The 144,179-nt window shown below is 42.1% G+C and overlaps 3 protein-coding genes across 6 annotated transcripts; 1 reads left to right on the top strand and 2 right to left on the bottom strand.

The window, feature by feature from the left end:
- Positions 1-25,127: 25,127 nt before the first annotated feature.
- On the bottom strand, positions 25,128-26,898 carry LOC147892830 (BURP domain-containing protein 16-like). The gene is made up of 2 exons (XM_087387644.1): positions 26,562-26,898; positions 25,128-26,195 (listed from the first exon to the last, which is right to left on the bottom strand). The coding sequence occupies exons 1-2, from the start codon at positions 26,622-26,624 to the stop codon at positions 25,224-25,226; spliced, it is 1,035 nt and encodes a 344-aa protein (XP_087243770.1). The 5' UTR covers positions 26,625-26,898; the 3' UTR covers positions 25,128-25,223.
- A 12,807-nt stretch (positions 26,899-39,705) lies between these two features.
- LOC147892828 (P-loop containing nucleoside triphosphate hydrolases superfamily protein) lies at positions 39,706-100,177 on the top strand. Of its 4 annotated transcripts, none has more exons than XM_087386974.1 (10): positions 39,706-39,939; positions 40,070-40,142; positions 40,254-40,363; positions 40,545-40,688; positions 69,987-70,095; positions 70,618-70,970; positions 71,164-71,237; positions 71,383-71,687; positions 84,576-84,822; positions 99,098-100,177. In XM_087386974.1, the coding sequence occupies exons 1-10, from the start codon at positions 39,762-39,764 to the stop codon at positions 99,350-99,352; spliced, it is 1,848 nt and encodes a 615-aa protein (XP_087243100.1). In that variant the 5' UTR covers positions 39,706-39,761; the 3' UTR covers positions 99,353-100,177. The 4 variants fall into 4 exon arrangements, with proteins under 4 accessions (XP_087243100.1, XP_087243099.1, XP_087243101.1 ...); XM_087386973.1 differs by having other exon boundaries at positions 40,248-40,363; XM_087386975.1 differs by lacking the exon at positions 99,098-100,177 and adding an exon at positions 92,510-92,588 and having other exon boundaries at positions 40,248-40,363.
- LOC147892829 (uncharacterized) lies at positions 51,379-53,663 on the bottom strand. Its single transcript, XM_087386972.1, has one exon. It carries the CDS (start codon positions 53,654-53,656, stop codon positions 51,443-51,445), a length of 2,214 nt encoding a protein of 737 aa, XP_087243098.1. The 5' UTR covers positions 53,657-53,663; the 3' UTR covers positions 51,379-51,442.
- Positions 100,178-144,179: the final 44,002 nt, after the last annotated feature.

Below are 144,179 nucleotides of genomic sequence, written 5' to 3'. Positions count from 1 at the left end.
CCATGATGCAAATGAAACAAAATCCCAAATGCTAGTACCTGCAAGAGAGAATCACACCAAATACCAGGTGCACCCAAATGTGTATGCCACAATAGAGTGAAATATCACCAAAACTCAAAGCTCAAAGCATCAAAAGATGCATCTGACTCATGTGCATATACTATGCATCCATATGAGCAAATCTGGCCCAAAAGAAAATGCCAATAAGTGCCAAATGACTCAAGCATAAACACTGTCCACTGGCATATGCATCAATAATATCTCATCCAAGAGAGCATAGCACTATCAGTGCATCACCTACAATGTGTCAAAGCTGTCCCTCAGCATAAAATAGCATCCATGTGCAAAGCGTCCATAAAAAATAGCATCCCACAAGGCAATTTGGGCCTATCAGCGCATCCAATAAGGACCGTAATGCATCCAAATGGCCTATAAATCATCCACTACAACCCAATGCATACCACAAATGAGCGCACACTGCGCAAACTGCAACCAGAGTGATCTGCATAAGGTATGCTCAAGAAATCATAGTCCCACGGTAATGACCGCTACTGAAAATAGAACCTGAGATGCCTCAAACATGGGCGCCATTGCATAATCAGACTCAGCAAGAAAATTTGCAAATATCTCTCTTCTACCAGAACTCCAAAATCCCAACCGATGAGTGAGAAATGGGAGTCAACACTTATCCACTGCCATGTGGCATAAATCTAAGGTTTCAAAACCTTAGAATGAAAAATGCATAACAGAGAGACGAAATCGAATACACAGAGATCTATAACTCTGAAAATCCTCCACCGAATCACGTAAGAACTGACAGGTAGGGGTTTTTGGGCGTCCGAAACGCAATGGGACAGACGGTTTTGGAAACCGTGGTCTCAATCACTGGGTCCAACACACGGACTGAAAAACGTTTTTGGAAACAGAGCTGTTTGTAAACTCAACCGGAGTGCGAATGATGAGCAACATAGAAGTTTTAGGACTCCTGAGTCCATCGAAACTGACAGATCTGCAAATGGTTGCTCCAAACCTGAGTTCCAACACTCGGGCAAAAAAACGCAGAAACTGACACAGTGAGTCAGAAATCGAATAAAATGATCCCAAATTCAAGAATGAAGGTGTTTCCAAGCTCTTGAAGTGAAGTGGACACCAAAAGCAAGCAATAGTTGCCTCTACAAGTCAATACGGAGTCTCTGTCAATCGAACGGAACAGGGACAAGCTCAAAAAACGACTTTTTCTTTGAAAACTCAACAAGCTCTCAAAACCATTTCGCAAAACCAAAGTGACCTTTCCAAAGGTTTCTCCAAGGTCTCTACACATTCGGATGCAAGTAAAGTTACCCACAAAGCTTCCCACAGAGCTGCTGAGCTTCAAGCATTCATGCACGCTCAGCTAGATGACCCGAGCTCTGATACCAGTTGAGAGTGCTCTCAACGGAAGCAAGAACGAAAGAAGGAGAGAGAGAGAGAAACAGAGACAGAGACAGAGAGCCACACAAGTTTTGGTGGGTGCAGAACCACTCTAATCTTCTTTTTCATTCATTTATATATGTGTTTGAGTATTGTACATAACCAGGGTAAAGGCACAGTGACCTTTAACCCCCACAGTTACAAATTTGTAATACAACTTTGTCTTACAACTTTGTCTTACAACTTTGTGATACAACTTTGTGTTACAATTCCTACATGCAGAGAGAGAAGCTCTCCAACTTGTATAAATACCCCATAATGGAATGAAGCCCACACTCTTTGGGGCATTGTGTTGAGTCTACTTTGGTATTCCAAGCATTTGTCTCACGTGTCCATGCTTCCTTGTACTCCACGTCCAAAAGCATGTCCTAACCTTGCAACTCCTCCTCCCCTCTCCTCCAACCTTGCAACCCATCCTCTCCCTCTCCTCCTCTCTCCTCCTCCTTCCTCCTCCTCCTCCTCCCTCCTCCTTCCTCCTCCTCCTCCCTCCTCCTCCTTCTCCCTCCTCCTCCTCCCTCCTCTCTCTTCTTTTCCCCATGCTCTTACACCTTCTTCCTCTCCCACTCCTATGCTCCCCCTAAACCCTTTGTTCCTCAACCCTTAAACTCCATGATCTATGAGGGAGACGAGTTCTCCACCATGTACTCTACCTTGAACCTTGGAACCTCCTTCTAAGCTTGGACTCCTTCTAAACCTTGGAACCTCCTTCTAAACCTTGGAACTCCTTCTAAACCCTGGAACCTCCTTCTAACCCTGGAACCTCCTTCTAAACCTTGGATCCTCCTTCTAACCTTGGACTCCTTCTAAACCCTGGAACCTCCTTCTAAGCCCTGGAACTCCTTCTAAACCCTGGAACCTCCTTCTAACCCTGGAACCTCCTTCTAACCCTGGAACTCCTTCTAAACCCTGGAACCTCCTTCTGAGCCTTGGAACCTCCTTCTAACCCTGGAATCTCCTTCTAACCCTTAAACTCCTTCTAAACCCTACAACCCCCAATGAAGGTGAAAGCCTTCATTACCTCAATCATGATGATACATGTTCCTTTTACACATGCATGCACTTTGTTTGCTTACTAGACTTAAGCCTACGTCTCTCACCAAAACACGACTCGAGGTCCTAAGCTACACATATACTACAACCGACAACCCCAATATATCTGTAGGTGACAAAAAGCCTTGGAACCCTGCATACTGAGAGAACCCAGCTCTTCCTACGAAAGCAGTAGGAAAGAGCCAACATTTGGCACCGCTGTCAGGGAGACTAGCATCTCAAGTAGTAAGTAAATACACGTAGGTATGTGTAAAAAATAAACTACTTCAAACTTTCACGAAAATAACACTCAAGGGCAAGGAGAGAAATTTTTCCCAATTCTACAATTCTAGCCAAACATATCAACCCCAAGCATCAACCTTGGTTTACCACCTTAAGAAATTTTCTTTATTTCTTAAATAGAAGCCACTTGATAAATAATCAGGCTAGGTAGTGGACGCGAATGCATAGAGCTTGCAATTTTGATCATTTTACCTTTTTTCAGAAAAGCAAACCGAGCTATCCATAAAGAGTTATGGCTCGGCAAGAGTTTAGGGTTAAACCCTAAACCTAAACTCAAATCCTATAAAAACCAACTCCACCCCCTCAATCTTCATCTTTCACTTTTTGCCTCCATTCTCTTCTTCATTCCGAGCCCTATGCAAGACACTCCCTCTCCATCGACCACCACCTTATTCCCATCCTCACATTATAAGTAACTTCGAGCCCATCTCGCAGCAATAACCCAGCCATCCACCCACCGTCCATTGTTCTCAACAATCCCTTACATCAAGAAAGACCTGGAGAGTGTTCAGGTGACCACCTCTTCCTCCCTTTCGATTTTCGTCTGTCAAGTTTTTTATTTATTCTCTTTTTTTTTCCCCCTCCCATTTCCACCACCCCCTCCCCCTCCCCCCTCCATTTCCGCCTCCCCCTCCCCCTTCCCCCTCCATTTCCCCCTCCCCTCCCCCTCCCCCTCCCCCTCCATCTCCACCTTGCCCCTCCATTTCCCCCTCCCCTCCCCCTCCCCCTCCATCTCCACCTTCCGCCTCCATTTCCCCCTCCCCCTCCCCCTCCATCTCCCCCTCCCCCTCCCTCTTTCCCTCCCCCTTTCTCTCTCTCTCTCTCTTTCCCTCCCTCCTCCATCTCCACCACCCCCTCCCCCTTCCATCTCCACCACCCCCTCCCTCTTCCCCCCCCCCCCCCCCTCTCTCTCTCTCTCTCTCTCTCTCTCTCTTTCCCTCCCATTTCCACCACCCCTTCCCCCTCTCCCCTCCATCTCCACCTCCCCTTCCCCCTCCCCCCTCCATTTCCACCTCCCCTTCCCCCTCCCCCCTCCATTTCCACTACCCTTTCCCCCTCCCCCCTCCATCTCCAACTCCCCCTCCCCCTTCCCCCTCCATTTCAACCATCCCCTCCCCCTCCCCCTCCACCTCCCCCTCCATCTCCACCTCCCCCTCCCCCTACCCCCTCCATCTCCACCTCCCCCTCCCCCCTCCCCCTCCACCTCTCCCTTCCCCCTCCACCTCCCCCTCCCCCTTCCCCCTCCATCTCCACCACCCCCTTTTTCATAAAATGCACCCAAACTTTTCTACTGTAGTCATCAGTAAAAGTGACAAAATAATGACAGCCTCCAATAGATGCACCTTTAGTAGTCCACACATCAGAGTGGATTAATTCCAATGGCTTCTTACTCTCTTGAACATGTCTAGAAATGGTTTCCTTGCCTGTTTTCCAAATTTACAGGCTTCACATACCTTATGCATTTCTGCAACCTTGAATTTAGGCAATTCTGCAACAATATTTTGGGCCTGCATTGATTTAAGTTGCTGTACATTGACATGACCAATGCGTTTATGCTAGATATCAATATCTGCAGCTACACCGATCCCATGTGCAAACATTACTGCATTCAATTCAGGCATGTCCGCATCCAACGTAAACATCCTGCCATTCTTCTTTCCTTTTGCTATCAAGCGACCATTATTTTTCATATCCTCAACAAAGCATCCATGAGGATTAAATCTGACCTGCAAGGCTTGCTCAACCATTTGACCAACAGAAATAGGTTCTTGGTGATATTCGGGACATGAAATACATCATACAGGTATTTCTTTTTCCCATCCTGCATAGACAAAGGAATTTTACCAATCTGCACAATAGGATGTGCAGTATCATCACCAGTCTCCACAAATCCTAGTTTTTCCATTTTCCTTGCATCTTGCATCCATTCTGCATGACCTGTCATGTGGTTTGAGGCACCTGAGTCAACATACCACACATCATTTCGTTCTTCTGTACTTGTCATAGAATTGGTCATGTGCTGCACCATAAATAGATGCTCATTTCTGTCATCACCCTGTCTACTAGAAGATGCATAATTGCCTTGCTGCAATTTTCCATTCATAATGTCATTCTGCTTTTTGTAGCAGTCTTTAGCCATATGACCCATTTTACCACAATAGTAGCATTCAACATTGCTGTTTGCATTTTGGCCTCTCTGCCATCCACCACGACCTCTTTGGTTGCCCCTGCCTCTAGAGTTACCACGTCCTCCTCCAAAGGACTGGTCTTCTTGAGTTTGCTGCATATTCTGATTTCTACCATGGCCTCTAGATCAGCCTCCTCTACCTCTGCCTCTACCTCTTCCAGCATTTGAGTAGAAGACAGTTTCTTTCGAAGTTCCTCCTGAAGAAGATGCACCACCATTTCTCTGCTCTTCAAAAATTAGAAGAGCAAACAACTCCTCAAAATCAAGAAATTTTTCACGGACGGCAATGGATGTCTGGAACTGTGCATCATCCTTTCCTAGACCATTCAAGGTCACAGAAACCAGATCATCATCTTCCACTGGCGACCCAATGGAAGCAAGTGCATCTGCAATTTTCTTCACCTTCATGTGGTAGTCATTGATGCTCATATTTTCTGTCTGCACATTGTGCAACTCCTGCTTGAGCTGCATTTTCTTGGCTTGCGTATTTGTGCTGTACATTTTTGCCAAAGTATCCCATGCCTCCTTTGGCATACTTGCATCCTGAATATGCACAATCATAGAATCTGAAATACTGATAGACAGCAAATACATAACTTTTCTGGCTCTCTCATGCCATCCTTTAAATTCCTGCATTTCCTGTTGATTGGGAACATTAGGAAGAATTGGTTCTTCTTCATTTCCTGTAACGAACTCCCAATAGCCTTTTCCCATAAGGAAATTCGTCATTCTAAACTTCCATGCTTGGAAGTTGTTCTTATCAAGCTTTTCAATGACAATCTGTGAAAGAGAATCAGATGCAATTATAGAACATTGCAAAATATTCTGTCACTGCAAAAAAACACAGCTTCTGCCTCACACGGGCAAAACTGCAAAACTGACGAAAGTGGTATTTGACTACACAGTCACTTCCTAGTGACGATTTTGCATCAATAGGCAATAAGGATGATTTTGTAACTCCCAGTATCTCTGCACACAGGCATATGATGCAATTTTTGCGGCAACTTTTCACCGACCTACAGAGTAGTGGCTGCACAGCAAAAATAGGGCCTTTTTCTCAGTGCCTATGAAGAACTTGCGCCTCCAAAACGGGCCTCAAAATGGCCTCAAATCAGAAAAATAAAGTCTCACCACACCGCGAAGGGCATCTCAACCTAAGACAATGCACTCTTGCACTTTTCGGCTGTGCTACTTGCAGAGATTTGCTCCCAAACTCGAAAAAGGAAAGCAACACTGGTCCTCTTACCAGGACACTGCGAACTTGGTTTGCTTTCTTGAGCTCCTTACCATGAACAAGGCTCTGATACCATGTGAAGATAGTGGCAGAGAGGGAAGGAGTCTCACTTGCGGCTTTCTCACATTCACAATGGGAGAAATACACACAAAGGTGGAGGCTGAAAACAATTTTCCTCTTCTTCTTTGTGAAAGCCAAAAGAACTCAAGTACAAAGAAATAGAAGAACCCTATATGTGGGTCTCAAACCAAACTCAAATAACTAAGGTGGCATACTAACTGAGCCACGAACTAGAGTAGATAAGGATAGCTATCATCTAGCTATTATTCGTGGGCGGTGTACCAACCGCATCTGCAGCTAACAAGTCGGTGACATAAATGCACAATGGTCACACTGGCATATCGCGAGTGGAGCTCGATATCTCAACATGCAACCACATGAGAGCCTAGTTGTATTATGAGGTGCACTCAAGTAGACTTGCACAAGCTAGAAATAGTAAATTTGACTAAGCCATATGAGTAATTACTTGACTAAGCTATTGCTCTAGAAAAGAGTGAAGGCCTTAAGGGAAACACAAAGAAGAAAGATGTAAATAGTGACAGTAAAGAAGCACCAGCAAAAGAAATATAAGCTCAAGTTCTTTTGCTACAATCAGCTCCATCATAGTACTTACCTCTCTTGATGTTCTTTATAGATAGTTACACCAAAGAAACACCAACAAAAGAAATACAAGCAAAAGAAACACCATCTCTATCATAGAACCTACCTCTCTTGATGTTCTTTGCACTACTCTACCCCCACCTGAGTCTTTTTCTCTTGACTCCATGCTACTTTGTGATGATCATCAGGAGAGGTATGGCACTGAAACCCATCGGTGGCATTGCCTAAGAGAAAATGTGTTCACTCCATGATGATCATCAAGATAGATATGCCACACTAAAACCCACTGGCATTATGTAAGGGAAAACATGCTAATTGTGATAGGGATATCAAACTTCCTGGTGAATCACTAGCTCCCTCCCTAGGGACTCAACCACAATCTATATCTTCAAGCATAGTATCGAGAGTGCCCTTAGTGTAGAATATGATATCCTACATGGGTAGTTGAATAGTAGAAATAATGTGTATGATGAACTGCTACAAAATGATAGCAAGCCTTAGCACATTCACACAAAGTCACAAAGAGATCACGGGAATCTCCAATGTGAGGTTGAAAATCTGGACACTGCCCACTCCAAACTGCAAGCATCCCAAGTCAGAATGGCAATTGAGGTGCCTTGGTTAGCACTAGAGGAGGCACAAAAAGCTTGAGCCAACCAATAAACCCTAGCAGGGTTACAAGGAGAAATGTCCAACCTCTAAGCCAAAAACACATAGCTTTGGCAAGCCATGAAAGAGGTAGAGGGCCTCAAAGCAGAGAACGAGCACCTCCAAGGGAAGTTAGTGTGATTTTCCCAACTTCAATCTCTTATTTGAGTCCTTAATGCACCAAACAAGCATCTACCAAAGCTGCCCACCACAGCTGAAAAGAGCTTGACAATGATAACTCAGTAGTGGGTCAAACTGAGCCTCACCACCTTTCTCCGGTTATCCCTCAGACCCGGCCCATTATCCAAAAAGTGGCCTCCAGTTCAAGAAGTGCGGCCACTAGCTCAAGAAAAAACAAGGCAATAGAAAATGACATGACACATGCCCTGTAGTTATTGGATCCCTCAAGCCAATACACAGGTAAGTCTTGAGCTGACATGGGGACTCAAACCCACATGACTACTTTTGCTGAGACAAGTACTGAGGCATCTCTTTTTGTAAAGCTTTTTGAAGTAGCTACAAAAACTTTGCCAAAGCAAGTTTTCAAAGCTGAGCCCATTTTGAATGGACAGGGTGTCAACGAATACGACCACTTTCCTATCTAATATAGAGCCTGGTGGTAGATTGACCTTGCAACTCCAAATCCTCTAGCTTCACCATAGCATCTTCACAATTGGGTACTGGTTACCCCAGAGGTATTAGTCTATGATCATTTTGACCCCCTTCTCTAGTTGGAGTGCTGGCTTTCTCTTCACATTGCCATAGTAGTTGTCTCTTAAGCCCTAAGGCCCATTGTACACACAATAGTTGTTGCCTTTTGCTTTATTGCATAGTGCCCTCACTTGTCCTTCTCATCGTCCATGTAGTGCTTCTACAATCGATAATTTGTACGTTTCATTAGTGTCTCTTAGGTCCTGGCACATATTTGCACTACTTTCTTCACTCCGTGCTTCGTTCTGGACCACCTTCTGGCATTATAGCACTTCACGCTCTCGGCTGGCCTTCTTGTTGCTCCCTTGACTTATGAAGCTCTTGCTATGAGTTTTGTCGCTACTTTTGGGGTTGTGTTACTATCATTTTATATGGGTACCTGTGAGTGTTGTCTGCTCACTTCTACCTTCAAAGTGATCTCACAGTGTTGTGGCTTTAGTGCTCCACCCTTGCTTTTGGTTGCCTCCTCTTTTGCTCAATGACTCGTTTTTTGTTTGCAACCTTTTGTTCATCGTGCATTCTCTTTTGACCTTTTGTTCATCACCTTCTCCTCTTTTTTAAGATTTTAGCTTGTTCAAAGTGCTCGCCTACGTGTTGCTTTGAGTGATGCATGCAGTTAATGTGGACAACCTCTTTGAGCATTTATCTGTGCAGCCGTGCTTAGCCCAATGTCTCTTCAATCCTCCTGTACTTACTAGTTTGATCGTTGACCAACAAGACTTGGTGGCTACTTGTGGTCTTCTCCCTTACACAAGTCCAAAGCTACGTACCTTTCTGACTGATCCTAAGTTCTTTTGCCTTGTTATAGTGGTCTCTGTTTGTATGAAAGAGCCATTGCCACCCTTTATAGTGTGCCTCCTTCTTTATTAGAGGCCGTGTTAATCCTAGGCCAGCTCGAGTTGGTAGATCCTCTTCTCTTTTGCTTTTGGTCTGATCATGTTCTAGTGCCCTCATGTTGGGTCCAATCTGGGCTTCCTAGGTCCCTTCTTGGTGGAGTATGTGAAGTGCAAATATGCAATAGTCTGCAATCTGCCCATTGATACAATGTGCCAATACCACTGAAGACTAATCATTGATCCGAAGATGGTAGGTTTTCAAAAAATGTAATGAGTGTGAAACCGCATGTGAGCGTAGGAACTGACTCTGAGTAGGAACTAGTCGAGAATTTTGGGCATGGCTTAGATTGGCAAGTTGGAGAAATTCAAATCGTCTCCACTATGGTGATCTAGTCTACTCTGATCTAGATCTAGACCAACCGTCGATTGAAGAAAAGAACATCAAATAATTTCTTTTTCTTTGGTTCTTTTATTGTGTTGGGTCAGATGCATCGATGTAGAGGATGCATCGATGTAGAGGCTGATGTGCATGTAGAAAGTGGATTTGTCAGAGAGGCTCAAAAGTGAGTGATACTTGCACCAAAATGTGCACCTGATGTGATGACATGAAGAGCACCAAAAATCGAGGGATTTTCCTTTTCAGAGCGCCCTCAAATTCTTCCTGGATCAGAGATACGGGTTGATCTAGGTGGAGGGACAAAAAAGGGTGCAAAGTGCTCAATGATGATGTGGCAGTCAGGGGGTTGCATGCAATTATTATGCCTATGAAGACATGTGCGAGTGGAACAGGGTGATGATGTGTCACCTGTGTGCACATGTAGTGTGCACAGTGTGCTTGTAAAGGGTCCAAGTGCTTGGTAGGGGGGGACAGTGCCATGTGGCAATGATGATGTGGCACTACTGACTGAACAAGGTGACATGGAAGTTAATTGGTCAACCTTGATGACATGATAGATGACATGGCACTGGGTAGGTAAGATGATGTGGTAGTTTGGTTGAGTCAACGTAACTTGACCATGGTTTATTTTGGTCTGCCACATGGCAAAAAATTGACCAAGCACTCCTTCATTTAACTCAGGTTAAATATTACCTGCCACATGACAAAGTCTAAACCAAGCCTTACTGACTTGTGGTTAAGATTGATCACCAGTGGGGTGTGGTCTTTGGAGAGCCACGTGGCCTTATCTTCCATGTGTCTCTTTGCTGAGACTTGTGATGTAGAAGCTATGGCTTCATCGGGGAGAAGCTGAGGACTAGTTCGTCACTCGCAGGAGAGGCTGCATTGAGATGCCCATCTGTAGAGCATGCTGGAAGAGCCATGGGGTGAGCTTGATTTGTTGAACCATCGCAATAGATTTATAGAGCTGATTTGTTGAACCATCGCAATAGATTTCATGAAATTAGAGGCGAGGAAAAAAGGTCATCTGGCCTATTGTTGAGGATGTCAGTCATCTGGCTCATTGTTGAACTGGATGGTGAGGCTGGAGCGCTGGAAGAAAGGAAGAGGTAGGTGAAAGCATGGATGCCGGTGCTTTGTAGGTGTTGCTGGTCATGAGCCGCTAGCCATTTGTTTTGTTGTAGAAGTCAAGCCACTGGCCTGGTGAGTTATCATTGAAGGTCGAGGTTTGTTGGAGGGTAGCTTTCCCTACAGTAGCTGTAGTGGAGCTCATGGACTTGAGCCTTGTCTTTGTGCATTGCGCCTTAGACGCCTACGTTAGTTGCTAGGAGTCACGTAGTGATGGATCATTTCATTGAGCAGATGTTTGAGTGTTGCAATTCGATGCTGGTAATAGTCTTTATGAGTCCGAGTGCAGAGCTTGGTGAGCTAAGTTGCGAGGGTTGTTGAGCTACTGGTGCCAATGGAGCTCATAGTCATAGCAGTTGAAGCTTGGGAAGGGCGCATGCCAGTCATCTTTGTTGAGAAGAGTTGAGGCATTTGGAGTCATTTAAACTATTGTAGGCTGTTGCCAACATTGCAACTAGCTAGCTCCACCACTATTAGTCGGTCATGTGGTGAGGCTTAGAGGTTATGAGGAGCAGTCAGCCATCGCACAGTCACAGTAGAAGGCTTTGGAGAACCTTTGTTTTGTTGAGCCTTTGCTTTGGATACTCAAGGATGCTCAAGGAGAACTTGATGATGGGCCTCTCTCCCTCAATGGAGACTGTCAAGAGAGTAGACTCTCTCTCTCTCTCTTTATATGGAAATCTTTCGAAGAAGAAGAACGAATAACTCTCAATGAATGGCTAGACAGAAACTTTCTCTATCAAGTGACGGAAATATTCTTTGAAAAAATGGATGAAGATCTCTCACCAGAGTTGGAATCTCATGGAGAAAACTCAAGAGAACTCCCCTCAATGAAGACCCTCAAGAGAGTAGACTCTCTCTCTCTTTATATGGAAATCTCTCGAAGAAGAAGACAAAAGAACTCTCAACGAATGAATGATGAAAGTTTTCTCTCTCAAGTGACGGAAATTTTCTTTGAAAGCATGGATGATATCTCTCACCAGAAGTGGAGTCTCATGGAGAATACTCGAGAACTCTTGATCTCTCTATCAATCACACTCTCACACAAGGATCACCATGTCTCAGCAGAAGACAAGGGAGCTCTGATACTATGACAAAATATGAAGAGGGGAGAGGAGAAGAGTGGAGATGAGGAGAGAGGGCATAGCTAGAGAGCACACCACAAATGACTAACTGTACACTAGATTTAGTTAAAAATGTAGAATATATACAAACCCATTTAGGGTTAGGGTTAGGGCTCAAATACATTTTCCATTATCTAGGACAAGTGGAATATTGTTTCCTTGTTGCAATGAGACTACATACTATCTTACTTGTCCTCGTCCACCATGCCAAGACACCCCAAGTTGTGCTCATGCATGTCTAAATCCAATTTGAAGACACTCTTGCCCTTCTTTCATTGTGACACAGGTTGCATCTTGAACTTAATAGCTCTATACTAGATGAGAGTACATAAATTTTTGTGGACTCTTATGTAGCAAGTTCGTAATTGTGGCCTCTCTTAGATATTGTTTTGTACCAAAAAGCTCCAACTACTACATCCCACTTCTCATAAGTTTCCCCAATTATCTTTAAATGCTTCCTCAACCTTATGCATATGTTTTATGCATTGCAACAGAAAGTATGGGTCATCTTCCTCGTTCTCCCCAGATACAGTGACAATTGCAAAGTTATCCACATCTTCCAGATAGTCACTGAGGGCATCGAAAATCTACCCAAATTGTGGCGAGTCTTTTGTCTCTCCATTGTTTGTCACTCCATCTGAAGGTAGAGGGAAAGCTTGAACTCGCTCCCTTGTCTTCACAGTTGCAATGTTCTCACAATCTTCATTATCCCCTATGATGCATGCACTGCAAAAACAAGAAAGTTTTCTTGTTTTAATCAGTTGGTTGATTGCAAAGCCCCATACGCTATGCAGACCATGAACTCCTTTAATTTTCTCACAATCGTGTCCGCTTCTCCTTTGCACCTCATCCACTTTCACTTCATGGAACACTCTACGTGTACTACAGTATTCTTAAGGCTTTGTGTACTGTATGTTGAATGCATGCACGCTTGTAGAGACATTGGCTATAAGCCATGTTACAGCATCATGGACATCATTGAGTTTTTCTTGAGGGCATGTTAATTGGTGTTGAAACAGAGCTTGCCTAATAATAGCACTACATCCATCATGCTCACCCTTTCCATGGCTAGACCCAAAGAAATTCCACATCATGTCTAGACCACTAGTCAGGGATTTGAACCTTGAGACAAAGTAGAATCCACGGGCTGATTTAAATTGAGAGGAATCAGCATTTGACCACACCCAATGTTGTTTTATATTTTTTGCATGGGGATTTTTCTTTTTCAGCCATTCCCAATGCAGTAGAAAAGCATGCTACACAAATAAGATGTCATGTTCCCTATCATTTGAAATCTAGAAATGGTATGTGCATTGCACTTATCTGGACTCCTTTGAGGAGTCAGCAAGGGGATTGACATTGGGCGTGGAAGAATCAATTAAATGACTATATGTGATATGCACAAGAACTTTTATCTGCTTGTTGTACTAGTGAGCACTTTGTATCTCATCTTGCTGTTGAAATGAATAATTTTTAGCAAAATCTATGACAGAATAGTGTCATGGGGAAAATTGGCAAGGCACGTCTTGAACTGCTTACCCTACCAGCAATTGGCCGTGAAATTGTGAAGTACATATTTTTGGATGGGATTGAATCACATGACCTATCAGCTCCGTTGGTTGAGTGCTCTTATATGACAATAGCCATCTCTTTTTATCGGATCCTTCAACATTGACATTTTCAAATCTCCTCCATTTTAGAGCAACACGGTTGTCTTCCCTCATTTCATTTGGACAAACATTGAATGTATTCTTCTTTAGCTTCAAACTGCAATGCTTGCATGTGCCACGAATGCATTCAATGTGGTGCCACTCATGGTCTCCCTTTGGACAAACCAATGGCTCCCACAGAGACCTTAGGCTACAAAACCTGCCCTCCCTTGCAACACACAATGAGGATCCAGGTGGCCTATAGAGTGCACATTCATCGGGGAGGCATGGGCATCGATCCCCATGGAGCAATGCTCACCAGATTTCAATTCATTCATAGCTTGCCAGGCCAAGTCAGTCTATGTGTGTCTTGCACAACAACAAACATTCTTGTCTTTGAGTTGCTTAATGTACCAAGGCTTACAATGCTCAAAGCTCCTCTGCCCAATTGAAATGTCCAGATTTTGATCCATAAACTTGAGATACAACTTTGTCTCTGCTGACCCAACATTCGAGAACAACAGAACAATGAGCCTCCTTTTTGCACTACTAAAAGAAGACAAAACATAGTCTAATTAAAGTATATAAGGAAGCAAAACAATTTTAAACCATCGCATTGGTTTAGGACAGTCACAATTTCAACTACTGAGTTGGTTTAGGATAGTCACAATTTCAACCACCAAGCTAGTTTAGGATACGTTTAGGACAGTCAACCACTGGGCTAGTTTAGGACACATTTAGGCCAGTCACAATTTCAACCACTAGGATGGTTTAGGACATTCTCACAGTTTCAACCACCAGGCTGGTTTATCCTGACAGTCTCAACTTCACATATTAGACAATGACAAGTATTATATTGCTTTTCATTTCTGAATTTCACAATTAGAAAATAACAATATATTGCTTTTCATTTTTGAATTTCACAATTTATGTCAGTAACTGCTTGTTGTTTGTTGTGAACCATTTGAGCACCACCGGACTAGTTTAGGACAATCACATTAAGTCCAAGCATCCTAGTCTAGATATAGTGGTATATGACTCAAATAGCACAAAATTAAATTTAATGAATTTAAATACTAAGAAACACAATAATATCAACCATCGAGCTAGTCAATAACTAATGTCTATTCAACCATGCTAGTTCAAAAAATGAGCTAAAACAGCCATGGTTGCATGATGTTCCAACCACTGGGATGGTTTAATAAAATAATAGTATATTGATATTCTATTGCGAAATATATTGCTATTAATTTTTTCTCAACCATGCCACCGGGCTGGACAACAACAAATGTCTATTCAACCACGCTAGTTCAAGACAATCACATAACTGGCAATTGAGTTAAACTAGCCTATGGTTGCATGATGTTCCAACCACTAGGCTAGTTTAGGGCAATCACATTTAGTCCAACCCTGGTTTAAGAAATGAAACAAGTCAACTATCCTAAAGCTCAATCACAAACAACCACTGGGCTGGTTTAGGCACCACTGACCTACGTTGTATTTGGCATGTGTATGATGTTCTCCTCAAACACCTTGCATCCCATCCGCTTTTTATAGATGTTCTTTCTATTTGGAGATACTCATATTTTCGTGCCAAAATCTCATCACTGTAGCAATGAGTCCTGCACTTAGGCTATCTCTCCTTTTCTTGCATTCTGTGTTGAAGCCCATAGACTTGTCAGAGTGGGATGATTGTGCATTGCTTTTGCTCTATGTTCAACCATTGGAGCCATGTTGGTCCTTTTGATTGACAACATCTTCATTTGTTTCTGGTGTCATTTATCCTCCCAATTACAGTGAGAGAATGCTTATCAAAAGATGTTAGAAAAGCTATCTACAAGATCAGAAGCATTGTCAAGTATGCTTACTATTATATTACCTTCATTATATTTCATACAATGTTAAATGATCGGTAGAAAATAATGAATCTTTCGGGTTGTAGCCATTTTTAGTGAGGTTTAGGGAATGTTTTGTATATAGGTATCTTGCATGACGCATAACTTATGCATTGCTATACGAAATTCGGCAAACTTTGTCTTCAAGGTGTAGTACACATTCCAAACTTGAACATGAGACCAAAAAATTATGGAATAAGGTTTTGGAAAGAGACCCTTAAAGCATTACAAGTGCTATGTTGCATGTGAATCATGCATCCTGAAGACTATGGGATATAGGAATTTATTCAAAACATCAAAATTTTGTTCTCTACATACATGCAACCAAGTAATCATTCAAAAGTACACTATGTGAGATTCTCCTCAAACCAAGGACACACCTAAATGAGGATTTGTAACGATACCATTAAAGCATTACAAGTGCTATGTTGCATGTAAATCATGCATCCTGAAGACTATAGGATATAGCAATTTATTAAAAAACATCAGCATTTTGTTCTGTACATACATGCAACCAAGTAATCATTCAAAAGTACACTATGTGAGCTTCTCCTCAACCCAAGGACACACCTAAATGAGAACATTAAGCATGGATTAACGGGCCTCCAATGTTGTGCTAAAGTGATGCACACCCATTTAATTTATTAAAAATCAAAACGAATTGAAATCAAAACTAGTGGGACTACTGCATGGTGGTCTTGAAACATTCATAGTTGTTGGTATTGGTATCTAGATTCACCCTAATATGAAAGAAGTTAAAAATGTGCAATTCGTATATGCGCAATGAATCTTTTAATAGATCCAACACTATTTACAATTTTGAATTGTTTCTTTACAAGCCTATAAACAGGACAAAGGGACATTATGCATTCTGATAAGTAACGTGCAAGGGCGGTGGGATACTAAACAAGGGTGGTGGCGATAGGAGTTATAAGGATTGTTAGGTACGTAGCATGAATGCCATGTAGATTAGTGAGATAAAGAAGGGGTAGTGGTTGTAGGGTTTAGATGTAAGATAGGTAAGGTAAGGATCCAAGGTAGGGTTACATACGTTAGGGGTAAGAATGGTTGACTCAAGAAGAGGAGACATTAGGGGATCGTAGAAGTGGGAATTAGGTGTAAGAATAGTCAGGGAAAAAAAAGCGGAGATGCGGGGATTGCAGAGTAGGATAAAATCAAGGGTTAAGGAGGTGGGGCTAAAATGAAAAGAGTAGCTAAATAGTGTGAGGGTTTAAGCCAACTCCAAAAAAAAGGGGGGTTTACCTCGATAATTAAAAAAGTAAGCCATTACTTACTAAAAGGGGAAGACTAAAGAAAATAACTAAGGAAGCTAATCAATATAAATTTCTTTATAAATACTATGTACGCAAATCCCAAACAAACTTAAGCAATGAAGTGTATAGTACGATTAAATTGAAGTTCTAAAGTTGTGAAAGTTACATGGACCACATGCCACATGGCAGCACGAGAGAGACTCACAAAAGCTCCACGTGGTGAGGCTCAGAGACTGTCAAAGATGGCATGGGGAGCAATCAGCCTTGTGTAGACACATTTGCCACATGGCACATAGTGATAGGCACAAGCCACGGGACTTGCAACATGGTAAATGCCAACGAGATTGTCAGACTACCAAAAAATGCACTGTCGACACGGTGGCATCCTGACACGCTGACAAGGTGCTCACACACGGACAGCAAGAAATAGATAAGAGAGATAGAGAGGAGAGAGGGGAGAGAGAGAGAGAGAGAGAGAGAGAGAGAGAGAGAGAGGCGCGAGAGGGGAGAGAGAGAGAGAGAGAGAGAGAGAGAGAGAGAGAGAGAGACATACACATAGATACCAAGATTCACTAAAGAAGTATTGGGCTGCTAATGTGGGAAAATTTATGGTTAGGTTACATAGCACAATATCAACAAACTACACACATGAACAAAGATCAACAAAAACATCGCATGTAGTTTTTGATATCGATATATTGCAAGTGAGTATGCTCTAGATAGAGACAAGGGGTTTCATCCTTCTCTGTATAAAATCAAACAGGCCTTTTCATCATCAAAAGGTAATCGCTCTATTACAAGAGAGAGAGAGAGAGAGGTTCACCACCAAAGAAGTGTTTAAGAGCCGGGTCGCTAACATGGAAAAAACTGTGGCTAGGTTACATAGCACAATCTCAACAAACTACACACATGAGCAAAGATCAACAGAAACATCGCATGTGGTTTTTGATATCGATATATTGCAAGTGAGTATGCTCTAGATAGAGATAAGGGGTTTCATCCTTCTCTGTACAAAATCAAACAGGCCTTTCCAAAATCACAATTGTGATCTTAAGGTAATTGATCTATTACAAGGGGGGGGGGGAGAGAGAGAGAGAGATGCCGAAATTCACCAAAGAAGTGTTTAAGAGCCAGGCTGCTAATGTGGAAAAAATTGTGGTTAGGTTACATAGCACAATCTCAACAATCTACACATCATGAGCAAAGATCAACAAAAACATCGCATGTAGTTTTCGAACTCGATATATTGCAAGTGAGTATGCTCTAGATAGAGACAAGGGGTTTCGTCCTTCTCTCTATAAAATCAAACAATCCTTTTTGTCATCACAATTGTGAACAAAACGTAATTGCTCTATTACTCAAAAAGTTAGACCACGCATGCACCAATCTTTCCATGGCTATTACATGAGAAAAATTAGGTTGTGGATGATGTGGGTTTAAAAAGCTAAGTTCCATTAAGTTTGGGTTGTAATGTGTGATTCTAGGCATAAATTTTGTGATGCTTCCTATACATTGTGTAAACATAATTGTTTAAACTTTTTGTTTGTTTTGACATGCATTACAATACTTTCATATAATTATTGTTTAGAATCATGCCCTTACTTTTGTTAGAGCTATATATAGCTTGCCCTAACTTAGCCTAGTCCTGAACTATATAAATGCCTATGATCTATGAATAGAATCACTTCCTTGGGAGCAACTCTTGTGTCCATCTCTCTCCTCTTTCTCTTCCTCTCAACATGGTATCAAAGCCTAGCTATGCTCTAGCATGACTGTGAGAAGAAAGAAACATTATTTTTATCAATCTAACAACGCGATCATTAACAAAACATTCTCTCTGATCATTTTGACTACTTGATTGCTAGGTTTTGAGTTGATATGCAAAAGTTATTAAAGATGAATCGCATATCAGCGCTATGATCATGATTGATGAAAACGGCCCGCAATGGCTTGTTCAAAGCGTATGCACCAGTTATTTTGACTAGTTGGATTACTATATTCCAATTTCAGGTAAGAAAGTTATGGTTATTTCTTTTTGCTGCTCAATAAACTGGTAGAAGAGTGTTTGGAAGGAAGATGAACACCCATTACAGAGAGAACTTGATCTAGGACATGAGAAAAAGGTTCATACTTTTATAGAATCAACAATGTTTGAAGCAAAAGCAAAAGCAATAAAACAATAGACTTAATGATAAGAAGCTTCCTGATATGGTGTCACCCTCCTTCTTTTAGTCTCCTCTAGTTGATCACACCATCTTGCACTTAGTATTTATGTTCCCTTGTATTTAACACACTGGTATATCATGCTTTCATGTTCCCACATGGAGCAATAAGAGGCTCAATCACATAAAGCAAACTTGTTTAGCTATATGACTCCACAAATTTTAGATGAAGAGGAGACCCAACACCCGCCGGTCATATCCATAAAAACCAAGAGCGCAGGATCGTTGTTGCAAGCATAGTCAATCTTTAGGAAAGAAGATCTTATCTAATTGATGCCAAGTAGAGTCTCAATCTTGTCATTAAGAGTAAGGCAGCCCAATCTACATGCTTTTGTAGTGATAATTATATACATTCAACAAACTAGAAAGTTGATTGAGAAAATCACTTGGACAAAAGGTTATCTACCATATGAAAGTAATTTTTGCTTTCTATTAGATCATAAGTGAAAACAAGAGTTTATCGCTTTAGCAATTGTGGTTTCATGCTGCTTTTGCAAAAGTAAAAGCCAATGATGCTTCACATCGATTGAGCTAGTTTTTATTTAGCACATCCTTTACTGACCAGCTTCTTATTTAGTGCATCGCTTGCTGAGTCTTTGTGTAAGTTCTTTGCTAGTCAACATTCATAGAACATCCTTCAACCAAAGAGCTTTGCCAATATCTATACTTGGGTACCTCACAAAGCTTGATTGCTTTTCACTAACCACTATGACATATATCTATGTGCTGGAGCTTTTCTTTGCCTGTTAGTATAAAGATAAAGCAACTTTCTTTAATGTTGTACATGATTGGGAACCATGATATCATCATAGTTCAGTACAATGCTTTGTTCTTGATATTCCACTTGAAAGGTTATGTTATTTTTATTCCACTACATTCATATGCTTGGTGTTTTATTTGCAATGATAATACACGTATTATTATGTTTTGCTAACAAGCTTAACTACAGCTTCAAGTTTCCATGAATCTTGGTTAAAGAGACTTGCCAAATATTCTATATCAAGCTTTACTTCTCGCATGAGCTGATTGATTCAAAGAATCTTCCAAAATGTGAAGGCTACATTTTCTTCGATTATCTTATCATTTACTTTTGATTTCCTAAATGCTTTGTGTTATTTTGAAGGTGAGAGTTACTTTCGATTATCTTATGATTTTGAAAGCAGGTTATCTTTCACCTTTTGTTAATCAAGCATGCCTATAGGCCATCCATTGTATTTGATTTAGAGTAGGGTAAAGATTTGATATTGAGCTTTTCATTTATTACTGCTTGGAGGTTCCTGATCATCCTAAACACTTTCTTGTCATTTTAGGCTCACTTGCTAATCATGTAAGTGTGCTTGACATGCAAAAGAAAATGTCGATCTAATTTTTCTCTCTTATAAGCTAACATCTTGCTTGACTTGCTTGTCGTGTATTCAACACTAGCTTCAATTTCATAAGCTGGTCCATCCTATGAAAGAAAAGGACTTGCCGAATATTTTGTGTTGTTAACATGCTAACATGTTTTCTTTTAATGTTTCTTTTCTATTTAGCTTTGATATCATTACTTCTTGGATGCGTTACTTCACATATGCAAAGGTTCTTCTCACATGTTTCCTTGTCATTTTCAAGGCACTCGTTTGTTTCCAAGTTGAGCTCATATGTTCTCTTTCATAACACTCAGTTGTATCTCCGAGTACATGCAGGTTTGCATAGGTGCCTGGATACAATCCAATGGACTAAATGAGTATATCTACTTTATTTTTCATACTCATCTATATTTATGAGTGCATGCAAGGTCTTGCTAGACCAACAGTTTCTTCCTTCTTTGTCAATTAACTTATTGATAATTAATGGTATGTATTTACTTATTGGTTCACCTTATATCTTCAAGCAAGGCATACTTTTATTTTGTCTTTTTATTTCACCTTTTATGTGCTAAGATATACTTATATGTCTTTCACGACAATAAACACATATGGTTGCCTTATTGAGTACTCATTTAACCGTGGCACCTATGGATTACTTATTGTGTACTTGTTTAAATGAGGCAAGGTTCAACATTTTTCAAGTGACAATATTTATAAACACATATGACTAATTGCTTGAATATTTGTTTGGATGTGGCATATGGCTAACTACTTGAGTACTTGTCTGAAGGTGATACATGGATTATTACTAAGTTCTCATTTGGATGTGACATATTTATTTAGCTTTCACGATGAACACATATGAATTACTTATTGAGTACTGGTTTGAACATGGTTATATTGCGTACTCATTTGAATGTAACAAGGTTTAACGTCTTTTAGATGAACACATATGGATTACTTATTGAGTACTCGTTTGGACATGGTACATATGGATTTACTTATTGAGTACTCATTTAAGAGTGACACATACTTATGTAACTTTCACAATGAACATATATAGATTACTTCTGATATTGAGCATATCTTCTTGTATTTTCAATTGTTCGATACTTCCAAATGCAAAGAGATTATTTCATTCCCACCTATGATTACGTAAGCGCTGTCTATAATTCACACCATCTTTCCTCTTGTTATATGTGTAGCTTATGCTCATATTTTCAATTGCTCAATACTTCCATCTTCCTAATTATTCGATACTTTTTAAATTCTCGCATGCTCATGTTTCTAGATTCTTAATGTACAAGATCTTTATGAGTCTTCCTATACTATTGCTATGACTTTCTTAAACTACATAAGCGACACTTCAACCTTGGTTTAAGCGACACTTCAACCTTGGTTTTATGGACATCTCAAATCATCCTTACTCATGTTTAAAGTGACCAAAGCATATTCCTTTTACATTCATCCTTGGTACAATAGATACACTTGAATATTTATTGTATTCATATACATCGCATGAAATCGATCATTCTAAGTGAATAAATTGTGCGAGCCAAAGATTGCCTTGATTCCATCTTAAAAGCAAGCAAAAACACTATTGGAAATATCATTGTGAAATTATCAAGATGACTTTTGAGATCACAAATGTCTACCTCATTGTAAACAAGATAAGTTACTCATGCATATTAAGATGTGAAATATTAGCATTTTCATCATATTTCTTTAATGCTCTTGGATAAATAAGGATTAAGAGAGCCAACTACAAGCTCCTTTTTCACCTTCATAGTTCAATTTATTTGAAGCAAAATTAAACAATCAAAATATTAGTAATTATTAAATTGATTTTACCATCATTATGCTATAATTTCAACTATTTACATATACAAATCCCTCATCCTGCTGCAAGACTTTTCCTCGCAAGACTTTTCCTAGACATTTTACTTATAGGTGTTATAGTATTTTGAAAGCTCGAAAAACACCCAATTTCCTCATATCTATATCTCTTTAGAGAAAGCTCATCTCACCTTCCTTCCTCATATCTACATCTCTTTAGAGAAAGCTCATCTCACCTTCATTCCTCAAATTCTATGGCTCTACAAAAAGCTCATTCCTCAAATTCACACCCAATTTCCTCATATCTACATCTCTTTAGAGAAAGCTCGTCTCACCTTCATTCCTCAAATTCTATGGCTCTACAAAAAGCTCATTCCTCAAATTCACACCCAATTTCCTCATATCTACATCTCTTTAGAGAAATTTCAACTATTTACATATACAAATCCCTCATCCTGCTGCAAGACTTTTCCTAGAAATTTTACTTATAGGTGTTATAGTATTTTGAAAGCTCGAAGAATACCCAATTTCCTCATATCTACATCTCTTTAGAGAAAGCTCATCTCACCTTCCTTCCTCAAATTCTATGGCTCTATAGAAAGCTCATCTCACCTCTCTCCCCACAATTACACCCAATTTCCTCAATTCCTCAAATTCACACCCAATTTCCTCATAATTTCCTCATATCTACATCTCTTTAGAGAAAGCTCATCTCACCTTCCTTCCTCAAATTCTATGGCTTTATAGAAAGCTCATCTCACCTTCCTCCCCACGATTACACCCAATTTCCTCAATTCCTCAAATTTACACCCAATTTCCTCATATCTACATCTCTTTAGAGAAAGCTCGTCTCATCTTCATTCCTCAAATTCGTCTCATCTTCATTCCTCAAATTCTATGGCTCTATAGAAAGCTCATTCCTCAAATTCACACCCAATTTCCTCATATCTACATCTCTTTAGAGAAAGCTCATCTCACCTTCATTCCTCAAATTCTATGGCTCTATAGAAAGCTCATCTCACCTACCTCCCCACAATTACACCCAATTTCCTCAATTCCTCAAATTCTACATTTCTTTAGAGAAAAATTCATCTCACTTTCCTTCCTCAAGTTTTATGGCTCTATAGAAAGCTCATCTCACCTCCCTCCCCACAATTTTAAGTTTTTAATTCATATTAATCACTAATCCATTTAAATTTGCTTATTTTTAATCTACAATTCTTAAAAATATTCTTAGAATACAAATTTTTTATGTAAGTGGAGTGAAGCAAGATTAAATCTCCCTTTAATATAATATAATTTAAACTTCTTAGAATACATGTTTTTATGTGAATAGAAAGCTAAGATTAATGATCACTATAATAATACAATATTATAATATAATAATTTTCTTTTTTATACTCTAATATAATTATATTAATCACTACAATGTTCAAGAGAAGTGCTAAGATTAAATAATCACTTATTATCTTCCATAATACCTATCAAGCCGGATGCAAGCTCAACCAACATTAAGATTAAATCATGATTAAATCATATGTTTTTAGGAGCTAGACTATATACAATATCTACTAAGCCACAAACTTAGTAGATAGCTAGACGACTATATATAAACACAAGCTAAGCCAAAATCAAGATTAAAGAGAGCTAGACACTATATATTCATGCCAAATGCAAGCTTCGCCGAAATCAAGATTCAATCATATTTTTGATGTTCAGAGATAGCTAAAATTAAATATAGCTTTTTTCATGAATAATGCAAGATTGAATGATAAAGCTAAGATTAAATATCTTTATTCATAATTAAATATCATCTTTATTCATGATAGCTTTTTTCATGAATAATGCAAGATTGAATGATAAAGCTAAGATTAAATATCTTTATTCATAATTATATATCATCTTTATTCATGACTAAATGATAACTTGGAGCCAAATGCAAGATTGAATGATAAAGCTAAGATTAAAAATCTTTATTCATAATTAAATAATATCTTTATTCATGACTAAATGATATTTACTAAGCCAAATGCAAGATTGAAATGATATGATATCAAAGCTAAGATTAAATTAACTCCAACATCTTATAATATCTACTAAGCCAAATGCAAGATTAAATGACATCTTTATTCATGACTAAATGATGTAAATTATGACTAAATGATATTTACTAAGCCAAATGCAAGATTGAAATGATATGATATCAAAGCTAAGATTAAATTAACTCATACACATCTTATAATATCTAAGCAAAATGCAAGATTAAATGATATCAAAGCTAAGATTAAATTAACTCATACACATCTTATAATATCTAAGCAAAATGCAAGATTAAATGATATCAAAGCTAAGATTAAATTAACTCAAACATCTTATAATATCTACTAAGCCAAATGCAAGATTAAATGACATCTTTATTCATGACTAAATGATATAAATTTTGCCAAATGCAAGTCATTTCTAAGCCAAATGCAAGATTGAAATGATATGATATCAAAGCTAAGATTAAATGATACACATCTTATAATATCTACTAAGCCAAATCCAAGATTAAATGACACCTTTATTGATGACTAAATTATGTAAAATTCACTAGGCCATATGCAACCTACTCTTCTCTTTTCTTCCCCTTCCGGTTCCATTTTTAAACATCCATTCCCCTTAATCCAAACATAGTGACCAAGCCCTCAATTTACGAGAACCAACTACCAGCACTGCTTGCTGACCTGACACATAGCCATCGTCCCCGTCCGTTTTTTGTGGCCAATCCCTCTCAACTTACAAAAACCCACAACCAGAACAGAGTTCAAAGTATTGAGAGGACGAACTAAACAAAATACGTATTCCCCTTAATCCACCAAACATAGTGACCAAGCCCTCAATTTACGAGGGCCAACTACCAGCACTGCTTGCTGACCTAACATATAGCCATCGTCCCCGTCCATTTTTTGTGGCCAATCCCTCTCAACTTATAAAAAGCCAACGTCCCCGTCCATTTTTTGTGGCCAATCCCTCTCAACTTATAAAAACCCACAACCAGGACGAACTAATTAAGTCAGACGAATACGTACGGTAATTTACTGGGTAAGTTACTGTACACAGGATCAAAACAAACAGGAACGAATGATTCGATTCATACACTGAAACTACCGAGTCAACTTGCAAAACAACTTGATCACACTGATCAAGCCCACAAATATCTAGAACCAAAGGGAAAAATAATAGACTTTTGAATCGATAGAAAGGGAAGAACGATAGTGGCTGGACTTACTACATGCCAATATGTTGGAGATAGACGAAAGTGTTTTCAGGCACCCAGTGGCAAATGGAACTTTTTCCAGGTTTAGTCTTGAGGGCATCAAAGGCAATGTGTGATGGATTCCAGTAGCTTGTATCCAAATGGCAAAGAGCAAGACCATGAGCAGTTTTGCCGTTTGCCAGCTTAAGAGTTATGTCTAGAACTTGAGAGGTCTGAGTCATGTGGCAACTGTACACCAAGGATGGGAATTTCATATTGTGGCAGGAGACAACTTTATTTCCTTTGCCACTCAATAGATGGATATCCTTAACGACTGCTTCCTGTTTCGTGAACCGTGTAGGAGATAAGACAAGCACATTTTGTCCGCATACTGTTCGCACAAATCTCACCATACCCTCACCGGACGTCTCGCAACTTGACACCTCATGTTTAGATTTGAAAGCACAGTGCGCAAGAGTGTTCTCCATCTGTAAGTGCATGTTAGAATGCTGGGCGACGCCATATATCTTCGACAGCTCCACCAAATGCTCGGAATCAAAGGGCAACGCTTGCACGAGGGAATCGGGGAGAAATGTAACTCCACCAAGATCATTTGCTGTATCGGGTATCAGCAGTGGCGAACCATGCATTATCGAATTCGGCAAGAAGAAAACCCCAGACGCTGCAACTTGGGAGACTGCCGACGCATCAACCTGGCAAGGAAGGACTCCATACTCGTACCTGAAAAACGGAGGAATGCACACTCGAGGCTGAACACCCAGTATGTCCTCACTTTTCACGCAGGAGGCTCTAGCAGGAGAGCAGTACTGATCCCTCGACAACTGCAACCTTCCTGCCTTTAAGCGTTCAAGTGAGACGCTCGTCGACAATGGAGTCAGAGGAGAGGCCAGTTCCTCGAGGACCTCGGGCATTGCAACGCCAGGCAATTCATGATCCCAGTATTTTTCTAGGCTAAAGGACTCGACAGCACGAGCTTCAACAATCTGGACGAAGCAAGATCCAAGCCGAGACGTTAGAACAGTGCAGCTCGAAGAATCCAAAATAGCGAACAAAGCAAAGAAACAGAAACAGACTCTGGATTTTAACCACATGACTCATAAACAACGATATGGCGGCAAGAGACTCCTTGTGTCTACACTGCTTTACAGTGCATCACGATAACATGTGCCACTGATTGAACATAATTGCAACCAAATGGAACAGCACACAAGCGAATTTAAAGCACCGGAGCGAGGTCGGCTCCCCCCCGAGCCTAATCAACGAACAAGTGTCAACATGAAGCCAACCATGGGAGAGGGACGAAACTACAATAGCAAAGACCAGGCTCGAAGAAATTACAAAGCTTGTACCGTGCACGAGATGAGCAACGACGCAAAGGCGAGGCACAGTAGCAGTTGTGCACAACCTTCCATGTTGGTGGAGAATGATCTGAGATCAGAAGGAAACGGATGATCAGAGGGTAACGGATGTTCAACGAAATGCCACAGCCTCACATTTTAGTTTAGCTACCTATTTAAAAGGAGAGGAGCGGAAGAGCAAGCCTGGGAAATGAGCTACGTCTCTACGACCTCCGTTGTAGACAGGCATAGCATGCAAGCTGGCCTGAGCTACAATTGAAGGCCAAGTTGCAATGAAGGCTCACAGCATGGTGACTTGCAACTTGATCGAGCTAGATGGTAAACTAGCATCAAAGCAAGCACCAAAGATGACCTCTGATTTTCTGGTAAAGGTTGGCTAGCACGAAGGCACAACAGTCTCGTTTAAGGCGATTTTCCGTCATGTCAGCCTTTCTCTCGTTGAGCCATGAGGGTGAATTTACTGCAACTGTGTACTCGCAGCGATCGATGATTAATTGCTACGTTCATAAATCGGAAGTTGATAAATCTAACGAATCCGGCTTGCTATGTTGCCGTTTATCGATGCTCGAGACTTCTGACAATTTTCTGCAGCTAGCGTCGATCCACGAGTATTATCACCCTCGGTCCCTAGTTGCAGAGTAACTGACGCCAGAATTTGAGTATTTAACACCAAATCTCAACTGTGTTACGCCGTGACAAGGAGGATGGAAGAGTATGATCTCAGTGAAGATCCAACCGACAGCTCAACTTCACGGAATCACGGTTGATTGAAATTTGAAAGAGTGAAAACAGGTTCACGCAAGGCTGGAAACAACATTATGGCAACGACAGTCGACCGACATTAGTAAATACGACCATGTTTTCGTATTGCAAGCGCAGATTAATATGATAGGATATCGGAAGAAGAACCATGCAATGCGGGATGCACGTTTTCTTTGCGAGCACAGATTTGATGAGCACAAGCGAAGTGGGTGGCCGGAAAATTAACTACAGACTGCAATTGCAGAAACGACTGGGGCAGAAACAATGACTGAAGGGTTGGTGAGGGTTGGTGGGGGCTGCAGTCGATTGGAATAAAAAGCTTGGAAATTGAAGGCATGTGGAAGTTTGGTGTGGATTCAATAACTTGATACTTACTGGCTCTCCTGGCATTCAAGCTGCGTGGCAGAAACTTGAAACTAGCCCCCCCAAAAAAACATTTTGCAGTACGTGCTTCTTTTAAGTTCCTTCATTGCTCCTCGGCCCCTCTATCACTGCCCTTCTTCTCCCATGCATCTCAATGCCATCCCACACTTGAGGTGGCGTCGAATACATCACCTCAATTTTTCAAAAAAAAATCCCGCGCAATGCATGTTTGTTTGAAAGAAAATGGTCAACAGCCGTAAATTTTGCATTAAAACATGTAAAATTTGAATAGTATTTCAATTTGTTGACATTGAAAAAAGGATTTAATTGGCCTCCCTGAAGATGATTTGGAGTCATTGATTTAATGGTAGTCAATTGTAGTGTAAGTGATGGAGTGGTCGGACCAGTAGACGTAGTTTGTCCTTATCATCTCTGGTATTGTATGTTTTCTTGTCTATACATTGTTGAGACATTGTTGTTGGCATGTGTATTAATTGTTGGAAGTTGTGGTTTGCTATTGTTGCTCTTGTTTTAATATTGATGTCGACATTGAAGTCTCCCACTATGTATATATTGACAATGCGATGTACTTCTTACATTATGTTTGTAGCATATGTATATGTTTTCCTTGGATAGTTTTGTATATGTTGATTATTGCGATTGGGTATGTTTCGTTGTTTCTATGAATCTTAAGTAGTGCTTCAATCCTATTGTTGTTGAAGCATTGACTTTGAAGTAGTTTTGTTGTTGGCTTGTAGTATGTTGCGAGACCTGTCCCGTTGACACTACATGCCATGCTAAATACTTGTGTTCATGTGTTCATGGTTTTCGTGATTGTGTTCATGTGTTTCTTGCAGACATAGGATTGTAGCTTGTAAAACACTATGAGAATGAAGGATGTCATCTTTGTGTGATTTAAAAGAGCGCGTGTTTAGTGATTGCAAAATCATGTACTCTTTACGATCAATGGAAAAATCAAGTTGTTGTGCTTGCCAAGGTGATTATTTTTAAGTTTGCAATTTCTTCGAGCACGTTATTGTCGATCGTTAATTTGTTTTTCTCTATTTTGTTTAGTAAGAACAGTTGGTTTGGGTCTCAAACTTGTGAAAGTGCTGTGTAGATAAGCCCATGTGTTCTTACATTGAGTAGATCGAATGCAACAATGTCCATGGTTAACCATTGTGCTTGATGCACTGTTCTTGCTGCAGCTAGCTGAAGTTCTTGTGATTGTGTTCAAATTGTTCCTACCCACTTGGAACTCACGTGATACTCTGAATATAGGAGTCCAGTCTTTTGAAGTTGTATCACTGTATAAGAAATTCTTTTGAGTGCATGTGTTCTTCCCTATATTGGTGTTGATGAATTGAATCCATAGCACAGTTGTGTTTTGTATAGAGTCTATGCCTTTTAGGTTTCCCAAGCAAATTTCGATCAACATTCCTTCTTTGATATATACCTCCATGTGTAGCCCTATTTTTGCTTCTGGATCATCTGGGATTTTGATTGTTTTGCTGCATGTCTTATGTTATTTGTTAATTTCCTTCAATCTATGTATCGGCGTTGTAAGAATTTCGAATACCTCTTTATTATGTTTGTCCTTTGCACTGCTTGTGTAATATAATTGTGGCACAATTTGTTTCTCTGGTGGTTGTCGCACATACTTTTGATTGAGGTATGAAATGTCTTCATCAATGTGTTTTCCAACATGAACCCTATTAAGTATTCCAACTAAGTTTGAGTGTTTTTGTCACATTGGTTTAGTTAGCTTATAACATTTAAAATATTGTCTTCATGTAGACGGTAATATTGTTGTGCATGTAGGTTTGTTAGAGAAAATCCAAGTGTCTTTTATTAGACTTGCTTGGCATTTAAATCTCCACATAGTATGACATGTTAGAGACTCATTGTGCCCACCTGTGAGACCCGTTTTGTGGGGACAAGGGGCAGTGAGAGTAAGGAGGGATGGGAAAGAGAGACCCAGGCAAACAGAGTTGGCAACCAGCACAGCTAGCTGCTGTCTGCAAACAGCAATGAATTGGGGGGGGGCCTTTGCCTCCCTAGAAGCATACATAGTCCTATGGACTGGCTGCACAGGGCACCCTTTTATAGGGGCTTGTGGTAGGGTCAGTCGGCCCAACCAGGGCCACCGACCAGGGCCGACCCTGGTCGAATTTCCAGACTGTTCTGGTCGGTCACCAGTCAGGGGACTGACCCTGCTGGTCAGCCAGACCAGAAGGCCTGGGCAGTGCCTATAAAAGGCCCACACTTCTCTCCATTCCAGCATCCAGTGCAGGACAGAAAGCCTCAGTCATAGGCTATGCTGTGCACTCAGATCTGGTATCTTCTGACAGAGAGAGTTCCTTTAGTTCTCCTCAGCACTTGGCTGAGTTTTGTATTGCTCCCCTGGAGCCAGTTTTCTGCCCACCATCCGGTGGATGAATATAGTCTCTCTCTGCCTAAGTTTTCTCTGAGTGAGTATTGTATCTGTGATCAGTTATCTGAGTTGAGTGTTGCAAGAGCGGGAGAGATCTTGGCTGGAGGTTTGAGTGATTCTTTCCTTCTGTTTTTTAACATGGTATCAGAGCCATAGGCTCTCGACTCTTCCTCATCAAGACACTCTCTGAAGGAAGGAGTTCCTTGGCAGTAAGGCAACTCTGTTTTCAGCTCAGGCTAGTACAGAAGGTCAGTTCATTTATTTCTGTTTCAGTTATTCAGTTTTTTGCTATTCACCGAGATGGATCAGCGAAGCCTCTACATCCATTGCTCGTCCTTCCTCCTTCTCTAGTCATCTTCCTTCTTCATTTATCCCTAATTTCGGTGAAGCTGGAAAGCTCGATGGAACGAACTTTCCAATCTAGAAAGTCAAGATCCGAAGCCACTTGTTGGCACGGAGGTTGTGGAAGATTGTGAATGGGACCGAAGAAAAGCCGAAGGACCTTGTGGACAAAAGAGGTGAAGTTCTAGCTGAAGCAGATGCGGATGAACTCTGTGCATGGGAGGAGAGGGATGCTCAAGCCTTAGCAATGCTTATAGGCACGACAGCAGATGCTGTGATTCCTCATATCCAGTTGGTAGAGACGTCTTCAGAGGCGTGGGCCATACTGAAGGAGTTGTATGAAACCAATAATACAGCTCGTATCATTACACTTCAGCATCAGCTTTATAATCTTGATATGAATGAGGGTGATAGTGTGCATGATCATTTGACAAAGGTGAAAGTTGTGCGAGACCAGCTCGCAGCAGTTGGTCAGAAGGTGGACACGAGTCAATTAGCATTACTCACACTCCACAAGTTGCCACGGAGTTTCAAAAGTTTTGTGACTACAGTCACTGCGGGTCAACGGACTAAGCCAATCACCTTTGAGGAGCTTTCCACTCCTGCTTCAGGAGGAGGCTCGAGAGAAACTCTTTACGCAAACCGACGAAAAGGCATTGGTTGCCAAAGACAAGCCTGGAAAAGGCAAGCCAAAGGATTCCAAGAAATCAGAGGACGCTGAACGTAAGAAGAAAATGAAGTGCTTTTACTATGAAAAGCTTGGCCACTCCGCCAAAGAATGCCGGAAGAAGAAGGCGGATCAAAAGCGGAAAAGAGAAGCCAAAAACAAAGAAGGGCCTAAGAGTGATTCTGCCAATGTGACAACTGGACAATTATTCTTACTCAGTGAACATTGTTCAGCTTATGCAGTTAGTGAAGGTAAAGAGGGTTGGTATGTTGACAGCGGTGCTTCTAAGCACATGTGTGTATGCATAATGGTTAGACATGAGCTGGAGCCTCAGTTAGCCTTCAATGACAGCAGTGGCAGTATCTGTAAGTCAGATGGACAAAAACAACATGGCAGTTCTTTTTCAAGATGGCAAGGTCACCATGACATCCAAAGGAAATGGGCAGATGGTGGCTCAGGGTGTTGAAGAGAATGGACTGTACCGTCTCAGTGCAATATTGGTTCATGACGATCACAGAAAGTCCAAATTTTGGCATGAGCACTTCGGTCACATCAGCTATGGAATCTTGGCTGAGATGTCAAAGTCGAAGATGGTGGATGGACTTCCACCAATTACAGGCAAGGATGATGTCTGTAGGGCTTGTCTAGAAGGCAAGCAGCACAGGGATAAGTTCCCACAAGAGGCTTCGGTTTCGGACCAGCAAGCCACTTGAGTTGGTTCACGCCGACATTTGTGGTCCAATGTCTACAGCATCATGGGCAGGATCCAGGTATTCACTTCTCTTTGTGGATGATTTCAGTAGAATGACTTGGGTATATTGTTTGGCTAAAAAGCTCAGGCTTTGAGAAATTCAAAGACTGGAAGGCTAGAGTTGAAAAGGAGATAGGGGAGGATGTCAAGACATTTCGCACAGACGGGGGGGAGAATTCACCTCAAGTGAGTTCAACACATTTTGTCGCAAGCATGGGATCAAGCGACAACTCACCACGGCACATACTTCTCAGCAAAACGGGGTAGCCGAGAGAAAGCATAGAACCACCACTGAGACAGGGCTTGCTATGCTCCGAGGGAGGAATCTTTCTAAAGCCTATTGGAGTGAAGCTATTAATACAGCTGTACACATTCTCAACTGGACCAAGACGAAGGCCGTCAAGGATAAGACTCCATATGAGGCATTTTATGGTAAGAAGCCCTCTATCACTCATCTCCGCATTTTTGGTTCTAACGCATGGGTGCATGTGCACAAGGAAGATAGGACCAAGCTTGATTCCTGGAGCAGACAATGTATCTTTGTTGGGTATAGTGAAGAATCCAAGGCCTACCGCCTCTTCGACCCAGTAAAGAAGCAAATACTCATCAGTCGGGATGTTGTCTTCGTGGAAAAAGAAACTGAACCCCAGGAGGAGCCTCAGATTGAGGAGGAGGAGATTGTTCAACCCTCGATCCCACCCCGTCCCAGGTTGACCATCCAAGAGGTTACCAAATCAAAAGCTGATATTCCACAAGATACTTAGGAAGAGCAGGATGTTCCAGAAGAAGTTCCCGTTCCTCCTCCCACAGAGAAGCAGAAAAGGTTGCCCCAATGGTACCTCCGGACATTGGAAGAGTCTCGGGTCACCTCATTACCTGAGAGTAGCAGTTCCGGATTGCGACGGTCTCAACGTCTTCAAAAGGCCCCATCTGTGAATTTTGCTTTGGTGGCTCAGATTGATGAGCCAAGAACCTTCGAGGAGGCGAAGGACAATCCAAAATGGCAGGCTGCCATGCAGGCAGAGATGGATGCTATCCTGAAGAACCATACATGGGACTTAGCGGCCAGGCCCCTGCGACAGAAAGTCATCAGCACTAAGTGGGTATACAAACTTAAATACAAATCCGACGGTAGCTTGGATAAGTATAAAGCAAGGTTAGTAGTGAAAGGTTTTGCTCAAACTGAAGGCATGGATTTTGATGAAACTTTTGCTCCCACAGCCCGCATGGTTACTATCCGGACAGTGATTGCCCTTGCTGCCCAATTCCAGTGGCCTATTTTTCAAATGGATGTGAAGTCCGCATTCCTTAATGGAACCCTGGAGGAGGAGGTATACGTGGAGCAGCCACCGGGCTTTCGAGATCCAGTGTCCCCATTAAAGGTCTACAGGTTGAAGAAGGCGTTATACGGGCTGAAACAGGCCCCCAGAGCTTGGTACCAAAGGATTGATATATTCTTTCAGAAGATAGGGCTCAGTCGGAGTCCTTCTGAGGCAAACCTTTACTTGTTCATTGAGAAGGGATTGCGATTGGTACTCATCCTCTATGTTGATGATCTTATCTTGATAGGTGATCATGTCAAGAAGATTTCACAGGTCAAGGAGCTACTCATGTCTGAGTTTGAGATGACTAACCTTGGGTTATTACATTACTTCCTTGGGATTGAAGTAAAGCAGGCCAAAGACAGGATCTTCATTTCACAGGAGAAATATTGTAGAGAAATTCTGAAGAGATTTCAGATGGAGGATTGCAGAACAGCATTAACTCCCATGGAGGTCGGGCTTAAGCTAAGTGTTCACGACACATCTCAGCCGGTTGATACTCCCTTGTATCAATGATTGGTAGGAAGTTTGCTTTACCTTACCAATACTCGTCCTGATATTTGGAAGAGGGACAATGAATTCATTAATTATGTTAAATGTGCATAATACCAAAAAAAAAAAAATTTTCCTTCCCCTCACACTCTCTTCCCTACCCACTATACCTCTATTTTTGTTTCGTAGGCCATAGTTTTGTGCAGGTGAATATATGTAGTGCTCCAAAAACACATTTTTTTGAGTGTACTAGGTGAATATGATGCGGAGGTAACTGGTTTGGAGAAAAGTCCAAAATTTCTTAATACAATGTTTTATTTTTTTTGCACCACTTTGATGTTTGCACTTTAATTGCTTCTTATATATATTTTCCCAAGTCGTTTTTTTCTCAAAGTAATCACATTTGAGTTTTTTATGAGTCATCACATTAAGAGTATACTAATTCACTTCCCTTTATGAAGGTGGAATATACTTATTCTTGGCTTCTTCATTTCAACCTTCATTCATGGAGCATTGTTATCGGTGTGTTTGTAAGGGCTTAGTTGAGAACATGGATAGCTTTGTCACACCACGTTCTTTCACTCTAGCCAATGCAAGTGCATGTTATGGTTTCAAAGCACCACAATCTGCAAATGATGATGTAAAATATGGTGTCTCTACATACAAAGATGTTACAATTTGAGAGCTTTACTTTTTTTACTTTTATGTAAGCCATTTGTAGTGGCTATGAATGGTTGAGAATTATGTTCTATTTCAAGCCTTTTGAAGTTAATTTGGATTTCATAAACGTAGTGAACATAGTTGTGAAGTCAAAAATGTTATTGGAATACTATTTTTGCATTTATGAAGAATTTGGAGTTTTTTGTTTATTTTTAAAAGACTAGTATTTATCTAGTTGCATTAACATTTCTAATAAAAGACTCTAGTATTAACTTTTCTAACACACACACGCACTCCAATTTGTGCATATATTCCTTCTCTCTTTCTCTCTCTCTCTCTCTCTCTCTCTCTCTCTCTCTCTCTCTCTCTCTCTCACATTCTCTCATTTACAATTAGTAAAGCAAGGGAATTTTGCAAAGCATTTCTCATCCTCCTTGTTTCTAGCCTCATGGCTCTCAAACTCATCTGTGTGCTTAAAGAGTTTGAACTATCAATGTCTCCTAAGGTTCTTACCAATGTGCCATCTTTGTATGCATGACTTCTTGCATGCTCCATTATTAAACCCTACTCAATTGCTTTAAGAATTCAAACAATCATTCAAATCAAGGGGAATTAATGGCAAAAAATCCAAATTCAGCTCATTGAGTAGGAGAGCAAACAATGTAGAAGGAAAAAAATCCTATATGCTTAGGAAGATGAGTAGATGTAATATTAAAATGCTTTACAAACATTTTCGACAAATTTTGCATTGCTCTAAGTTAACAACGTACTATTTATGAATGCTATCACATGCAAGGATAGTTGGGGGGATATTTTGTTAAGACAAATAGTACTCCTAGAGAATGATAAGAAGAATTACGAAGACACTCATAGCCTCCCTTGTTCTCATTTGTGAAGATGCAAATGCACTGCCACATAGCTTTGAAAGATAAAGTCAATGTAAACAAGTGACACCTCCTCAAATCACACTAGCTTCTTAATCTAAACCAAGTAGACACATTACCCACTACCTCCATGTGGATGCTCCCATTATGTTAACCCCCCAATTCACCAACTTTACCTCACACTCCTTGCATATTTGTTCCACCATGTTTTTTACACCTATGGCTGGGCATTAACTAGCCACTAGTGTATTTTTCTAGATATAATGGACAAATCGTGGCTAACTTTATTTTATAGACTTAATTTATGCCTTTTTGTCTTTTAACACACTTTTTAACTTGTAAAATAACAACTTCATAAATATAAATTTTGTCTAGTAAAAAAATGTGCTTTTTTTATAACTAGAAATGGAGTCCTTTTTGCAAATGAAATCAGCTCACTGCTACAAAGGAAAACGACCTTGGGATGCCCTTAGAATACCTTTCCCCTTGGAAAAGCTTCTCAAATTTTCTTTTTGGAGCATGTACACACGAGTTTGCATTAACTCAAGAAAAACAATGGGCAACAAATATATCCTTGTTAATCATGCTCACTACTTGATGAAATTGAAAGATTTTGTAGGGATGCAAAATGTCACTCATAGAGGACCCTTAATCTTTAAAGACAACTCATAAAGGACCCTTAATCTTTAAAGACAACACCTTTTCTAAAATTTGGATTCTCCAAGAGAGACCTTACAAAACTTGGCCTATAAGGTAGGCAAACCACCCTTGGCCAATGCTTACAAGAGCTAGGTGTTAACTATTTCCCTCCCCGATGAGATGAAAGGGCCAAACTAGTGTGTAGTAGACATCTACTTACTAGAGTGTCTTGGCTGCTTACCACTTTGCTGAAATCCAATAGATTCCCTTTCACCCGTGTTACCATTGCCGATCTCTCAGCTCAGAGTGGACCTGATGATGGAGCATGTTCTTGTTTTGGATCTCCCGTACTGCTAAAAAAAATACTGCCCTTACATATAGCCAACAAACGCTTAGCATTGAAGGACAGCCGGTGGGTTCTCCTGTGATAGCGGTTGGGAAGTTTGAGCATAGCATGAACTTTGCCACCAATCCGGATCTCCTCACCCCGCCACCACTATATTCCTCCACATCTGCCTAATGATTGAGCAAATCCACATGAGATGTCTCATTGCTCTCCCACATAGAGGATGTATAGGGTTAGTTGAGAGGTGTTTTGCTAGTCTTCTCGTCACACCGGAATCCATTGAAAGAGAACTTTCAACAAAAGGAACTTCGCCTTCCTTATCTTGTAACCTCTCTAGATTTCGCGTAGTCTACATGACCACCAAGATGGGCTTCTCCTAAGGCCCCACTTATGACTGAGTTCGAGGATCATTGAGTAACCTTGAATGAGCTCACAATACATACTTCTTGCCGTGATCTTCTTCAGATGGGTTTTCCCAAAACACCATTACTCGACTCTCCAAATGGTGAACAATACACAATTAGATGCCCACCACTTTGGAACTCTCTCCATGATTGCACTTAACAAATCTGCTTCTCCTTGGTTTAGGCTAAAATACTCTTGCAGAGTCACCAAGGACTACCAATCCACCATCCTATTGTTCCACACTTTGCTATGTTTCCGATGCCTTTCTTATGGAGAAACCTAGCTCACCGGATGTTGTGCAAGGTTGCCACCACTTTTGAAGGCATGGCTCCACCACATGTTCTCCACCAGGCTTGCGTTGCCTCAGAGGCCTGGCCATCCTTTCTAAGCTAGGAAATTCACCACAAATTTCCACGCTGTGATGACAAGCCTTGAGACCAAGCCTAATGGGCCCATTATGCGTAGGGGGATGCTGAGCACAGCTTGTCACACCACTATAGACTAGGGCACACCTTGGCATTGGCCCCTCTTCCATTTATCACAAACAATCCACGAGCAATCATCACGATTGAAAAGGCGTGGTAGCCATTTAGTTATCAATGCAACATTTCTTAGATGGGTATCAGGTAGCCCGATGCATCCTTGGGATTTCAAAGCTTGTAAAGCTTCCCACGCGATCAGATGCATCCTCCTCTTCTCGACTCCTTAGCCTAAAGCAACGCCTAGAGCATCCGTTCTATTTCAAGTCACTGGGTGTTCTTAAAATGCTAGATTGAGGCAACGCAGGTGGCTGTGGCCACAACAAATATGTGTTGTATTACCAAGATATGGGGTGTTCCAACCAAGAATAATCCCATGCCATGCTATGGGCTTGGCTTTAATCTTTTCTTTGAACATACAAATCGTTGCCTCAAGGTCAAGTCGAGTGGGGCTCCCAGATACCTTACGATTTCGCCCTTTGGAATGACTTGCACTTGTAGATTCTTGACTCGGACCGTCATTGGATCTAAGGAAAAAAATCTTAGTCCAACTACAACTTGACCTAGATGCATCTCAAAACTATCTTAAGACTTCCATTAGGTTCTTTACACTAGTAGGATCCTCTATTGAGAAGGAGACCATTACTAGAAGACCTTTAACTTAATATGCTTGCAAAAATCCAACATAGAGAAGGTTAGTAGCCATATTTACCATATACAAGCAAAATTCCATTTTTTTGTAACACCACACTAGCAACATATATTGAGATTAGTATTTTACATATATCACATCCAAACAATGTGTATAGACTAATGAACACATATTGATCACCTACATTAACCTATAAGCTATTTACTAACTTTTAAGGCATATTTAAAAAATTTAAATACGAATAATAATATCATTGTCTTATAATTGGTTATGTCATGTAAAGACAAGTGCCATAATCTTTAGCTCATTATCAAATGTAATGGCAAAGTTTTAACATGTTCTTGTCATTAAGTATGGAGTATTGAAAGTATTGCCTTTTGCAAAGAGGTTAGAAGGTGAAATAAGGGATGCTCCATTCAAAAAGCTAGGCACAATATATGCACACAAAAGCAAAGGCATGCAATGGAACATGGAAAGTAGCCAACCAAAGATAACTTTGTTTTGTTTTGAGAGCCAAAATTGTGTATGTGTCATTTACACCCACCAATTTCTCATGGAGAACTCTTTTCCCCCCCACCTTATGTACTCGGTGCCACCTCAAGTGTGGACCCCTTGTATCTATAAAAAACTCAAGGAGGGGATTAGATATCAGTTCCTGATGGAGAACATAACCATGCGGGAGGAGTAGAAGTGAAATTTAAAGGATGACCTTAGGAAAGCTCAAAAGGTTTCCACAAACTTAAGGGAAGTGCTAATGGGTAACATCTCCTCCTATTCATTGGACTCCATTGCTAACTAGGAACATATGTTCCCATACTCATTGGATTGATCACCCTACATTTTTAAGTTTTGAGAGCCAGCTTTCTATGTAGGCACTAACACACACGAGACATCTCTCTTTCCCCACACGTTATGTATATCAACACCACCTCAAAGTGTGGAGGCCATCGCTATTCATTGGAGCGGAGAAGATACCAGGGACCTGATGAACCTAGAGCCTTGGCTCACCATTCTACAACCCTAGTTTAACCATATTTATTATTATTATTTTTCCCACATGGCCAACTATGAGGGGCACACTGTCCATGACCTATGTTGACAAGGAGTAGGTTTCCTCCTCGAGGGGAATTGAACGCTCAGGTGATGGAGGAACTTTCAAAGATGGAAAGTGGCCCTTGAAGTTTGTGCGACAGTCGCCAAACAACAGAGCACAAAAATTGGGAGAGTTGTAAAATAGACTTACCAAAAAGGGGCCATGCACCAATCTCGGGACGAGGCATCAAATTTCGAGCCCTTCTTGAAAGTCGTAAGGCAATGGTCCATGGTTGAACTTCCTAGGAAGGAAAGAGGCCGCTCCTTGATTTGCGGGCACTTTCTTTCCTGGAAAGTCCTCCCCCTGACCAGTCCTTTGTACATCCGAGGTGCTACTCCTTGAGGGTGGGTGCACACCAATCGGTTGCAATTCTCCAAAAGACAGTGTGAAGGGCGGGTGTCCTAGTTGGTCCAATAGGAGTGACGGCGGGTTCGGAGACTCACACAAAAGATTCGTATGCGACCCATGAAGGCGGCCGATTCCATCTCCTCCAGCTCCTAAGAAGGTGACATAAATTAGCATTGAGAAGACGTTGGTAGAAGGGAGGTATTAATTAATTTGTGTGTGAACCCAACCTTATTCACATAAACACTAGGTTATACGTTGCCACATTAGTGTGAACCCAACCTTAATTCACATAAACACTAATTCTTAAATTTGATTGTCAAGACCAAGACCAGAGGAGCAAGGGCGTAATGGCCAAGCGAAAGAGAGAGCATGGAACGTAAACAGTAGCATTGACAAGACTCCTTCATTACCCTTGATTCACATAAACACTAATTAGCATTGAGAGGAGTACCCTTGATTCACAGAAACACTAGGTTATAAGATGCCACCTTGTTTGCAGGAAGGAGGCTAATTCTCAAATTTGATTGTGAAGCTCACAGAGGAGAGGGCGTCATGGCCAAGCGAAAGAGAGAGCATGGAACGGTAATTGGCGATGGCGACTCCCACAACGATCATTTCCAAACTATGGAACCAGAAGAACAAGCTCTCACTTCTTCCCAAGCTCCTGTTTTTGGTTCTTGCCGTTTCCAAGACTTGGGCCTCTCTGATGTACTTTCCGAGCATATGCATGGTACGTTTCCCAGACTCCTTCTGCCCATCTCTCGTACCTTCTTGAGAAATTTTATGGGCGCCTCACATTATGCCAAGCTGATTCCATTTGGGTCATCTTTGCTCTTTGCTAACATTTCGTTCTGGGACAGCTCGAATGGGATTTTCTGCTCCCACTGTTATTCAACAAGCGGCCATCCCATTTGTTCTTTCCCAGAGGGACGTGTATCCTGTGCCAGTCTTTTGTCATGTTGGTTCTAATAGATAAAACGCAATTGAAATTGGCTATTGTTTTTTTTTTTTTTTTGCGCTGTTTCCTTTACGAGACAGAGGTAGGCTTGTGAATGCAGAAACGGGGACTGGAAAGACGATCGTGTATTTGGCCCCCATCATCCATAAATTGCAGGCCAACCTTAAAAAAGTATCCCGGGTAGATGGCACTTACGGTACGATCCCTCCTCTTCTTCCCAGGCGTTGAACTTTCGCGGTCAAGTGACCACTCTTGTGCTTGGATGCTTTATTGATTTTGTGATCGCACATTACAATCTGGAGTGTAAAGAACATAGCAATTTTATCGTGTCTTCTGCAACTAAAAGACATTTACAGACTTAACGGATCAGGCAGCAGCATTGGTGCTGGTTCCCACTCGGGAATTATGTTTACAGGTCTATGACGTTGCTAGGCAGCTAGTACATCGTTTCCAGTGGCTAGTTCCAGGCTATGTGATGGGGGGAGAGAACAGAGCTAAGGAAAAGGCACGGCTTCGCAAAGGTAACAGAAGTTGTACGTAGGTGTGCAGACACTCGTCTTTTGATATTGCCTCTAATCTAAAGAACCTAAAGGAATAAGCACTGAAATAAGTGCAAATGTGTGCCACTTTAAACCTTTGTAAATCGGTTGCACACTTGGAGAGACGTGGTATGTTGCGTGGGTGTTAGATGTGCTGAACATTTGTGAGTGAATTTAAACTATATGACCCGATGCAGCTAACTATTTAACACTGGAAGAATTCTCACAAAGGGATTCCACTGCCAAAGGTAGTGTGAATAATGTTTGTCCGAACAGTATTATTCAAATGCATTTGCAGTTTTAAGAAATGAGGAAGGGACATGCCACCTATTTTGATCTAATGTGGCCTAGGATTTGCTGGTACTAGTAAGGCCATATCATGAGAAAGTGTATGCCATGTTTCAGCAATCAAAAAGTAGCATGTCAGCTCAAGTGGTCAAGCCTCTTCGGTGGTATTTGCTGGAGTGTGTCGTTATCATAAACTGCTTTACCGTCCCTAAAGTGTCCCTCACAAGCTCAAGGAAGACAAGCCGAAGCATTGATGCCAATGTAACAGACAAGGGAGTTATCTTTCTCTATCTAGCCTGTTATCTTACTTAAAGGCAGAAGTGTGTACTGTAATGAAAGACACTATGACACATGTGCTTTCAATGGAGTGTACATCAGGGAATGCAGCTTGGGTTGCCGCTGCCTGCTCTGTGTAGAGAGTATTTGTTGGAGATATAGGGTCAATGCCCTACTTGTGAGCCCCCAAATGAGAGCTCAGGGGGTTGACACTGTTAGAAAACAGAGGTGGACATAGCTTGCTACAGCCAGCGCTGCCCACAGTGGAAGATAATGTAAGTGTATGCCCAAGAACCACACGGTGCTAATTCAAATCACACTTCTTTCCTTATTGTGTACAAGTGCATAGAGAGAGAGATGGACACAGTAATTGAACAATGCTGAAGAGAGAGAGTAGAAACAGTAATAAGTATTGTCCCAAAGATGGACCAAAACCATGTACAAAAGCTGAGCAGTGTGCCACCATCAGCAGTAGGGTGCTGCATAGATATGGACCCCTATGGTTCCAAGACTGTTCTCCCTCCTCGTGGCATCTTCAGAGCACTCTCAACCTGCTTGCTCTCTTAAGCTTCAGTGGACTGCGTAGTGATGCCTCCTAAACATGCCTTCTTGCTGCTCTAGTCGACAGCGAATGGTAAGGCAGTGTTTGCTCCTTGAACCTTTCGTTGATCCTGCAGTGTACTGCTCTTCACCCTTCAGGTGATCTGCAGGCTGGACTGCATGTCGCGTGACCTTCCTTGCTGCTCCTGACTGATGCAGAATCTTTGAATGAAGCCTGCTCGACCTGCCTGCAGACTGGCCCGACTTTTTCCACTGGAGACAAAAGTCCGCCCATTTGCTGCGGCCACGTGGCAGCTGTGCTCCAGGTGCCTATCTGCTGCAGGTGCCCTGTCCCCACCTGTCTGACAGCCCCAGCCATCTGATATGGCCCTGACAGTTCAACCTTGCGGTTCTTGCAGTGTGTCCTCTGCTCCACGGAAAGCTGATGGTTCAGTGGACCGTTACAAAGCCCGTCTAGTTGCTAAGGGCTATGCTCAACAGCATGGCATTGACTTTGAGGAGACTTTTTCTCCCAGTTCCAGGATCACTATTATTCGCATTGTTATTGCCTTTGCTGCCCACTTTCATTGGGAGATACATCAGCTTGATATCATGACAGCTTTCCTTCATGGGCATTTGCAGGAAGAGGTCTATGTTTCCCAACCTCCTGGCTTCGAGGTTGAAGGTTCTGAAAGCAAGGTATGCCGCTTGAAAAAGGCCCTCTATGGCAGCGGTACATGTGATGTCACTCTCTATGAACAGGCAGTTGGTTGTTTATGCCATACGAGACCTGATCTATAGTATGCTGTCTCACAGTTGAGCAGATATATGCACATCCCATCTATGCACCATTGGCATGCCGTGAAGTGTGTTTTCAGATATCTCAAAGACACTCAGCATTTAGGCCTTCTTTATGGGGCTGATACTTCACTTGTCATGCATGGATTCACTGATAGTGATTGGGCTGGTTGTTCGGACACTCGTGTGTCACATAGTGGCACCTGTTTTATGCTTGGTACTTCATGTGTTTCTAGCAAGAAGCAAAGTACAGTTGCTACTTCTAGCTATGAAGCTGAGTACAGAGCAGCTTTTACAGCTACAGTGGAGTGTGATTGGCTTTGGAGCTACGTGCAGATTGACAAAATATGAAGAGGGGAGAGGAGAAGAGTGGAGATGAGGAGAGAGGGCACAGCTAGAGAGCACACCACAAATGACTGTACACTAGATTTAGTTGAAAAAATAAAATATATACAAACCCATTTAGGGTTAGGAAACCCTTTCCTTTATAGCACTCTATAAGGTTAGTGCTATGCACATATGATCACGTGATGGTGCTATGCATACATGATCACATGATGTTGAGCGTGAACTCTTAACACCTTCCCTCAAGATCAACATCATGAAGTAGGCCTTCCCTCAAGATGATGATTCTGGGGAATCGAAGAAGGACTGAGCATTACATTCCATCACACCCCTTTAATGGGAATGTCCTTCCTTTGCGTCAAACCAAGAGCTAATCGGTGTTTCTCGAATTACTCTTTACCGAGTGGTTTGGTAAAGATGTCTGCAACATTCTCTTTGCTATCACAATGCTGCAGTGTGATGTCACTAAGTAACACTCTTTCTCTGATGAAGTGCTCTCTGACATCAATGTGCTTTGTCCTGGAGTGATATACTGGATTTTTGGCCAATGCTTGAGCCGATTGATTATCACAGTATATTGTTGTTGGCTTTGACTCATCAAAGTAATTTGTTTCTGACAATAGTCTTCTGAGCCATATAGCCTCACATGCACCTGTAGTGAGTGCTTTATATTCTGCTTTAGTCGAAGACAAAGAAAGAGTTGGCTGTTTGTTTGACAACCATGATATAGCACCTTGACCAAGGAAAAATGCATATCCCTGTGTCGATCTCCTGGTCTCATGATCTCCGGCATAGTCACCGTCACAGTATCCATGCAACCGTGGATGACTTCCTCTGTATTTTATCCCAAACTGTCTTGTATCTCTGATGTATCTCAAGACTCTTTTGGCTGTATTCCAGTGAGACTGTTTTGGATTTGCCATAAACTGTGCTAGTGAGCTTACTGCATAACAAATATATGGCCGTGTGATTGTCAGATATATAAGAGATCCGATGAGCTGCTTGTAGTATCTATCATTGACTGTAGGCTTTTCTGAATCTTTAGTAAGTTTCAAACTCTGTTCCATGGGAGTGGCTGTAATCTTGCAATCTGCCATATGAAACTTCTTTAGGAGACTGTCAACGTACTTGAGCTGACTCATGAATGTGCTATCTGAATCTCTCCAGAACTCAATTCCAAGACAATAGTGCATAAGTCCAAGATCTTTCATGTCGAACTCTGCAGATAAGTCTCTTGCTTCCTGTCACAATCGGATCATCTATGTATAAAAGTGCAATAGTAATGTCTTCCCCTTGAACTTTGTAGTAGAGAGTATGATCTGCATTGGATTTCATGTATCCTAGATCAGCAAAATACTTGTCAATTCTGCTGTACCAACTTCTAGGTGCTTGTTTTAAGCCGTAGAGACTTTTCTTGAGATGGCAAATCTTATTCTCCTTTCTTGGTTCAACATAATCTGCTGGTTGTTGCATGTAGACTTCCTCGTCTAGATAACCATTGAGAAATGCATTCTTGACATCGAGCTGTTACACATTCCATCTGCTGAGTGTCGCTAGTGATATCAAGAACCGTATGGAATCCATCTTTGCTACTGGAGCATAAGTCTCATCATAGTCGTGACCATATTGTTTTGCAAATCCTTTTGCAACTAATCTGGCTTTGTATCTCTGAATTCTGCCATCTGGATTGTACTTCACTTTGTATACCCATTTGTTTGTTATGGCCTTCTTTCCTGGTGGAAGGTCGCATAATTCCAAAGTATTATTCTTATACAAAGCATCCATTTCTTCATTCATAGCAATTTGCCATTTTGGCTTGTCTACTGCATCTTCGAAGTACACTGGCTCTTCTGTAGCCATGATGGTAGTCAAGCGCATAGTTGGTGGTTTCCACCTGAATCGCTTTGCCTTTCTGAGCATATGTCAATTTGGTTGGAGATTTGCTTTCCCTAGTAGACCGTCTGAGTTGCTGTGACTCTGCCTGGGGTGTTGCTGGCAATTCTTGCTCTTCATTATCAACCTGTTCTGTAGATGAGTGTGAAGTTGATGCTTCTATCTCCTGTGTAGGTGAGGTTTTCCATTCTGATTCCTCATCAAAGATTACATCTCTGGAGATAATGACTTTGCGGTTGATGGGATCATACAATTTGTATGCTTTGCTTTCTTCACTATAGCCAACCATGATGCATTTGCGTGACTTTGCATGCAATTTCCTGCGATGATCATCATGTATGTGAGCATATGCTATGCAACCAAATATGCGGAGATGCCCAATGTGTGGCTTGTGTCCAGTGAATGCTTCATAAGGAGTCATACCTTGTATCGGTTCGGTAGGAAGCCGATTAAGCAAGTAGTTTGCTGTAGCTATTGCTTCTGCCTAATACTGATTTGGAAGATGCTTTTCACTAAGCATTGCTCTAGCATTGTCTACTAAAGTCCCATTCTTCCTTTCAGCTCTTGCATTCTACTGAGGAGTATCTGCACATGTGAATTGTCTTCGAATGCCGTGATTTTTGCAAAAGTTCATGAATGCTGAAGACATGTATTCACCTCCTTTGTCTGATCTCATGATTTTGATCTTTCTGCCTGTTTGGTTTTCTATCATGGCTTTGAATTCTTGAAATCTGGAAAACACTTCAGATTCCTCTTTTAGAAAGTAGACCCAACAATATCTGCGGTAGTCGTCGATGAAAGTCAAGTAGTAAAGTGAACCATTGATGCTGCGGGTCTGGGCATAACCCCATACATCTGTATGTATCAAATCAAGAATACCTCGTGCACGAGAGGTACTTCTGACAAAGTTGGTTCGCTTTTGTTTGCCGAAGCAGCATGCTTCACAAACTTTTCCAAGAAACTGTAGCTTCGGAATCCCAATTGCCATATTCTGATTCCTGAGATCTAACAAGTACTTAAAGTTGACATGACCATATCTCTTATGCCATTTTGCAGAGAGTGGCATTTATTGCATTTGAGCTGACATGGCATGCTTATCTGGTACTATAGCTAGCATTTTGTATAAGCGTCCTTCCTTGACACCTTTTGCTACTAGCCGACATCTTTTGAATTTGTCTCTTATAGTGCATTCATCACCGTCGAAGATGACTTTGTAATTGTGTTCCGTCATTTGACCTACTGACAAAAGATTCTTGCTGAGCTTCGGAACATAGAGCACAATTTTCACTAATCCTTTTGTACCAGTGAAATTGTTCATAGGGATAACACGTGTCCCTTGAACTGGATTCGGTGTATTGTCTGCTGTGTAGATGACATTTTCCTGTCCTTCTAATGGCTTCATTTCTGTGAACCATTCCTGATGATTTGTCATGTGAGATGATGCATCGCTGTCGATGTACCAAGGATCCTGTTCCACTTGGTCGACTTGATAGCTGTAATCCTCTTTGGGATTGAAATCAGTGTCTAGGTACACTGTATCAGTCTGATGCAATTTCTCGCTTGCAAGAAACATATTTCCATGTTCATTTACAAAATGACTGTGACTAGAATGTCCACCACGATGATTTCCTCTGCCTCGGGAATTCCCTCGATTACTGCTGGATTGACCGCTTTGGTCATACTGCTTCTTGCGGCAATCTCTTTCATAGTGTCCAAACTTGTGACAGTAGTTGCACTGAATGTTTGACACATTGGTGGATGCATTTCCTCGTCCTCGGAATCTTCCTCGGTTGGAATGATTTCCTCTTTGCTGATCTGATGTTGGTGAGGATGATGATGATGTTGATGTTGATGCTGACTTTGATTTTGTTGTTGATGATGATGACCACTTTTCTGATATGTTCTACCTCTGCCTCTACTTCTCTCTGAAGCTGTGAATGCCTAATCATTAGAATGACCTTTACGTGCTTGAATGGCCTGAGTCCTGAGTTCTTTACCAAGTAGAACTGACTAAAGTTCTTCCAGTGTTGGAATTTGCCGTTGGATGGCAATACTTTGGACTAGATTCTCGTATCCCTCTCCTAGTCCATTCAGAATCACTTGAACCATTTCTGCGGGGTTCATAGTCTCTCCTACTGCTGCAAGTTCATTGTTGTAGTCTTTTATGCGGAGTACATAAGCATGACCGGTTTCACTGCTGTTGCGGAAACTCTGGTTGATCTGGTTTCTCAGTGTGAGAATCCCGGATGTGTTCTGGGACTCGTAGAGAGCTGCGAACATATCCCATGCTTCGTTTGATGTCTTGACTGTGTTGAGCTGTCCTAGCATGACATCTTGCACATTCTGCTTGATCAGGTGATAGGCATACTTGTCTTTCTTATCCCATTCTGCTTGAGCTCGTGCAATGGCAGGATCTGTTGGAAAGGTCACCTCCCCATCTGTAAGCCCCCAAATCAGGAGAGCGTGGGGGAGGGAGACCTAGGACAGGATGTGCCCCAAAAGAAGAGAGGCGGGTACCTGGCTGATCTGCAGGAGCATAAGGCGGAGCAGAGGACAGCAGTAGGGACCCAAGAGAAGAGACCACGGATGATGTCAGCAACAGTACGGAATAGTACAGAGCTGAGGCGCACACATGGCAGATCAGGAAAGCAGGGTAAACAGGCGCTGACATGGCAGGTCAGGAGCGCAGGTGTACGGGGCTGCATGGGGCCTGGTAGAGCAGCAAATGGGGCTGCCAGTGGGCAGTGGCATGCCTTAAATAGGCTGGGCCCCTGCCTTGATTGGAGGGCCACAAGCCCTAAAAGTGTGGGCCATAAAGGCCTAGTTTTGTGAGCCCTTAAAGGGCTGGTTGGGCTGAGCCAACCAGGTCGGTTGGGCCAGCCAACCTGGTCTGTCCAGTCGGCCCAGATTGGGACAGACTGGTCGGATTTTTGACAGGCCCCTAGGCCTATAAAAGGAGGGGCTTCATGCCCCATTATTCATCCAGCATATCCAGCAGTTCCAGGGCAGAAAGGAGCAGCAGGGAGCCTACTCTCTGGGCCTATCTATAGGAGGTGAGAGAGTGCAACAAGGGCTGCAGACTTAGCCAGGAAGGGCTGGACCTTGGCTGTCTTCTTGGGCAGCAAGGTGCTGAGATCATCATCTTCTGGAGCAGCCATTCACAAGCAGGTTGGAGCAGTGGAACAGGGACCTGTGTGCTGCAGACAAAGCTTGGCAAGGGCTGCCCACCTAGGCTGATTCACAGGCAGTAGAAGAACACATTGGACGGAAAGTCTACAGACGCTCGAGGTGGAGCACGCGGACTCGAGTCTAGAGATAGCCAGCAGATTGGAGAAGGACCTTGTGTTTAGATCAGAGGACCACACCATTGGTGGGACTCTGGATCTCTCTCTTTTGTATTGTGTCCATAGTTTTGGACGGAAATATATAAGTTTTGGTGTCTTCTATATCTGGCTGGTTCATTGTCTATTTGATGAGTCTGCACACCTATTTGACGCACATAAGTAAAGAAGTTTGTGATTCCACATCCCACACCGCACACTGTGTGAGCTCCTGGGCATTACTATAAGTCTTCCGCCGCGTGTACCCTCTGTTGGGTATTTTCTAACATGGTATCAGAGCCAAGTAGGAGGCTCACAGGTGTGGGAGTCTGAAGGCAGGGACCTTGCTGAAGGACGACCCTGATTCAGAAGCTCTAGGGAATCGACTTCCATGACTGGAGGATTGTGCCCTTGCAAGAAGGAGGGTGACTCAGGTTCAGTCAGGTGCATTTAAAGTTCGCAGTCCAGGTGATTTGGAGATGTACTTTTGTTGCAGACCTTGCCAAAGGAAGGACGGGTTGAAACAGACCCTCAGAGCATGGTGCCTGGAAGACTCCAGGTTGTTCACTCATTATGAGGGGAACAACTGGAAGATCGTGGAGGCTGGGTTGCTCAAATTCGAAGGCAGGAATGTGACGGAAGGGGGTGGTGCCAGGAGGTGCTACCAAAGATGGACCTGTGTACCAGGATGGTGTGCGGAAGCGGAACCGGACCTGGTGGAGCACGAGCCACTGGATGAAAAGCGAGGAAAAGATTTCGACACCGAACGGTTCTAGAGGACTACGACCAGGGAGTTACTGGAGCATCTTCATTGCCGTGTTGGCATTGGGCCGAGATGTGTCGGTGAGAGGGGGTGTTGGAAAGGTCACCTCCCCATCTGTAAGCCCCCAAATGAGGAGAGCATGCGGGAGGGAGACCTAGGGCAGGATGTGCCTCAAAAGAAGAGAGGCGGGTACCTGGCTGATCTGTAGGAGCATAAGGCGGAGCAGAGGACAGCAATAGGGACCCAAGAGAAGAGACCACGGATGACATCAGCAACAGTACGGAATAGGACAGAGCTGAGGCGCACACGTGGCAGATCAGGAAAGCAAGGTAAACAGGTGCTGACATGGCAGGTCAGGAGTGCAGGTGTATGGGGCTGCATGGGGCCTGGTAGAGCAGCAAATGGGGCTGCCAGTGGGCAGTGGCATGCCTTAAATAGGCTGGGCCCCTGCCTTGATTGGAGGGCCACAAGCCCTAAAAGTGTGGGCCATAAAGGCCTAGTTTTGTGAGCCCTTAAAGGGCTGGTTGGGCTGAGCCAACCAGGTCGGTTGGGCCAGCCAACCTGGTCTGTCCAGTCGGCCCAGATTGGGACAGACTAGGCCTATAAAAGGAGGGGCTTCATGCCCCATTATTCATCCAGCATATCCAGCAGTTCCAGGGCAGAAAGGAGCAGCAGGGAGCCTGCTCTCTGGGCCTATCTACAGGAGGTGAGAGAGTGCAACAAGGGCTGCAGACTTAGCCAGGAAGGGCTGGACCTTGGCTGTCTTCTAGGGTAGCAAGGTGCTGAGATCATCATCTTCTGGAGCAGCCATTCACAAGCAGGTTGGAGCAATGGAACAGGGACCTGTGTGGTGCAGACAAAGCTTGGCAGGGGCTGCCCACCTAGGCTGATTCACAGGCAGTAAGGTGGAGAAGAACACACTGGACGGAAAGTCTACAGACGCTCGAGGTGGAGCACGCGGACTCGAGTCTAGAGATAGCCAGCAGATTGGAGAAGGACCTTGTGGTTAGATCAGAGGACCACACCATTGGTGGGACTCTGGATCTATCTCTTTTGTATTGTGTCCATAGTTTTGGACGGAAATATATAAGTTTTGGTGTCTTCTATATCTGGCTGGTTCATTGTCTATTTGATGAGTTTGCACACCTATTTGATGCACATAAGCATAGTTGCACGAAACGGCCGTTTCGTGGCCGGAAACGGAAACGACGAAACGGAAACGGCGTTTCGTCAAGAACCGCCGTTTCGTAAAACCTGATTTGCCCCAAACCCTAAAAGACGTGATTTCGCCGCCTAGCTTCATCTTTCGCCGCCTCCCGCCCATTCCACTCCTCCTGTGCATCCTTGCTACTCTCTCCACCTTCTCTAAGCTCTCTCCATCCCTCCATCCTTTGCTCTTGGACTCTGTACCTCCATCCTTCTCTCTCCATTCTCTTCATCCTTTGCTCCATCTTCTCCATCCTGCAAGCTGCAGCTTGGCAGCCTGCAGGCTGCTCTTCAGACTCCATCCCTCCATCCTTCTTCTCTCCATCCTCTCTTTAATCTTACCTGTAACCTCTCCATCCTCCTTCACTTCTACCTCTGATCCTCTAGGCTCCTTCCACCTCTCCTAACTTTCAACTTGTGTGCTAAGTTTAAACTTTAAAGTACTTCAAACTTCTAAATTTCAGATTCTTGTAAGTTGTAATGCCAAACTTGTTAGTCATGACTCATGATACATGTTGATTTCAGATTATTGAAGCATCATTCAAGAATTTAGAATCATAGAGGCATGAATGATGCATTGATGCTTGAAGGCTGAAGCTTCAAGTATAGATAATTGTAATTTGTATTATGTATGATTTGCACTCTATTGATAATTATATTATGTATAAAAAATAAATTTTTATACATAAATTGTATCATATTGCCAGTTATTCCATTTTCGTTTCCGCGGGGCCCGAAAACTCCGTTTCTTCCGTTTTCGTTTCTTCCGTTTCCGTTTCGGCTGGTAACTATGCACATAAGTAAAGAAGTTTGTGATTCCACACACCCACCCCACACTGTGTGAGCTCCTGGGCATTACTATAAGTCTTCCGCTGCGTGTACCCTCTGTCATAGTTTTTTCCATACGTTACCATACGCATACGTCATACGAGTACGGAAGTATGATTGGAGTATGGTTCAGCCCTTGGGGCTGAAACATACGTGACCCTAGTTTTATCCAAAAAATTTCAGAAAAATATAGATTGATCATTGATCATTGTACACATTAAATTGACACAGAGGTATTAAACTGAAACTTGAAACTTGTATAATTGCCTCCAGAGACCGTAGTCATCTGGATTCTAGATTTTGATACATCATAGATGGAATCATAGATCATAGATCAATAATCAATACTACACCAAATTTCAAAAGGTCCAAAACATCATGATCAAACTTCAAAGGAAGTAGGTACACCGTATTAGTAACTACACCAAAACATGAAAGGCAAAACATCATAAAGAAAAGGCTGCCAGTGTGCCACAGCCTCAAGCTGCATCTTCATTCTCATCCTCTTGCTCATCCTCATCCTCATCATCATCTGCATCAATGCCTGCACCCTCCTCATCCTCCTCCTCCTCCTCATCACTATCATCCTCATCTGCCTCGCCATGGAACTCCAAAAGACTAGAGCTGCTTGAAGCTGCAGCAACATCCATCGTTCCTGTAAGTGTAACAATAGGGGCTGCAATGTCTTCTCCCTCTGTATCTACTTGCCTCGCTAGCAGCCTATCATCATCCTTCTCCTTGTTGATCATTTCTAGGGTCACTTCTATCTTCTCAAATCCCCTTTCCTTGATTTTGGAAATGAGACGCAAATTAGTATGGATGTATACTAATTTCTCGGTATTCTTTGGAAGCAGCCTATTCCTTCTTTTAGTATGGATAAGAGAGAATGTGCTCCAATTCCTCTCACAAGGAGAAGCACATGTGCCTTGCGAGAGCACTCGAAGAGCTAACCGCTGTAAATTTGGTGTGTGAGCCCCAAATGTCTCCCACCATTTCACCCCTTGGTGCATTCTCTTTTCATCCTTTGCAATCGCACGAGCAAATGTGCCTGACATGGATTTGTAAATATCCAACTCATCACATAAGGTGCCTTGGCTGTCAACATCATACTTGGTGTACCGCTCTATGGCATCCATCCACCCATCGTGCACCTCCTTGTCACTATCTGGATTTTTCTCTCTCCAAATAGGATGGAGAACAAACGCTGCCGCATGCAATGGAGAATGCATCATATTCCACCTGTCAACACATAAGGCTCTAACATCAGCCAGCTTTGAGGATTCAATCCCATCAATAGTTGCCATCTTCTCGACCATCCGATCAGTGAGTTCATATACAAGTCCCATGGTAGCCCCTTCCCTATCAGCCAGGCGAAGGATCTTCAAAATAGGTGCACAAAGCTTCACAATGAGTCTTGCATCTTGCCAAAATGAAGCACCCAATATAATAGAAGACACCTGTTGTGCTTTCACAGTGCGTGACACCTTCTTCTTGCAATACTCATCACTGACAACCATGCGACGCAATCCATTGTATACCCTCTCATCCAACAAGTTTGCTAACATGATAAACATGTAAGCAAACCGTGTTTGTGCTGGCTTCACCAATTCCTTCTTGCTGAATTTTCTATACATTGCTAACACGGTGTGTTTCCGGGTAACAAATGTTACAATCATGTTAGCATGTACCAACACTGGTTTTATCCATGGAAGCTTTCCAATGTCCTCAAACAAGAGGTCAAGGCAATGGCACGTGCATCTAGTATAGAAAATGTGAGGCCACTCTTCCTCCACCAATTCTCCTGCCCGCACACAGTTAGATGCATTGTCCATACGCACCTGCACCACATTTTCAGCCCCAACATCAAGAATGGCATCTTTCAGTATCCCAAAGATGTACTCCCCTGACTTATACTGCCCACTTGTGTCCACGGACTTCAAGAAGGCTGAACCATATATGCATGAGACCATAATATTGATTATAGGCCGGCGTCGAGTGTCAGACCAACCATCACAAGTTATGGTGCAGCCATATTTTTTCCACTTATCCCGAAACTGTAGCATCTCTTGATCTATGCATACTGCTTCATTAGTTAGCTCCGTTGTGCGCAAAACATTGTAGGATGGAGGCTTGAAGGTAGGCCCAACTTGGCCAATGGCACGAACCATCTCCAAAAAATAAGGGCTCCTCACCTTCCAATGAGGAATATCCTCTGCAAAGAAAAAACGACGGAGAGCAATGTATGCATCCTTCCGTGCTTGTGACTCCCATGCCTTTTCCAAGGTTCCCTTTGACGTCTTCAACTTCTTTTGCTTTGGCTCATATGCACTGCCAGATGCATTTCCACTTGCAGTACCACTCACTGAGGCATCTCCCAAATCAGCCACATCTTCAACAAGCTGTTTTGCAGCAGTTTTTAGGGCCACCTTTGCCTGCAATCTTCGACAAGTATCTTTCACATTTTCAGGAGGAGCAGTACACTTGTCAACCCCCAAGCCTGTGAGCCCAAGAAAATGTGCCCTTATACGGGTCGGTCCTCCATCCCATGAATGAGGGCAATATTTACATTTACAAGTGAATTGGCCCTTCCCCAAAGGCTTCAAGGCCTCTACAAATTCCCATTCTGGTCCTTTTTGTCTTCCCATTTGTAGATCTGCAAGCTGCAAATTTGCAAAAGAGGGCAAATAAGGCATTGGGCAAAGGAACAATTTCCAAAGAGGGCTTGAAGTCCTTGCAGGCTGCCCTGTTAGATGGCATCAACTAAAGAGAGAGCACTTGCTGCAAAACAGGAAAAAAAAGCAGCCATTGCATTTACCTTGACACTTGGAGCAGGTAGAGCGTAGAGGCAAGCTGCGGGCTGCAACTGTACGGTGACCACTCACCTCCAAAGCAAGTATAAGAGGGCAAAGGGCTGTCTAAATAGAGGGCAGCAAGGTGCTGAAGAAGAGGGCAAACTGAAGAGCTTAGAAGAGTGAAGGGCTGAGGGGACTCGAGAGTCGGGACTGAAGAAGAGGGCAGCACTGAGCAAGGTGCAGAAGAAGCTTAGAAGAGGGCAAAGGGCTGCAGCCTGCCTAAATAGAAGCAAACGTCAGCCTAAATAGGCTCTTGAGGCAGCAATGGTCGGTGTGCAGCGGCCAGCCTGCAAGCAGAGCGTCGGTACGGTGAACAGTACGGAAGCCTTCGCAAGGATGTCGTACGGAATCCGGATTCGAATTTCGAACATCGCAGCCCAGCAACAATATAAGGTACGCATCCCGATTTTTTAACCCCCAAAAAAAGTCACGTACGGAAATCCGTACGGACGTCCGTACGTACGGCCGTACGGAAAAACTGTCAGTACGCGTACGGATGCAATCATGTCCTCTGTTGGGTATTTTCTAATAGGATCTGCTACTGGTGCGGAAATTGTTTGTGTAGATGTAGATCCCGATGTAGATCCCGTTGCTGGTGTTGTGACAACAGATGGAGTAGAGCTACTTGTGGCTGGATCGTCCAATGGTCTAGGTGTAGACCCATCGACATACTCCCATTTGTCCTGAAGCACAAGAATGGTCTCCATTCGGTATTTCCATATATCGTAATTGGAGTTGTCTAACTGTACGAATCAACTCAAATACACTGACTATGCCAAGTGAAATCTCTGTACCATCGGTGAAGATAGAACTACAATATATAAAATCTGATCTGTATTACAAGGCTTGTGGCAATGATGCCGGGAGATAGCCAAGAGGCTTTATAAGGCTGAAATGATATGCACAATGCCGTGAAATAGCCGAATAGGCTTTACAATGGTGGCATGTGTGTGTGAAATCAAATGCTATCTGCCCACTGAAACAATCTGCAATGCCTTTGAACTCTGAAGTCTGCTCACTGAACTGATGAACGTAAGGTTTCAGGTAATGTAATGATGTGAAATCGCTTGTGAGCGTATGGACTGACTCCGAGTAGGTACTAGTCGGGAATTTCGGGCATGGCTTAGATTGGCAACTTGGGAAAATTCAAAGCGTCCCCTCTATGGCGATCTAGTCTACTCTGATCTAGATCTAAACCAACTGTCAATCGATGAAAGAACAACAAATAATTCCTTTTCTTTTGTTCTTTTTAAGTGCTGGGTCAGATGCGTCGATGTAGAGGCAAATGTGCGTGAAGGAAGTGGTTTTGTCTGCGAGGCTCAAATGTGAGTGTAACTTGCGCCGAAATGTACGCGTGATGTGACGAGCGCGTACAGCACGAAAAAACGAGCGACTTTCCTTTTTGGAGCGTCCTCAAATTCTTCGTGGATCAAGAGATACGACTTGATCTAGGTGGAGGGGCAAAAGGAGTGCAAATGTGCTCAATGATGATGTGTCACTGTGAGTCACATGCAGTGATGATGTGGCACTATGCCTAGCAAGAGGTGTGCCAGTGGAGCCCTGTGCTACGGTGGCAGAAGTGGTCACATGAAGTGACTGTGGAGCACTGTGAGTGCCTGCAGAGGTCAGGACAGCTGAGGTGGCACTGTTGATGATGTCAGTAGACAATGTGGCAATGATGACGTGGTAGGATGACGTGTCCTGACGACGTGACAGTGGTGACGTGGATTGTTGACGTGGCCAGATGACGTGGTAGTCGGTGATGACGTGGTTGATAAGTGTGACGTGGCACTTGGAGATAAGGGTGCCACGTGTCAAGCTCTTAACCAAACCTTACTCTGGTGACCTAACTAGGGGTTAACATGACCCGAGGTTAACTCTTATCTACACATGGCATAAGGCTGACTAAGCATGGTTGTGGTTAGATGTATGCCATGTGGCAGTGTGAGAACCAACCTTGGGTTGGAGATAAGGAGGGTCACTATGGTGCCACGTGTCACGAGGTGAGGCATCGAAATCTAAGAAGATTCGTCGGAATCTAAGAAGATTCGTTAGAATCTACGGATACTTCGGAATCTTGATGATTCTGTTGATCGAGTCAAAGAAAGCCATGGGCTTCGTTGAAGATGGTGGCGGCCGTTTGGTGTTGGGACGAGCAGTTTGCAACAGTCGGGGCTGTTGGCATGTTGGTGAGGTTGCTTGTTGGAGGCCGTTGGAGCGAGGCTGCCGACGGAGGTATTGGAGGTGTTGTACTGGATGGAGAGTGTCTGTCATAGGAGCGGCTGTCGTTGTAGACGGCTTGGAGGCAGTTGGAGCTCGTTGATAACGGGCTGGTAGTGGAAGGCTATGGCGGCGCTGCTGTAGACTTGGAAGAGCTGGAGAAGGCTACACGTTGGCTACTAGTTCGTGGCGTCCTTCGTTGGAGCGATGTCGTTTGGTATTTGGCCTGCGAATCGCCGTTGAGTGGAGCTTCGCTTGATCCGCCTATGCTCAAGGCACCTGCAGATTCGGGCTGGAGAAGTCTACTACGAAGTCGATAAAGGAGGTTGTGAAGCCGTTGCATTTAGCCTTTTGGACTGCTCATCGATGGCGTCGTTTAGCCTTTTGGACTGCTCATCGATGGAGCTGCGCTGGTCTGCAAAGTTCATTGTAGCCAGATTAACAGAACTGAGTCGCAAGGTTGGAGCCGCCGTCTATTCGTAGGCGATAGAGGTAGAAGCTCGTTGTTAGCTTGGCCGTTGCAGTCTCGGAATAGAGCAGAGTCGCAAGGTTGGAGCTTGCTACCGTGAAGCCGTTGATGGGCTAAGGTGCCCAAAGAAAGGTTGGCCTTCGGAGATATGTTTGGAGCGTTGGCATTGTAGCTGGCCGTGGAGAGCTCTCGCGGGTTTTGAAGACTAGTTCAGAATCAGTGCTTTGAAGGCTCGAGGAGGTGCGCGGCTATCTCCACTAACAGCATTAAGCTCTCTATCTCTCAAACAAGACTCTATTTGTTGGGGTAAAGGCACTATGGCCACCCAAGTACAGTTAGTACACTTAGTGCTTTATTTGTTAAGTACACTAAGTACACCGTACTTAGTGTTGTAACCTTATCCTTTCATATAAAAAGTTGACTGTGTGCTAGGGGAGGTACACACATACGTTTTATCCCCACACTTCTTGTGTCTTATCCTGCTTGTGTGTGTCGGTGTGCTCTCACTCTCCCCTTCCACAACTGGTATCAGAGCCACTCTCCCTATCCTCGCCTATCCAGCAGTTGCCTATTCGTGTGTTTGCCCAAACGTGGGTCTTACCAGCAGCCAAGGCAGCGCCACAGCCATCGTTAGGCAGTCAACAGCACTGCCATCGCTAGGCAGCAGCGGCAGCTTGCAGACAGCGCTGTCAGCAGCGCCTTCAGCTGCTAGCGTTGCGCTAGCAGCCTTTGAGGCCGTTCGTTGCCAGGGCCAAGGCCACCGGCGACGCCAGGGCCAAGGCCACCAGCGATGCCACCGGCGCCACCAGCAGCAAGCCAGGCGGCGCTAGCCAGGGCCAAGGCCACCAGCGATGCCATCGGCGCCACCAGCAGCAAGCCAGGCGGCGCCAGCCAGGGCCAAGGCCACCAGCACCGCCATCAGCACCACATGCGCCCGCAGCTCTGCCATCATCGTCTCCTACCTGATCTTGCGAAGCAAACGCACATTTCCCGCCTCCCGCCAAGGGTCTTCGCCCTGATTTCGAGACAGGTCTTATCACTTGGCAAGTGATTGTACACAGTGTTGGCACTATGTATGCATTGGTCAGATCTGTGTAGACACATGCAGCATATGCTACTGGATGCAAGTCAATGGACGTGCAGTCACATGCCTTATGAGCAATAGCAGATTGATGCCATTTACTGTGTTAATGCACGGAATGTGCTGTCAATTCAAGGGGCTTTTGATGCTATTGTGCGTGGGACAAATGCTGTAATTTGTTGCTGAAAGTACATTCACATTTGTTACAGATTTGGTCAATTTTGACCAAGTTTGACTTTAGTCAAATTTGGGTGGGGGAAACACCTAGATGCTTTATGTGATCATTGGAGCTTTGGGAAAGCGGTGTATGCACTAAAATCCTCAAAATTGGCTTCCAGTCAAGGGGCTTTTGCCTCATTCAAGTTCTAAACTGTGTAACACAGTTATAGAGGCAAGAGAAAGTCTAATTCTGACAGTTTTGGACAGTTATACAGTCAATTTCTGTTGCTGTACTAGAAAGTACAGTCGGGTACTGTCCGGAGTCAATTTTTGGACTGTAAACAGTCATTTTACTGAAGTTTAAAGTGCATAAAACAGTGCTGTTTTCACTGTTACAGCAGGGACATACATTGTGTCAAATCAAGGTACTGCTGTACTGTACTACAGAGCATCAATTAATGCATTAAGTATTGCTTTTCTGGATCTGCAGCCGGCAGGAAACAGACAGTATTTACTGTTAAGTGGGAGAAAATTGCAGGAATTAACTTTTGAGCACAACTACAAGTGTATCTGTGCACTTAGTTTGCAGGGAGTCAGGCACCCAAGTGTGGGTTATATTTCTTGCTGATTGTAATGGCTTCATCCTCGGAATCTTCTCTTCTCAATATTAAAAAGTTGCAGGGTGCTGCTAACTACCCAATGTGGAAAAAGATGGTCCTGAATGTGCTAATTCTCAGGCAGTTTCATGCTCCTATTATACACAAAGGTGTGAAGCCCACTGGCACATCTGATGATGCTTGGGCACTAGCTGATCTGTCAGCAAAGTCCATAATTGAATTGTCACTCCATGAGAGTGTTGTTTGGAATGTGGATGGTGAAAAAACAACCTGGGGTGTGTGGAAAAAGCTACAGGACACATATGAGCAGCAGAGTGTAGCCACAAAGATATATTGGCTGCGCAAGTTCTTCAATCTGAAGATGAAGGGAGGGACCTCCATGGATGCACATCTCAATGAGTTTAATTCAATTGTCACTCAACTTGCAAATCAAAAATATGTGGTGGATGAGGAAACCAAGGGTATGGCACTCTTGATCTCTCTTCCTGAAAGTTGGGATACATTCACCACAGCTGTAACAAATGCAAACACTTTCATAAGTTTTTCAGATATCACAGGGCTGATTTTGCAAGAAGAGCAGAAGCTGAAAGCTCAAGATGCAGTAAAGCCTAACAATGCTTTAAATGCAAGGGGGAGAAGTCAGCAAAGAGGCAAATCTCAAGAAAGGGGAAAAGGGAGGAGCAAGTCCCGCTCCAACAAAGATGTTGAGTGCTACTACTGTGGCAAAAAGGGACATACCAAAAAGCAGTGCTTTAAACTGAAAAATGATAAGAGAGACAAAGCCAAAAACACTGATGCGTCAGATGCAAAAGCAATTGTACCAGTAAGCAATGGCAAGAGCAGTGTGAAGATTGAAGAGCTTCATTCTACACACGGTTATGACAATGAGGGAGAGGTTCTATTTCTCTCTACTTTGGATGCTCATTCTCTCCATGCAGGAGATTTTGCAGACATGCACTCTTGGATCATTGACTCAGGTGCCTCATTCCATGTTACACCTTACAAAGAATTGTTTGTAAGATATGCAGCAGGCAGTAATGGAGTCGTTTTTCTAGGGGATAATCATGCATGCAGTATTGTTGGTATTGGAGATGTCAGGCTTGTATTTGCTGATGGTACTCAGCTTATGCTTCACAATGTTAGGCATGTACCCGAAGTCAAGAAAAATCTGATTTCTACTGGCATGTTGGATGACGAAGGTTTTGTGACCAGCTTTGGTCATGGTTTCTGGAAGGTCACCAAAGGTGCCCTGGTCGTTGCCAGAGGCTCTAAGGTTGACACAATGTATACTCTTTATGCTAAAGTATGTAATCATGCTGATATTCATGCCACCGAGCTGCCGAATATTTCTATGTGGCATAGCCGGATGGGACATATGAGCATAAGTGGAATGGAGCAATTGGCTCGCCTTGGCTACTTACCGTCTCTTAAATTTTCTGATTTAAAGTTTTGTGAGCACCGCATATATGGTAGACAGTTACAGTGTCCTCATAAAAGGAGATTAGGACATAAAGATGCTCAACTTGAGCTTGTGCATACAGACGTGTGTGAGATGCCTAGTCCTTCACTTGGAGGTGCACGGTACTTTGTCACATTTATAGATGATTCCACAAGGAAGGTGTGGGTGTATCCTCTTCGATTGAAGAGTGATGTCTTTCCAGTGTTCCAGAAATGGCTCGCTATGGTTGAGAACCAAACAGGCAGAACACTGAAGGCTTTGCGGTCAGATAACGGTGGGGAGTATATGTCTAATGCATTCAATGCATTTTGTGATGCTAGAGGTATTAAAAGAGAACTCACTGCTCCTTACAGTCCAGCGCAAAATGGCACTGCAGAGCGTATGAATAGAACCATACAGGAAAAGTCTCGCTCTATGATGTCACATGCTGCTTTACTCATGGATTTTGGGCTGAAGCTGTAAAAACAGCAGTACACCTCATCAATAGGTCACCAAATAAAAGACTAGATGGCAGAGTGTCAGAGGAGCTTTGGACAGGAAAACCTCCTTCCTATAAGCACTTGAGGGTCTTTGGCTGCACTGCGTACGTGCATATACGCAGAGAAAATCGCAGCAAGCTTGATCCTAAGTCTCTTAAATGCATTTTTCTTGGATATGGTGACAGTGGTGAGATGGGTTACTGCCTATGGGATCCTATGAATAAGAAGCTAATACGCAGCAATGATGTCTTATTTGATGAGTCATGTATGTTTAAGGCAGCAGATAAGCCTTCTGATGCTTCAGAGGTTGACATTGATGACTCGGGACATCCTGTACAATTCAGGCAGGCTGCAAATCAGCCACAACAGCAGCGTAATCAGCCAATGCATGATGCTGCAGCAGGTCCAAATGGACAGCCCGCAGTGGCGGAAGATGTACTACGGGACATGCCACCTTTGGAAGACCTCCCAGGCATAATTCTGCAGCCTGATCTACTAGAACAGCAACCTGTTTTAGGTGAGCAGCAAGTTGGACAGCAAGACCAATGGGTCCGAAGGTCCACTCGACAAATGAAACCGCCAGACAGATTTGTTCCAGGAGCAGATTTTATTATGCTTACAGATTGTGGAGAACCTTCCTGTTACAAGGAAGCCGTGCAAATGCATGATAAAAGGCTATGGGAACTAGCCATGAAGTCTGAAATGGACAGTCTCCATAAAAATGGTACTTGGGAATTGGTGCAGTTGCCTAAGGGCATGAAAGTACTGCCATGCAAGTGGGTATATAGATTGAAAGTCACACTTGGAGCTAAGCCAAGGTATAAAGCCAGGTTGGTTGCCAAGGGCTTTAAGCAGGAGTATGGTGTTGATTTTGATGAGATCTTTTCTCCAGTGGTTAAGATGACCACACTCAGGATTGTACTTGCTTTGGTTGCATGTGAGAATTTGGAATTATGCCAAATGGATGTGAAGACAGCCTTTCTTCACGGTGATCTTCATGAGGAGATCTACATGCAGCAGCCAGAAGGATTTGCAGTCAAGGGCAAGGAGTCACTTGTATGCAAGCTTAAAAAGAGCCTTTACGGGCTGAAACAGGCACCAAGGGAATGGTATAAGAAATTTGATACCTTCATGAAGTCCCAAGGTTTCAGGAGAAGTGATGACGATCACTAATTATATACCAAAAGGGCTGCAAATGGCAGCTTAATCATTCTCATTTTATATGTGGATGACATGCTTATTGCTGGTAGAGCTCGTAAGGAGCTTGATGACCTTAAGAAAAGATTGCATGAGGCCTTTGATATGAAGGACCTTGGTGATGCAAATCACATACTGGGAATGCGGATACGGAGAGACAGGGGACAGCGTTTGTTGTATTTGTCTCAGACCGAATATATTGGCAAAGTATTGCACAGGTTTCATATGGAGGGGGGGAAGACCCTTAGTTCTCCATTGCCTCCGTATGTGAAACTCAGTGCAATGGACAGCCCACACTCAGATGCTGATAGGGCTGAAATGGAAATCCAGTTTTCCATGCTCGCACAAAGCATATTGAGGTTCACTATCATTATGTCAGAGAGTGATTATCAGCAGGTGATATTGAGTTGTCTTATGTTCCCACTGAAGACAACTTGACAGATCTTTTTACGAAGGCTCTATCTCGACCTTAGTTTGAGGCTTTTCGGCAAGCTTTAAACTTAGTGCCTTTTGTAACTTGATTTGTGTACTCTGTACAGTCATAGGTTGCTATATCCCTACGAGATGAACATGTGCAACCATGACATTAGATATTTAGGTATCCTGAGCCATGTCCAGGATACTTCAGTCCATACCATGGAGGGGGGTTTGTAGGCCATCCCATGGGCTATCCATAGATGCCACTTAGTCCTTGGTATGTGTTTCGCTCAAGTTGAGGCAACATGACCTTGGAAGGGTCAGTCGACATTTTTCTTTGTAAAGGATCAATGTTTGTATTATATTTATTTGGGCTTCATGTAAATGGTCAAAGGGGTTAATGTCAAGGTCCTTGATGAGGGTGACAAGGCACTGACTAGATGGGTCTAAGGCTATGGGTCTTAAATGCATTAAGTGGGAAATGTGCCTAGGGGCAAGTGAATATATTGATATCCCAAGAGAGGGGTAGTAAATATGCATTTAAGAGGTACCCTAGAATGAAGACATGTGGCATACTAGATCCATCTAGGGAATTGGGGCTTGATGGAATATGCAAGCTGGAGCTTTCATTTAGGGTGCTATTCTGAGAGTTTGCTACCACCAAGAATTGGCTGGGAGGAAAATTGAGTGCCTGCCCCGTGATTGATTGTTGGCTAGGGAGGATTGAATAGGTTGTACATTAATAGATGTGTGACATTTGGTATCAGAGTGTGGGACGGTGGCTGGCCTTCGAGATACCCAACGGAAGACCTACTGGAGCGTAATGAGTAATAGACCTTACAAGGAATTATCAGGTTCTGAGTTTTTATTACATTTATGTAATCTTTTTTTGTTCAATTTGAGGCTCTTACTATGCACTGTTGTTAACTTTTATAGAACCGACAAGCCTCCAGCATCTTTGTTTTGGTAGCGCAGCCTAACGGCAAGAGTCTGTCGCTAGATGTGCACAAGAAAGCTCCCGTGTAGGCAGAAGTCGAGCGCATGAAGCTCATCATACCCAACGACGCCCAAGCGGGTTTCTGCAGTTAGTCACGCTATAACGACTATAGCTCCTTGACTAAGTGGTCGTTCGTGTCTGGTACATCAACGTTGGGATAATGAACGTTAACGAAGGCGTGCACTACGGGTTCCGTTGATTAGCTGACGACCTTAGAGAACCTTCGTGTGGTGGCTCAGCAAATCGGAATCAATTATGATTACCTCAACGTGATAGTGGCTAGGACGAGTTTTTTGGTGGAGCAGAAGTTTTTTTTTTGGGTCCGCTGGTGACGGAGGTCACAATCCCATAATATTACTGTCAGGATTTCAGATTTCAGAAATATTAGTTTGTGTGTTATATACAAAGGCTTGTTGACGATTGGGTGAAGTCGAATTTCATCGTCATGAGAATTCCGTCCATCAGTGACGGGGCCGACCCCGCAGGTGTTGCGCCTAGTAGGCCATACACTGTTTGGTAGAATTGCATTATTGGAGGATGCCTTGCAACAGATTTTAGCGCAACAATTACAAGCAAATGTAGGGCAATCCGAGCTCAGAAAAATGGTTCATAGTATGTTTGCCAGACCATCTCGTGAAGAGAAGGGTAAAGCTCCAATGGAGCCTGAATCTAGTGTTCATACGATCAAGCCTAGGAGGGCTAAGGTGCCTAATATTGCCAATTATAGGCCAGAAAAGTATTTTGGTCGGATGTCTGACCGTAGTTCCGATATCATAGAGACCTGGTTACACAAATGGGATGAGACCTTCGCCATTTGTGAAATCAGGAATGATACGAAGAAAATCCGCGAGGCCACCCATATGTTTAATGAAGTAGCGGATAGGTGGTGGATAAAACAGCAGAAAGATGGAGTGGCATCCACTACTTGGGAGGGGTTTAAAAAATAATTTAGAAAACACTTCTTACCTCCTCACGAAGCATCCTGAGCTTGGGATCAGTATCGAAACCTTCGTTAGAGAAATTTATCAGCGGCGGAATACACTGATAAGTTCAGAGAAAGTGTAATGAAAGTTTATGAACCTCTACCTTAGTCAATCCAGGGAAAAGATTTTATCTTTGGACTGAATGAACGGATCAAGATGGAAGTTCGGGCTAAGTATGCGAACACGCTAGATGAAGTAATTGCCATAGCCCTGAACTATGAGGATGCCAAAGGGAACAGACCAAGTGGGTTTGTGTAGGTTGGGACTCGGGATGAGTACCCAAAGAAAACTGGGTTTAAGAAGAAGTGGATTAGCAAAGGGAGTGCCTCACAGCCTAGTGGTCAAGCCAAGCAGGTGAAGCCAGTTGAGACTCCTAAACCAAGTACCACCATTGGAATGAAAAGAAAAGTAACACCAATGACATCCCTGGCTTGGTCGAAGTCTTCTTTGAACCCAGAGCAAAGAGAAAAAGCGAGGAGAGAAGGCTTGTGTTTTGGATGCCTTCTGCCTCATCAGTGGAAAGATTGTCCACGAAACAAAGATCGTTGGATGACTGAGACATTGATCTTAGAATGCGACGTGAAAATGGAGGAAAGTCCCAGATCAGAACAGATGCAGATTCAGCTAGCGGGGTCTTCTCAAAGGTCAGTACCTAGTTGCTAAGCTAGTAACTAGTGCACCTGATAATGTCCTGTCAAAGCCCGTAGCAACGTGGTACATAGCCTTTAACGATACGGAGTTAATCAAGATGAAGGGGCAAGTAGCCAATCATGACGTCATTATGTTGTTTGACTCAGCGTCAACGCACAATGTAATTAACTCTAAGCTTGTAAAGAGGCTGAAATTAAAGACTAGCCCATCTGACTATGCATATACAGTCAACTGAAGTATGGGACCAAAGGGTTACCCAGTTGGAACTTCGAATTCAGGACTATGCTGAGAAGCTTGATTTTGAAATGACAAAGCTTGCTCATGCAGACATAGCCTTGGGTAAGGCTTGGCATTTTAGAAAGAATCCAACCATAGATTGGAAAAAGCACATTTATCAATTCAAGATGAATGATGTGCTGTATGTCTTACGAGGTGAAAAAGATATATCTCAAGGACCGTTGGTTCTTGTAATGGAAGTTCGAAAAGCTCAAGAAGAGTTTTTGTTTCTTTGTACAACATCGGTAGAGCCGATTGATGGTTCTTCGGCTAGCACTGATGTTACCCAAAATGAAGAGATGGCCAAGCTGGTTGATCAAATAGCAGAGGAGTTCTCTGATTGTTTTAGGGATGAGTTACCTTATGGGTTACCTCCAGAGCGGAATGTTCAGCATAAGATTGAACTAATCGCGGGGATAGAACCTATAAATAGACCTCCCTATAGATTAAGTTTTACCAAAGAAGCAGAGGTACAAAGACAACTGGAAGAATACCTCAAGCCGGGGCAGGTTCAACCCAGTTTCTCACCTTTTGCTTCGCCAGTGATAAGAAAGATGATACTTTTCGCCTCTATATAGATTACAAAGCATTGAATAATATCACTATTAAGCACAGGTATCCGATGGCACGGATCGATGATTTGCTAGATGCGTTACATGGGGCCGTAATTTTCAGCAAGATAGATCTTAAATGTGGCTACCGTAAGGTCCGTATTAGAGTTGAGGATGTGCATAAAACCGCTTTTTAAAGCAGGTTTGGACATTATGAGTTTTTGGTAATGCCGTTTGGACTTACCAATGCTCTAGCTACATTCGTCATGCTTATGAACGATTTACTACGTCCGTTTATCGGGAAGTTTGTAGTACATTTTATTGACGATATTCTTGTGTTCAGCAAAAGTATTGCTGAGCATCACGAACACTTAAGAATAGTGTTCAATACTTTGAGGAAAGCTAGTCTTTATGTAAATAAAAATAAAACTGTACTGTGGATGGTAAGACTTGAATATTTAGGATTCATTATTACTCCCGAGGGGGTAGAAATGGATCCAAAGAAAATGGTTGCAATATTGACTTGGCCTATCCCTCAAAGTTTGACCGCTTTGCGATCATTCTTGGGATTTGTTCAATTTTATCAAAGACATATCAAAGGATATTCTGAAATAGTATCACCATTGATTGATCTGATCTCAGATAAAGTACCTTTTATATGGAGACAGAATCAACATGAGAGTTTTAACACCATAAAACAAGTTGTGGTCTCATGTTTGGTGTTAAAAATAGTTGATCCCCAGAAACTGTTTTTCCTTGAAACCAATGCAAGTGGCATTGCGGTAGGAGCAGTTCTCCTCCAAGAGGGAAGGCCAGTAGCCTTTGAAAGCAAGAAGCTTTCTCCCTCTCAACGAAATTGGCCAACTCATGAATTAGAGTTGTATGCTGTTATCTATGCTCTGAAAACATGGAGACATTATTTATATGGATTAGAGTTTTATGTTGATGTTGATCATGATACTCTGAAATATTTTTGTAAACAACCTGACTTGAGAGGCCGCCAAGCTAGGTGGGCATAAGTCATGCAGGAGTTTAACTTGACGATTCGGTACCGAAGAGGAAAGGATAATAAAGCTGCTGATGCGTTATCACGCATTATGCATAATATGAGTTTCATGGTATTAGAGAGTGCTCTAATGACCGAGATTAGAGAAACTCAAAAGGTGGACGAGTTCGTCTAGAGCCTTTGGCCTAAGGCTCATGTATTTAAACCCGGGAAAAAGAGTGACTTGGTATCCAGAAAAGGCCAGACTTATGCAAGATATAGTATTCTGAAAAGAAATGGCAAAGTAGTAGTACCTAATCAGAATGATCTCAGGCTGAGAGTCATTCAACTATGCCATGATAGCCCCATGTGCGGGACATCCAGGAGTCCAGAAAACATATGATCTCGTGAAGCGAGATTTCTTTTAGCCGAAAATGAAAAAACATATTCATGAATATGTGACACGTTTTTCGTGTTTGGTAAGTAAGGCAGAGCGGGTGAAGCTACCTGGACTTTTACAAACTTTGGAAATACCACTAGGTAGGTGGGAGAGTATTTCCATGGACTTTATTGTAGGTCTGCCTACGACACAAAGTGGATATGATTCTATCCTTGTGGTAGTTGATCGTCTTACCAAGATGGCTCACTTCATTCCAACTAGAGAGTCTGTTAGTGTCCCGCAAGTGACGGATGTGTACATTTCGTTTGCATGGATTACCCAAATCCATAGTGTCAAACAAAGATGTGAAAATTACCAGTCATTTTTGGACTGCAGTGTTTGAGACACTAAGGACTGAGTTGGGAATGAGTAGTGGGGATTATCCAGAAACGGATGGTCAGATGAAAAGAATCAATCAAATTTTAGAGGATATGCTTAGAGCATATGTGTCATTGAGGCAACATATATGGGACAAGTGGTTGCCACTCTTAGAATTTGCCTACAATGATAGAAAACATTCCTCTACAGGGTTTAGTCCATTTGAGCTGAACTATGGTTATAGACGAGCGAAGCCAACTACAGTTGGAGTATCTCAGAAAGTGCCTAGTGCCGTGAACTTTGTGGTTCAGATGCAGGAGATGCTAGCACTTGCGAGAGCTAACATCCGCCAAGCTATGGATAGAGCTAAGGCATATGCGGATGAAAACAGATCCGTTAGAAAATTTAAGGAAGGAGAAAAAGTTTTTCTCAGAGTTCCTTCGCACTCAAAGTCTTTGACTGCAGGAGAGTGTGCTAAGTTATCACCCCGATATTGTGGGCTGTGGTTAATTCTAAAAAGAATAGACAAGGTGGCCTATAAATTAGAATTACCACAGGGTTGTAAGGTGCACCCAGTGTTTCATGTTTCTCGTTTAAAGAAAATTTTGCATACAGGTGACTCACTACTCGAGGGTGTTGTTCTGTTTCAAGAGATAGAGGATAATGCAGGACGCAAACCAACAAGAATCCTGGACCGAGGAACAATGCAAGTATGCAATTGGAAGATACCCATGCAGGTGACTCACTAATCGAGGGTGTTGTTTTGTTTCAGGAGATAGAGGATAATGTAGGACGCAAACCAACAAGGATCTTGGACCGAGGAACAATGTAAGTATGCAATCGGAAGATACCCATGGTGTTGATTGCATGGCATGGTTTACCTCTATTAGAAGCTACATGGGAATTCGTATACCAGTTACGGAGAGTGTTCCCAAACTTTATCACCGAGGGCGCTGATGCCTGAAGAGGGAAGGAATGTTTGGGCTTCATGTAAATGGTCAAAGGGGTTAATGTCAAGGTCCTTGATGAGGGTGACAAGGCACTGACTAGATGGGTCTAAGGCTATGGGTCTTAAATGCATTAAGTGGGAAATGTGCCTAGGGGCAAGTGAATAAATTGATATCCCAAGAGAGGGGTAGTAAATATGCATTTAAGAGGTACCCTAGAATGAAGACATGTGGCATACTAGATCCATCTAGGGAATTGGGGCCTGGTGGAATATGCAAGCTGGAGCTCTCACGTAGGGTGATGTTCTGAGAGTTTGCTACCACCAAGAATTGGCTGGGAGGAAAATTGAGTGCCTGCCCCGTGATTGATTGTTGGCTAGGGAGGATTGAATAGGTTGTACATTAATAGATGTGTGACAGTATGTGCCTTGTAGACCTAGTTATAGTCAGTTAGGACTATTGGTACAGTTAGTTTATGTACCATCTAGGTCAGTTAGGACACTTAGTCTAGTTAGGGCAATTAGGCCTAGGGTTTTGTTATGTTGGCTCTCCCTTGAGCCTCCTCACTCGTACTTGCAGCATTTTGATCATAGCAGCTCGTTTTTGGCTTTCTATCACTCATTTTTGAGCTTTCATTGATTGCCATAGCCAATAACTGCACACTGTGGACACTGAAGGTGGCAGTGAGCTAGTCGTGCCTCTGGCACGCTGCTGCACGGACATGGACTATTCTCCGTCCAAACATCCCCATCGAAGTCACAAAATTTCACAATTGTCATGCATGCGGAAATACATAGGAAGGCTTTATTTAACACCCTCCTTCCTCCCTATGAGTCGGACCATGGTGAGTTGAAACACAGTTGAAATCTTGGTGCCATCGTCTCTTGAGGAGAGGCCCAAAGATCTGGTCTCTAGTAGTGGACAGGAGCAAGGGGTTTTGTATTTCAGTAGCTCAGACGCCATTCCCAGATGTGTTTGGTCACGGAGAGCTCATTGGAGTACATGTTGTGTGGATTGGTTTGAGGATGGGAGACTCCAGGATCATGATCTTAAATCTCTATGCACATGCTTGTCAGCGAAGTCGATAGCTAGCTACAAATCTAACAATAGTATGATAATGCTAAGTACAAGCATTACTAAGTACAAGTATAGCAGTAGGACCCTATTTACTTGCTATGCATTTTGTAACCTAGTGTAGATTCAATATCACAACCCTTGAGGGTTTTGGTCAATCCATCGGACCAATAGTTTATATAGCCTTTGGCCATGAAATTGGTCGATTTTCACATCTCTAGAGAGTTTTATCTTTTTATGTATGTGGCTTGTGTCTACGTTTGAGTACTGGTGTGAGTAAAATATTAGGAGTGGAAAGTGCCTTAGTTTATCTTATGCGTGTAGTTACAAGTCATGGTTAAAACGATGTAAATGAACTATTAGTCAAGATTGCATGCTTTTGATGTTAGGTCCTTGTCTTTGAAGAGCAGTGCTCTTAAGCTTGGATGGCCCTTGTCTTTGAAGAGTAGTGCTCTTTAGCTCAGAATTTATCCTAAAGGTGACAATAAATATTTGTGGATACTTCAAAGTTGTTAGCATGTAATTTAGTCCAATTTGGCACCTTCAATTGTGTAAACTTTGTCAATATTTTTTGTATGCCTTGGACTTTTCCAGTTGCTGGTAGGGCCCTTGTATCTACACATGCCTCGGGCATGCATTGCGGAAGCTGAATGAGAGGTGCTTTGGCAAACCCAAACTAGATTTGTATCTTAGTAACACCTTTCTTAGATGGTGAATCTTTGCGGTTATATGATTTCAACTTCATGAAATCATAACAAGTTCTTTAAGTGACCATTTTATGGAAAATTTTTGTCAATATTTCAAACATCTTGCAGATTGTATCTAACTATGTGGTGGTATTTTCTTTCCCAGGTGTCAATATTTTAATTGCCACCCCTGGCCGTCTTTTAGATCACTTGCAGAATACTTCCTCCTTTTGTTATGATAATGTGCAATGGATTGTATTTGATGAAGCTGATAGGTAAACTTTCTAAGGCGTTTGGTTGAATTTTCGCATTGTGGCTTACTCCTTGAAACTTCAAGTTCATTTTGTAGTCTGTCAGAGTTTGTGGCTTGAAGCTTCAAACTCCTCTAAGAAAGTGAAAGTTCTGATTGCCTTTGTTTGAAGTTGACAAATAATTGACGAGTAGAATCATGCAATGGAATGCCACAGTTCGCTTAATTTGTCTCATATGCCTTTTTGCAACTGGCAGCTGTTATATCTTTGTTATGTTTCATGGACAAAAATTTTGCCATGTATTTTTTATAGAATTGTAGTGAACATTGTGTGGAATAGCCATAGGATGTTTGCATAGATGATGGATGCCTATGTTAATAAGAATTGAAGTTTAGTTATGCTAGTAGTTTACATAGCAAACTACAATTTTTTATTCGGTATACGATGCTTTTTTGGGGAGGGGGGGTGAGCGAGGTGAACGGTAGGTGCATGTACTCAGTTAAAAGGAGTGTGGTAACGAAAGCTGGCTTGCATGCCTTGTTGCAGGCTCTTAAGTCTTGGATTTGGCAAGGATATAAAGAACATTTTGAGTTTTGTTGAATCACATCAGTCTGCCACTCCTAGTGGTCAGCAGGGAAACAGAAAGAGGAAGCGGCAGCATCTGCTATTATCTGCCACGTTGGGTGATGAGGTTATGGAGCTTGCATCTCTGAGTTTAAGAAACCCAGCAACAGTTGGGCTCACAGAGTCCTCAAGGCCTTTGAATGGATCGGATTTGGCAGCATCTATCAAAGCAACAGGAATGCCTGTACATGATAGTCGCTTACAAGGTACACAAGGTGTACACAGTCCTCTGGAATACACATTACCAGCACAGTTGGTCCAGAGATATGTGAAAGGTAACACTGAGCTTTCTCTTTTCCCGCAATACAGCATTTGAAAGGTGCCTTCTGACTATGGTGTGCCAAATAATTGGGTTGAGTCCTAAGAATGGTGAGGATGTTCTGCGCGAGAGTGTCTACTATTTGGTATGCATAGTTTATGATCTCATAATTCTGTCTGTTGCCTTTTGATCTATTGGGGTGGGTGCAGTGCCATGCAACTTGCGATTGGTGACATTATTGGCTGTGCTGCATACATGGCTTGATTTGTCTCGTGGTCACAAGGTCTGTTTTTGTTTTTCTTTGTTAGTTTTTTAGAGTTCTGGATTTGCATTTTGTTGTTCCTTGGAAGCAATAAGCTTAAGTATACAAATTTGTTCCAGAAAAGTATGGGCTGAAATGCTACGTTTATATTGTGGAGTTGGAGCAGGTGGTTGTTTTCTTTTCCACGTGTGATTCTGTCGACTTCCATTATGCACTTGTAAACGACTTCTACTGGAGCTTTGTTGCAAGAGAAGAAAAAACCAAAGCTAGAGGCTTCCTTGGGTGTAGAAGTTTACGCTTGCATGGGAACATGTCACAAAAGGAACGGACTGAGACCTTTTATGAATTTAACAAAGAAGCCTCAGCTCTCCTTCTGTGTACTGATGTTGCAGCCAGGGGTTTGGATATACCAAAAGTCACTCACATAATTCAGTATGACCCCCCTGGTGACGCCAATGAATATGTTCATAGGTCAGTTTCTTGTGTTATTGAGGACGAATATAAGATGCTGTTTAACTGCTTGAACCCAGCAGTTGTGACATTTGTTCTTGCTTCAGTGCAATCTTACAGCAGGTTCATTTTTTCTCAATATTGTTATCAAGTTTTAAGGTCTCTGGATGTGACTTCACAGAGTAAATAGAGAACAGGTGAAATAAAAGACAGAAGAATGAAGCTGATGTGTCCTCTAAAACGTATTGCTATGTGGATCCAGATTAATTGAATTTTCATATAAACTTGCACTCAGAGGAGAAAAGCTATGGCTGTTTTACTGTCAATTGGCAGTTTTGGACCTTTTATGTGCGTGCTTTGTTGGCGCAGATGTGTGTTTGGACACGTTTATCTGCATATCTTCCGATCATATTTGCAATTCCCTTTTCCCAGGACATAAATTTACCAGCAATTTGCCTGCATGTACTGCAAAATGCCTCTATCAGGCCTATTGTTTGCCACCATACATTTGACATGCTCCTTGCCATCCAAAATGAAAGCTCGTCCTGTTAGAAAACAGAGGTGGAGGTTGCTTGCTACAGCCAACTCTCCCACAGAGCGGAAGCTAAAGAAAGAGATAGTGCCCTGGAATCACAGAGTGCGAATTTAAAATCCAACTTCTTTCCTCAGTGTGTACTAGTCTATAGAGAGAGATGTGCAGACAGTATATGAACTGTGTTGAAGAGAGAGTAGAAACAGTAATATATATTTTTCTAAAGATGGACCAAACCATATACAAAATGTGGAGAGAGTGTGCCACCATCTATCAGCAGGGTGCTGCCTAGATGTGGACCCCTGTAGAATCTGGTCTCCTACCTCCGCATGGAATCTTCAATACACTTCAGCTGCGTGCTCTCCCAGAGCTTCTATGGGCTTCGTAGTGGTGCCCCGCAAACAAACTGTCCTGCTGCTCCCTTGGACAGCCAATCGTAACGCAGTATTTGCAGCTTGATCCTTGACCTCCTTGCTGCCTCTGTCTGCAGCCAATGGTGAGGCACAACTCCCGTGATTCCATCCGTCCTTGCTGCTGTGTAGGCAGCCAAGTATGAGGACCTCTTGCTGGTGTTCTTGACCTTCCCGCTGCTGTGTTTGCATCCCAAAGTAAGGCACCAGAGCCCTGCTCACTGGAATACAATGGATACAAAGAAGTTGGGCGCCTTTTTAGGCCTGGAAACCTCTAGCAAACCAACTGACCTAGTCTGTAGACTTACAGACTGGCCAACTTGCTGATGTAGACACAGACTGGCCCAAATTTCCTCGCCTTGCACCACGTGGCATCGTCCCATTGCTGCGCCTGTCTGCTGGGTGCTTCTGCTCTGCCCCAACCTGCCAATGCACTCCAAAGGCTTCTGACTGCTGCACAGATCTGTTGCTTTGTCTGCAGACTCTTTCCCAACTTGCAGCAACCTTCAAGCCATGTCAGTCCAGCTCTAGATGCCTATATTCTGCTCTGCCTTGACAAGTCAGCTCCAATCTGCTCCAGTCTTGTCCTGGACGCTGCACAGACTTGCAGCACTGTTTGCTGCCCTTTTATCTGGCCCTGGCAGCTCCATCTGGCTGTCCTTGCAGGCTTTCTTCTGCTCCATATTGATGCTGCTCCAGTCCCAGTCATCTGACAGACTTTTGTGGAGTCCTTGCTGCCCACATGGCAGCCCTGCAAGCTATCAGTTCTGCCCCGGTGGCTGCCCACGTGGCATCTTTGATCCTCTGCTGGTAGACCTTCCCAATGCTCTCCTCATTTGGGGGCTCACAGGTGGGGAAGTGACCTACAAGACTCCCAACACCCATTCTCACCGACCCATGGGCCAATCCGCACACGTCGTTACAGATGCTGCATTGGCTCCCATGGAGAAGCCCCCTGGAACAATTTGGATACATCCTCACTCCTAGGTCTTTCAACCCGAGGTCCTGCTCCTCGAGGTCCGGTTCCGTGCAGGCAAACCCCCCTGGTACACAGGTACAATCCAGGTGGAACCAAAGGTTAATGGCACCATCATCTTTGGTGATGAATCTGCCAATGCCCTTGAGCAATCCTGGTACAAATATCATACAAGGACAGCCTACTTTTTCTTCCTTGGTTATGGAGCCCCTTGGTGAAATTTGCAGCCCCTCTTGCTTGGATGAGAGATCTTAAGGGCTGGAAAGAGAAATGCTCAAGGAAGAGAGAGAAATGGATTCAGGGAAAAGAGAGAAAGCCTTGGAGTAATGGTATAGAGAGAGACTGCTGTAGATTCTTCAAGGTAGGGGGAAGAGAAAGATGTGTGGCTGCTGCTCTAGAGGTGAAGAGAAAGAGGGATTTCTGCAGACAAAGAAAGAAAGAAAGACATATTAACATCCGCGGGAGGCCTTGCGGGCCTATGGGGCAGAGTGCACAAAAAGTAGACTCATACAAGCCTCAATGGGTTGGAGCAAAGGGCGCGCTATGGCCCTTGTTGAGTCCTAATCTATACTAGCAAAATCATAATGATCATAATCAATCAATCAAGTACAAACTGAATCAAATCAGTCACGGAGCTGTGGCCAGAAACCGAAGCCTGGTACAGTGATGGCTCTCTGGTGAGATGTGAAAATGTCTTGTATGTGTGTTTGGTGAGCTGTCTCATGCTGTGGTGGAGGGCGTTGTCTCCTCGATCTCTCGGCCTTTTCCTTGGGATTGGGTTCCTGGATTTGCTGGTCTAGAGAGAACTCAATTCATGGAAGCAGAGTCGTTAAAACCGGGCTGCTATTATTAATGTAGATCAGGCCTCTGCCACATATCACAGGGGCAAAGGCAAAGAGGGGGGGATTACAGCAAGCCCAAACCTTCATTTGGTACCTCATCTTCTTCTTCCCCAGCTGATGGGAAGAAGAAGAAACACTGTAATTACTGGAGAAAACCAGGCCATGAAATATCTAACTGCCAGAAGCTCATTGCTTTCGAGAAGAAGAAGCAACACGGACTTATAGTCGCAAATGTCCCAGCTGCCAAATAGTACAACAATGAGGCAGCACATTTGACTCATAATGAGTGGGTAGCATTCGTTGTAACATGCCATTATAATGTGTCATTGGATGCCTTAGCCTTATCACTTTCAGATTCTTCTATTGTATTTCGATAATGGTGCTTCAAATTTCAGACACACACACATGGCATGAGAGATTGGGGCACCTCAATTATGTTTTGGATCTTCCAAAGATGCATGCACCTAAACAGCACATTTGCGAAGGCTACTTGCTGGATAAAATGCATCGGTTCTCATTCCCAAAAGATGGGACTCTTGGGGCATCCAGGAAGTCGCACTTAGTGCGCAATGGTGTTTGTGGTCCGATGCAGATAGCTTCTCTTGGGGGTTTCTATTATTTTCTCACTTTTATGGATGACTACACCAGACACACATGGGTCTATCGTCTCAAGGCCAAGTCGTCTTTGCGTTCTTCAAAATTTTTTAGCCATGGCTGATAGGAGAGTGGGCGCAAACTCTTGACCCTCCGTACAGATGGGGGAGGGGGGGTGGGGGTCAGTATATGTCTCATGAGTTTGCTGGTTTATTGGCAGCATTGGGCATTAGTCATCAATGCACGCCTCGTTACACCCCGCAATAGAATGGAGTCATAGAGCGGAGGAATCGGTCCATAATGGAATATGGCCAGGTGTATGCTTAAGGGAAAGCCTTGTACAAAGAGTCGATAGATGAATAGCCGTCACGTCAACTAGTGTGTTAAGAAAAGAGAAGTACATAGTACTTGTACCTAGACCCTAGGACGAAGTGTCCTAGGTGTCACATAGGAACAAGTGTCCTATGTGGCATAAAAGGCACAAAATAAACTAAGTGCCTATAGCTATGCCTACAAGGCACATACCAGGGCCTATAGGGCATCACTAGAACTGGGAGAAGATGGCCTACAAACCCCCCTCCATGGTATGGGCTGAAGTATTATGGAAACGTCTCAGAATACCTGGTATTTTCTGGTCATGGTGGCACATGTTCATCCAAAAGGATATAGCCACCTATGAATGTACAAGGTATGTCAGATCACGTAACAAAGGGAACCAAGTGTAAAGCATGTCGGAAGACTTCGAACTTGGGACGAGGAAGTGCCTTTGTAAACAGATTTGCTATGTTGTCCTCTGTGGGAAGATAGGACAACTCTATGTCTCCTGCTGACAACCGCTCTCGAACATAATGATAATGAACTTCAATGTGCTTGGTACGCGCATGAAACACTGGGTTACGCGCAATGGTCAAGGCACTCTGGCTGTCAATGTAGACCATAGTGGAGGATGTCTGGCGAATACCAAGATCTGTAAGTAACTGTCGAAGCCAAACACACTCTACTGTAGCGGTGAAAGCTGCCCTGTACTCAGCCTCACAGCTAGATGTGGCAATTGTTGGTTGCTTCTTGCTAAGCCAAGAGATACATGAATTGCTAAGCAAAAAACAATTGCCAGTATGTGACACTCTGGTGTCGGAACATCCTGCCCAGTCACTATCCGCTGTGTAAGCATGCATGGTAAGTGAGCCCTGATCACCATAGAAGAGGGCTAAATTCTGAGTGCCTTTGAGATATCTGAAAACTCTCTTCACTGCTTGCTAATGCTGTGAGTTGGGCATGTGCATGAATTTGCTGAGCTAAGATACTGCATACTGTAACTTAGGTCTGGTGTGACATAAATAAATAAGGCATCCAACAGCCTGCTGATAAGATATCACATGGTGAGCTCCCATCATGAGCTGAGAATTTGAAGCCAGGGTCCACTGGAGTAGAGATTGGCTTGCAATCCTCGAACTGAAAACGATCAAGGAGCTGTCCTTTATACTTGGACTGAGACATCATGATACCCCCCCTCAACATGAGCAAACTGAATGCCCAAATAATAGTGGAGCTGTCCCATGTCTGACATTTCAAAAACCTGCTGCAAATCAACTTTGAAAGCTGCAATATGCCGAGTACTTGGGCCCGTGATGAGCATATCATCCACATATAAAATCAGCACTAAAACATCAGATCCACTCCCACGGACATAAAGAGTGGGTTCTGTGGGGCTATTCTGAAAACCAAGGGATAGTAAGTGTGCATGAATATTGGCATACCATGCCCTGGGTGCTTGCTTCAAACCATGAAGGGCTTTGCGAAGCCGGCATACCTTGTTTTCAGAATTAACAACCTCAAAGCCAGGAGGTTGTGTGACATATACTTCTCCCTGCAGATCCCCATGAAGAAAAGCAGTCTTGATGTCAAGTTGGTGCACTTGCCAATGGTGATGGGCTGCAATGGCAACGACACATCTAATGGTAGTAATCTTGGATGTGGGAGCAAATGTCTCCTCAAAATCAATGCCTTGTTGTTGGGCATACCCTTTTGCAACAAGACGGGCTTTGTGTCGATCTATGTTGCCATCAGATTTTGTAGACCCACCTCATATCAATGGCATGCTTGCCGGGAGGGAGATCTACTAATTCCCATGTGTCATTTTTTGCAATGGATTGTAACTCAGCTCTCATTGCATCCATCCACTCTTTGCTGTCAAAAGCATCTTTATGGCACAGAGGCTCTTCATTGCAAGCTATAGCAAGGAGTGCAAACTCAAGAAAGTGACCATGCATCTGGCTATTCCTTGATCTTGTCCGGGCAGCAAAAGGCTTATCTTGTTTGCTATCCCTCAATGTATCAAGAAGCCATCTGGGAACTTGCCTTTGCTGTCTATCGACAGCTCTTTCTTCAATCACTGCATCATGAATAGTGGGATCATTTTGTGCTGGAAGAGAAATCTGCAAATCAGCATGGGGTACTGGCTGATCATTGCTTGTTGGAGGGCTTGTAGGAGGCTCATGTTGCTGGTCAAAGTCCTCCTTTGAGGAAGGCAGAGGTAACCAAGAGTCAAAGGCATCAAACATGTCAACTTTTGGCTTAGCTTTGCAGTCCACAAGAGGAGAAGCCGAATGTTCAGCAAAGATTACATCTCTACTAACAATAATCTTCCCAGTATTTGGTTGGTATAACCTATACCCTGTGCTCTCTTGGCTGTAACCAATAAATATGCATTTGATTGCCTTGCCATCAAGCTTATGTCTCAGCTGAGATGGTACATGAACATATGCAAGAGACCCAAAAACTCTCATGTGTGAAAGTGAAGGCTTTCTGCCTTTCCATGCTTCATAAGGTGTAATAGTCTTCAATGCCCTTGTAGGTGATCTATTCAGCACATAGTTGGCACACATCACTGCATCAAGCCAAAATTTATTGGGCAAGGACTTGGCCTTAAGCATGCATCTGGCCATCTCCATAGTAGACCTGTTCTAACAGGATTATGCTGAGGAGTGTAAGGAGTAGTGCATGAGTGAACAATGCCCCGTGAAGACAAAAATGCATCAAACTCCTTTGACATATACTCTCCCCCCCTATCTGTGTTGAGGGTGACAAGCTTGCATCCTGATTCATTCTCAACCATATTCAGCGACCTTTGAAAGCATAAGAACACTTCAGATTTGGCTTTTAAAGGATATACCCAACAATATCTTGTGAAGTCATCAATGAGAGTCATGAAATATTTGTACCCTCCAATGGAAGTTGTCTTCATTGGGCCATAGACATCACTGTGTACTAGCTGCAATTTCCTTTGTGAGAATTTTGGACAATTCTTTTGAAAAGGAAACCGATGCATCTTACCCAAAAGAAAACCCTCACACACATATTTGGAAACTGTGTGAGTTTGAGGTACATCATCTGCCATCTACTGTGAATGTAGCTTTGCAAGAGCTCTGTAATTGAGATGACCCATTCTCTCATGCCAAAGATGAGTTTCAGCAAGCTGTGAATCTGAAATAGTAAATGCTTCAATAGAAAGTGCAGCTGAGTGATGATCAAGGTGATAAAGTCCCTTTTGCAAAGTGCCAGTGAGAACTATGGCATTGTCATCACGAAGATCATATACTAGGCATCTGTATCCATTAAAAATCACTCTGAAACCTGAAGTGGCAATTGCTGAAATTGAAATCAAGTTGACTTCAATCCCAGGCACAAAAAGAACATTTGTCAAAGTGATAGGATGGCTTGAAATGGATGTGAGCTGCAGATCTCCAATTCCTTTTACAACATAGGAAGCATTATTAGCACATGTGACAATTCCTCCCTGAGGTGCATCAGCTAAGGAATGAAACAATTGTCTGCAAGATGTGACGTGCTTGGAAGCACCACTATCAAAATACCAAGACTGAGCATCATTAGCAGTAAAGAGTGCATCAACTTTGGAGGGATCAAATCAACAATGGACAGCCCATGCCCAATCATCTTGGAGAGCATGTGCATGTGAAGCATGTGCTGGCTCGTGGGATTCAATTGCATGTGAGGCATTAACTGTCAATCCTGCTTTCTTTTTCTCCGAAGCAATGCGCTTCCTGCATTCTGAAATGTCATGTCCAGGCTTGCGACAATAGTTGCATCTTTTCTTCTTTGACTTATCTGCTGTATTTTTAGATGCATTGGAGGAATTGCCACTGCTATGCGCACATTTAGGCTTGCCCATAGGCTTGGAAGCTTGCCTCTTCTTGTCTGCTGTGAAGCAAATGCATGATCTGTCTATTAGCACGACTTTGCTCAGACTTAGGGTTCAGCATGGGTGATGATGCTCGTTTCAGTAGCTCCACCCTTACTGTGATTTGTATCAGGTTTTCTTTTAGTCTCATAGACCCATCGGTCTTCCGAAGACTCTAATAAAATTTCTTTCTTTCTTCCTTCCTGCAAAAGCAAAGTAACTAGTTGATCAAAAGAGTAGTGGTTTGGATTACCCATGGCCACTAACCGAAGGGTTGTAGCAAACCCTTGATATGAATCTGGAATCCATTCAATGTGGTACTGACAAGCTGAGAATTTGGCACCACCTCATCAATATTGGCAAGTTGTTCCATGAGGTCCTTCACCTTTGTCAGATATGCATCCATAGAATCACCTTCATTCATACTGACTTCTTGCAACTGTCTTCTTAAAAATGCAACACGTGCCTCATTGCGAATCTAATAAAGAGAAGACAATTTGTCCCAAGCATCCTTTGCTGTCCTCCAAGACCAGATGTGTGGAATAATGATTCTCTTGCATGATAAAGCAATACAGGAATGTGCATTTGCATCTCTTGCATCCCATCTTGATTGTTCCTGAGTTGGGGGAGCAGTAGTAGAGGTGCTAGAAGATAAGGCATCAGGAGGAGTACCCTCTGCAGAGGGACCAGCAGTAGAGGCAACCACTGTAGCATTGACTGGCCTCGGATCAACCCCAGAAACAATATTCCAGAAATGCCTTGCAACAAGAATATGTTTCATGAGATAAGACCACATCGGATAGTTGGTGCCATCCAACTTATCATCTTCACGAAGAATGCCAAATAGATCATGATTGTTCGCAGCCATTGCAAATGTGATACCCTGAAAAAGGCCTGAAAACCCAAAACCCTCAAGGCTATCACTGCAAAGAGCTGGCTGTCCAAAAATGACAGCAAATATCTGCAAATAAATATTCTGCAAATTTCCAACCCAAATCAAAGGGCAAATGCAGATTTGGCCCAAATGTGATTGTGTCAGGCAATGTTCACTGCAAAAACAGCAAATTTGGCCAAAGCCCCAAATTTAATTAGGGCAAATAGGCCAAAAAGAGGGCAAATGCTGAAAAGCCCCAAATTTTGCTGAGATTTTGCAAATGTGACCCAATGTATTGTAATCTGATCCAATGTCCTGCAAAAGTGACTCAATATCTTGCAATCTCACCCAAATGCACTGCAATCAAACAAGAAATTGCAGACCAAATCCCAAGAGATAGCCTCAAGCCTTGCAACTGCAAAATTAGGACTTGCTGTCCACAAAGTGACTGCAAAGGTGCAACTGTCCCAACGTATAGACCTCAAGATGTAGGCTTTCCAAACTGTTGAAATAGCTTAATAAGACTTCAAACAGTAAAAGGAAGGTAAGGGCAGCAAAAGCCCTTAAAAGCCCCAAATTTTGAGAATGTCTTGTATCACAACCAATGCCAAAGCAAGTATGGAACCTGAAGGCAGTTTCGCACGTGCGAAATTGTACGGAACACTTGTACGGAATATCACTGTATGGAATACTGCAAGTTGTACGGAAGATGATGCAGGCACAAAGTGATCGCACGTGTGGCGCAGGGCTTTTGTTGTACGGAAGCACATGTACTTGACTGTACGGAGCATGTACGGAACATCTACAATGTATGGAACAGGTGCTGAGCACAATACGGAGCAAGTACGATGCACGGACCATGTACGACGGAAGTACGATGTACGGATCAAGTACGACATACGGAACACAAGTACGGAGCTGTACGGTGATGTACGTCCTATGTGTAGGTTGTGTGTACGGGCGTCCGTACAGTCGTACGGACTGTATGGATGGAGGAGCAGATAGGTTGAGGGGAGTTGGTGCAAATCCGGAGGCAGGAGACGAGTCAAACCAAGCTCTGATACCACTGTAGGATCGTTAAACGAAAGAGAGAGTGCAAGGTACAAAGAGTCGATAGATGAATAGCCGTCACGTCAACTAGTGTGTTAAGAAAAGAGAAGTACATAGTACTTGTACCTAGACCCTAGGACTAAGTGTCCTAGGTGTCACATAGGACTAAGTGTCCTATGTGGCATAAAAGGCACAAAATAAACTAACTTCCTATAACTATGCCTACAAGGCACATACCAAGGCCTATAGGGCATCACTAGAACTGGGAGAAGATGGCCTACAAGCCTTTGCCTAATAAATTTTGGATAGATGCTCTCATGTGCACAAACTATGTGCTGAATTGGGCCCCTACTTGGGCATTGAAGACAATTACACCTTATGAGGCATGGTCAGGATGTAAGCCGGTGCTTTCTCAGTCTGATGCAGATTCAGATCAAATTCTGCAGGGTCAAACTCCACCTGCTTTTAGTAGCCCTCAGCCTTCTCAGGTTCCACATGCTCAGCCTGATTTGCAGCAACATGGTGATCATGCAATTAACGAGGAGAGGGCTGTCATTAGACAGCAAAAGACAGTCCCAAGGTGGCTCTTGGACACTTTAGGGGACAGCAAGCAAGCTGAGCCCTTGGCTGCCCGCTCCAGAGGTGCACAACGACCAATGCATGGCAACAACCAAGGCATGGCAATTTGCTTGATGTTGCATTGATTGCCACTGCTTGTAATGAGGAACCTCTATGTCACCGAGATGCATTTGGAAGCACTGAATGGATGGAGGCCATGAGAGCTGAACTTGATTCCATTCATGCTAATGGCACTTGGGAGTGTGTAATTGCCTGCTTGGCAAGCTTGTCATAAGCACTAAGTGGGTGTACAAATTGAAACACAAAGCTGATGGAAGTGTTGACCGTTACAAGCCCGCCTTGTTATGCCGAGCAACATGGCATGGACTTTGAGGAGGCTCCCACTTCCCGTGTTACACCATTTGGTGCGTTTTTCCTCTTATATCCCACAGGCATGGGGAGGTACACTAGCTGGGCGTTAAGACCGCTTTCCTTCATGGGGATTATACTAGAAGATGTCTATGTCACCCATGGTTTGAGGAAGACACCCCAGGCATGGTATGCCAAGATACATTCTTTTTTGCTATAGCTTCGATTTCAAAATAGCCCCACAGAGGCCACTCTTTATGTCCGGAAGAGTGAATCAGATTTTCTGATTTTAATTCCCTATGTGGATGACGTGCTTCTCATTGGGCCTGATACATAGAAATTGCACATTTCAAAGATGATTTGCAGAAATCATTTGCATTGTCAGCTGTGGGCAGGTTACATTACTATTTGGGCATCCAGTTTGCTAATGTTCAGGGGGGGCTTTTGTAGGACTTTTAATTCCAGTATTGTAAGCCTCCATCGGAACTTCCTTCGGTAGTCTGTGGGCTGCCTTATTTGCTGATGCATACCAGGCCTGATCTGTAGTATGCTGTTTCCCAGTTAAGCAGGTACATGCACCAGCCTGACACACAGCATTGGCAAGTAGTAAATTGGGTCTTCCTTTACTTGAAAGCCATGCAGCATTGAGAATGTTCTATGATGATCAATCTTCATTGGTTTTGCATGCATTCACGAACAGTGATTGCGCAAGTTGTTATGACATCATGGGCAACTGTTTTAGGCTTGGCTCTTCATTCATATCTTGGTTCAGTAAGAAGCAGCCTAGAGTTGCTACTTCCGGCTGTGAAGCTAACTACACAGCAGCCTTCACACCTACAGTAGAGTGTGTTTGGCTAGCAAATTACTTTCATGTCAGCGAGAGCACTTCTACTATCTACACTCACAGCCAGTCTTTGCTAGTCCTTGCTATGCATGATGGAGTTCATGGTTTTTAATCTTATGAGTTACTATCATGAGATTGAAACTGCAGTATGTTGTGTTTTTAGAGGATGAGCTTGGGCGTGTTTCTGGATTCATCTAGATATTTACACTCACAGCCAAAGTGCTTTGGCCGTTACATGTAATCGAGTGTTTATGTGCATATAAAGCACATTGAGGTATGCTATCATTATGTTTGTGAGTGACAGTCAACTGGAGATATATAGTTGCCCTATGTTCCCATGCAGGATAACTTAGCAGATCTCTTCACGAAGGCTCTATCAGGACCCAAGTCTGAGGCATTTCGGTAGTCATTCACTTGGAACCATTTAGACAAACATGTGCAACCATGATATAGTTTCCAGATTTGCTTGAGATGTTTCTAGGATACTAAAACCATACCATAAAATGGGTTGTTAGCACTTAGCCCTGAGATAGCCTTGTGGGCCAACGAGGACATTAGTCCTAGTACACCTAGTTTATTTAGGACATTTTATTCCTTACTCAACTAGTTGCCATATATTGGCCACTCTTGTACTTTCATTTGCATGTACACTTCATTCCCTTATCTTTTTGTTTGTTCCCTTGCATTCCATCTTGGTTCCAATGCTTCCGGTACCCAATAGTTAGTAGGGTTCTAAGCTCTGCCCTTTGGAGGGAATTATGAGGCCACCCATAAGAGCAATCCCCTTGGTGAAGGTGGGACCCATATGTACCTCATTAGGCGGGGGGGACTCTTGCCACTAAGTCTCTATATACTTGTCTAGAATAGGAGTAGGAGGGAGAGACGAGGATTTCGGATACTTTGTCATAGGTCGGCATCAAAGTGGGGAGCTGAACGCAGGCCTGCCCCCTGGTTTGTGAGATTCCAGCAGGGGCTGTTACGCTTATATGAGTGTTGTTTTGGCCATAGGTATTGGGGATGCATGATTTATATTACTTGAAGTCTAGGTGCATAGCGGTTTTCTGTTTGGCATTTTGTTCTCCACATTGCATGCCATATCCTTGGAGCTTTGCCACGCCTTTTATCGTGCTCTAGTACAGAAGAAAAGGCCTTGACTTAGCACTCTTCAAAACCATGGGCTCAAGCCAAAGTGTAACTAAACAGATTAGACATATTATAGTCTTCTTAGGCATATGTAATCACAGATTGGATAAATTAAAATGTACAAGTACTGTCTATGTAACAGTATTTAATAAAACATATTTGTAGGATGTTGGATGCTATGTTCTGTTGATATAGTTTAGTTCTTCATATTAATGAGGCAGCAAATCTGGTGTGGGGTCCCAACAGGTTTATGCTAGTGGATAAGCTGTGGGAAAGATTGCTTGCAAATTGGCTACAGCAGTTGCTTGTTACATTCTTTTTGAAAACTATGATGGAGTAGAAACTTTTAGTTTTGCATTCAAGGACTGCTCTCGAAATAATAAAAATGCATGCATCCATGACTACATTGTTGTGAGTACATTCATTTTAGGTACTCTGGAGACAGCTGCTTATGTCTGTGTGGTACATTCTTTTGATAATGGTGTTATGTCAATCATGTGGGTCGTTTTTTGCATGTAGAGTTGGGAGGACTGCTCGGCTTGGTCAAAGAGGCAAAGCCTTAATTTTTTTGCAGTCTTGTGAGCTGGATTACCTGTGTGAATTACAAAAGCATGGTGTGACATTAAAGGAGTTTTCACTCCTGGCAATTTGGGGCAAAGTTTGTGTGAAGAAAATGGAGAGCAGTATAGAAGCTGGGAGGTCAGTGGAAATGCATCCAACCGTGCTTGTACTGCAGAAATCTTTGGAAACATTCATCTCCAAACAGGTCTGTTGGTTGTGCCACTTTTTGTTCACTGGATGATCGTGAAAAAAAGGATAAGATATAGGATGCTTCATATGAGAGAGAGAGAGAGAGAGAGAGAGAGAGAGAGAGAGAGAGGGGAGGGCAAGAGGGGGAGGGAGGAAGGGAAGGAGGGATCCGAAAAGGAATATAGCAGGAAAAGACCTCAGGAATTCTGAAAGTGATGATAGAAAATGATAGAGCAGGGTAAGAAACCGACCTTATCTTTTGCTAGTCATGCATGCTTGTGGCGAGAGATGTTTCACTATTCTAATTGGGGAAGTCTCTACTTAAGTCGATCTTGAGTGAGAGCATCTAATATCCAAGCTTGTCTTCCTTCCAACTGCTTAGCATGATTGAAAATTCAAATTTTCTTACATGTAAGATAAACTGTAAAAGTGCAAATGCGAGTTATCAATGGATTCTATTGAATAGGTATATTACATGACGGGATGGTACCAATTTTCTAAGTTTTCCATACGAGTCTCAAAATCTTTATCATTGTACTGGTCGTTGATAGAAGGCCCCCCACGCGGACGTTTTTCAATAGGTATACTGCATGATAGGATGGTACCAGTTCGCTTAAGTTTTCCATACGAGTGTCATCATTGTGCTAGTTAGAAGGCCCTGAAAACTCTGTCTTCTCTCTTCTTGTTCTTTAAACTCCGGTTGTACTTTTACATCCACCTCAAGTTCCTTACCTTGGACTGAAGCCACTACGAGACATGTACCTGACTAACATATGTATTGACTAGTTCATTCCAAGTAGACGTAAACTGACGTGATGGAGAAGAATACACTGAACATACTCTACTCTAGCTGCTGACACAAGGCATGCTTTGAGCACTCCAATTTCCTAAGGCATTCTTGACACTTCAAAACACTTACATTACATTTGTCAGGAAATGGCTCTCATGTTCTCTGCAGTCTAAGCTAGCTCCCTCTGATGCAACACCTTGTGCTCTCCAAGGTGTGCTGTGGATGTTTGTAACCTCTTCCCTGCAAGAACTGATGGTGTAGATCTCGGTCTCCCTCTGCTGCTTACCCTGATGTGTGGCTTGCATGGGGGACTCCCCGGATTGGATAGCAGCCAAAATAGCCGACTGGTTAGGCAGACTGGACGACCAGTCTGCCACCTGACCTGACCTGCCATCTGACCTGGGCCTCCACCAACCACAGACTGTGGTCCTTCCGAATATTCTGCTGCTGGTTGTGGGCCTCTAAAACTGGCATCTGGCAGCTGCTCCTTCTGCTGCCCTGCTGCTTAGCTGGCAGCCCTTTGTACCTGCTGCTGTACCCGACCAGTACCTTCTGCTGCCACGTTCTCCATCTGCTGCTGCTTCCAATTAGGTACCTTCTCTTTGCCACAATCCTTTTGGTGATCCCTTTTAGCTGTGGACCCTCAAGCAGGGCCAAATGCCAGCCATTGCTGCTGCTGTGGGTGGCCCATGTGGCTGCGCACCAACGAGTATCCCCATGTACTGCCCACGTGGCAGCCTCAGCCCATCTCCGTATTGATGCAAATACTGTTGTATGTTCTGAGGTATCAAGCCCCTTAGCTCTCCTTATTTGAGGAATTACAGGTGGGGCATTGACCCTATACTTCCAACATGCAGGTACTGGCTGAGGCAATGAAGCAAGTATGCAGCAGGGTATGAATATAAATCAGTGTTTGTATGCCTATATATTTGTGTGTGTGCTCATGCACATGCTCTTTTTGTGTGTATGTGTGTGTGTGTGCGTGTGTGTGTGTGTGTGAGAGAGAGAGAGAGAGAGAGAGAGAGAGATGTATTACCATCTTCTGGAGGCCTTGCGGGCCTATTAGACAAAGTACAATCCAAGGGTAACTCATACAAGCCACTTTGGGCTGAAGAAAGGCCCTTGCTGAGCGCTAGGCTATGAAAACTTAAAACTAAAAAACTAGTTGCCTATAAGGCACTCCCCCAAAAGGGTGCTGCATCCGTGGTTGTGCATTGAATAGCCATCCCGGAAGTGTGCGTGAAAGCACTGTCGCTCTAACCGAGCCAGAGCCCCCTGCCCTCATGTGAGCCGTGGCCTGGCTACATGAGTCATCGTGAAAACTGCCCCTATGAAGACTACCCCTAGTCAGGTGTATGACTGCACGATCTCAACCGGCTCTGCTTAGTAAGTGAAGCTGTGTCCAAGGTTTTCAAAACAACTCTAGGGCCTCTAGGTGTCTCTGTAGGCCTGCTACTAAAGAGGAGATGAGGACTATGTCATCAGCGTACAACAGTATTTGTATCATTAGATCAGCAACCAAGGATCCCTCCCCAGCTAGGTGGTCAAAGAAAGTCGCGATCTCATCAATATAGAGCCCAAAGAGTGTCAAATGCCATTTGGATTGTCGAATGTCTTGCCACCTTTAACCGAGTGGTGGATAGAATCTTTCAGGAGTACAAATCTTTTGTGGGTACTTTCTTTGATGAATAATAATGTACTCAAAGGATGAGGCAGAGCATAAGAAGCATTTGGCAATAGTTTTTGCAGAACTCAGGAAGCATAGATTGGTCATAATTGCAAAGAAAAGTGAGTTCTTTATGCCTGAGATCCACTTTTTGGGACACATCGTGTCCAAGGATGGGTGCGTATGGATCCTGCTGATTTAGAAGCAATCCATAGTTGGCCACAATTGTTGAGAAACTTGCATGATGTACATAGCTGTTTAGGGTTATGCTTGTACTATAGATGGTTCATACGTCATTTTGTTGAGATTGCTTCATCAATCTATGCATTGAAGAAGAAGGGAGTGCTTTTTACATGGGCTGAAAAAGGAATTGCAGCATTTGCAATGTTGAAAGAAAAGCTTACTTCGGATCCAGTGTCGATCTTGCTAGATCTCCAAAAAGCTTTTGCTGTCCAATGTGACGTATGTGGAAAAATTGACATTGGTGCAGTTATCATGCAGGATGGATGGGTTGTTGCATATGAGAGTAGAATCTTGCAAGATGCTGAAAGAAATTTGCACATTTATGAGAAAGAGTTGTTGATTGTGGGTCATGCTCTTTCTGCATGGAAACAGTACTTGCTTGGGGCTGATTTCACTGTGCAGATAGATCACCAGTCCTTGGAGTTTCTCACTCAATCTAAGTTGTCTGAGAAGCATATGCATTGGCTCATTTCTTATCCATGTTTTACTTTCAGATAGTGCATCTTGAGGGCAAAAAGAACGTTGTGGCTGATGCATTGTCAAGGAAACCTCAGGTTTTAGCAATATTCATTGCATACCACCATGAGTGGGATGCAATGAAGGATCAGAATGCACATGATGAGGATTTTGCAAGGATCTATGATTAATCGTCTAATGGTTAGTATCATGAGCATTATACTCTCAGAGATGGCTTTCTTATGATGCACGGTCGCCTTTGTGTTACAAAGCAATTGAGGCCTAAAGTTTTGATAGAGAGTCATGCTCCATCGTATGCAGGGTGTAGAGGCATTGATGCCATAGTAAAGGCAAGCGCATTTTTTCTATTGGCGAGTTTTGAGACGAGATGTAGAGGCTTTTGTTAGGACATGGATTATCGGTTAGAAGGTCAAGTTTGACCAACAGAGGCCCCTGGGATTGTTGCATCCGTTGCCTATCCCGGATAGATTGTGGGAGAGCATTGCTATGGATTTTATTCTCGATCTTCCTAGGATGCCTATAGTGAAGGATGGCCTATGGACTGTGATATGTAGGTTCAGTAAGAAGGCTCATTTCATTCCGGTAAGGAAGAAGATAACAACGGATCATATGGCTAGATTGTTCATTCATAACATCTTTAAGTATCATGGCATGCCCCAAGTCTATCATTAGTGACAAAGATCTGCGCATGACGAGTTTGTTTTGGAGAGGGCTTTTGGACACTACTTTGAAATTCTCATTTTCTTTTCATCCATCGATAAATGGACAGTCAAAAGAGGCTAATTGCGTATAAAATTCTAGAAGGAGATCATGTCTTTGTCGGTATAGGTCTCTAAGAAATCCCCTTGGTTAGACCAGAGAGTGCCATTACAATTCCACCTTGCCATCTTCAGTTGTGTTGTGCTCTCATCTCATGAGTCAGACACCGTCATGTGCTGCCTATTTCCCCTTCTTCCCTTTGTCAGAGTCGTGTTTACACAGAAGCGCGATGTCCAGTCGAATAACTTAATAAACTGAGAATTTTAGAACAGATCTTTGGACAAAACCCCCTCTGAGAAATCTAGAGTTCTAGGCCAAGTTTCAAATATAGGACTATTACAATGATCTTTCTTTTCAAAGTGGGACTTAGATGTACAATGGTTGAGAATCATCCAAGAAGTAGCCACTGGCAGACCCTAGCCAGGTGGAGAAAGCCGCATAAATGGTCTTGGTCCCACTTATCCCTGAAACATAGGAAACTCACATTCTACCCGTTAGGGTTAGTATAGAAACCTTAGACTCTGGAACACATAGCCCACAACAGAAGCGGTTAGCGTTTTTAACCTAAACGAGGTTAGAACTTTTGGAAATCGAAGGGAACATGTTTAGTATAAATAAAATCAGTTTTAGAAAGCCCTATGAGTGAAACAAAATCTGAAAAATCACTTTCTGGTAGCCTAAAAGACAAAAAACGGAATTGAACATGAGAAAAACAGTGCGTAAAAGAAAGTGTAGTGACTGATAAAAGTGAAATACGCGAATAATACTTGCCCCGTGACTCGTCTTGGGCACTGGAAAGGAAGAAATGTAGGCTGAAGCAGAAATTCCAGCAATCATCAAGTTGGACAGCAGGAGGATGGCTAGGAAGAGGGCGAATTTGCAAAGAGAGCAGTAGGGAGAGGGTGCAAATTTGTAAAGAGAGAGCAGTTGTCCCTGCTTAGAACTGAGCCCAAACTTTTTATAGACCTTGGGTGAAAGTAGAAAGCTAATAAAAGCTGAGAAAATACTAAAAGTGGGAGCGGTGTACAGGCACCTCGTTGGCAGCTCGTGGGAGACTTATATCCTTCATGAGGACATGGGACTGCTCCTTGTTTTTTCATTTGACCCCTTTTGGGATGTCGTGGCATTTTAGTCCACCACCATGGCTTTTTTTCCACATTGTTGAGGCTAGGGATAGAGTACTTTCTCTCCCACCTGTTGTATGATTTGTTTTGAATAGAATATATCACTCTTTATTTAAAAGCAGTCTGAAAAAGCTGTGAAAAGCGAAAAAAACCATTTCTAAAATTTTAATTTTCTAATTATGGTATTTGATTTGTTATTCTATGTTAGAATAGTTTTTAGGAGTTACTTGCATACTCTAAATAGGTCACTTAAAAATTTTTCCCCATTACCCCTCTACCCAGATCCCATGCACACAATTAATTAATCTACGGCCTAGGACTCAGTTAACCCGAGAACTTAAACTGCTTGTATCCAGCTCTAAACAACTCAGAATTCTACCAAACTGGAACCATCTTTTATCTCTCGAAAAGCCCTAGAAACTAGATACTCATGGACTGGGTTTTGAGATCAGTTCCCACTCACACTATGTGATCTAGATCTGTCCTTGTTGACTAAGCATCATAGCCTAACACACCAAGGCTCACCCCCAAGGCCATTGAAGGTGTTAGGAGTAGAATAATCAATTGGGTATGGAGAACCCCTGTGAATGGCGTCATCAATCTTGTACGGCATGTTGGTAATTCAATACCAGGTGGAGGGTGATCTGGTAAGATAGTCATTCGACTCGTAACTTCACCGGTGTGATGTCCACGCCATGCACTAGCTTCCGACATCCTGTCACTGGATGTGACTATGACGGATACTGAAGAGCCATGGCCATGCTGAAGATGGCAAAGAGAGAGACCGTGCTGAAGACGGTAACAAAAGACCATACTGAAGAGGGTAAACAAGACCGTACTGAAGATGGTAGATCACACTGAAGGTGATAGAGTGATGCTGAAGGTGATTGGTCGCGCTGAAGGCGACAGACGGCGATGGACTGCACTGAAGGCGATAAGAGCTCTGATGTCCGGAAAGGGTCACACTGAAGGTGCAATGCATGGTGATCAGCCATGAAAAGAGAGTACTGTGAATTGCCGATGAAGATGTGCACATGATAGCAGGAGATGCCCGGTCGGGATGTGAAGTCCTAGAGTTCACATAGAAGAATATACACATGTAGTCAGTAAAAATGAGATCTCAAGAAAGTGATCCAATATATGGCAGTGAGAAAGAGCCATGTTACACCCTTTCTTCTCTATCTGCTCTCTCTGGGATGATGACTTTGCCGTCTTTGCAGGCTGCCCATTTGCCTTCCTGTCTTGCTGCCATTACCCATACCATCCCCTCCCTCATACCCTTCAGTGCTGCCCTCATACTCATCAGGGTGGATCTATTTGTAGCTGTCCGTAGTTTCACTACCATGGGCCTTTCCGGTGCATTTGCCTTACTCAGCGTCCACGCTGGTTCACAAGTAAGGTTGACCCCCGTCTTCACAAAATAGGGTTTCAGCATCTGCCATGGGAGTGTTGCGTACTGTTAGACCCTTGACCAACACATTCAATGCTTTGCTGCTCCGCCTCTTTTCTTTTTCCAAAGTTTCGGATATGAACTCCTTTTTGGTTGATACTCTGCCCTTTTTAACCACGTCTTTCCATGTAAGAATATCTGCTTTCTGTTTTGTGATTTGGTGCGTGAACTCAACATGTTTACCTTGCATGGTTGCTTGCAAATCTGCCTTTTCTTCATTCTCATATTTCAGCTCATCAATGATCTTGCATCCCCCTTCCGGTGTCCCCTTGGTGTCCTTGAGTTGTTGAGTTGATAGTCTAACCCATTCTTATGTTACTAGTAACTTGCGACCAAGTATGGAATTCGTTGTCCACAACAATTGAATCCACGTCACTTGGTGATGATGGTAATGATAAGAATAAGTGGCTCCAACACTTATCGAACTACAATGCGTCTCTCCAAGCATTGATGGAGTTAAGAAACATTATTGATCATGCTTTTATTTTGGATGCAAATCCTTTCTGCTTCCCATGCTGTTTTCCCTCTTTTCCATTCTTCTCTTTTAGTCCTCTCTTTCCTCCATTCTTCTTGCATCTTTCCTCCCTCCTCCTCCACTTCAGACAACACTTTATCTGCTTGTGATTTTCAGCTAGTAGTGTCACGTTTGCCGCTTTCATATTTTATATTTTTTCAATCAAGACCAAACAGATCTTGCTAATGTGGGTGCTGACATCAGGTGGTGTCCCCGCCAAATATGCTGTAACAGCACTGTCCAAAGCTTGTTTTCCCCATGTATCCTCGGCACATTCTTGTTTAGGCATTGTGCAAAATAAATCTGAACCTTTTTTCAGCTAGTAGTGTCACGTTTGCAGCTTTCATATTTTATATTTTTTCAATCAAGACCAAACAGATCTTGCTAATGTGGGTGCTGACATCAGGTGGTGTCCCCGCCAAATATGCTGTAACAGCACTTTCCAAAGCTTGTTTTCCCCATGTATCCTCAGCACATTCTCGTTTAGGCATTGTGCAAAATAAATCTGAACCTTGAAGTTGAATGCTTCCTTTTTTTCCAGAACATATCAAATGTCTTTAAAATTCCGTGAGCTTCTCACATGTTTGGCAGTTCCTTGATGCACTCTAATAGTTCTTTTGACCTTGGCCTGGTTCTTGGTCTTGGATGCCTTCCTTGGTCGTTTTTCCTGGTCCTTGCAGGTTCGGAAGGCAGCAAGAGGAGCTTCTTGGTTTTCTTGATAGATTCGGCCAAGTATATTCGCAGGTTCTTGTTGATCTTTATAGTTGCTTACAGTCCGATATGGGCTGGAGGTGCGCAGCAAGTACAGCAGCAGGTCCAGCCTGGAGCGGTTTGTGGAGGGGGCTACTAGCTTGGAATAAGTCTTGAGGGCCTGGGACAGGTCATAGATGAGGTGCGACAGCCCAGAACAGGCCCTGGGGTAGTCACGACTGTTTCTTGTGGCCCTTGGAGTGATCGCGGCTACTTGTTGCCCTTGGAGTGGTTGCGACGGCCTTTGTGGCGGCACATTGTCCATAGCAGCCTGAGAGAGAGAGAGAGAGAGAGAGAGAGAGAGAGAGAGAGAGAGAGAGAGAGAGAGACAGAGAGGGCAGGAGGGAGGATATGATATGAATCATTAAATTCTACGTGAGACCCTTTGGGATCTATGGGACTGGTGACCACTATTAACTAGTACTAGTGAAATAAAACGTCTTACAAACTTGCTTTATGTAGTTAGTATTTGTTGTGATAGCTTGTCTGTTAGCTCGAGTACCTTGTTGCAATGTTCCAAAACTTCTTTTAAGTAGCTTCCTAGCTTTGTGGCTGGCTGTTCAACAAAATTTTCAGATTTCCTCTAAAGACCCCATATCCTTCTTTGGTGTGTGCATAAGCTCTACATCGTAGGAGTACATGTTCATCTTTTACCTCCCCTGCAGGCAAATTTTGTAGGTTCTTTCCTTTTGGGGATCCCACTTGCCCCTTTCCACCTATAGATCATGTGAAATAGAGAGAGAGAGAGAGAGAGAGAGAGAGAAAGTTTAGAAAGAAAGAAAGTTTATTAAAGTCTCCGGAAGACCGATGGGTCTATGAGACTGTGAAAATCCTGATACAACAAGCTATGGTAGTGGAGCTACTAAACGAGCATCCATACCAATGCAGAATAACAGTACTAAGTCCTAAGTACAACATAGTCATGTCGATGGTCGACTATATATCACTCTCAGCATCGTCATCAATATCATCATCATCATCGGTAGCAGCAAGATATTAGGATGGATGGGGCAGTGGAGGCATGAAGTCGGCAATAGAGTGCTGTCAGCCACTCAGAGGTGCGGTCTTGGCACATCTCTTGCTCGTAGCTCTGTGTCTGACCAGGGCTCCTGTAACCCCCGTCGGTCGGGCTCCGACTCTAAAGAAGGAGGGGATGTCCCTGAGTGTGATCTGTGTTGTGTCGACCCGTTGTCTGAGCTATCGGGTCATAGGCTCCGGGTCACAGTCATGTCGAGGCCTCATCTCGTGGGGGTCCATGTGATCTAGCTGAAAGAACTCCGTGATAGAGCTCTGAGAGGGATCAGTCGAGGAAGAAGTCTGCTCCTGTCTCCGTGCTCGAAGTATCCTCTCACGGTGTCTAAGTGCCTCATGAATGAAACCTGCCAAACACCGCTGGTCTGGGTAGGAGAGGAAACAGGCTAAAATCTCGTAACTATCCTTGAAGAGGCAGTGGAAACGTCCTCGGATCTCATAGTACATAGGGCACTTGAAGATGAAATGCTCCTCTGTCTCAACCTCCTACATGTCACACAGTGTGCATATGTGCCTCTCCCTGGGTAGTTGCTCTGCTCTGCCGCTCTCGATGCGGAGTTTGTGTGAAGAGACCCGGAACTGCCCAAGAGAGATCCTTAGCGAGTGGGGTAGGTGAATCTGTGTGTATCCTGGTGGGTCAATGAAACCCTCCGTTGTGATATGTAAGAAGTGATCTTTGTAGAAGCTGGGAGTTCACTCGGTCCCAACCAGGTCCGAAATGTGTGTAGCTGTAGTAGATCCTCACGGATAACTTGGTTGACCTCGTGTGATAAGAGGGGAGAAAACGGAGCATCCATGTTGTACTGGAAGAGAGAGAGTTTATTATAGTCTACGGAAGACCGATGGGTCTATGAGACTGGTAGAAAACCTGATGCAACAAGTAGAAAGGGTGGAGCTACTAAACGAGTGCCATCACCCATGCTGAATGCTAAGTCCTAAGTAGTACATAGTCATAGTCATATCATCAATAGTGACATCATCATCAACCTCATCCTCATCATAATCACAATCCTCATCATCACGTCAATCAATCCACATCACTAGGGCATGCCGGCTCTGGTCAGTACAATGAGGCCTCGTAGGGTGTAAATGTTAAGGGGAGGTGAGGAGGCGGGTCGTGCTGAAGTATAGCCAGTGATGGAGCGCTGATGACTGTCTATGGGCGTTGTCCGTCTCGATCTCCTGGCAATGGCTCTGCGCCTAACCAAGGCTATTATAACATCTTTGGGAGGCCTCATGGGTCTATGAGACCAAAATAGTATCTCATAGAAGCCGCCATGGGTTGATGAAAGGGTTCGCTAGGGCCCTTGCAAAGCGCTATACTAAGAAATTGAAGAACTAGAACTCAAAGCTAAAAAATATTGAGAGAAGTAGATGTGATCAACTGTGATCCTAGTGCCATGGCAATTCTCTAATGAGAGGTGAAGGTATCTCGTATTGGTCTCCGTGATCTTTGTATCCGATCAAGAGTGAGACCTCGACTTTGATGGTCCCCTCTGAGTAGAATTGGGATAGGCTGCACCTCCATCGTGCATGATCTAGTCAATCTCTACCTTGTGTGTGATCTTTGTGGCTTTGTACCCACAGATTCTTGTCGTCTCTTACTGCTAATCCACTATGCCCTCATATTAGCTAGTTCCTCCTCCACTCCAGTGTTTCGACTCGAACGTGTAGAAGTCTGTGACATGCTGTAGTGACCCGCACCCCAAGAGAAATGGGGGACAAAGCCAAGAAAGACGAAAATAACAACAGCAACAAAAAAAAGCAAACGACACAACTGAATTTGGAGGATGTGAACACACGTTACAACCGAAGTGGACTCGGGGTAGACAGCAAGGCAAAGGTAGGACCCGCCTCAGCTTCTTCAGCCTCTATCTCTAACCTCAACCTCAACCTCAACTCCCGCCACAGTGTCAGTTTCGTTTTCAGCTCCAACCTTAGCTCCCTCTATCTCTGTCTCTACTTCGACGTCAGTCCCCGCTTCAGGCCCAGCTCTAGTTCCAGTCTCAGCTCCATCTACATCTACGATCAGTGACATACTCATGCCCATGGCGCCGGTTGTTGTTCCCTTTCCCTCTTCTCCTGTTACAGCTCTCGCACAGCTTATGACCCCTACTTCGGAGGTGTCATACACTGTGCTGCATTACGCTTCACTCTCCCCTCTCCCTCTTGGTCAGCCCACCCTCCCACACCCCGTTGGGACTGCCTCATCCATTCCACTGTCATCTCCGTTCCTTACTCAGCCACCGTCCAGTTTCCGGACTCAGTGTCACTCTTTCATGCCATAGTCACCATAGTTTCAGCATGGACATGGGTGGACTGATACACCAGAGGCCCGTGAGATCCTGCTCACGGAGATACATAGTTTCCGTGAGCGTGAGATGGAGTTGGCTCGCTTCGCACGGGAGCAGGTCCGCTTCAACCAGGAGCAAAGCCGCATCATACAGGAGCAGGGTAGGGCCATTCGGGAGTAGGCGGGTCTTATTCAGGGACTCAGACAGGATATCATGCAGCTCCGACAGGAGGTCACAGCCATACACACTACCCCAGGGAGTACCCCGGTGGTCGAGGCAAAGATTGTGAGCATGCAATCTGCTATTGAGGAGACTTCCATATGGGTTGACGTGGCCAAACGGGAACCTGCAAGGGTCACCATTTCGGCTACCCTCATGGAGCAGCAGCAGAGAGCCAGTAAGGCTCTCAACATCAGAGTACGCGGGATCCCACACACTGAGGCTACACCGATGGTAGATGCGACTGCGTTCGTGATCGCTACCCTGGGTGTGGCTGAGCATAGGATAGAGAGGGCATGGCGGGTGGGGAGAGATCCCAACCGAGAGCAACCCCTAATCATACGATTTCATGACACTCAGGCACGACTTTCAGCTCTACGACGCAGGTCAGTCCTTCGAGATCAGCCAGTGATCTCTATGGATGAGGACCTCACACCTCTACAGGTTGAGGAGAGGCGCTCTTTGCTGCAGCAGCGAGATCAAGCCCGGAAGGAGGGAAAGTGGGCAGTGGTACGAGAGGGACGCCTTCTTACAGGCCCCCGTAGGACACCTGTCCCCTCCCCTACATAGGGAAGCGGGGTCTATGAGACTCAGATATTCGAGACCTTGTCCTGCACCATTTGGAACTGTAATGGTACCTTATGGTCAGAACCAGGGAACTTCTCGGAATCCTATACAGGCCACGACATAGTCTTTTATACAGAGACACATCAGAGTCCAGAACGCCCTCTTTCAATAGTTAGCGGATATACATGGGAGTCTGCCTACAGAGATGAGACGAGGGGTACAGGAAGAGTTCGAGGTTTAGGTGGAGTTGCAGTCCTTTTCAGATCCACACTTCAGGGGATCGTTTCAGTAGAGCAGAGATATACACATTCCAGATTTCTTTGGATCCGGATACGACACATGGACAGCCAGGATCTGTTTGTCGCAGTTTGCTACTCCCCTCGGAGACCTCCCACTTTGCCAGAGATATTCGAGGTGATGATGAGACATCCCCATTTGCTGCCCTTAATCAGTCCATCGTTTGAGGGAGAGCCTTCGTGAAAACATCAGCAAGGTTTGTCGGTGGTGGGGACGTACATCAGCTCAATAATGCCATCGATGATGAGCTCTCGAACAAAATGGTAGTGAACCTGGATGTGCTTGGTTCTGGCATGAAACACCGGATTCTTCGCAATCACCATGCAACTCTGGTTGTCACACATGATTACGGTCGCCTCCGTTTGTGTTTGGTCGAGATCCTCCAAGATCCATCTGAGCCATAAAGATTCGCATGCTGCGGTGCATCCAGTCCTGTACTCCGCCTCCATCGATGAGAGGGCAACGGAAGGTTGCTTCTTGCTGAGCCATGAGATAGCTCCTGAAGAAAGCACAAAACAATAGCCTGTAGTGGATCTGTGAGTGTCGAGGTCCTCGGCCTAGTCGGAATTACAGAAACCCCCAAGGTCCAAGCCTAAGGTGTAGGTAATGCCATAGGTACTACTACCTTGTAGGTACCATAGTACTCTTAATCCTGCTCTCCAGTGTGCCTCCCTGGGTTTGGCAGAGAACGTGCATAAGACTCCAATGGATAAAGAGATGTCGGCCCGAGTGTTGGTAAGGTACAGAAGACTCCCTACCAACCGCCTGTAACGTCCAACATCCACCAATGTTGATGAATCATGGATGCTGAATTTCAGCCCAACCTCCATCGGTGTAACTGTAGGCTTGCAGTTCTCCATCTGGAACCTCCTAAGCAACTCATGACAATATTTCTCTTGACAAATGAAAATACTGTCACTGCTCTACCGTGTCTAATCCCATCTCAACTGAGGTCCTGTGTTTCCTCTCAGCTACACCATTTTGCTGAGAAGTCCTGGCTGTGGTCAATTGTCGCTTGATTCCATGTGTTTTGCAGAAGCTGTTGAATTCAGTTGATGTAAACTCGCCTCCTCGATGGGTACGGAAAGCTTTGACCTGCCTCCCTGTTTCTTTCTCCACCTTTGCCTTCCATTCCTTAAACTTTTTAAAGGACAGATTTTTTGGCAATACAGTAAACCCAAGTCATCCTACTGAAGTTGTCGACAAATAAAAGAGAATACCTTGAACCTGCGAAGGAGTTTGTCGACATAAGTCGGAATGGACCAACTCTGGAGGGGCCTTAGCCCTAGATGAAGCCTCCTGAGGAAACTTGTCTCGATGCTGCTTGCCCTCCAAGCAAGCTCTACAGACACCATCTGTGCTTGTGATTGGCGGAAGTCCATCCACCATTTTGGTCTTTTGCATGTTGGTCAAAGTGCCATAATTCATGTGCCCGAACCGTTATGTGTGAGAGCATATTTTTATACTATGGTCTACACCCACTGTTGGGCGTAGATGACGTCAGTGGGGATGTCATAGTAGCTAGTCCCTGCTATGCGTGATGGAGTTTATGGTTTTCAATCTTATGACTGACTATCATGAGATTGAAACTGCACTATGTTGTGTTTTAAGAGGGTGAGTTTGGGAATGTTCTAGGTATATATCAGCCTTTCCTTTGTCTATTTCTTTAGAAAACTCCTCATGTTTCCCTTGGACTGTCATATGTAGGGCAGCCATCTCTTTCTTTAGCTTTTCATTTTCTATTTTCAGCATATTCAACGCCTCATTAAGAGGTGGTTGGATTTCCCCTCTTCAAGTGGAGTGCGGGCTTTCAGTAGTTCATTTTCGTCCTTGAGCTTGACAATCTGCATGTCTAGTTCCTTGATCATCAATGTGTGGTGGCTGGTTTTGGCATCAACCATGTGGGTCATTTCCTCTCACATCTTACCAATTTGGATTCCCATTTGTAAGTGCATTTCTGATTTCCATTTATTCATTTCTTCTTCCAAAGAAGTACACATTTCCTGTTTGATGGCTTTGTTATTGCTTAGATAGAGAGAGAGAGAGAGAGAGAGAGAGAGAGAGAGAGAGAGCTCTTAAAGTAGTCATGGCTTTGTTATTGTGTTGCAGGCAAGTATGAGACATCTTGCAGCAGATGCTTTTAGGTCTTATGTTCGGGCATATGCTGCACATAAGGGTGATCTTAAGTCAGTCTTTCAAGTTAAGAAACTGCATCTAGGCCATGTGGCAAAGAGTTTTGGTTTGTCTGATCGTCCTTCTTTGTTGGGGAAATCACTTAATAAAAAAAGGAACAGAAGACCAAAAGCAGAGGTTTCAAGAAGGACAAAGAAGAAGAAGCTTACGCCAGCAGCCATGTTAGAGTAATTATGTTATTATTTTTGGGGGGCTTGTTGTCTATATACTTTTCATGGTTTTGAGAGTGGTTTTTTCCTATGCCTGCAAATGTTTGGTGCTACAATATCATGTGCCAACAGACAGCTCCCCACGTCTGTAAATTGGAAAAGGGTGACTACCAAATACATAAACTCATGGATTTTTTGAAGTGAAAACAAGCAACATATGGCATATGGTTTTGAGCATAGGTGGAGGAAGAAGCAAGGCACTGTCAACTAGGAAGCTGAGGAATGGATTCTATTATGCTTGAAGACAACTAGCGTAAGAGATCTGACGGATGATGTAGTTACTTAGTTATTTCTGTTTCCTCGTTAATTTCTGACTAAAAAAGACTTGCTGTTGTGCGAATGGAGGCAAAGAGAGTTTGTGAGATTGGTTATATGATATATCCCTGTTAGTTGAAGAACTGCAAAGTGCTAGAGATATCAACTAAGGTGAGGTAAAGCTTCATTGAAAGTCTTTACATGTAACAGGAGCAGCACAATTTTCATTAAGTGATTTGGCGTGACGACATTTTTCATGTCACCAAAACACAATGCACAGTCATAGAATGAATTCAAAGTGAGATGTAAATCTTTTGTACAGCCTTTTTTTGAAACCCTTGTGCTTCAGCAGACACTGTTAATAAGCACATGGAACAAAGCGAGCAAGCAAGTTAAGACAGATTGAAGTTTCATAAACCCTTACTAAGTTTTGTTTCCTTTGAGATACATTAGGACATCTGAAGTATTGGGAGAAGCCGCCATCATGGCTGGCTTGTTCTTCACGTTTTGTGTGAAAAGCTGGATTGTTGATAGGTATATATATGGATGTGCCGGTTTTCATTCTGAATTTCAGTGGTTTTTAAGAAGGATTGACAGCCAAAAGTTTTCAAGCTATGTATTCCTTTCAAGTTGTTCTGTTTCTTCTTGCCTCTTGATGTTTTGAAGGGTACATGGGTATGCCAAATATGCACAAAATGTATGCCATTATTCTGATCAATATTGTTGAACTTTATACACGAGTACTTAGTGTGTGTGTTCTCTCAACCATCGCTAAGGGGTATAGGCTGCTGTATATTGTCTTTCTATGCCACATTTTTGTGAAAATCAATGAAAGCTGCAGATAATCCTATCCCACCATTAGTAGACTTTTGATCTTCCTTACCTGTTTGATCCTCTACCAGCTTTCATGTACACCCAAGTATTTTGGGAGTCATCAATAAATGTGATGTATTATTGGGGACCCTACCATGGACCTTTCATTAGGCCTAATTTTCGTATGAGGTCCTTTTGAGACCCCATTTCTCCCCTAATGTATTAATGACTAGAGTGGTAGTCAAAAGGGTAGCAATGAGGATATCACCATGGTGATAGTGTACTTCAACCTCACCATCCATTTTTCACTTGGCTTGCAGGACTACTATTTGTCTTTGCTCACCATCCTACAACTCCTCTGGTCATGGCGGCTAGCTGAGTCTTGCAGGATGGCCAGCCAAGGCAATGCGTGCATCCCATGTCTTGGCGAACCATTTTTGAATCTTGAATCTGCTCTTTGGTAAACCATTTTTGGTTCCTTTCTTTTGTCTTTAAAATGGGCATAATCCTCTCTTCTTTTTTTGACCAAATGCTAGACCTCTTCAAAAAGTGTACATACATCATTGATCCACAGCTTGGAGAGCTTTGCCCAAGTTAGATGACTATGCAAACACTAAGATTTAAGAATTGTGATTCTCCAACGCAGGATTTAAAACTAAAGTTAATTGACAACTATAGTCTAAAGATTCAATCCTTTAAAGGGTTTCTACTAGGATTTTTAATATTCACAGATCCAGCAATAGTTTTTAATCCTCAAACTCGTACATGAACTACAGGCAAACTTTAAAAAGAAACAACAACATTCACAAATCAAGTCTCATTCTTTCCAATAACGTAAAAGCCTTGGATTTTTGGGAGGAGTTATCTCTCTTTTTCAAGGACAAGCTCAAAAAGCATAGAATGGAGTGCTATGTGTGCTCTAAGGGTTCATCTCATAGTACCATGTGCATTGAAAAGGAGGGGTATTTTAAATCACCTTAGAGATCTGATCTCATAGGCTCTAGTATATATGTGCACACCTACTCAAGCACATCTCGTCCTGTATGCTTGATCTTTTGTTAAGGGGTCCATGTGTTCATTTGCATAGTAACATGCTTGACAAAATTTCCTAACCTTTTGTCACATGTGAACCCCCCAAACACAATAAGATTTTTGCGAAGCTTTTTTAGGCTCTCAAGATTAATGTCCCCAAAATTTTTGTGCCATATCCATGTCTTCTACTCTACTTGAGAGCTGATTTTTTAAGTTGGCTATCATTATATCAATGGAAAGATCACCCTTTTGCAATCCTTTGGTAACAACCATGTCTTGCAAGACAACGCATTCAACTCAATCTTAATTTGTTGATTTGAAATTTTACTAACAAATAGTAAATTCATGCATATGCTTTGCACATAAAAGACATGTAATATATCTCAATCGCCGTTGGGCAAGCCGATTGGAATATTACTAGTGTCTTTTACGAACAACACTTCTCAATTTTCAAACACCATTGTTGGATTTTTAAGCCCAGGATGTGTGTTAAAGTAAGTGAACAAATACCTACTAGTTGTTGTGTGACAAGAGGCATCTAGTTTCACTAACCATGAATCCAAACTCGATTAGAAGTGTAAATTTATCTATTCTTAGAAGAGGGTGAACATTGTGGCATATTTATAATATGACTCGTAGAGGTAGTCGGTGGAATTAACAACTCCATGTCATATTTAATCTTGTTTTATTAGTCCATGAAACTCAACACTTGCATGTCCCTTGGGTCTATCTCCATCTCTACTAGTAGATTCATTAATGCCTTTCCTTTGTCTCACCATAACACATCTCTTTTAACAAAACTGCCTTCACCCATATCACCCTTTTTCTTCTAGCCTAGAGTCTTAGCTCGCCACAATGAAAATAGGATCCTTTCTTTACTTGACACTTCTTGTGCTCTTCTTGAATAATATATCCAATTAGCTCCTTGAAACTATGAAAATGTATTCCTACCAGTAAGATTTGAAACATATTGGTGAAATGTGTGAATTAGGTTGTCAAGATAAATTTATTGAAGTCTTAATCTTCAAGCTTTATCTTGTGTAAGCTCATTCTTTATCTCCTTTACTTTTTTGTTTGGTTTTGAGAGTCGCCTTTTTATGTAGACACCAATATCCACTAGACATCTCATGGAGAACTCTTTCCCTCTATCTATAGTACTTTGGCATCACCCCCCTTATTGTAGAGCTATACTCCATAATGGACTCCATTTCACCCTACCTTAGAATATAAAGCTTGCTAAGATCTTGGGAGTGTTCTTAGCTTTCTAGAAATACTCTAAAGCATTTCAAGCCTTTGTTTTACATGGATGACAAGCCTTTGTTTTACATGGATGACAAGATAGATTGTGTTTTGTTATTTTTTTGTCATTACTTGCCTTTGTTAGCTCTTCTTCCTATTAGCTAGTTCACAAGAGCATGGTGGGATGCTTCGAGAGATTTCCATATTTATGAGCCAAAAGCTTATTTTTGGTAATAGTTGGTAATGTAATCCATTGTGCTATGGTTATCAATTATAGTTGATAATCTTGCCTTAGGATATAAGCTATAGTTGATAACTATTGTTGATAACCATAGTTGATAACCTTGCCTTAGGATATAAGCTTGGTAAGATCTTGGAAGTATTCTTAGCTACCTAGAAATCCTCTAAAGCTTTTCAAGCCTTTATTTTACATGGATGACAAGTTAGATTGTGTTTTGTTATTTTTTTGTCATTACATGCCTTAGTTAGCTCTTCTTCTGCTAGCTAGTTCATAAGAGATGCTTGCGTACTTTAAGAGACTTCCATATAGTTATATTTTATCAGCCAAAAACTTTTTTTTGGTAATATTGGTAATGGAATCCATTGTGCTATGGTTATCAAGTATATAATGCATGTATCAATACTTCAACATATTTCTTCCAATGGAGAAACACATACCATGTACTTCTATTGCACATAAGAATGGTTTTTGTTATACAGGTTTAGCCTTTGAATGTCTTGTGAAAGAGACATGATAGTTCAGAGACCATCATTTGATCCTATTATTGAATGTGCATTTAAAGAACCACTCAAGTCAATCTATGAGCTATTAGTTGACAAGTTGGGTAGAGATTTTTTTTCACAAAAAATAGACTAGCATTGAACATATTGTGGAAGATCTTGTAGACATCAATATTAAGGCAAAAGATGCAACCTTGGTGATAGGGAGGATAAACATAGCTCAAACATCTCAAGTGAGCCTAAAGTTTTAGGTAGCATTCTTTGAGTAAGAATGTTGGAGAGTTCAAACATAGGATTGCAATGAAATAAACCCTAAGCACTATTCATATCAATAGGGACACAAAAGAGAGCTACGCTAAGGCATCATGAAATTGCTACTCACATAGTATTCACAGCTCCATGATATCAACTTACAACTAAATTTTCATTAGTCATGATGTAAGCACAAAGGGCATAGCAAAAAATATCAATGTTTACACAAGATCGAGAATTAGAAGGCCCAATATTAGCCAATACAAAATAGATGCATAACAAAGAAAAGGCTCAAGAAATGAAGAAAAGTTGTATCGAAGATATCATGTGATTTTTCAAGCAACAACAATAAAGTAGAGCTAAGAGCAATGGACATATATTGGACAAATGAGAAGTAGAAAGAGACAAATTTCTAGTGTTTATAACCATATTTTTACCATAGGCAAAGCTCCAATTTTCCATTTTCTAAGCTCTCATGAAGCCATGTGGCTCTCTTGAGATCATTCATCTTGATGAAGATCCAACAGTATGGAATTTATGACCTTTTTTACTTTTTTTAATGGCTTCTTAGATTTAGTAAAATTTGTACAACCACACGAGAGTTTCAGTCAAAGCATATCTCTTGCTGTTGGCTTGGTTACTTGTATCGATGCCCCTCTAATAGACTACCTCATTGATGACCTTCACTCAACCTCTTGGTATTTGCTACTAAGTAGTATCTTTAGCTTTTGTTGGTTTTTAATTTGAGGGTTTTTGGTAAGCTATGTTTTGTCATTGTGTTGATTGCTTTTCTCTAGATTTAAAGTTGATGTCAAAATTGATTCACTGTTTATTTTGTTAGGTTGGAAAAAATGCTTGTAGAGAATGAGTGCATAGCAGATCAAATAAGGGGGCGTGAATGCAAAGTGGCCTCCTGTATTAGGACACATATGAAGTGAAGAAGCAATGTTTGTGAAATTTTTGCTGGTTTAGCTGAAAATATTTAGATTCTTCCTTAAGAGTGTGAAATCTTATGTACATTCTTGTCAATATATTGTAAAAAGTGAATGTCATTTTTAAAAATATGCCATAATACAAGATCATCATTATTGAAATGAATATCAATATACCATAAAATCATGTTGATTCCTAATATAAGAAATATAACATTATTAAATTAAACATGTAGAAACAAAACTTAAATACCTAAGTTTTATCAATTAACTAATATCTTATATCTGCAATTTTTAAGTTGACCTTTAATGCATGATCAAGCACCTTAAAAAATTCACAATATTCCCATGATTCTCTCTCTCTCTCTCTCTCTCTCTCTCTCTCTCTCTCTCTCTCACATACACAATAGCACAAGCAATCATCCTTTCAGCATCATTACCAAGAGCAAATCTTATAAGAGATATAACCCAAGGTATAAAACAACTATGAATGACAAAAAAAACTCTTAGTTACAAATTCTTAAATGATGCTTAGTGAATATAACAAGAGAGCATTGGACATCTCATCTTAGATTAGAATATTCCATCATTAAAAGAGATTTGAAATGGCTTCCTAACAATCATAACTTTTCTTGTATGTATGTAAATCATACAAGCCATCATTCTTTGCATCCTAGATTTTCTCAATCTTTGATTTTTCAATTTCAATGCAATTCCAATTTGATAACAATGTTTTTGACTTTATGATCAATTCTTCAACTTTATAAAAGTTTTATAATAGGTTGTGACCACATTCATAACAAATTTTCAACTTAGATTAAAAACACTTTTTCATTTCGACATCACTCTTTCCACTTTGAGAACAATTATACACATTTGAATATCTTGGCAATTTTTAGCTCCAAAACATATAACAAATACAATTTCCTGCTTGAAAGATAAAAGAATATTTCGACTTTAGAATGGTCCTATCTATTTTTTCATCTTAAAGGTTTTTTTTAAGCTTCAATATTATGATCAAAATTTCAACTCCATGTATCTATATTTAAGCTTCAAAACCTTTGTAAAAGCATGTTTTTCTAGCTTCAAAATCTTTTTTGCTTTAGCATACCTATGAATATCTTTCTTTGCTTCCAATGGTTTCCCAACATGAAAATTGCTTTTTAAGCTTTAAAAAAACTTTTCTAGCTTGAGAATGATGTTTCTAGAGTGAGAGTAACTTTTCCAGCTTTCGCTTTTAACACAAATTTGTAGCTTTTAAGTAAGTGGTATGATTGAACTAACATAGCCACAAATTTTGCCACCAAAACAACATATTGCTACATGAGAATGTGTTGCTAGATGAGGACAGAGACAATAATGCAAAAACACAACCCACATGGCACAAACCAACAAAAACAATGAACACAGATATTACAATAGACAAAGACACCAAGGAAAAATAAATAGTGTAGCCTGCAACTAGATAGAAACAAAAACTTAAACAAGTAAGCACCAGCGTAAACAAGAGGACAAAAACCACTAGATAACTAGTAAGCACCAGCCTTGGCATAACACTTGAACTTGGATTTCCAACCCACACCTAGACACGACCAACACACACCTAAATTGTTAGTGACAAAATTCACAAATCCAAAAGATTGAAAAAGGCCCAAACAAGCTGGATAGATTATACGAAAGCTTTATCTATCATTCACACCAAAGGGATGTAAGACAAATCACTAGTCAACCATGCAATTAGAAGTGTGAAGTGTAATACAGAAGAAATGATCCAATGATAGTATCTCCAGAAAATTGGTCCTCCACCCTTATAATATGAAATCAAGGAGTGACAAAAGAGATATTAACCACTTCCTCAAATTAAGGGAAGAATTTATCCATTGTCACATGAAGGCACATCATGAATTTGAAATAAATCATCATAATGAGAACTAGAACTTCGAACATCCAAATTAATGAAATCACTACATACAAAATGAAACTACAAAATGCCAAGGCCATCGATCCCACTAACAACATTACTCTAACCGATTAGATAAGCAAATGATGAGCTAGCCATTCAAAACAACAATTGGACATTCTCCGCCTCTTAGCATCAATAAGAATTTCAAACAATGTGAGAGAGGAGGTGGATTAATTTTTTTGGAAAAATATTGTCGAGGATCTCTTATGAGAACAAAACTCCTCATTCAAATCTGCAACGATAAAGGATTGCACTCAAATCTAAGAAGCATATACTAATTGTATAAAAAAGGAGAGGACATGGTCCTTTAAGACAACGGTACATATATACCATCAAGGTGTGGCTTGTGGTCATTTCTAAATTGAATTCATAGTATAAAACATTTGAACCATAGGACTATGGTGGAGCACCGTACACACAAATATTGCAAAACATTGCAAAAATTATGATATATATAAAGTCAAAAGGGTAATGTCCAAGCTTAGATGCCATTAAGAACGACCTAACCATGGGAATCATTGTAGAAATGGAGATCATTGGATTTCATTAATCTATTCAAAGTGGCCACACATCCTGACAAAAACAAATACATCATGGTGGTAATCAATTATGTCTCCAAGTGGACCAAAGCAAGATCCTTGAGGGACAAGCTAGCCCAAAGCATAGGAAGATTCTTGGATGAGAATATCATCTGAAAATTCAAGTGTCCCCTCAAAATCATGTCTGGCCAAGGAATTCACTTCATCAATTCGGTCATCAATTCATGATGAAGGAATTCCTAATTCAGCACAAGAAATCAACATACTATTGACTTGTGAATGGTCAAGCCAAAGAAACAAACAAAATATTGAAGATGATTCTCGATAAGATAGTGAATGAGCATCGAAACAATTGGGATGACAAGCATCAAACAAGACAATGGGCGTACTGAATGACACACGATCATGAAAAAGCACACTCCATTCTAGATCACATTTTTTCTTGAGGTAGTTGTATAGTGCCAAGCCCAAACATCCAACATACGAATGGCCTAGAAGAACCCCTTTAGAAGTGACAAGACATATTATCTAAAATTAACAAAGTGAGGCTAAGGGTACCTAGATGCAAAGCATAATATAGTGGAGGAGAAATGCATGGCATGACCCACAATGTCAAGAAACAAACATTCAAAAATGGGATTCTCATGTTGTTATATAGTGCCCCAATAGGGGCGATGAAGCAAAACCTACATCAATTGTGCATAGGGCCATACAAATCAAAAAGTGCTTTGACAATGGGACCACACCTTGGAAGATCTCAAAGGAACCTCATTATAGTGGTATGAAATCAAAGAGAAATGCATATTTATGAGTCAAAGAGATATGTAAACTCCATGTTGGAGGTTTAGAATGCTAGATGCCATACTTGTAGGTACACCTATTGGGAACAAGCATATACAAAAATTAGAGAGTGCCCCATTTTTAAATATGACACTATATTAACAAGAATCAATATGATATACTTGATTGTGTCTACGTGGCCTATTGCCTCGTATGCAATAAGACTTTGAGCTAGTTCATGGCAACACCATTGGAATGGTATGCGGAAGCAAGTAGGACATCCAATCATAGGTTGGGATATATGAAGAAGAGCCAATATGCAACACCACAATATGTATGGCTCTATAATGCAAACTAAGGAAGTGGGACTAAATGTAAGTCTATTTTAGGGGACACATTCATGTTGAATTCTCACTATTTATCCTAGTCTAGGACGAAGAAATGTGTCATTGTCATGGATGCTAAGCACATTTCTGTTACGCAGTTTCTCTTGTATAGTGTGCATGTAAGGAAATTTGGATTTGATTTCTCTTGGAGGATCTTGGTGCAATCCAAGATTGTTTTACCATGATATTTTGTGATAATAAAAGTGCCATTTCATTAGCAAAGAACACCAAGGATCACAAAAGTTCAAAGCACATAAATAGATGCTACCATTTCACCCAACATCAAGTGGAAGAGGGAACTTCCATCTAGTTCTCGAAGGTTTGGGCTACATATTTGTTCACAAAAGCCTTGCCTTTTGCAAAAATTAAAGAATTTGAATCCTATCCATCTTTATATGATATAGAGACCATAAAACAATGACATGATATACACGGGTAAGATTATAGAGAAAAACAATAGTGATGGGGGAGTGTTAAGTTATGTCTCATTGGCCTAATTGTTAAGTTTGTACATATAGTGGAGCATGTGTGCATATGTTGTATAGACATGAGTCATGTGTGAATAATCCTCATAAACTCAAGGCATCCCACATAAAGCGAGATATAAATTGTATCTTATTCTTTTTGGAAGTAAGAGATGATGTACGTTTTGTATAGCCAAGATAGTTGTGTGCATCGCTTCATTTTAAGTGTGTGTATGGGCTATGTGGTCACTTCAATGACACTGTTGCTTTCTTGTGGACTATAGTTTAAGTGAATCATCTAGAAGGCCTACCATATAGCCACCTATTTAGCTCCAAAAACAACATGATGGTAGGGAGGAGATTTGATCTAGCCTAAGCCATAGCTTTACCCCTTTATAGTAGCCAAAAAGTCACCTTTGGGTGGTGATGAATTAATGAAATAGGTGGCTGTCCTTATTTGAAGAGCGATCATTTAATCTAGTCTTTGTGGACCATTGACCAAAACATTATACATTACCACAAATCTTTAAAGACATCAATAAGTTTTCTCTATAAATTTGGATTGGGAAGTCTTGTTGATTCCCTCCCTTGTAAAGCCTATGACAAATGTTGTGGACAATGCATCATATCTTCTCTATGTCAACAAACTCCAAGTATAAATCATAGTGATCCCTATAACATTAACATCTCAACGAGTTGCACATATATCCTACATATAAAAAATAGCACCACTCAAAATTTAAGGGTGGTTGACATTGATCTCCAAAAAAACACCTCTACTAGGAGGTGGCATCACTTATGGAGCCCTAGAAAATAGAATTTATTACTTTTACCTCACCTATTCTTCCCTGTGCAAAGAGGGAACTGAAAGGATAAATCCCTCTAGCTTTTGAACGTTCTTTAGGGGAAGTGAAGAAGAGTATAGTTGGGTAGCTTTGGTGAATGAAGAGATCACCAAGGTAGTAAAGAATGTGAAGGGGAAATAAACAAGAGTACATTTTGGTAGCTATGGTGCATGAAGAGATACTAAGAAGCTAAAGACCCCAAACAGGGACTACATCAAATAAATGCCATTGACCAAGCTATTATATGAAGCTATTGGGATGAAGCTTGTTCATTAATCCAAGTTTGACATCTTGAAGTAAGTCATGGTAGGTAAGGTGCAAACTAAAGGAAATTTTCAAGTTAGAAGTAGCTTATTCATTCATCCCAATTCTAATATCTCGAATAGTCACATTAGTTAAGGTAGGAACTAAAGCACATGTTCAAGTGGAAAGGCTTTCTAGATGCTAGCAATACCACATCTTTTGACAACAAAAAAGAAAATACTTTTAGAGATAGATGAAGGCATTACAAAAAATCAGACTCAAAAGGGGCCCTATAGAGAATTATTAAAATTATAGAGGTTTGGGAAAGGGATATGGAACCCTCCCACATGATTTTGTAGTGTGGGCACATCTATAATAGAGGCTCCTTAATTCTAGGAGAAGTTGGGTTTATGTAGAAAAAATATATATATAATTCATTGGCCCTTTCATAATAAGAATTTCCTTTGACAAATCTGACCTGACCTGCTCAGTCTTTCTCATTTTCCTCACCCCTAAACCATGCTTACATTTCCTTCTAGCTAAACCTTTTGGTTCAAAACTTTGAATCCAACTAGGTCTTATTGATTTTCCCTCCATGTTTATGTTGGGGAGAGCATGGAAGCATGATGAAGTAAAGAATGAGAGATCGTGGTAGAGGCAGAGAGTACAGATAGAAGCAATGGCAAGTGAGAGTGCTCTCAACGGAAGCAAGAACGGAAGAGGGAGAGAGAGAAACAGAGAGCCACACAAGTTTTAGTGGGTGCAGGACACCCTAATCTTCTTTTTCATTCATTTATATATGTGTTTGAGTATTGTACATAACCGGGGTAAAGGCACAGTGACCTTTAACCCCCACAACCTCCTACTTAAAGGACAATGTGCCTTTAAGGGAGAACAACCAGTGAGCATACTATCCAATGCCCATCAATACACGACAATACTCAAACCGCTGACTAGATAGACTCTTCGTCAGCATATCTGCAGGGTTATCATCTGTACGAACCTTGACAAGCTCTATGCGCTTGTCCTCAAGTACCTCCCTAATGAAATAGTACCTGACCTCAATGTGTTTGGTCTTTGCATGAAAGACCTGTTGAGAGTTATGGTGCCATGAGCACATGTAGAGCAAAGGTATGAGCAAAGGATAAGCTGCCACATGGCATGGAGGAGATATCCCACATGTGAGCAAGCAAAATGGATGTAAGTACCCTCACCTATAAAAGGGAGGTTCATTTGAAGTAATATCAATCAAGCACTTTGCACTATCTCAAGATTCTCTTTATGAGTCCAAGCTAATCTATCTTGGAACCTAATTGACTTGAGATACATGTCATGAGCACTCTCTTCATCATGTTTCCACATAGGTTTCATCCACCTTAGAGCGCTCCATAGATCCTGAGGCACGCATGTTTTGTCATGGTATCAGAGCATAGGTTTAGCTCTCCTAGTTTAGCTCATTAGTAGTTCACTAGGATTGCTTCCATTCCTAGATTTAGTTGTAGGCATGCCTTAGGAGCTCATGTTTTTTCTCCTAGGTTAGTTTTAGTTTTACATTGAGAACAAATTTCCGTCCTTAGAGAGAGGAAATTTCCGTCCATTGATTCCTTCCATTGCAATGAGGGAATTCCATCATTGAGAGAAAGAGAGTGTCATTCTTTCTTTTGAGATAGAGTCTTGTCTATGAGAGAGAGTTCATTTGGAGGAATTCTACACCATGAATAGAGCATTGTGTGAAAAAAAAAAAAGAGAGATCTGCAAGCAAGCTCCATCAACAGCATCGCTTCACACAACCAGCGGCTCTTGCTCCTTAGTACAACTCTGCTCAATAGGCATCCACTGCAATTGTGCCAACTTGACCTCTCCATGAGCATTTACGAAGCAGCTTAAGCTTCTGCCTACCTGTCTGCAACCTCACCAGCCCTACCGGTAGCCTGACGACCTCAACAAAGGCAATGCAACCCTACACAGTTGCTGTCAACGAGTGGCCTGACCAACAAAGCTCGTGAACAGACGACTAGTAGCCCATCTACTGGCTAGTGTTCACATCCCGCTGGACCTGCGCCATCTATGGTTACTAGCCGCCAACACCAACTACATATTGCAAGGCAGTCTCGATGAGCCTCTACGCCTTAGCCATCTCTACGCTCTGCAGGTGCTCCGCTTTCAAATGACTGCATCAGTTCGGCCCACAACGAACCTCCTACAGGAACATCCCACGACTTCTCCTCCAACATCTTCAACGACGATGCCTCTACAGCCTACGGTCTCCAAAGACCAGCACTAGCAAGGGCGACTCCACAACTGCGCCTCCAGCAGCCACACAGCGTATAAGGCTCTGCACCATCGGCCATCGCCAGCACAGCTTCCATCTAAGCGACGCCAGCAACGTGCACCGAACTTAGCAGCCAAGGCTCACACGGCCTCTCCATCAACGAAGCAGTCGAAGCCCCTCACGGCTAATTCTACAGAAGACTACGTGATGACGAGATGCGACGCCTCCACCCGTCATCCTCGAGCTCTCTCCGTCGAAGCCGTCGTCGTCTTCTTCCTTCTCCAAGGTCTCCATACAAAATGCCACGTGGCAGATAAATACTAACCAGGGTTAGTTAGAAGCATCCTTAGTTGAGTTTGAAATCACTATGGTTAAGTTAACATTGGTTAAAGTTTATGGCTAGGCTCAGTTGGACCATGGTAAAGTTAATGTAACCATGGGTAAACCTGTTTGGGTTTAAAGATTGCCACATGGCACAGTGCCACCTAAGCACAGAGTCCCCTTGCTAATCACAGTCTTGCAAGCTACATATGATTCCTTGTGCCACATCATCAAAGGCCCTTTTCTTCACAAAAATTCAACAAGCCGTAACTCTCAATCCAAGAAGAATTTGGACATGCTCCAAAAAGGAAAAGTGATCGTCTTTTTGAGCTCTACGCGCTTGTCATGTCAGAATCATTGTATGCAATTAGACACTGCCAATATTGAAAGAAATCAATTGGTAAGACCTTTTGCAACAATTGGAAAAGCAAAGCATGAATGCAAACATTGATGTAAAAAGCAAGCCGAAAGCACAAGTGTATGAGATGACCATAGCCTGAAACATGGCATCCACACATAAAGCATTAAGGTACATGGAAGAACAAAGCATTATGCATGAAGCTACATCAAGCGAAGAAGCAAACGCCATCGACATGAAGCATTGAAAAGCAAAAAACTTGCCAACCTTGCCTATATGTTTGTAAATCAAGCCTGACCACCTGAGAGTAGCTATGAAAGCACCCAGGGGAGGTATTGACATGTAAAAACCACACTTGACCACCTTAAGTAGCAATGCATGCACCAAGGGGAGTTGATGGATTTGTAACTCACATCTGACCACCTTGCAGTAGCCAAAGGATTATGGCACCAAGGGGAGGTATTGAGAGTTGTGGTGCCATGAGCACATGTAGAGCAAAGGTATGAGCAAAGGATAAGCTGCCACATGGCATGGAGGAGATATCCCACATGTGAGCAAGCAAAATGGATGTAAGTACCCTCACCTATAAAAGGGAGGTTCATTTGAAGTAATATCAATCAAGCACTTTGCACTATCTCAAGATTCTCTTTATGAGTCCAAGCTAATCTATCTTGGAACCTAATTGACTTGAGATACATGTCACGAGCACTCTCTTCATCATGTTTCCACATAGGTTTCATCCACCTTAGAGCGCTCCATAGATCCTGAGGCACGCATGTTTTGTTAAGACCGGATTCTGTGCTAGCTGAATAGCACTCATGGAATCACTATGCAACGTCAGTACACCTGTATGAATCCCCAAATCTCCCACTAGCCGATTAAGCCATATAGCCTCCTTGCAACCCTCTGTGGCTGCAACATACTCAGCCTCTGTGGTAGACAAAGCAACGCACTTCTGTGCGCGAGACATCCACGACACTGCACTACCTGCAAAGGTGAACACATAACCAGAAGTGGATCTCCTACCATCCACATGCCCTGCATAGTCTGAATCTGTGTACCCAAGTACACACATGTCTCCTCTACCAAAGTAGATGCACATCTCCTTGGTACCCTTCATGTACCTCACGATGCACTTAACTGCCTCCCAATGCCTCTTTCTCGGATTAGCCATATACTGGCAAATGCAATGTCTAGTCTAGTAGCTATCATAGCATACATAAGACTCCCAACTACTGATGCATAAGGAACCCTGGTCTAGTAGCTATCATAGCATACATAAGACTCCAAACTACTGATGCATAAGGAACCTTGGCCATCATGGCCCTTTCCTCATCTGATTTGGGACTATCTGTATGACTCAGTTTCACATATGGAGGCAATGGAGTACTCACTGCCTTCCCCCCCTCCATATTGAAACGCTGCAATACTTTTGTAACATGCTCCGAAGGCCAAAGGAGTTTCCTACTCCGATCACGCGTGATGCGCATACCAAGAATATGACCTGCAAGTCCCAAATCCTTCATATCAAAGGCCTCATGCAACTTGGCCTTTAATGCATCTAGCTCATAAGTATTCTTGCTAGCCAATAGCATATCATCCACATATAGTGCCAAGATTATCAGGCTATTATCCTTCTCCCTTTTAGTGAGAGGAAATGATCAATTTCACTCCTTCTAAAACCCTGGGACCGAATGAAAGCATCAAAATTCTGATACTATTCTCTAGGCACTTGCTTAAGACCATAGAGACTCTTCTTCAACTTGCAAACTAAATGCTCTTTGCCCTTTTCTTCAAAGCCTTTTGGCTACACCATGTAAATTTCCTCATGCAAATCCCCATGCAAGAAAGCTATCTTGACATCCATCTGCATAAGCTCAATATCCTCTGCTGCCACTAGCATGCATCTAAGTGTGGTCATCTTCACAACCGGAGAGAATATCTCATCAAAGTCCACACCCTTCTCTTTCTTGAACCCTTTAGCGACCAAACAGGCCTTGTACCTGTTGGAACACTGAAAGGAAAGAGTAGAGTGGACACAAACTCAGAATACTTGCATTACTTGCTTTTTAGAATGAAGAAGAGTGAGGTCCTTAAGTAGGCACCTCATACATGCTCACTGACATCACTAATGACTTCAGAGCTCCACAATCATCTCCTCAATCTGCTCCTAGATTCTCTCAATCATCCTATGTGGCTCTCCACCACCTAACTGTGCTTGTGGGCACCTAACTGTGCCTCTAGCACTCACACATAGAAACATAAGGTGTGCCTGAGGCATACACCTTGAGATATCCCAACAAACCCCCCCTCAAGGAAATGCCTCAAGCTATGTCAAGGATACATCTAGTCTCATAGTTTCTCATGCCATCTCATGGTGGTCAAGGATAAATCTATGGCTAGGTTCTCATGCTAGCAAGGGTTCCCTTGGGTGTAAGGTAAACAAAAGGGATACAAAAAGACCTTCCAATGGTTATCTCCCCTACATGTACATGCACACAATGTCTGCAGGAGGTACCATGGAGCAAAACATACACATGGCCTACATCATAAGGTGACCAAAGGTGTTTACAAAACACACAAAACACAATAATTTATTTCATTCATTTTGGAGGACTATCCAGGCTGAGTACCTTGACATAAAAAGAGAGATCTGGAGCATACATAGAGATGTTTTAAAATGCATAATCTTCATGGGATGCCTCATCTTGTGGAGGCTCAACTGAAAGTAGATTTGCATTTTCTTTCTTTGCTTTGGCTCTGCAAAACTTCTCATTATGGTTGTTCTTGCCACAGTGCTTGCATGGATTAATTTTGAAGCAGTCCTTTGAAAGGTGATTTGTCTTTCCACAGTGATTGCAAGGAGTATACTTGCCCTTCTGGACTTTTACAGCATAAGCAGTGTCATTGCCTTTCCTGAGCTCCATATGCCTTTCTTCTTCTTGGAGAGCAGAGATAATACCTTCAAGATTAGGATTAGGAAGATTTTTCAAAGTGGTAACTATGTGATCATAATCTTCAGGCATGCTCTTAAGTAACACTGCCATAGCATCATCTGGAGAAATAGGAGAGTTGATAGAAGCTAATTGAGTCATAAGACTCTGCATATAGTTGACATGAGCTGCTAAAGTAGTACCACTAGTCATCTTCAATTCAAAGAAAGAGATTTTAAGTGATAGTTTAGAGATGTGAGAGCTAGCACCAAAAATCATGTCAAGCTTCTGCCAAGCTTCCGAAGGAGACTCCAAGTCAGAGATATGGTGTATATAATCATCTCCTAGAGCAAGAGCAATGATACCATATGCTTTTTCTTCTCTAGCTAGATCCCTTGCCGGTCATGTCGGTGTTGAGGATTCTCCAGCATTGGAGGCCGTAGAAGAAGCAGTAGGAGTAGGTTTGACAAGTCCCCATAAGTTCTCCCTCATCAATGCAAATTTCACCTTCATCTGCCATGTGTGGAAGCCCTTTCCATTGAACTTCTCGAGATTAAATAGGGTAGCCATGAGAGGGTCTAACCCAGATATTGGGCAGTGTCTTTCTCTCTTATAAGGCAAAAACAATAACTGAAAGACTTCCAAAATATAAGCACTTGATGTAGCAAATACTAGTGACCAATATTCAATCAATGATGCTTCTTCTTACATGCTTCACAGAGGTGACTTAAAATGAGTACTTTCCAATCAAAACTAGGTCTAACAAATCAAAGCAAAACTGAAGCCACACTTGTATTGATGCTATTGAAAACTTCAAAAACTCAGAAATGCTAGAGTAGCATTTTATGTAGCATCATCTTCAAAACTTGTCCAAAACTGTCAAAACTAAAAGACTGAACTTGGAGGGCTTGTAGCTCACTCCTCAAAGCAAATGAAAGAGGGGTTTCTGAGGCAAAAGAGAGCTGGTATACCACAGAAGATCCTCTGGGAAGAAGAGGCGCAAAAACGCGTCAGGTCGCCTTCTCTTCCCTCTTCAAAATCGACTAGTTTTTCTCTGTTTTTAGCTTGAATATGCAGCCATTGCTGCTCAGATTTCAGCACAGGATAGCTCTAGGATGGACCAGCTCGCCGTGAAAGGAATTAGAGAAGTATGGAGTGTTCTCAGAGAAAACGCAGGAAGAAGGGTCGATGATCTGCGTGAAATGGCGACGAGCAGAAGCGACAATTCATCGATTCCTTTCAGCCAAGGGTTCGCCCCTTCAAGGTGGATCTCCAGCAGGAAGGGCGTGGGAAATGGTTGAGAACCGGAGGAGAACAGGCTTAAGCAAATTTTGGGAAGAAGAGGGAGAGATGGTGAAGAAGAAGATGAAGAAGAAGATGATGATGTGGTAGAAATGGGCTCAAGGGGGATCAAATGGCTCTGATACCATGTTGGAACACTGAAAGGAAAGAGTAGAGTGGACACAAACTCAGAATACTTGCATTACTTGCTTTTTAGAATGAAGAAGAGTGAGGTCCTTAAGTAGGCACCTCATACATGCTCACTGACATCACTGATGACTTCAGAGCTCCACAATCATCTCCTCAATCTGCTCCTAGATTCTCTCAATCATCCTATGTGGCTCTCCACCACCTAACTGTGCTTGTGGGCACCGAACTGTGCCTCTAGCACTCACACATAGAAACATAAGGTGTGCCTGAGGCATACACCTTGAGATATCCCAACAGTACCTAAGCACATCATCATCTGTGACCTTCATCTTGTAGACCCATTTACATGGCAATGCTTTCTTTCCATGTGGCAAAGAAACCAAGTCCCAAGTCTTATTCTTCATAAGTGAACTCATCTCTGATTGCATATTATACTCCCACTTGCATTGATCCTTGTGCATCATAGCCTCTCTGTAGCAAGAAGGCTCCCTGCAATCAGTAAGCATCACATAGTCTACCCCTGGAACAAACCTATCAGGCGGTCTAGATAGTCTAGATGATCTTCTCAAGGGCATTTCAGCTTGCTGTCCCACCTGCATATCAGCCACATTTGGCTCATCATTTCCACCAATAGATGATCCATCATCTACCCTTGATTGTATACCTGTGGGAGTACTTGGTGGTACCATTTCTTGCACATTTGGTGCATGGACAGCTTGCTGTCTATCAACATATGCAGGTGGATTCACATCCTGGAAAGTGATTCTCCTCATTTCCACATCCCTCATGGGTGCCTTATGCATCTTCTTCTCATTGAAGACTACATCATGGCTGCGTATGATCTTCTTTGCTTTTGGATCCCAGAGATGATAGCCCATCTCTCCACTTTCACCATAACCCAGAAAGATGCATTTCCTAGACTTAGGATCTAGCTTCTTTCGAAGCTCTTTTGGCACATGTGCATATGCCTCACACCCAAATATATGCAAATGAGAGTAAGAGGGCTTCTTGCCACTCCATATTTCTTTAGGAATACCACCATCCAAACTCTTACTAGGTGATCTATTGATCACATGCACTGCAGTCTTCATTGCCTCAGTCCAAAAACCACCAGAAAGACTTGCATTGGAAAGCATGCATTGCAACCTTTCTTGAATGGTACGGTTCATCTTTTCTGCAACTGGATTTTGCTCTGGAGTACGAGGGGATGTGAGCTCCCTCTTAATCCCACGTGTATCACAGAAATGCTAAAAGTCATGAGAGAGATACTCTCCACCATTGTCAGTCCGTAGGCATTTAAGCGTTCTACCTGACTGATTCTCAACCAAGGCCAGCCATTTCTCAAATACCTGGAACACATCACTCTTCCGAGCTATAGCATAAGCCCACACTTTCCTAGTTGCATCATCAATGAATGTCACATAGTATTTAGCCCCGCCTAATGACCGTGTAGGCATGGGACCACATACATCTGAATGCATCAAATCAAGCTTTTCAAACTCTTTCTTTCCCCTTCTTTTATGGGTTGATTTAGTCTGCTTCCCATAGAGACAATGCTCACAAAATTCAAAATCAGAGAAACTCAAATGCGGTACATAACCCAAATGGCATAAGAGTTTCATTCCATTCTGGCTCATGTGCCCCAACCTGCAATGCCACAAAGAAGTGCTTGGCTGCTCGGTTATTGCAACAACATGATCAAATACCCTTGATACATGTAAGGGATACAAAGTCCCACACTTGGCACCCGTGGCCAAAAGCATAGAGCCCTTCTAAATTTTCCAACTCTGAAAGCCAAAAGTGGTGTGAAAACCAGCATCATCTAGTTGACCAACTGAAATAAGACTCTTGGTCAGCTTAGGCACATGTCTCACATGTTTCAAAACAAATGCAGACCCATTTGCAAAAGAAAACTTTATGTCACCTTCTCCCACTATGTCACATGCATAGTCATTTCCTAGATGCACACAACTTGTCTTTCCACTGTCATAAGTGGAGAACCATTCCCTATGGGGAGTAACATGGAATGAAGCACCAGAATCCAAAATCCAATCCTGGGAATATGCATCATCTGAAGTGGTAAGCAACTCTGTAGATAAACTAGACATGAAGAGAACGTCATTGTCACTATTATGTGTGACTGCATTGATCTCCTCGATCTTCACTTTTCCTTTGTCCTCCCTTGGACTCTCTTCCTTTTGATTTGCACCCCAATTTGCATTCTTTTTCTTATCCTTTTGCTCTCTTTTCAGCTTATAGCAATCCTTTTTCATATGGCCCTTCTTGCCACAGTGGTAACACTCAATGTTCCGTGCCCTGAATTTGCTACGAGACTTCCCTCTTTCTTGGGACTTCCCCCTGAACTGTGATCTGCCCCTTTGCACATTTAAGGCTGCATCCTTCTTTTTGCCGTCCATAGACTTCCATCTAATCTTCTCGGCCAACAAGATACCCACAACATCATCAAATTTCAGTACTCCACCAGGTGTAGATTTACTGACAGCTGTATGGAAGGTATCCCATGAGGATGGCAATGAACATAAGAGAAATATTGCCTTAGTCTCTGCATCAAAATTCATCTTCTGAGCTTGAAGCTGGCTGAAAATAATATTGAATTCATTCAAGTGAGAAGCAATGGAGACCCCTTCCTTCATTTGCAGCTCAAACAACCTCTTCATGAGGTAAACTTTATTAGAGGCAGTTTCATTTTCATAAGTGGCACACAATTTCTTCCACAAATCTTTTGTAGTCTACTCATTTACTACTGTGAAATAAACTGACTCTGCAAGATGAAGTCTAATAGTAGATTTTGCTAATGCATCCAACTCATTCCAATCATCCTCAGACATATTTGCAGGCTTAGCTTCAATCCCTACCAAGCGTTTAATCTGCTTCTTTTGAATAAGCACATCCCTTATTTGTTCTTTCCACAAAGAAAAGTTTATCCCATCAAACTTTTTAATGCTAAAAAACTCCTTTTCAGACATGGAAGAGGATGTCATGATGCAAATGAAGCAAAAATCCCAAATGCTAGTGCCTACAAGAGAGAATCACACCAAATACCAGGTGCACCCAAATGTGTATGCACAATAGAGTGAAATATCACCAAAACTCATGTCTCAAAGCATCTGACTCATGTGCATATACTAAGCATCCATATGAGCAAATCTGGCCCAAAAGAAAATGCCAACTGCAATGGCAATCCAAAATGCCATGACTCAAGCATAAACACCGTCCACTGGCATATGCATTAATAATATCTCATCCAAGAGAGCATAGCACTATCAGTGCATCACCTGCAATGTGTCAAATCTGTCCCTCAGCATAATATAGCATCCATGTGCAAAGCATCCATAAAAAATAGCATCCCACAAGGCAATTTGGGCCTATCAGCGCATCCAATAAGGACCGCAATGCATCCAAATGGCCTATAAATCATCCAATGCAACCCAATGCACACCACAAATGAGCGCACACTGCTCAAACTGCAACCAGAGTGATCTGCATAAGGTATGCTCAAGAAATCATAGTCCTACGGTAATGACCGCTACTGAAAATAGAACCTGAGATGCCTCAAAACATGGGTGCCATTGGATAATAGGACTCAGCAAGAAAATCTACAAATATCTCTCTTCTGCTGGAACTCCAAAATCCCAACCGATGAGTGAGAAATGGGAGTCAACACTTATCCATTGCCATGTGGCATAAATCTAAGGTTTCAAAACCTTAGAATGAAAAATGCATAACAGAGAGACGAAATCGAATACACAGAGATCTATAACTCTGAAAATCCTCCACCGAATTGCGTAAGAACTGACAGGTAGGGGTTTTTGGGCGTCCGGAATGCAATGGGACAGACAATTTTGGAAACCGTGGTTTCAATCACTGGGTCCAACACACGGACTGAAAAACGTTTTTGGAAATAGAGCTGTTTGTAAACTCCATCGGAGTGCAAATGATGAGCAACATAGAAGTTTTAGGACCTCTTGAGTCCACCGGAACTGACAGATCTGCAAATGGTTGCTCCAAACTTGAGTTCTAACACCCGGGCTAAAAAACGCAGAAACTGACACAGTGAGTCAAAAATCCAATGAAATGATCCCAGATTCAAGAATGAAGGTGTTTCCAAGCTCCTGAAGTGAAGTGGACACCAAAAGCAAGCAATAGTTGCCTCTATAAGTCAATACGGAGTCTCTGTCATCGAATGGAACAGGGAAAAGCTCAAAAAATGACTTTTTCTTTGAAAACACTTAACACGCTCTCAAAACCACTTTGCAAAACCAAATTGACTTTTCCAAAGGTTCCTCCAAGGTCTCTGAACACTCGGATGCAAGTAAAGTCACCCACAAAGCTTCCCACAGAGCTTCTCCTTCCTCCCACAGAGCTGCTGAGCTTCTAAGCATTCACGCACGCTCAGCTAGATCACTCGGGCTCTGATACCAGTTGAGAGTGCTTTCAACGGAAGCAAGAACGGAAGAGGGAGAGAGAGAAACAGAGAGCCACACAAGTTTTGGTGGGTGCAGGACACCCTAATCTTCTTTTTCATTCATTTATATATGTGTTTGAGTATTGTACATAACCGGGGTAAAGGCACAGTGACCTTTAACCCCCACAGCAAGAGCATTGTATTCATGAATAGAGGGCCATTATATAGGCACCATGTTCTATCCAGTGTGCATGATGATTACCAAAAAGTGAGCAAAGAAAAGCAAGCAAGGCCAAATAAGCAAGCGTGGACAAACAACAATGCAAGGTGTTATCTGTTTAATAACAACCACATCATATTCATCCAGGACAGCCAATTACCATGCAATACTCACAATTTATGTTCCAAGAAAGCTTACCCACTCGCCTGCATCTTGGCTAGCATGTTTCTAGAAGTACATGTTCAAATCATGTTTCCTTTGCTGTGAAAAAGTAATGATAAAATAAAACATTGAATGCTTTCAATAATGAGAATAGTAACATATTACATTAAATGCTCTTCATGTTGTCATAAGACACCTTTTTTCTAAAAGTTATTAACTCCATAGCACAAAAAGCATATGTCATACAAAAAAAATTGACATAAAAATTTGATGCTTCAAAATATCTTCCAACCCTTGGAATGATTGTACAAAATGTTTTTTCGTACATTGCCAAAACATGGAAGCACACCTATATATATCATCCGCTTCCAAAGGAAATATAAAAAAAGGACATCTAGGCTATCTACTAAATGCTTGATGGGTTTCTTCCACCTTCAAAAGATACAACTTAGTGTAGCTTCATGCAGGGAAGCACACCTACATATATTATCCGATTCTGAAGGAAATGCAAAAAAAGGGCATCCAAGTCATACACTATATATTTGATGGGTTTCTTCTACCACCTAGAGCTTGAAACAATTCAACTTTTATTAATGCAATTTGATGCATAAACTGATGCACCATTTTAGACAATAATAAACACGAAATATATGTGCTTGCAAGGCATATAGGGACTTGTTTTTGCTTCCCTTTCTGTGAAATCAAGGCATGTGCAATGTGGAAACTCTAAAATCGAGACACTATATGTTAGTCCCTTGGACATTGATCCTGTTGTACGAACATGGAATACATGCACCTCATGTGAAATAATGATGTTCTCTCTCACCACCTCCCCATTTTTTGTAACTGCCTTGTGTATCCTTTCCTTGAAATCTTTATTCAACTTACTTCTCCATGAAACAAGCTTTCCATCACGATCAGAAGGGCACATATGGCTAGGTGTATGGATCTACTGTGCATAAGGAGGTCCCATCACACCAATAAAATCATCACTATTAAATACAAACCCTGCCCTTACAAGGGCACCCCTCTCATCTACAGTCATTGATGTCCCACTTGCAACCTTCCATACACCTGGAGAGACCCCAAGAACACCTTGAATCGATTTATCCACATTCCATGTATGGGTGACAGAAGTATTACAAAACCATACAAACTACTCTGTCACTCCATGAGAATGTTGCCTTCTTCCCTTAAAACAAGGGGCTGGCACACCATAACTTGCACTTCTACCAAGTGAATTGATTAGTGCCCCACATTGTCTCTGACTCTCTACCAAGTAGCCAAAGCATGTGACAACGCTATGTGGTTCGGTTCTCCTGATCACCCAATTGGCTTCATGAATATCTATCTCTCTACAAACCATGTCCTGTGATGGATTTTAAAATCAGTGTGTCTTCTTTTTCCTATCACTCTCCTTGTTGTCACTGTCATGTATTCTGGTCGATGACTATCATTTGCATGGACCAATGTTGAACATTTTGAACCCCTCTTTCTTCTTATGCTCATCGGTTCTGTTACTGGCCTATTCATCTCAAGAGATTGTATCCTAGCCTCTTCAATCACTGTGTGTGATAAATCCACAAGCATATTTTTGTCCCCTTTACCAGACCCACTACCATCAAGTATTCTTTGCCGAAGAGCATCCAAACTCAGTCATGTACCCAAGTGTCTTCCATTCATAAAGGCATTGTAGTGAAGGACACTCATTGCAAGATCTGATGCATTAGCATCATACAATGTTATGTGTTTTACATATCCATGTGTTGCTCTCATGCTAGAATGTTTTGTCTCTGAAAGGTTCACTGTAAGAGCAAATCCAGAGTGCTCTTCTTGCCACAAGAACATTCCCCCCCACTGGTTGACTCTAACATCCCACCAAGCAAGCCATGTATGCAATGTCAGTAGCTCACCCTCCTTCACATGAATTGGGGACCAATACAAATTCAATGTTTGTTTACATTGGTCTATAGAAGTTGAAGTTGTTGCCTCTCTCCACTTCCGACATAGAACTTTATGCTCCTCCTCAAATTGTGGCTTAATGCATCGTCTGGTGTGCTCAACCATGCTCATCTCCCAATGGAAAACACAAGTTCTTTCTCTACCATCCATCACATTTTCAGGTCCACTATTGTAAATAGTGCGGACAGCTAGCCAATTTGCTCCTGCTCCATCTGCCATGAATTTATGGAATTCAGGTTTTTTAAAACTATTCTTCTCCATTGTATTGTTGGGTAGCTCCCAGAATCGAACCTGAGCATGGTTATCCTCCACCTTGAATTCACATATTGCTATAGTTAGCAGTTCCCTTATGAATGGGTCATACACATGAGCACCCATTGTTGACCATCCCCTCACTCGATGCACATGGTCAAAATGAACCCATTGTGATCCCAAACTTCCACCAGGCCACATGCGATTCACTAGATCAACTCCTGATCCTGGACCAATGGTTGACATTTTGAAGATATGTGGTTGTTGTTTATCTTACAATTGTTTAGGAAATAGGATACTTTGTAGGTATGGATATTTGCATCCCCTCTTTAAATCAAGTATTGAATTCATTCCACCATCCCCTCCTTTAGCCTCACTTCTTGCGCTCTGTACCACTCTCTGAAGCCTCCTTCTCTAGGTCATTGGTGTAATGGTTTCAAGCACTTCTTCGAACTTTTGATCATCTAGTGGCTCCACAACAACCGCATCCTTTGCTAGCATCATCTCCATCACAAGGTCTTATGCCACAAATACCTCGATATTTTTGCAAGAGGAATTTCCATTCAACCTAGCATGCATTGAAATGAGATCCTCTACTTGCATTTCCTTTGCTTGACTTCTACCTTTTTCAACTGGATGGTCATAGAAACCCACATGCACTGCGCATCTGATTGTCTTCACTCATTCATGGGGAAAGCAATAATATATAATAGCACTGCATAGGTAAACACACTCTCGTATTGCATCACAATGCTTACACACAAGTGACCCCAAGGATGGATCAATGGGACCAGGTAGAGGAGGTCTCCTAAGCTTTCCTTTCCATTGTGTATCATTTAAAACTCCCATTCGTTCAAGGAAAGGACAATCCAAATTACAACATCTCAAATAACCTAAACATCTACTCATCCTCACAACACCATTGAAGCAGTCTTGCGAACATGTGGAATATTTTGTCCAAACATGGCCATCGGCATTCTGTTCCATTCCAGACATTGGTGAACCCTTAGGCATAGGTGGAAGTTCGAAGACAATATATCCATCATAAGTTAGAGGAAGCTCAGTAACCTTCTCCACCCGAACTATAGATTTGAGTGCAACATGAAGAGAACTATTCAAAGGCATCCTCTCTATAAGTGAAACCACACTATTCAGTTCACGATTCATAAAGTCACCATGAGTACCTCTCTTATAGGGCATGTGAACTCTTAAGGTTGATTGTTGGCTGCCACTAATCTCGAACCCTTTCTGACCATCCTCTAAGTTCACCATTGGAAGTACAATGGCAAGCTCATCTATTCCGATTTCTTGATGCAGCTCAATGTCCTCGTTCTCAATGTGAAAGTGTTCCTTAAGCTCCACCAATGAAACCTCCAGGAAAGGAGTGTCAAAATGAATGGTCAATGATTCGTGTTCTCCAAAGCGAATGAAAACTGAGAAAGGCATGATTCAAATGCAAAAGCCAAGATGTAGCACCAGAGAACACCAACCAAAGAACAAGAGAAAAGCTAGCTACACAAAGGGTTCAGAAGCAAGGAGGCAAAAGAAGAAATGGCATAGATGTGTTGGAGACCGAAGAGAATGGAGCAAAGAGAAGTGTTGAAAGATCCACTGAGAGGGATTATGGGAGAGAAGAGAAGAAGCAAGTTCGTCTCTGTAAGTGTCAAATGCAAATGGATTACTACTGAAAAGTTGGTAGAGATGTCACAATTAGCATCCAAGGTGTTCGTTTAACTACAAGTCTTTATTGAACAATATGTGTTTATTTGTTTAGAATAATGGTAATCTTTGAACAAGATGCCTTCATGCAGATAGTAACTTGAATGATGCCTCCATGCATTTCATTCAGTAAGGGTGTACATTTAATATAAATGAATAAAAAGAGAAGTAACTTTCAAATTTATATATTGGTATTGAAAGACTAAAATATCAAGAAAAAGTTAAAGATTTATAATTACTATATTTTACTAGCAATAGTTAGAATGAGTAGTATTTTTAAATCCATATCTAAAATGAAAACTATCAAAATGTCTTAGTTTACTTCACATTTGCATGAACGAGCAATATTACTATTTCCATCATGAGTCATTACAAGGTGTTCTCCTCACTATTACAAGGGTTATGCGGTTTCTGGCATTACCCATACCCACGTCTTCTCCATGTCTTCTCCTGCCGTCTAATAATGACCAGACCTGCAAAATCCCTCAAAAATCATCTCTATAAAGGCTAGGCCTGCCATCGCCTGCAAAATCATTACTACAGAATTGCCACCATTGTATCTTGAAAAATCACCATGCTATCTTGCAAATCTGGAGATATTATGAGAAAGGGCGTGGTGGGTTGGGTTAGATTCTCTCTCTCTTTCTATCCAAGCTGGAAATAATTTTCTCTCTCTTTCTATCCAGGCTTGAAATGAAAGCAAACCAAGGAGTTGGTTGGAAGGATCTCCTGACAGGTCCCTCCCTAATGCTTCCATCTCCTCCCCCAAATGCTTCCCCCAAATGCTCTTGACACTCCTCCAACACTCCCCACCCCCTTCCATTCCTGCCCTCTCATCTTCCCACAGTTAAAAAGTTTAGCGACATCGACTCCTTCCTTTTCGAGGTGCCTACTAGTCCAAGAGCCACGCTCAATAGTTTAATGATGTCGACCTCCTTGCGGCCTTCAACAAACTTCAACGAGCAAAGAGCTTTTGAGGTAAGTACTCCTCTTTTCTCTTCAGAAATTCAATGACCATAGCCTAGGGAGGCAAATCATAAGAATGCAAGCGTAACGGTAAGAATGCAAGCAGGAAAGAGATATGAAGTGAGGTGGCTCACGGTGGTGGCACTTGGACTGCCTGGGGCAGCAAAAGAGGCAGTGCGTTAATGCATTGCCTCTTTTGTTGCCCTAGGCAGTCCAGGATAAGTAATACGAGAGAAGTGAAAAGGCAATCATCATCTTGTTCATCGAGTGAGTATGTTGCCAATCATCATCTTGTGCTTACATAGGGAAAAACTGTGAGAAAGGAAAAGGCAGCATAAGGGAAAACTGTGAGAGAGGATAAGGGAAAACCATGAGAGAGGTTGTTGGCTATGGAAGCTCCATTCCGTTCGTTATGCCTTTCTTTATGTTTTCTCAAGTTTCGTTCTTTACTCGACATATTCTAGTTTCTGTGCTGGAGGTTTTAACTATTTCAAACTTAATATGATCGTATGACTCTGAGTATGCTTCCCTTTGCTGGCTTCTACATAGACTTTTGCGTAGACTTCTATGTAGACTTCAGGCTCTTCATGACCTTTGCTTGCTCCATTTTGTTTCCTTACTCCATTTTGCTTGCGTTGCTTGGTGGTAGTTGTCTAGTCCTCTCACCTTGGCTGATAGCTTAGGACTTGATGGTGTTCATAGGTTTTTTATTGACTTGGTTGTGTAGTAGTTACTCTATATGGCAATTCGACATATCATTTCATTTCTCTCTGGTCTCACCTTGGCCTTGCCATCAAAATTTATAGTATGTGCCCATATTCTAAAGCCTACCAACCGGCTTTTCATAGGTTTACAACTCGGGGATCTGAGATAACTTCACAAATCTAAGATAGCTTCATTTTACTACATTCACAAAATCTAAGAACATTCATACAATTCTTGCTTCGCCTCCATTTTTTGCCCTCAATGTCCACTCAAATCACAACAAGAGCTAGCTATCAATGTTTCATGTACTATTTCGTTTAACCTTTTGCCTACAGGATTGGACTGTCATGAAGTCATGTGAAAATGCCTCACTGGTTGTCGCTTCACCATGTCCTTCAATACAAAGTTTACAACTCATTTTCTATGAACCATATCTGCACCTCCCTCTTTTTGTTCCAATCCGTGAATCCATATCATAAGCAAGCTTTTCTACAAACCATATTATACGAGGCATCTATGCTTGCAAATGCTTGTTGCTCTTTCTTAAGGCATCTACGCTTGCAAAGGCCAAGCGGCGAAGTTCTTCAGCGAAATTGAAGCGTGCTTGCAAAGGCCAATCCACCAATCCATCTTCCTTTAAGAAACATGTTCATCTCAATCGAGCCGCAATAGAAACAAAGTTGAAGAGAACAAAACATGCCAATCTAAATCAGTATCTCTCTTTGAATAGGAAAGCACATCATGCTTTTTGTCCCTAGATTATTGGTGCCATCTCCAACTCTTCCCCTTGTGCTGCCATAGATGGAAACATGCTCTCTAATGCAGCTATGTGTCCCAATGCCCGCGGTTGCTAGAGTTACCCAGAGCCATGCAAGGGAGGGGAACTTGGACTGCCTAGGGTAGCAAAAGAGGTAGCATGTTAACGTGCTACCTCTTTTGCTGCCCCAGGTAGTAGTCCAAGACCCTCCCCCATGTGAGACATTCAAGTGATATTCAACTCTTGAATGGATGAAAGTTCACAAAACAAATGAGCGAGTGCAAGTCCGGCAAGTCCAATGTTCAAGCATAGAGATAAGAGGAAAAATTTTACAAAACCTTGTAGACCATAGGCATCTAGGTAGTGACCATGGTAAAGAAGGTCAAATTCAAAGACAATCCTGTTTATGCTCTAGAATTGCATGAGAGACCAAAAGAGACAGCGCGTTAACGCGCTACCTATTTTGGTCCCTCGGGTAGTCCAATAGCCCCCTCCTTGCATAGCATTCAAAAGACCATGTGACTTATCCCTCCAAGAGTCCAATAGCATTCCAAAGACCATAAGACCTATACACCAAAGCATACTTGTAGAGAAAAGATGAAATGGTCGAAGCAACCTTTTGTGAGTATGAAAGAAATTATAAAATAGATAGAGGATTCAGTAGATAGGTATGTTGTCAACACATATTGTCATTGGGATTGCCCTTTACCAACATGCATGGAAATTGTATTCCATTGATTTGTTTCACCTATTCTAATTTGTGCATCTGATAATGGATACACTATTTTTTACAATGGATTATGTCGATTGTGAGCAAAGGATTTCATGCACATAAGGGGCCTTCTTGAGCTTCAAGTAGTCAAAACCTCCACTTGATGCATAGTCCCTCTCTTGTAAAGTCTTGGACTTGTATACTTATGCTTACATTCCATCTATATACTTGTGCATCTATATACTTATGCTTATTTAGTTGAATTTTTTGTTACGCATTATGCCCAGCTCAGTCTTGAGTTGTGAGTCCTTCCCATGTTGAAAATACACCCTGAGTTGCCAATAAGGGTAGCGTGTCAACATGCTATCATTTTTTGTAGCTTATGGTGTCTTTTCAAGAGGGTAAAGGGGAAACCTTGATAGGCATATAAGTGCACACTATAACATATATACTAGAGCAAGTGCTTATATATAAGTGTGTTCAAGTCCACTTTAGTGCATTTATACTAACCTATATCATATATATATGTGAAAAAGCTCTCATGTTTTTTTGAGCATATGGATAGATTTGAGAAGACCTTTGAACCTGCCATACGTTATACTCTATTTGTTGTTACATGTTGTTGTTGAGAGTTGTGGTGCCATGTGCACATAGATTAGAGGCTAAGGTATGGTATAGGAAAGAATTAAAGTAGCCAACCTAGGATGTGGACTACATGATGTGGAGATGTGGATCAAGGATATCCACAAGGAGAGATGTGGATAATAGGATCCCACATAGGTGCTGACTATTCTAAAGTCTCTCTCTATATAAGAGGCATATCATGTATTCTTGAACACACATTGCAAGAGATATAGATTTGCTATCTCCCTCTCATGTCTTATTTAGTGTGCTTCGAGCCTCCTTAGTTCTTCCGCTAATCTTTTGTGCTAGGCTAGTATGATTTGCACTTTGTCACGGTATCAGAGTAGGTTTAGCTAAGTCTAGATTAGTTTTAGGTTCTTCAAAGTCTTGAGATATTTCCCTTGAGAGATTTGTCTTCTCCTTAGAAAGATGTTTAGGTCCATTTTGTTTGAGTGTGTATTCGGTGAGAGTATTCTACTCAGAGAAGAGACATTCTACTCCTAAGCTCACAAGCACTTGCCATCCATTCAAGCAAAATAATGTACGAGGCAAAGAAAGCTAAAGCAAGAAATGTCCTTCGTTCTCCTCCCTTTCCACCAAGAAGATCTGCCCACCTTGCTTCCGCAATAGCTTTCTACTCCATACTCGTGCTCTTCTAGCTAGAATGGATGCTTTGTGCATACATGCAGTACAACCCTTTGGAGCAGTGATGACATCTGAAGAGCAGCCTCGATGGCCAACAGCCCACGAAAGCTCCTGCTATAGTAGCTTCTAAACCGGAAGCTCTTTACCTATAGCACCTAGCCTCAACCATCTTCGACAAGCCTATACGAATTGCAGTAACCATAGAGGTACGTGACCTCCAACGAAGCTAAGCGCAATAGCAGCAGCCAAGCCAAGCAGTCTACTCTAGCACCAGATCGTGGTTTTGCACCTATGCCACCCACAACTAGCAACTTTGTAAACTCTAAGATGGTCGGCTCTCCATAACTCAATGTGGACTCTTAGCAAGTGAGCCGCCACAGTGCCATAGCTCCAATCAACGCAGCTGCACAAACCCCAACCTTCTTAATATAGCCCACAGAGCTAACAACACAGCAACAATAGGCACTTCCTTCATGAACGACCACCAGCAGTGCCAAAGTGGCTCTCAAGATGGCTAGTTGCATGCAATACCCACAACTTCCTAGCTCCATCGCCTCCTATGCTCAGCCATGACACAAAAGTCCTCGGTTGCCCATTTTGTGGGAAGACTTGATGCAAACATTCCGAGGTCAAGCTAGAGCAACAGCGTGCTACTCCGATTAAATGTCACCTGTGGTTTAAGGGACTTCATTTGAGGGCAAGGACCTTCTGGGAGGAGAAGGGACCAGGGCCAAAGTAGGAGAGGGAGAGAAGCCAGGCCATGGCTGCTAGCAATGCGACCTTCCACCAATCAGATCCGCATCATCTCTTCACACGTCGCCGTCGTCTCGTCAAAGCTTTCAAAGCTTGCTTGCTTTCTTTCTTTCCTAAGGTTAGACCTTAGAAAATTGCCATGTGGCAGATAATAACTAACTAGGGTTAGTTAGAAGCACCCTTGGTTGAGTTTGTAGGCATTAGGGTTAGTTCAACCTTGGTCAAATAACTCACACTGAACCATGGTTAGGTTTTAGTTCAGTATTTGTTAACTGCCACATAAACATGCACAATCAGTAGTGGCATCTAAGCACATAGCCCCTGCCAAGCCCAGTTTGGAATGCAGCACATGAATCCCTATGCCACATCATCAAGGCCCCCTCTTCTTCACAGGAACTTCGACAAGCCATAACTTGCAATCCAAGAAGAATTTGGACACGCTCCAAAAAGGAAAAGTGATCGGCTTTTTTATCTCTACGTGCCTATCAAGTCACAACCAATGTTAGCAATTATACACTACCATTGAAGCAAAAACACTCATGGTAAGAACTTTGCAACAAATGGAAAAGTGATGCATGAATGCACACATCGTTGTCATAAGCATGCCAAAAGCACAAGTGCATGAGATGACCATAGCACAGAGCATGGCATCCACACATAAAGCATTAAGGCACATGGAAGAACAAAGCATCATGCATCAAGCTACGTCAGGAGAAGAAGCGAATGCCATTGACATGAAGCATTGAAAAGCAAAATCCTTGCCCCCTTCAGCCCATATGTTTGTAAATCAAGCCTAAGCACCTGAGAGTAGCCATGTAAGCACCCAGGGGAGGATTTGATCTTGTAACTCACATTTGACCACCTTGTAGTAGCCAAAGGATGATGGCACCAAGGGGAGGTGTTGAGAGTTGTGGTGCCATGTGCACATAGATTAGAGGCTAAGGTATGGTATAGGAAAGAATTAAAGTAGCCAACCTAGGATGTGGACTACATGATGTGGAGATGTGGATCAAGGATATCCACAAGGAGAGATGTGGATGAGAGGATCCCACATGGTTGTCTATTCAAAGGGCACTCTTTATATAAGAGGCATATCATGTATTGTTGAACACACATTGCAAGAGATATAGATTTGCTATCTCCCTCTCATATCTTATTTAGTGTGCTTCGAGCCTCCTTAGTTCTTCCGTTGATCTTGTGTACTAGGCTAGTATGATTTGCACTTTGTCAGTTGTTTCTTTTTTTTAGTTTTGGACTTTATTAAAAAGGTTTTGAGAACTATGATTGGAAAAATGCCTTGTTTTTTGTCTTTTCAGGATGATAGGAAAAAAAGGCAAAAAAGTTCAAGTGGCACATTCTACAAAGGCGACAAGAGGAACAAAAGTAGATCACAATGTTGAATCATCAGTAGGTGGAATGGAAGAGCAAGAAAGTGTGGTGGGTCTAGAGGTTGAAACATCGTCAACTCAAAGAGATGAAGGTCCAAGAGTGGAGGAGGATGAGTTGGATGATAGTGAAGTTCAGGTGGAAGGAGGAGGTGATGTGATTGGCAAATGTAGGAGAGGTAGAAGGAAAGCAGCGTACCATAATTCAAAAGAGAATTGCTGATAGGATGGGAAAAGTGTGAATTGAATTTTCTATACTTTGTTGCATTTATTTTGAAGTTAAGTGACTGACATGTCATCTTTAAATAGGTGTTGAATTGTATAGATCTTGGTCTTGGAGAGGCTTGGTTGGAAAAGTTGTTTGCCTTGCGCTTTGATGGTATGGACTGTTGCGTGACATTGGAGAAGCTCCAACTCATTGTAAAGTCTGATTTGAGATTAAAAAAGAAAAATATTTTCCTTTCTTTGTTAGAAGCCACTAAACCTATGCGAGACGTGTACTTCATGCTTGTGGGTGACCTTGAGTACAAAGGGTGTGTTTTTTCTACCAATACAAATAAGCTTTCATGGTGTTTGTTTGTTTCTTGCCAATGGCATGACTCTTATTTTTTTATTATAAAATTGTGTCAAATTTTACTATTTAGGTTGATTAGTAGAGAAATATTTTTGGAGAAGGTGGAGAGACAGTCGTCAATAGTGCTTGAAGATTTGAGGGTGATCACAACAATGGGCATGCCTTTGGATACCCCTAAGGATTACACATTGTAGCAATACATGGAGGATATAAAACTGGAGGGGAGAAAACATATGTTTGTGGTGCTAAGATCAAAGGAAACAAAGATGGAGAGCAAGGGTGGAAAAAAATGAGATGGACTATCTGAGTTGGACATGGCTCCCATACGGTGGTTTATAGGTATGTTGTCGATTCATTCCAAGGTTCATTTTTCATTTGTCTATGTTTGTGCTGTTGATTCATGTAATTATACAATCATTGATGGTTGTTCCACTTGATTTCTTGACCTTTTGATGGTTTGGGACATCCAATTTTTTTTTGTTTCTTGGTGATAGATATCTCTCCCACTTGGCAATAGAGAAAAGGATCTCTGACATTCCAAATTTGTGCAAGAGTTGGGTGGAGATCGGTCATGCTACATGCATGTATCCACCTGGCATGCACCGTCTCTCTCAATGGGAATTATCACATTGTCCCTGGTGGATAGATTTCCCTAAAGGACAAGTACTGGTGCGGGAAAGAGACTTGTACAACACTTATGCTTCACAAAAAGCCAGTGAAGCAAGTAAGGACAAAGTGGAGGGAAGCTCAAGAAGAGATAAGAAAGAGAAAGAGAAACAAGAACATCCTACAAAAAAAGGTAAGGAAGATACAATATGATTGTTTGTTGATGTCTTCAATTTGTTTTGACATTGTATTAATAAGTTTATGATTGTTCCCTTTCTAGATGAGGGACCATCTAGTCCTATGCGGCATGAAATGGATCACACAGAGAGTGCAGGTAAGGGTGTGGTTGTGTTCTACATATGTAGTTGTTCCTTTAACACTAGTTTTACTTGTAATTGATTTGCTTTTGCATATAGGTGGAGAATCAATCTTGAGACTTGTGAAGCAATACGTGTTCCATCGATCACAGTCACCTGACATTTCCTTGGCCCGTGGCATCACACCTTTGTTTGCTTGTACAGTTGGAGATTACATTGCAATGGGCAAAGACTTTGCTGACTCTAAAAGAAATGATAAGTATGCTATTTTGCATGAGTTTTTTATTACAGTGGCTAGTCAAGATCAGGACTACAAGAGGATGGGTAAGAAGGTGAAGTGGGCTTCAGATTTAATATTGCTCGATTTTCCATCTGGCTATCCACTTGATGAGAGAGGATCCACTCCTACTTGGAATGTCTTACTCGAGGACCGTGTGCGGCATGGGCTTGTAGTTGCATTAGCTTCTTTGTCTGATAGTGGTTGGTTGGCATGCATATGCCCTTTGGCAGGTAAGGCACAATACCACAATTGACATTTCACATTTTGTGTTTCCATTCTACTAGTTTTAAATAAAATTAATTGCTTGCAAGACAATGTATTGGTTGGATGGAACGGTTTGCATATGTCCAAGGCTTGGAGGTTGTCAGACGTGTGATCATTCATGACAAGCTTCCATATGGATTTTGTAGAGAACATGATAAAAGTGTTAAGGTAAGCTCCCATTCCACGCATTCTATATTTGCATTCCATGACAAAAGTGTCTTTGACAAATGTCTCCTCGTCAATCCTATGCATGCTATGTTTGGAAGGATAAGTCCCCTTTTCTTTGCAGTTTGTTTATGTGTGATTGGCAAGTGCCATCTTTCATGCTATAATGCTTGCTAGTTGAAGTCAATATACTATACATGTTTTTCTCCATGTGGTTTCTAGATGCAATCTTCAGTATTAGCTCTAATATGTAGAGCAAAGAAGAATCCAATAGTTTTTTGGGAGGAGAGCTTTCCACTTTTCTAACAGCTTTTGATTGATCCATGTGAAGATATCTGGACTCATTACATACCTCCCTCTGCAAGGACAATCACGTCGATGTCTTCTCAGCTAGCACAAGGTGGACTAGAGAGGAGTAGTTTTTTTGTAGGTTGCATTATGTCTCTTCGCTGTGTTCCTGGAGGGCTGGTTCTGGAGATGGATTGTGGTACAACCCCTCTTATGCATGCTTGTCAGGCCATTGGTAGGCTTTGTTTTTCATTTGATTCAGACATCGGTAGTGTGGCTAGAATTGTTGAGCCACTTGTGGCAGATCATTTTGGAAAACGGATTAGGTTAGAGCATGATGGAGAGGGGGAAGAAGAGAGAGTGGAGCCTATCACAAACCCATTTGATGAGTAGTATGCTACTAGCCCTGAGTTTTTTTGTTATATATTTTGAATGCTAAAATTGAGGACTTTGAAAGTGTTATTTAGCATATTTATAATATGGTAGATAGTGAACATTTATGGGTGCCTCTAAATCAAGAAAGTACAAATTTTGATGCTTTGGATAGTGTTTGTAAGGCCTTGATCTAGCAATTGATTTTTTCTACTTTTTGTTGGTAGCGAATTGTCTTTTGTATAATGCATAAGGATGGCAAGTGCTTCTTATTAGAAATTATTTTCATTGTTCCACTTTGACTTACTTTGCTTTATGTTTTGTTGTAGTTTGTTGCCATGCTATGCAGAAAAAATGGCAAGATTCATGACAGCTGACAAGAGATATGATGAGTGCCAATTAGATAAACCACATGCGTGCAAGTACTTTCTTGATGATGAATGTTAGGGGGATTAGAACATGGTTTAAAACACCATTTTGTTCATAGACTAATAATTGTTGTGGTGAACCATGGACACATTTGGAAAGTGGTAGTGTTGGTCTGGTGCATTTTGTGGGTGAAGTGGTATTTCAATAGTCATTTATGTTATGAGTTCGGTAATTAGTTTATGTTCTTCAATTGAAAGATAGAGTGGATTGTAAGTCTGAATATTGGTATGCATATTATGACAACATCTTGCTATAGTAAGTTCGGTTTCAAATTTGTTCTCATCGGAGGAATTGCAAAAAAACTCGCTCACTTCATTAGGCCCCCGCTTGCTTTTTCTCGCTCGCTCTATTGACTACCTCAGTGTACATCATATGTGATGTCACAACAGAAGCCTCCAAGATCCTATAATCAAGCCACCACCTCCATGAATCTCTCAATCACACACCACACATCTAGATTCACTCAATCACACCTACATAGGTGACACCTAACTGATGAGTCACCTGACACACCTACCATGGTGCTCACTAGCACTCACACCATGTCCTACACAAGCACTAGCACACTGGCACACGCACACCACATGATCATGTCCATAAGTGTGACCCCTAAACATCCATTCATCCGACACCCCCCCTTACATTGATGACCTTCTACCCTAGTAGTATCCCTTCCTGTCTCACTCCAGTTGCATTGGTAGTAGGCACATGTGGATGCCCTAGCATGGCCCCACTCCAAATCTAGTTACCTCAGCTTACAACAAGAGAGTCCACCTAGAATATGTGTCTTTGGGTATCACCATAGAACATATGACTCAAAGCAGGCAAACATGACTAACTAAAATGGAAATAACATATCATTTTAGGATGGACTATCCATGGCATAGCACCTTATTGACTCTCTAAACATTCATTTTAGAGGGGCTACTTAAGGCAAAGGACCCATTCACACAAAGGAAATAAAGGAATAAAAAATGTAGAACTCTCAAAATGAGAGATGTCCTCTGCACAGCTACTGCATACAAATGTATGCACATCCTGCATCCAAATGTCGATGAAGCACTCGGCACAAATGTCCTCAAATGACATGTCATGAAGTCCATAGGAGCAACTGTGTGAGGCAATCATAGCATGACTCTCAAAATGTTGGACGGGGAGTTACAAATGTCGAGTAGGTGGCCTTAAAACCAGTCAATGAGCCCCAAAAGCTTACATGGTTGGAGCTTCAATTTAGATAAACAAAGACCCAAAATTTTTCCACCGGAGAATCTTTCAAATCCCCATCATTTGAAATTTGGGCTAAGCTTCTCAATGCTGCTGAAACCCCAATCGTTCTATCTATCAATTCAGTGGCACTGTTCGCAAAAGATCTATCACGGATGGCAATCTTGATTCGAGGCCATGCACACCTTGCCCCTCCCTGAATGATACTCAAAAAGACTTCAATCACTGGAGGAACCCCTGAGTTCATTTTCAAAATGGGCTCTGTGGTAGCAGTCAACTTTGAGTTAGTGGAAACGCACCGTCGACAAAGTCACCAAAGTTTTCGAACACAGGCTTAACAGATTCATTGTTTCCCTTGTGTGATATAAATGCAGACTTTCTTTGGCGGGGCTAAGCATAATGCGGGCTGACTATTGCTGCGCTTGAAAGGAAGCAATCGTTTACTACGAGTTCATCGCAATCCAACGGAAGCTATGACTTCTACCTGGGTCACTTACCCCAGGGAGAGACTCTACAATTTTCATTTCCCTTGGCCATTTGCAATGAGGGTATACTATAGTACTTAGATTTGGATCGTCCACAGTTCCTAGTTGCAATCGTGTAGACGTAGAAAAGGCCTCCAGATGAGCCTTAGTGTCATCATGATGGAACTTCTCCAAGCTCAGAACCGTTGAAGTTTGGTGCAACTTTGCAACATTTGATATCCGAGGCCAAGAGCAACGACGTCAATACCATCTTCAATAAGACCATCACTCATAGCAAGGAAGAGGTGATCAACTAGCTAGCTCTGATACCACATGTTGGGGAGAGCATGGAAGCATGATGAAGTAAAGAATGAGAGATCATGGTAGAGGCAGAGAGTACACAAGATAGAAGCAATGGCAAGAGCATTGTATTCATGAATAGAGGGCCATTATATAGGCACCATGTTATATCAATGTACATCATATGTGATGTCACAATAGAAGCCACCAAGATCCTATAATCAAGCCACCACCTCCATGAATCTCTCAATCACACACCACACAACTAGATTCACTCAATCACACCTACAGAGGTGATACCTAACTGATGAGTCACCTGACACACCTACCATGGTGCTCACTAGCACTCACACCATGTCCTACACAAGCACTAGCACACTAGCACACACACACCACATGACCATGTCCATATGTGTGTCCCCTAAACATCAATTTATCTAACAGTTTACACCTTTTTATCTTCTAGATATGCTAAATACAAGTTCCTGCCTCTCCTTATAGCCCCACGTTGGCTACCAGCAATTTTGAAGTCGGGATCAATCACTTTACCAATTACCATGGGTGCATTCCCTGAACTTGTTGAGCCTCGTGGGATACTTGGTTATTTACTTGCATTTTTACCTTAAGAAACATATATTGATGCTACATCTATGTCTGTTTGAAATGCAAATCATAGCGTTCACCTATTTGGGAATGGTAGAGAGATACAAGAAATACCATTCATTGAGATACATACTTTTTTGTGTTTGTGTGTTTGATTTTATCTTTGTATATTTATAAAAATAAGCTAATGTGCATGGATACCAAAACTAAATGAGATGTGGATCTTATTGTGCACTAATCTATGTATTTTGTTTTCATTCTTTTATATATTTATTAAAATATAGTTTTGATTTTTATTAACCTATATGTGTATAGAGAGTGCATCAATGATTACTTTTTATCTTATTGTGAGCTAACATAGTGATTTTGCTTTCTTTTCTTTTAAATTGTTTGTAATTGGGCTTATTACAATATTAAGAGTGATATGGAGGATTCTTAAAATAAAGGAGTACAACGATGTACTAGGAGCAATTCTACTGGTTTATCTATTTATTTATAGAAAATTATAGGTCTTATATTATGATATCAATAAAAAGAGATTTTACGACTTGTTACGCGACATCCAACAAAAAATGACAAGGTGGATATCTCCCACAAAGAACTCAGGACTATCAAAGTTAACCTTGCTAATTGAAAGCATTAACAATGCCATAAAGCAAATTCCACACACCCTTTGAGTGTTCTAGATGTTAGTTGTATATTTTTCTTGAGACCTGTGTGCAAATAGAATAGTAGATGGTTTTTCTTCTAACCTATAGCCATCCACAATGTAAGCATAAGTAGTTCAACACCAATATACTCATCATTAAACACCATAGCACTTCTTTGAAGCTATATATCGACACGACCACCTTTAATAAGTACCCCTTTTTGTTGCATTCTACAAAGCAGATCACCTATTAAAAGATAAGCATAATTAAATTAAATAGGCCCTACTTTATTTTGGGTAACTAATTGGAATTTCTAAGGCTACTAGGAGTTCATGGATAGATGGTAGAGATCCTCTTGAGACCAATGACATCTTCAATGCAGCCCATTACCTTGCCCTACTAGACTCACTCTAAATTTTAGTCCACACCACCTTGTGGATATTCCACTAAAGAAGCAAACAAACCTACTTTTTTGGCACGTTTTAATCACAAATTCTAGAAAAAAAATGTACTTTTTTTGTACCACTTTTTGTTGAGATGGTTGATTAAATCCACCAAAGAACCCACCTCAAAGACAAGGATTGGGAAGAAATCAGTCTGAGACATCCACTAAATCCTTCATATAGGCATAATGTCAACCACCCAACCACATTGTAATTATGAAAGAAGAAGTTACAAATCAAAAGGTGACACATGAATTGAATTTGCAACTTGAAATCTGTTTTCCATTCTTGCATGTTCCTCTCTTATAAATCTCCCCAGATTCTCAGCCCCTTTTTGTTTAGCCAAAATGCATCCTTAAGAGTGATCTCCTAAATGGTATTCTTTCTAGATCACAAAGAAGTAAATTGACTTGTGGCTACTAAATGTGTCAGTCTTTCTAGTGAACCCTTTCCACATAAGATAAGGTTTTATGGATTCTCGTGCCTTGATTCTAACCCCCTTCTATAGCATGGTTTTGATGTAGGGACTTCAAGTGTAGTGGGACCTATATTTTAATGCATCCACTAAACACTCTTCTAAATACTAATATTGCATCCAAAGTATGCTCAAACTTGGCTATGTATCACTTCCATTGAGACAAATTCACTTGCCAAAACATGGCTATAAACAGTTTGGCCAACTCATGGTTCACTACTATGATCATCCTAAAACATGCATAAATTTGCCATAATACAACTACAATTTGTGGATAATACCATTACATGAGTTCTTCCACACATCAGAGTAGGTATTTAAGCTCCTCCAAAATCCGAGTTATAATCGTTTGTTATTACTGACAGTCCTAGAGGCACCGATAGCATTGATTAGAGAAGAGTTTTGCAAAGCTTTTTGGTGGAGTTTTGGTAGTTAACAAGGAAATCTTTCCCATGAAGCTAGTAGCAATTGGATGTAAGCTAGTAGCAATTGGATGTAAGGTGTGTGAGAATCACACCTATAAAATTTTTGGGGTTGGAATGCTACATCTTTCAAGGTCCACCAGCATTTATGTCTATAGTGGTTGGAATGATCAAGCTTCCTCCAAAGCTTACTTTTGGTATAAGAATGGACTATATTAAAGGATACAAAACACTTTGTGCTTTGGGAGAACCAAGTCTCTCTCTCTCTCTCTCTCTCTCTCTCTCTCTCTCTCTCTCTCTCTCTCTCTCTCTCTCTCTCTCAAACTTGCTCTGATTCTATCTCACACCAAATTAGCTCAAACATAGCAGTTCATATCCTCATAACAAAGTGATACTTTACTTAAAAGATCTCAGCCTACTGGCTCAATCTACCTAGAGGACTAAACAACCACAAATTTCATGTATCATTGCTTCACTTGAGCTCAAAGCATTAATCTTCATAGCTTGTATTCACAATTGCAAAGTAGCAATACAATCCTTAGAGTCTCAAAACAAGATCTCTTTCCCATATACAAGATCTACAACCAGTGCTATTTTGTTGAAGTAGCTAGCATTTGTGTGTGTGTGTGTGTGTGTGTGTGTGTGTGTGCGCATGTGTAGTGGAATCAAAAGCCGGGAAAATCTCCAACTGACATTGAACATGGGGATAACAAAAATTGCGTGCATATTGGAAGTTTTTGTGTGTGTGTGTGTGTGTGTGTGTGTGTGAGAGAGAGAGAGAGAGAGAGAGAGAGAGAGAGAGTGGGGCATGTGTGTGTGTGTGTGTGTGTGTGGAGGTGTTGTGTGCAATGGGGGCGAGAGAGAGAGAGAGAGAGAGAGAGAGAGAGAGAGAGAGAGAGAGAGAGAGAGAGAGAGTAGGTTGCTCGCGGCTCACTTCAAGGGGAGGTCACTTGCAACTCCTCCTAGCTCCATCTCTTCCTACTATCATTTTGGTGCTTTGGATTTTTTGCTTGATTTTTCATTCTAGGCTCATGTATGTTTGCTTTTGCACTACAAAATTCCATCGACATATTTTCTAAAGCTTTGGCTGCCAATTTTGGTGCTCATCTAGATTCTTGACAATAGCCACTTCCTTCATTGCTTGCTATTTGCTCCTCTCAGCTTATTTTTGAATGTCGTGGTTGATTTATCATTGCGCCCATCATCAAATTTCTAGTTTTTCCTCTTTTATATTCTACAAAGCTTTTGAATTTTTACCTAAGGTTCTCCCTCCTAAGGCTTTTGGGTCCTCTATGCTATAGTTTACAAATACCCCTTTGGGTTGCATGATTTTCTTTTTTCTTTGAGGTTCTATCATCCTTGCACTTTCATCTTGTTGCCTCCCGATTTTGCAGCGTGATATTCTAATACTAGCAAGAAGCTATGGCATCTTCTACTATTTGAAAGGATATTTCCTAGGTTGGCATATTGATGCTTCAAATGATAGCTTTTACACATGGAAACCAAGAATTCTTCTTCTCATGTAATCCCAGATGCACAATATGTTTATGATGTATTGCATGAAGATTTTCAACAAAGTTGTATGAGCTGGGACAACCATATTCTGGCTTTGAGCTACAAGATTGCTTTGCCCTCTATTCATGGAGAATTTTTTCCTCCCCTCTATTCATGGAGAATTTTTTCCTCTTAGTTTCGTTAAGAAGCGAAACTTTTATATTGGAGTCAAAAGTTTTTTTGTCCTAATAAAAATAAAGGATTGAAACATTCGTCAAGATTTGAAACCTTTATGGGAACAAAAATAAAGTTTTGCCAGAAGTTACAATGTTTTCTTCAAATTTCAAAAGAAAATATATAAAATTGTAATATGTTATGTTGATATTATGAAACTAAAAAAACTAGCTTGATAAACTTTTGCCAAGATTTTATATTAATATATAAGTATAGTTTCGATAAAAACATCCTTGCCTCTATTGTATCTTTAGTTTGAAAGTACTTAGAGAATGCAGTTATCATATTCTTCCCAGGTAGGATGCCTTTGGTGGCAAATGGTGTTGCAAAATGGATAAAAGATCTATTTTAGACATGTGGTTGAGGGTAAAGGTGTGTATTTTGCTATACTTGGATTTTATCAAGTTCTTCTTAGTGATCCCAAACATCGGAATGTCTTACTTGAAGTGTCACCATTGATGTTTGGCACATAGATGGTACATGTTCTACCATGGTCTCCTACCAAATATTATCACGTCTTATACAACACACCTACCCAGTCTAGGTGGAGGTGATTAACCTCCCTGATTACATGTGGAAGGATCTTGCTTTCATTGCTGCCTCTCTTGGTGAAGTGGTTGGCCCTCCATGCCCAATAGGAGTCAAGATAAATTTTGCATTTAATGGGACATAGATAAGCCTACTATCTATTGCTACCAAGATTAAGAATGTGAATATGGGAGCTAAGTATTTTGTACTCAAATGGGGAGTATTTGCACGTACTATCAATGTCACAAATTTGACCATGTGTCTACAAAGTGCCCTCTTTTATTGCATCTAGCCTCCCCCAATGGCAATGTTGTAGCCTGACTGACCCACGCCCAATAAAATGACTATTGTGGTGTAAGATGGGAAGGCAAAGGTAAAATGGATAATGGATCCTGGGCCTTAGCCTTGACACATGCACAATGTCAAAGAAAATCGTCAAGCAAAGGGCAAAGAAAGGTACAGTCAGATGGAGGACAAAACCCTAAAATACTAGCATTGACCTCTATGAGGTCTCCAGTGTCATGAGGATGGGATGAGTGTGTAGTTGTATTTGGTTCCATTGCACCATCCCGTGATGTTACTGTGGTTGGTGCTCTCTAGACTAACATTGTTAAATCGAAACATAGTATAGCTTCTTCTACTCACCTTGGAAATGATATAATTGATAGCATCAATGTCATGGCACATGATGCTTTACTAATTTGCTTTTTTTCTTTCTCACGAATCATTTTTTTTCATGTATATACCTCTAAAGTGCTTCTCTTATAATGTATAGGACCTCTGCGATCCCAAAAAATGGAGGCTTTTTTGGCTATAAAACACAGTCACATATATTTTGCTTGCAAGAACATAATCAACACCACATGCTTGATGGAGAACATGGACATTTTGCAACATACGATAACTTTTGTTATGGTTGTGATGGATATTCTGTCACATTGTTGAGGTGCAAATTATGATCTCAATCCTTGTCTTGCTTTTAATAATTCTAGTGGTAGATACTTAGTAATATAATGCATGATCCAAGGAGAAGTATAGGAATTTGTATTTGTCTATGCCCCACAAATTTTTCTACTCTTAAAGCAAGTCTATGGTCAGAGATTGCAACTAATCCATGGTGTAAAAATGCTTCGCTTTGTGGATATTTCAATAATACTCCAAATTTGATGATAAAACAACACATCAATCTGGTATGCTAACTATGGAACACACCTCTTGGGTTGCTATGCTTTCTAGTCTACATGCTCCTGACCTTTGGGTTTTATCAAAACTCGATTGACAAAGAATTTACACTTCATCACAATGTACAATCACAGTACTTGGGTCAATTGGATAGGTGGTACTTGATCCATGCTGGCTTAAATAATGATTTTACATGTGACTTGTGGGTGGATTTTTCTTTCTGATCATTCACCACTTTGGATGAGCCTATATTTTGGTATGCACACTCATGCTTCTAAGCTACCTATGAAAAGATTTCTTATTGTAAGTCATCTGGAACATAAAAAGTTTTCAAAAATGGCAAAGCATGCACTTCGACCTCTGTTCATGCAAGCCAATGAGGATATGG

This window comes from Dipteris shenzhenensis, chromosome 16, assembly GCF_047967505.1.
Source record: "Dipteris shenzhenensis isolate YYH24624 ecotype China chromosome 16, Dip_SZ_1.0, whole genome shotgun sequence".
Classification (NCBI taxonomy): domain Eukaryota; kingdom Viridiplantae; phylum Streptophyta; class Polypodiopsida; order Gleicheniales; family Dipteridaceae; genus Dipteris; species Dipteris shenzhenensis.
Note: the sequence above shows the minus strand (reverse complement) of the source record. Positions and strands in the feature narration are given on the sequence as shown.

Bases quoted from the DNA above. Each gene is read 5' to 3' on its own strand.
- LOC147892829 (XM_087386972.1), bottom strand. From the start codon at position 53,656: ATGCCTTATTTGCCCTCTTTTGCAAATTTGCAGCTTGCAGATCTACAA.
- LOC147892828 (XM_087386973.1), top strand. From the start codon at position 39,762: ATGGCCAAGCGAAAGAGAGAGCATGGAACGGTAATTGGCGATGGCGAC. The intron at 70,971-71,163 runs GTAACACTGAGC...GGGTGGGTGCAG, and splicing joins GGTCCAGAGATATGTGAAAG to TGCCATGCAACTTGCGATTG. The intron at 84,823-99,097 runs GTCTGTTGGTTG...ATTGTGTTGCAG, and splicing joins AAACATTCATCTCCAAACAG to GCAAGTATGAGACATCTTGC.
- LOC147892830 (XM_087387644.1), bottom strand. From the start codon at position 26,624: ATGGAAGGTTGTGCACAACTGCTACTGTGCCTCGCCTTTGCGTCGTTG. The intron at 26,196-26,561 runs GTACAAGCTTTG...TGCTTCGTCCAG, and splicing joins CGTTGCTCATCTCGTGCACG to ATTGTTGAAGCTCGTGCTGT.